This window comes from Macrosteles quadrilineatus, unplaced genomic scaffold (genome assembly GCF_028750875.1).
Source record: "Macrosteles quadrilineatus isolate MER2022 unplaced genomic scaffold, UCM_ALF_1.0 Scaffold_4__1_contigs__length_99947679, whole genome shotgun sequence".
NCBI classification, from domain to species: Eukaryota; Metazoa; Arthropoda; class Insecta; order Hemiptera; family Cicadellidae; genus Macrosteles; species Macrosteles quadrilineatus.
This window is the reverse complement of record NW_026542597.1, coordinates 65,867,770-65,989,665: the sequence shown is the minus strand read 5'-3', so window position 1 is coordinate 65,989,665 and position 121,896 is coordinate 65,867,770. Positions and strand designations below refer to the sequence as shown.

Genomic DNA, 121,896 nt, shown 5'->3' with positions numbered 1-121,896 from the left:
ATTTAAGCCAATTTTAAGCATTTCAAAGTTTAAGACACAAAATGTGTTAGGCCAAATTAATTGATTTACGTAATGTTTTTGACCCCTTAAATGGGGTTTATTTGGAAAAAATACGATTTTAATCCTTTTATACACTCTTTATGCTATTACAAAAGCCATATCTGTATTGAAAATCATAGTATTTAAGCCATTATTAGGTATTTCTATGTTGTAAACAGTTTAATTTAAAATCAAAATAACGTAAAAATGAATATCGTTCGTCACAGGCCTGTGTTATATCCCCGAGAACCATTTATTGTAACAATGTACGTGTGTGTTTATGTAGATAGATACAATAGATTTATTTCCATTTAAAAATAAATTTTTATAACACAATCTGTACTTGAAATGAAATAAATTTGTTTATTTCTTATTATGGTTCTTTTATAAAACTTGACAAAATTGAATAGCTTGAAAGTTGAATCTTAAACATTATGGGAGATTTTATAAACCTTGAAGAGGCATATCTCTCAATGTGTAAGGCCTATAATCACCATTTTGGTCTTAAATTGTGAGTAATTTAATGCAGTTTCAAAGTAATTATGGTTGTTTTAATGAAAAATAACGGTAAAGTTATGCTTAAGGGTTAACGTTAGCCAAACTTTAAAAAAATTCAAAATTTGGTAACTTTAGTCGTTGTTTGCGGAATCATATCTTGAAAACTATTAGGCCTGTAATAACCAATTTGGTCTCTTATGATAGGTAATTTAATGTACTTTAAAAATGGTTACGGTTGTTTTCTATGAAAAAGTGTTGCTTCAGGGTCAAAATCGGACAAACGTAAAAATAGTGCGTAATTCTGTCATTTTTAAGCTTTTTTGAGGTGATCCGGAAGGTCGCTGAGGTCGAAAATTTGGATTTAGCATCTCGGTGCTATTACAAACAACATAAAAAAAAGAAACCTACTACCCCATTTCATGCAAGGTAGACTCTGATTTTTATAACAAGGTTACTGGGTTAATATGCTAGAGAGCTAAATTTGAATTTTGAAAAATTATTTAAGTAAAATTATATTGAATTTAAAGCAATTTTGTTACAAAAGTTTTAGGCTATTATCATAGACAAAAAGAATGAAATATTGACTGTCAGCCGTGCTGTGGTTACCATGAGTTCCGGCGCACACCGCTGTAGTTTACGTAGCGCGTACGCTGTAACTACCGTGGCGATCCCAGCGGTGTGCGCCAGAACTTATGGTAACCGCAGCACAGCTGACGGTCTATATTTAATTCTTTTTGTCTATGCTATTATATATTTACATGAAATTAGGTTATTTGAAAATTTTCTATATTGTATTGAATAAATTAACTATTGGTTTGTTTGGTCATATGTTATACAAGATTTGAAAAAAGGAGATGAACGGACATATAAATAAAAGGAAAAACATATGGTGACAGTTAAATTATTCAATAAAAATATCAGGGGAAAAATTGAATTGTTACATAACAAAACCTAACTCTCAATTTTTAAAATCCCATTAGTGTATCCCATGTTGTGTACTTCCACAGTGTCCATTCTGTATCAACCCCTGAATGTGCCTTCAAATTGATTTTTAATTGACAATATTTTCCACATGTTGTAGGTCTGCTGCAGTTATGTGATCTCTCTCCTGTATGAATCGATACATGTCGGTTCAAATGTCCTTTGCGTACAAAGGATTTTCCACACGTTGTGCACTTATATGGTCGCTCTCCAGTATGAAGAAATGCATGTTCTTTCAAATCTCTTTTCTGTAAAAATGATTTTCCACACGTGGTGCACTTATATGGCATCTCTTCTGTATGAACCAAAGCATGTAGTTTCAAACGTCCTTTGTGTGCAAAGGATTTTCCACACGTGGTGCAAGTATATGGCTTTTCTCCTGTATGAATCGATGCATGTTGTTTAAAAACTCCTTTGCGTGCAAAGGATTTTCCACATGTGTTGCACTTATATGGTCTCTCTCCAGTATGAAGAAGTGCATGTTCTTTCAAATATCTTTTCCGTAAAAAGGATTTTCCACACGTGGTGCACTTATATGGCCTCTCTCCTGTATGTATCAAAGCATGTTGTTTCAAATCCCCTTTTTGTACAAAGGATTTTCCACAAGTTGTGCACTTATATGGCTTCTCACCTGTATGAATCAAAGCATGTTTTTTCAAATCCCCTTTGTGTGCAAAGGATTTTCCACATGTGGTGCAATTATATGGCTTTTCTCCTGTATGAATCAAAGCATGTAGTTTCAAAACTCCTTTGTGTGCAAAGGATTTTCCACATGTGTTGCACTTATATGGTCTCTCTCCAGTATGAAGAAGTGCATGTTCTTTCAAATCTATTTTCCGTAAAAAGGATTTTCCACACGTGGTGCACTTATATGGCCTTTCTCCTGTATGTATCAATGCATGAAGTTTCAAATTCCCTTTTTGTGCAAAGGATTTTCCACAAGTTGTGCACTTATATGGCCTCTCTCCTGTATGTATCAATAAATGAAGTTTCAAATCCCCTTTGTGTGCAAAGGATTTTCCACAAGTGGTACACTTATATGGCCTCTCTCCTGTATGAACCAATGCATGTCGTTTCAAATTTCCTTTTTTTACAAAGGATTTTCCACAGGTGGTGCACTTGTAAACAGAATACTTCCTAGAGTGTTCCAACAAATGAATCTTTACATTACCTTGTGTGACAAAGGTTTTCTCACATAATAAACATTTGAAGGGACGCTCACCCGTGTGTAACAATATGTGATTCTTCATTACTGCTTTAGTTGAACAATGTTTTCCACATATTGGACACTTAAAAGGAAGCTCTTTAGTATGCTTTAACATTTTGAATTGCTGTCTTTGTAAAACTTGTCAGACAAGTAAGCAACTAATCAGTTGGTCTTTGTTGTCTATTTAAATGTATCCTTTGTTTGTAGGAATGGTTAAATTTTACAATCAAGTGGATTTCAACCTCATAAAACTTAAAATAAAGTCTTGCTTGGATCTTGTATTTTTATGTGGCCTATTACATATTTTGCAACATACTTGGGGTTTTATAATATGGTTTCTCTTGTATTTTACGTTCCATCATACTATGTATAATTCATAAACAGAATTATCAGATTTTTATTGTGATCACGCCTTAAGAAATAATTAATTGATATTTGCTTTAAAGTCTAAATTTAAAGAGTGAATCACATACTTTCATCAGTTGTTCACAGTGTAGGCCTAATAGCAACATTTCTCCTTTTTATCAGTTGTTTTGAAAGCATTGTCCGAGATTATCTTAATTTGTTTTCTTGCAGTACACTGAGGCTCTTCTTTCTTACGTCTCGTCTGGATATTCTATTGTAAGTTCTGAAAAAGATTATACTTTGTTAAACATATTTTTATAAATTTATTAAGGATACATAATCAATCAACCCATTTTTATCTTATCTAAAGTATAAAAGAGGATGTCAATATATATAATTCCGTAAGTCAAATTTTTGTAAAGAAATTGTGAGTGACTGGATGGCCGTAGAAGGATGGGATGGGTCTTATTTTAAAGGTCTTGACGTGAATTTTGAGGGAAAACTATTCATTTTCATTAATTATGCACCAAAAGGTAGTTACGGAATAAAATATTTCACATTTAAATAACATGGGAATCTAATTTGATGCCTTTTTATTTAGCTTAAACACAGCTGTGATGACAAAAATATAAAAACAAAAACACACCTGAATTTGCATTATTTTGTTATTGTAAAATTGTTAGTGAAGTAGTAAACAACAATAAGTGAAAATTAGATTAAATCTTTTGTGCAAACTTAAATTTGATACTTTTAAACTTAATACTTTACAATGGATTGTTCTTTTGCACAGTAATAATGTATAATGTCGGAAGACTACCACGCAGAGGTGTTGTTCCTTGAAATGAGAACAACAGGCGCCAGATTTGGCACGATATTTGGGAGGAAAATAAATGAATATCGGATGAACATGACGTTATTCCTGTGTATGCATTGCCACTATTAAATGAGATTGCATTACACAGCTAGGACCAATGAACGATGGGTGCATTCATTGTGCAATTTGATTTGGTTAAATTGTGGCGCAAGGCCGAACCTTCACAAAGTTGGCGTTTATTTGAAAACCCCAGTGTTTACCCATGGTCAACTTTATGTTACTTTTGGATGGGCAAAGAGGCCAGATGATGTTAAAATAGTAACTAGACCCAAATAAAGACCAAGGAATCGACCAAAATCAATAATATACAACAAATTTTGTTTTCAGAGAGGTTTTGTTATAGAATTAGGATTTTACAATTTGGATGATGACGTTATATCTATGTGTTTTCCTAAGTGAATTTGTCTTTATTTAAAGAAATCTATATAGATGTAATTAATAGTCATGAAGATTGTTATTGGAAAATGTTCCTTAGTTGTATTATGATTAGAAAGTTTATATTATACACACCGCATGTCCTTTGGAATTTTTATTTTAAACAGAGTAGACATCAACCTACATTATGATATGTAATAACTATCATACATATCATAATATACAAACATGTTAAATGATAAATCAAGGTAGGGTAACCTATGAGACTAATAATTTGTACAAAAATATTACTAGAATATTTTTGAATATAATTTTGATATTTAGAATATATTACTAGGGGCTATTGCCCCTATAAGCCACTAGTTTGTATATATATTTGTTTGTTTGGCAGTGATAAACTCAGACACCGCTGAACCGATTGCCACAAAACTTGGTACATACGTGTAGAATGTCATGGAATAGGTTTATACACCATCAATTTCGTGATCCGTCCATTCGGCTCCGCCCCGGTGGCTCTGGAGTTTCCCATGTTAACCTTATGAGAAATGGAATCAATGAATCTTAACAGCTGTTTCAATTAAACAAGTTGGTTCTGTTCTATGATGTTCAATAGCATTAAAGTTACAAGGATTACCAACAGGGTGCAGCACTATTATTTCTTTTACATTTATGACAACAGCTAATTTGCAGCCAAAAGGTGAATGAGCGTAGCGAACGTACTTCAACCTGGAGGCGATTTAGCATAGCGAACGAGCTCCAACCTAAAGGTGAGTGAGCGTAGCGAACGAACTTCAACCAGGACGTGATTGAGCCATGCGAACGAGATCATCTTGAAAATTAAGAAGTTAAACGGGGCAAAGCCCGCGGGATTATAAATAGTCAAAGGCAAGACAACGTCTGCCGGGTTCAGCTAGTTATTAATATAAACATGAACAGATGTTTTGAGTATGTCACAGGGAGCCTACCAGTAGACCGACAAGATACTTGGTCGTCTGGCCACTAGACCGTCTTTTTTAAATAAATAGATAAATACTGAAAACCAGTACGTCGACAAGTTATTTCGTCGTCAGTCCAGTTGACCGGCCTGTAAAACTAAATTATTATATGCGAGAAACAAACAGCTCGGCAATCGACCCGGCCGACTTACAACTTGCTTGTCTTTTAGGTGGGGATAGGGGACAGAGTGGGAGGAGCTAACCGGGATTACCCAGGAGTTTGATGCGCTTCTCGTGGTCGAACCACGTCGCTCGAGGCTAGAAGCCAGTATTGCCAACTGAAAGTACCAGCTCCGTTGAGCACTACACACGCGGCGTGTTTATATAGTCTGGCGTGCTTAGACCGTTGATGTTGGCGCGCAATTCTAATGGATAGTTTCGTCGTTTCTATGGCAACCGTGCCGTGGCCTTGTTCTTTGTCTCGCGCATTCCTCTGCTATTGTATCATTATCTGCATCGGAAGTGGAGATTAGCTTATATGGATTGAGTCAAATAACAATTTCTTTCGGGATTTTAGCGAATTTCGCCGTAGGTAGCACGGTAAGACCTAGGGTCGGGACCGATTTACTTTTTAATTTTTAAGTCCCAATTTTTTAAGTCCAAAAACACAATTCGTTCAAATCATATATACAGGGTGTTCAAAAAGGCCGGGGACATAATTTACGTACTGATTCCTTTAGATCAAAATAAAGAGAAAATCCAGAAAAAACATTTTTCCCAAAATCACTTTCTTAACAAGGTATTCACCATTTTGTATCTTTTACATCAACTTTTTATCTTTGATTTTTGCAACCGATCTTCATGAAATTTTGTATGTATGTTAAGATAAAATAGACCCATTTTAGAAAATAAATTTATCTTGATTCAACTTCAGTTTTACTAACTGAGTAAGACTTCGCTAAAAAAATGTTTCCCGGTAACACGGGCAATAGAAATTTCTTCCATTGCCCGGGTTACCGGGAAAATACGCAAATTATACGCAAAACGTATACGCAAATTACACAATGTAATGTAATTATGCAAGATGTTGTAAATTTCAACATGTGTAACAGTAAAGTAAGAAATATTAGCCCATGGTTCTTTAGTAGCAACAGTAGTTCGTTAGGATTGTCTATTTAAGTAAGTTGTTATTAGGTGTATAAGTCGTTCATCAAGCGTTATGAAAAAGAAAATCTTTTATAGAAGTCAAAAAAATACACTTAGGGTCTAACCGAAAGGTTGTGCATATAAAATACTAGCTGAGTACCCGTCCTTCGTACGGGGTTGGCATATAAGTATAAAATGCTTATTGTAGTTATATACCAAACTCAAGCTTTGCTTTTGCAATGGGGGAGGACACAGTTTGATAAAATTTCCTTCTTTAAATTTACGGTATACTATAGTATTACACATCTACCGTAGCCATAATGTTCTACCACTTCACCTAAACAATAGAGAAACAATTCGCAAAAAATCACAGATTATTCATGAAATTATAAACATTAACATAACTGTAAACAATCCTACTTTGACAGTTCTCATTGTGTATCACAGTTTTTTGTTGCTGCTTATTAGTTATTTTCATAAATGCAAAAAAATAATAGTGCTGCACCCTGTTGGTAAATCTTATTACTTTTTAATGCTTTTGCATATCATAGAACCAACTTTTTTAGTTTAAACAGCTGGCTGAATTCTTTAATTCCCTTTAAATCCTTATATATAATACGTGAAGGCGATTTCTACAAAACACTACTCCTCCGTTAATAATAAACGTATTTTTACAAACGACGTGTCAAAATAAAGTATTTTTTGTGTAGACGCCCCCTTTCACCAATTCCTGTAATAAAAATCGTCAGGCTTTGCCCCACAGGCCATCAAAGTTGGAGTTTCTCCCATAAGATTAACATGGAGAAATCTAAATATTTAATTGGAAACTTTGTCCCCACTAATTTGAGAGAACAGCTGGGCCTAGAAACTTGGTAGAGGTGTCTAAAGAAAGGTCTTGGTCTGTAGATGAGTTATCAAAAGAAAAACTAAGCAAAATCCCTTAGGACTCTGCCCCAGAAGCCTTTAAAATTCCCTCCACAGAGTTGTTTACATTTTGGCTATGTGAATAATACTGTTTAACAGCTGTTCATTTTTCAATTGTATTTCAAACAGCACATATTTATTGGGCGTTACTGAATTCTACCAAATAAGTATTTGCAATGTTATTTTCAGGTTTTAAAATAGATTTTCTTCTTTATCATGTCATGTTTTGCAATATAACGTTCCATTACGAAATCAGTGAAAAATCCTTTTATCACAGCAATTCTTAAATTATTTCTTATTGAACTATCTTATATCTATTGTATGGGTTGGTGTCTGCCTTTTTCACCACTTTTGCCTACATTTTATCATATTATTCTAGACATATCAAATATTTATGTAGAAATATCTGCTCTTATCGTGTCTAATAAAATCCAAACATAGAAACCTTGCCTAGAATGGTACCCATCTTGACAAATTATTTGCACCTGCCTATATTACGGACTTTGGCGCACTGGGTTGGTAACATTATTGAAAATAACACAACATTTTGGCTGTAAAATATGGTACAAAGAGAAAATATTATTTTAGCAGCTACTGTCATGACAGAAAGGTCATATTCCTTTTAAATTAGATGACATAATCCTTTATAAAATACGTTGATTAACAATATGTAAACGTCAATATAGGTATACGTAACAGCCAAATTTACAGTATTTTTACTTTTTAGAAATGTCCCATTGCTATGTCATTTGCATTATTTGTTGCCAATGGCCCAATGAAGCCGCCAAGACCATATAAACTAGGAGGCCATTAACAGTTCAAGAATAAAATATAACTTCACTATTCTATTCCACTATTCTAACATTCCGTAGAGAGATTATATTGACAACTTTATGTTATTTATGAGGCTGAAAAAACTAACCGACATCCCCCATGTTAAGGAATTTCAGCTTTAACAGTAACCCCACAATCAATTTCTCAAAACTATGCTAGAGGGTTATTCATTGGCACAGAAGTACGATATGAACTGACGCGACGTGACAAAGGAAAAATCAAACTTACACTGTAACGGATATACCTCCCTTTGAAGTTAGAATATGTCTTCCCAAAAAAATATTTTCTTTCCAAATAAAATCATATTACGCTGATGAAATCACGGAAGTGTTTAACTACAAAAGATCCACCAATACGATTTTAATACTATTTAAAGGTTCATCCAAAGGAAGAGATACGACATAACATACTAATAATAACTTCGATTACGTAGAGTATAGGAATCTATATATATAATACGTGAAGCCGTTTTTTGTTAACGCAACTCCTCCCTTATTTGTGGACCAATTTCAACGTTTAAGGTGTCAAAAGATTTGTCTTAATATGTAGTTTTGCAATAAGGTTTTTGAATTTTAAAATTTCTACTCTTAAGGGCGTGAGACCCTCTCAAAGGTCGGGTTTTCCCCATAAGAAATACATGGAACAAATTAAAAAAAAAAAAAACAGCTGTTTAGAAAAAGAAACTCATCAGCTTTTTGGGAGTAAATATTAATGTTTGTAATATTCTGTAGGTTAAGACCAAGTTAAACAGGTAATCAGTTTTGTTGGAAGAACAGAAAATGCCTCAAGTTCAAAGAAGAGATATTGAAAACGGGAGGATGAGACAATTAAGATATCTTATGCGTATAAGGATAGTAGAGAAAGAGAGGCCTGGTCTAACACATACCCATCCAGATACACATCCACTTGGTGAGATGAATAATATTTGCCAGTTCTGCTATGCAACTTACTTTGGAAGTGAAAACATACGAAGCACATAGTATTGTCACGGTGGTAAAGTAAACTTGCCTAATGTCAGATCAAATGAATGCATGCAAGAAATGTTTACTTCTGACACAAGTTTTTTGACTGAATTTACCAACACAATCCATACATTTAAAATCAAAAATAAGAAGTTTCAAAAAATTATTTGCTATTGAAAGTTTTAGTGGCAATATTAGACCAAACATAAGTGAAGGAATTAGTGTTTATTTATTCAACGATCGAGTAGTAACGGTAAAGTTTATTTTTATGATTCATGACAGGCAAATAATATACGCTGTCCAAAAAGAGAAAATGAAAATTGCTATCCAAATCTAATAGCTACAAGAGTTATCCAACCTATTTTGACAAATAAATCCATACTTTCAAATCTTTGGGGACAAATACGTTAACCAACTTTCAATGGGGTTGCTGCTTTTAGCCTATTCAAAAAGATTATGGCTGTCCAGTTGGTAACCCAGAGTCTGTGGGTAAAAAATCCCAACTTTTCAGGATTCTCTACGGAAAAAATTTGTTTGATTAGGGGGATGTTTCAAATCAAAGAAATAAAAAGACCCAACTAAAATTACTGAACACAGGTTATCAGTAAGGCAACAGTTTTCTTCAATTCTCAATGCTGGAAAGACTTTGTTCCAACATGTTATTTTGAATTGAAGCAGATCGTTTAGCATTCATTAGAACTTCTCAGTTAAAACTGAGAGGAGAAATAATGTAGGTGAACCTTGACGACGCAAATAGAGATACTTAAAATTAGTTTCTAACAAGTGTTTAAACAACTCTTATATATAACTAGATTACTCAAATTTAAAAACATAACGTTTTCCTTGGCGTTATGTTTCACGCTATGCGGCTCATTGAGCCGCACGGGTTCTCTAGTGATTTTAATCATTGGAAGATCAAAAAAATTTGGCAACTAACGCAATTAATATCATTATTGTTTTTACACTTATTACTCTCCTATGGCAATGCTAAATGCTTAAAATATGTATATTTCACCCAATTTAATGCAGTTAGATGAATTAACGCAAGCCTTGAAAGTAACCGTCGATTTCGACGGGTTTCACCTAGTATGAACTAATAGTGTACCTGTTGCTCGAATTCGAGCAATTGCGAAGCATTACAGGTGATTAAATGTTGTCTCAATGTCTGTCTTCCTGTCTGTCACGGGCATCTGTAGATGGGCTAACACCCCGTATTCTTTTAATTTAAAATAGTTAAACATTTACTCTACTTTAATAAAATACTTCGTCGAGGTCATTCGGTCATTCGAGGATATTTACTGTAAAATAGAGACGTGATTCCTAATTTCAATTTAACTAATGAATAAATTGTTATTCGATTATTGTCTTCAAGATAAGTGATGGTTACTTAGAAAATAATAATTTAACATGAGCAAATATTACAATATTGTATCTTGTTGCAAAATTAATGTTGATAAATATATTAATAGAATAATGTAGTTGCTGTGAGTGGGATACACTTGATAAACTGTTGGTACATAATGATGATTTACTTTTCGTTTGGAAATATCCACCTTTTAAGGGTTTAAATTTAGGGGTCAGAATTTTATACTCTCGAGATAACGAGATAAACCGTTATAGACTTACGTTTTCAGTTTTGACCCATTTCAATTATAATTAACTAACAGCTAAATTTTATTGTTTATAATTCACTTATGCAATCTGATAAGTTTACCAGGTACCAAACAGGAAAACGTTGTACGATAGGCCAAGGAAGCAAGATTAGAGTTTGGCTTATAAAATGCAGTAACCAAAAAATACTGAATTTTTTCTAATAAATCAGACAATGACGTATGCTAAATTAATTTATTTGATCTTAATAATTGAATCTTCTTTCGTAAGTAATACAACATTGTCCCTAATTGACAACATGCCAGTTTGTATGTTTTGATTTAACCTCAAAAAATTACATGTGAACATTGAACACGTGATCACGATCACTACAGCCAAAAAGGTTCATCCTCAAACTCAAACATAATCAAATAATATACCTCAGCCGCTTCTAGCTAAAAAATTCCAACTCTAGGCCTACATATTTTTGGCCGAGTTTTCGGCCACTGGTTTTCGGGGTTATATTATCTGTGTTTTCGGACATCTAGTTTAGATTAAAACTACATATATTTAAAAATTGAACAGGAAAATATTGTATTTCAACATTCTAAGACATAAAGAAAAACTTTATTGTGTAGACAACGCTATTCCTGGTTTTGTTATAGATTTCAGTAAATTTCAAAGTTAACTGGCAAATAAATACCGGTAACCCAATTGTTAATATTGAGTTACACATTAAACATTGAACATATTAACACCTTCAAGAGGAATGCCACCACATAAACTTACAATAATTTTAGTATTTTTATGTTGATCAGAAAAAATCTAGAGTTAAGTTTGGTCAACGGGATGCCTTTACTTTACACTAATTTTGTTAAACCTTAACAAAAGGAGTATAAACTTAGAAATATTAACTGTTTCGGGATGATAATTTAGCGGGCTTTAACAAGAACTAAGCTTACCTTAACACGCCTTTATTTGCCTTTTCATTTATGACGAAGACAATTTCCAAAATTCCAATAAGGGACGCATTTTGTATCACCACCACAAGACCAAAGCTACCCTGATAGATCAGTAGTAATTCACAAACAATTGTAATATGTTTTATGTCTTGAGCAAAGATGAACTTATATAGTGATTCAAATTATTTATTGAAAATAACATCAACAAAAGTACACAAAGACAAAACAACAAACTGTGTTTTTTTACAAAAGATATGGTGTACGAATATCTATTCTGACATATATACATTGTTGGGCTTTTTAGGGACTTATGTCCCTACAAGCCACTAGTTTGACATATCTCCATTTTGTATTATAATTTTGTCAATTCCACTAATGTTACTGCCATAACGGAGTGCAGACCTTTAATCTTGGACAACTCAAGTCTTTCAACGGCTTTTGAGAGGCAAGTTCTTAAGGCTCTAGTAATTTGGAGACAAATGATTACCTAACGTTATTAAATATTTAGATATGTAACCACATTATTGTCCTAAGTATATGCACTCAAGCATACTGTTTGGGAAACGTGGTATGAGATACACATTTAACCAGATACACTACCAAAACATAAAGTAAATCGGTCCCGGGTAAAGGTCTTACCATGAGTACTACGGTAATAGCTTACTCCCTGACGGGACATTTGCTAAAAGAGAAACCACTAACCAAGAGTCATGAACTAAAATAAACCTCATAAAACTCAGGATAAGGGCGTAGCTTGATACAGCAATGATTATAGAATCTTAATTATTCCCTATATCCATGAATGATTTCTTTGACAACGAATTATTCCCTGGAAAATATTATTACAGCATTTCACAAATATTAGAACAGACTCAGTAGTCAGTATCATAGATCATAAACATAAACAAATGAAGTAACTAAAAGAATTCTATACTAATGAAATTACATTCACATATGGTTTGACAGCTCCATGTTAAATAATGTTTACATTCGGGCTACAGAGCTGCAAAACCATTTCGGTCCGCGGTAGAAACGCTATTTTTCACCACACTATCCCCTATTTAACACTATTTACCACTATAATAATGCACACTGATAGTCAACACAACTACAACTTTAAGGTTATGTGAAGAAATAATTTGAGGAATCAGCAAAAATAAAAATAAATAGTTCATAGGCAACGGTGACAATAAGACAATTCTATTGCAATGCTATGGATTTTAAAACGTTTTTATTAGCTCGCTTTCTTGTCCGGTACAAATTTTGGAATCAATTTTATACCAACTTCCCGATGAGCTAGAGACTTGAAACTTGAAACATAGCTTACAAATGGATGACAATGCAATATTATATCATTTAATTTTCATATTTTCCTTGGGCTACGCCCCATGGGCTTGTTTTTATTAGCTCGCTTTCCTACATATTTCGATATCAATTTCAAACAAAGTTCCTGATGAGCTAGAGACTTGAAATTTGAAACATAGCTCACAAATGGATGACAATGCAATATTATATCATTTAATTTTCACATTTCCCTTGGGCTACGCCCCATGGGCTTCCTAAATTTTTCGTGTTTACATTTTGAAAGAATGTAAATATATCAATTAATTTAAGTCAGCTGTATACACTTAAATTTGACTAGAACATTTCAAAATGAAGATAAAGAATCTGATTGCAGAAAGGTGTTTGTTAATAATGTCAATTGTTTTTTATTTAGTATTCTATGAAGTAAACAATAAATGAAATAGATTGATATATTTATAGCTAGTAGGTAGGCCATACATTCAATCTCATACATAATTATATGAAAATAAACTCAAATAAACCTTAGATTTCCCACATGCCTCTGTCTTAATCTGATATAGATGCTTGAAATATATTTAACATCCACAAACATTGAAAACTAAAAAGTTGAAAATAATTTATAAATAAAAAACCTTTTGAAAACAAAACGTTTTTAAACGCACTAAAGTGTAGGAAATAATTTATAAATATGTGGAGAGTATAAAATATTTGTAAGATTTAAAACGAAAAACGTGGGGTGCATGCAATTGATAATAATACATTAGTTCAATAGGTGAAGGTAATTGTAAATTATATTTTGCATGCACCCCACTTTTTTCGTTTTAAATCTTACAAGTATTTATACTCTCCACATATTTATAAATTATTTCCTACTTTTTAGTGCGCTTAAAAACGTTTTGTTTTAAAAAGTTTTTTTTATTTATAAATTATTTTATTGTGTATTTAAAAAGCATTCATGTTTTAAGTAAGTAAGCGGACAACTGATTTTGCGGCCCCGGGCTGTAAAAACCTGTTCGGTCCCCAAATTACGATGACAGCTGGCATGGCCAGCAAAACGTAACTTTCAGCCACCAATTAACGTATGTAATACAGTCAAAAACATCATAGTGTGGTGAAAACATAATAATTTTTGCAATGTACAAATTAATTAATAGAGAAATGAAGTTTTGTTATTAATTGTTGTAAACTATTTAAGCTGGTTGATAATACAAACAGATGTTTTATAAATAATTTAAATGTACTACTGATATTAAATTTATTTTGATATTTTCTTTAGTACATTAAACATCAGTCCATACGGCGCGCGTACGATATAGTTTTTTTTTCAAACGTTGCGAAATGCTAAATTTCCCTGCCTCTTCAACCCAAGCTATCTACAGAACCATTGCTTGTAAAAATTAATAAAAATATAGCTTACTTTACGCATAAAACTATTGGCTACAACTTTACCACAAACGAAACCTCTCTAACCAAAAATTTAAAAAAAAACTTAGTCGCATGCTAATTTTGTATGGCACAAATCACGATTTTAAACAAATTTTCCCATAAATATCATCAATTTGTGTTAATAAAGTTGATAGCTTGTTTTGAATTCCAACCAAAAAATCAGCAAGTAGTACTAACCAAAAATCTGCCAATTAAAATTGTAGCACAATTTTAAGTAGGTCAAAACAAAAAAATATTGAAGTCATACGTCGAGAGAACTATCGTTCTTTTGAACACACTATACTTTTGACCTAATGCGATTTCTACATATTGAGACAGCAAAATAGATTGTTAAGCAAATATATATTTTTTCGTAGGAACTGTTCACTTCGTCAATTATCAATTACCTAGCTTTTGGCTATTATTTAAGATGGGGATGCCACTATGTGCGTATTTTAACCCAAATATGAGTTAAGGATGAGTGGCACGATCTTGTGGTTTTGTTAGTGACTAAGGATTGTTAGTAAACAACCCATTAGGTCAACTTCATATACACAGCCGACGTTTTTAAGACTGACTTAATACTTTTTTAACCGAATGGGACTATCGACCTAGCTACAGCACATATCATTTTTGGATCTAACAGTACAAGTATAAATTAGTTGACATCTGTCCTATAACGACTCCAAATTGCCCAGTTTGAAAACACGCTTAAAAACTGAAAGAAGGATTGTTAAATCTAATGCCCTGATTTATGGCCCTTCCAGCCCTTGAGGGGACGATGACGCGTTTGAGTAAAATAGAAAGTGGATTATTTCACTGTTAATGTATATATTTACTGATATTTAGGCCTACTTATTGCAGTATTTGGTTATTCATCGATAATTTCTAAAGCTCTTTAACTTAAAATCAAGATGATATATTATTGAAGAGAGAGGTTTGGGTTATTATCAATTTTGACTCAAACCCAGGTCTAACGATATTTCCTACTGTCTAAATTAAAATGAAATTTTCAGCCATAACTGTGCTATATTAAAAAAGGATAATAACAATGTTTATTTATTCTGTTTCCATATGCTATAATATACAGGATATATTCTCCTCAATCGGGGTCATGGCTTGTTATACCGATCATTGTTTAAGTGATTACAATCGTTGAATAACCGCTATTTGCAAAGGAGTTTAAAGTATGAAGTAGTGAGTTTCAATTATAGAATTCGCGGAGAATTCTAATTTAACTATACTATTGACACCACTTTCTTAGCTGTAATGAAATGTTCAAAGTGAGTTTTTACAAATAGGTTTCATGTTATTCTTCAATCATTTAATTGTAGTAGCTAAATAAAACATTTATTAAATTGAATTAAATTAATATATGCCTATTTATATTCACTGTACTGTATATAAAAAAATATTGATTGAGAAACAAACAATTACACGTAATAAAAAACCTCACTAGTCCGCTGCATTGTGATAGCTTAAAATCGTCGGAATAAAAACCGCCGCTACAAGATACAGAAGTTGGTACGCCTGCAGCGCCCTCCACAGCTGCGCGCGCCGCTGGCACTGCTGCTCAGCACATCCCCACCTAAAAGACGAGCAAGTGGTATGTCGGTCGGGTCGATTAACGACAAGTTGGTTTCTCGTATATAATAATTTAGTTTTACAGGCCGGTCAACTGGACTGACGATGAAATAACTTGTCGACGTACTGGTTTTCAGTATTTATCTATTTAATTTAAAAGACGGTCTAGTGGCCAAACGACCAAGTATCTTGTCGGTCAACTTGTGGCCCCCCTATGTCACAAGGTTGATCACAAGAACACTACTGGACCTATTGACCTTACATTTTGTGGGAATATAGCTAAAATAATTTAGATTACCATAAGCCTATTTTAATTTTGAAACTCTCCTAGAAATTTACACCATTGGCTTCAGAATTTGTACTGCTTTTTGTATAAATCTTGTAACATGTAAAATTTTGCCATGCAATTTTTTTTGCGTAAGGGGCAGATTAGCTCCAATGCAAGGTCACAAATGTAAATTTGTAAATCTCGCCAACGTTTGAGTCGGCGGCTTCCATTTGCACAGCGCCAGGCTCTCTGTGCATGCCCAACTGGACCTGCGCACAAGTGTCGTCCCCGGGCGTTGCACCACACGCAGCTCCTAGAGACAGTCGAGGCCAGGACACGAGAGAGCGAACTTCACGTTACCTGACAGTCGAGTCAGGGAGTCGATCATACCCACTACGGGGGCACAAGACAGACGACTGTCGACCATGCACGGTTCTACAAGGACTGAGGACCACGACTCTGTGTAAGGTAGTCATCAAATCAAATCAAATCATTCTTTATTTTGTAATATCATTAAGAATAATACAATGGCGTCAATAAAAACACAATAATATAACTTAAAACTAGTAGGCTACAAGAGTTTTTTTTTTTTTGCTTAACAATATCATGTAAAATTTATTGCAAGTTAATGGTTCAGATCGGATTCAAGGAATTCCTTCAAGGAGTAGGCAGGTCTGTCTATCAGCCACTTAAAAAACAGCCTAAAAAAGCAGCCTAAAAATGATAGGAAACTTAGCCAGATAGTTACATAAAAATATTCTCTAATAACTTCTGAACACAGAAACCTTGTCTAAAATTGTATCTTGACAGATGATTTGCAGTGGCCTATTACGGAACTTGGCCCACTTGCTCTGAAGTAAGATTTTTGAAAATAACACTGCACTAGACTGTAAAAAATTGGCACAAATAGTTAAGCGGCAGCTGTCATGACAAGAAAGTCGTGTTCCCTTTAAACTAGATCACATCATCCTTTATAAGATACGTTGATTAACAAAAATATGCATGTAAACCTAACTGTGAATTTACAGTATTTGCTTTTTGGAAATGCAGCATTGCTATGTCACCTATATATTAATTATGTAAGACGATTCTTTGCGTCAAAATTTTGGGCGGTTGGGATATTGTAGAATGGCGGGAGAGGGCTCAAATTATAGGTCTCGATACCGTGACAGTGGGGAAAATAGTGGAATTCCCAAAACTTTAACACAAAATTAGATACAATGTAAAATTTCCTCCGTAAGATTAGCATTAGAAGCCATTTACTGATGATTTTTTTAAATCATCCAGCTGATGGTGATTTATCACTAAGCCAGTAACCAATATTACATTGGGATTACTCTTGCCAGTAAATTCTGCAATATACTGTATACCGTATAAAACCAGGGAAAACGTTACCTAAAATAATTAAGACTTTATAGTTATGTCTTAGAAAGTTGAAATCAATTGTTTAAATGTGCAATTTGCAAACTTGTGTATTAGTGAATTAGTTAAGCGTATTAAAAGTAGGGTAGTAAGTACAACCATAGGAGATGGCTCAAGTCAAAGGAATTGAACTTAGAATGGCTGAAAAAAATAATGACGAATAATAAATTTTTCCTTCAAATTTTAAGGTTATTAATGTGTTGAAGGAATGTTTAACATGAAATAGCCACATTGACTAAATAATAAACGATTCAAGATTAAATGAACAACTTCTGCTTTGTTTGAATTTCAAAACATATGTTAAAGATTTATTCTACACTTTTTTTTAAATTGTGACGCAAAATTCTACGGGGGGAATAAACTAGTATTCACCAAGTCAGGCTAGGCCTACCCCTAGAACGGGCCACACTCAAATTTCTTCCCCGGAGTGCTCAGAAGGAGCCGAGAAAAATCCAGGGGTCGATACGAAGTTGTCACGGCTTTGACTGATCAATTTATTTAAAATTTAATCGAAGGCTCAGAGCTCAGGAAACGTTCAGGAAATCCTGCAGACGCTCAGTTGGAGCTATTTCATCCTCACCTTCGCTAACGTGTTTTGGTAAATTTTGCCTAACTTTTAGTATGACTCTGTAGGGCCGACGAGTATCCAATCTTAAGCCAATGCGATTTAAATACTCGTAATAAACTGTGAACTATCTGGCTAAAGTCGTTGGTAAATAATATAAAATCGAATATAAGATAAAAGCAATTCCTACAGAGTCGTCGGGGCCTAATCAATATAATTGGACGGATAATTTAACGTGAGTGGTTTAAAATAAATTTAATACTGATTTTTGTAGCTGATTATTCAACTCAGCCTGCTCCCAAGACTCGATTCTTTCACCCGCCAAAGACGGGGTTTAGAACTCAGACGACGAGTCTCGGGGTATTAAAACGTCGAATTAACTGGAATAACTTAAGTAATAATTCAATCGTGAAACGAACGGAATTAACGTAATTTAATAGCCAATTGGTTTAAAAGAGCTGAAAAATATCCACCGCTAGTCACTGGCAGGCAGGAACTGGCGGGTTTTGTACGAGTCGGCAAGAACTAAGTTAATAAAATTTAGAAACTCATAATCGAACGTAAACGGATAAAATAAATGGCAGACGAATATGCGTATGTTAGAAAAAGAATATTTAAAAGAAAGTAGGAAAGTCTGAAAACGTAGCTAACCTGAATCAATATCGTATGGCGAAGTTAGTTTCGTTGCACGAAGAGGCTTCTCGTTAACGAGTCGACGGTCGAACAGCGAATAATCCTTGTCCGGCTCAAATCCCGATTTCCTCGGCCGCGGCTCAAGCGCTGCGGTGGCGATTTCGGAAACTAGCCAACAGCTGATCGGGGATTCGCCTGTTGAGCCGGTCTAGTTGTCGTCTGTCGTTGGTCAACAAACACCATTTCGAGGTTAAGTGATGTTGTCATCGGCGTTAAATATTCGTAAAATCGGTCGTTTTAACTTTATTATGTGAAACGAAGTGCTATTATGAATAAATATATCGTTGTGGGTGTGTTTGTGTACTTCACTGTTATTAAAAGTAGGCCTACGTTCTTTGGCCCATAGCCCAAGCTATGGCCAACACATAGGCCTAGGAGTAGGATGTTGTGGGTAAAAATCGGGTAAGTTATGGTGTTTGTTGACTAGCAATACGTTTTTACCCCCTTTAAAATTTGGTACCTCACACCCCTTACCAACTTTACAAAAAAAGAGAAAAAAAAAGATTTCAAACGTAGGGGGGTTAATCCAAAGGTCTCGTAGAAGGGGTAGCTGAAGAAACGGCGTTAAATCGGAAGAGGTCGTGTACGAGAGGGAAAAGGAAACGAAAAAAAATAAAATCTTCTTGATAACAAAATAAAAAGGACTTCTTGAACGAAAATAAAAACCAAACTGGTATAAAAACACCTCTCGTAAAATCGGAAAAAAGGATGAACGAAAAAACATAACAAAAAAATACTTCTGAATCATTGAACGTAAGGAAATGATTCGTCGGCCCTCAACGTTGGTGGTAGGGCTTCAGGTCCTTCACGTGAACCACGTGTGACACCCCCGTGCGCACGTCTCTCACCACGTACATGTTGGCCCCACGCCGCTCCTCAACCTCGCAGGGCCCGTCGAACTTGGGCGCGAGCTTCCCAACCACGGCGTCGGCCGCGGAAGACAGCGTGTGAGTCCGCCGCAGCACGCGATCGCCGTTGCGGTACCTCACCTCCCGCCGGCGGAGGTTGTAGTACCTTGCCTGCTGCTCGTAGGCGGTCTTGAGGTTGGCGTGGACCTTTTCGTAGAGGCGTTCGAATTCTCTGCTGCGGCTATCGTGGACTTCGGCGAGCGTTGGCTGTCCGTCAACGTCGGGTGTCGCCTCCAACGTTTTCCCTCGGACAGCTTTCGGGACTCTGAGTTCGCGGCCTAACGTTAGCATCGCCGGCGTGTAACCCGTCGAATCGTGGACGGCGGTGTTTATGGCGAACTGGAGCTCGGCGATATGGGCGTCCCATGACCTATGATTTTCTTTCACAAACTGAGAAATCATGGTCTTCACAACGCGGTTGACTCGTTCCACCGGGTTCGATTGCGGACTGTAGGGAGCTGTGTTCGTGAAAGTTATGTCCCAATCCGTCGCCAGGTCTCTAAAGAGGTTCGAAACGAACTGAGTCCCGTTGTCGGTGATAATGGACTCAGGTGCTCCGTATCGAAGGAGCATCTCTTTAGTTTTGCTGACAACGTTCTTGGCCGTTGCCGACCCGATAGGACATAACTCAACCCACTTGCTGTACGTGTCCTGGATCACCAGCAGGAATCGGTGGCCCTTGCCCGATCTGGGTAGCGGACCCACTAGGTCGGCGGACACCGTGTACCACGGACCTTTTGGAGCCCGGAAGTACATCTTCCCTGCCGGTTTCGTCTGCGCCACCTTGTACTTTTGGCAGGCATCACAGGATCTCACGTAGGCTTTCGTCTCCCGACGCTTACTGACATTTATATTTGAGTAATTGTAGTGTAAATTCAATTTTTTGTATGAAGTGGAATGACCTCATCGACCACTCTTAGAAAAGAATTTGGGAATAAAGATGAAATAGGTTCGTACAGATCCATATATAACAGTAAAACCTAGAGGTAGTTTCCATTTCATTACGTTTCTAACCATAACTAACAAAAAATATACATGTCGAAGATGCTAATGAAAAGTTATTTTGATATTGGTTTCGATAACTGAGTAATGGAACCGGAACCCTAACAAGTCGCAAAAAAGTTAGGAATCAGGCATTGATTAGGCAAATTTTTTATAGAATATTTAACCAATCGCACCTTTAGAAGGATTACCACCACATAAACTTACACTAGGCTAATAGCAGTTTGTTCAATAATGATTAGAAACAAATCTAGGGTTGAGTTTGATCAGTTGGACGCCTTTACAGCTCTTTCCACTAATTTTCTTAAGCATTTACAAAAGCAGCATCATTTTAGAAATAATAACTGGGTCGGGGTGCTAATTTAGTGGTTTAGACCAAGAACTAAGCTTATCGCAACAGAACTTAATTTGCCTATTCATATTTGACAAAGACAATTTCCAATAATTCACAACTTAATTTGCCTATTCATATTTGACAAAGACAATTTCCAATAATTCAATCAGAGAAGCCTTATTATCATCATTAACCAAAAGACCAAAGATTATTCAGATTCATTCAGATTTAACAACGTTAAAACGTTTCAGGGTTTAACAACGTTTCTTCATTCTGCAGAAAAGATCTTGAGAGAGGTGGAGTCTGTATACTCGCCAAAAATGGCCTTTGTTGTCAAACAATTGATTTGGATTTGTATTGCCACGAGGGCGAGTGTGAATTAGCCGGAGCACTAATCGATTGTGGAGGAGAAACAGTTGTTCTCGTTGCAGGCTATAGACCACCTACAAATAACCATCAAATCTTTCTTGACTGCTTAGCAGAATGCCTCGATAAATACAATAATTACAAAAACAAAACCATAATCGTAGGAGATTTTAATATAGATTTGGCCACTAAATCGTTTACAGCCTCTCAATATATCACTACAATGGACTCCTTTGGACTGACCAACAGAGTTAAATCCTTTACTAGAGAATTCAAAAGCTCCAGAACTCTTATTGATCACGTGTTTACGAACAGTGAGGATGAGAATTTCAGATGTTCCGTGATAGTGTCAGCCCTCTCAGATCACCACGCCCAACTTGCTACATTAATACTTCCAAACACAAAAACATCGTCAGCGCCCAGATCAATATTTTGTAGAAAGTTTACACACTCAGCTAAAGAATATTTTGAGATATTGTTAAAGGAAGAAAATTGGGAATCAGTATACTCCCTAGATGATGTAAATGATAAATATTCAGCTTTCGAGACAACGTTAATTCACTTTTTTAACACCGCGTTTCCCAAGAGAGTCTTGAAAAACAAAATAGCAAAAGATAGGAGGAAAATAGTTCTTGGACCTGATACAATTGAGTTAGGAAGAACTGTTCGCGAACTTTATATAAAAACTAAGGATCTTAACTCAACACATTATATGAGACAATACTACTTTCACATGAAACAAAAATATAGATGCCAAATTAGACAGATAAAATCAGCCCAGATACTAAAAGAAATCAACGGCTCCGACAACAAATCTAAAGCAATATGGCAAACAATAAATAAAAATAAAAAATGTAAGGACAATGAAATGAAACCGATTAAGATTATCAATGACATTGGTCAAGTGGTAAGCGATTCCACCGCTGTTGCTGAGATGTTTAATACATTTTTCTTGAACGTTGGAAACAAGTCCAAAGGAGTCCACAGCTTAAACACTATAAGCTCAGTAAGAGACTCGTTTTTCCTCTACAAAACAGATGAAATTGAGATCTTAAGAATAATTCATGAGATGAAAAATAAGAAGTCTTCCGGGGCGGACGAAATTTCTCCAAATATAATTAAAGAAATTGGACATATAATAGCAAAGCCCCTAGCCAACGTGGTCAACAGTTCTTTTGAAGCAGGAACCTTCCCTGACCTATTAAAGACCTCCGTTGTTAAACCACTGTATAAAAAAGGCATACCAACCACTTGTGATAACTACAGACCTATCACTCTAGTTTCGACCATTTCGAAAATATTTGAAAAAGTAGTAATAAAAAGATTAGTACAATTTTTAGAAAGAAATAATATTATGTTTAAGAAGCAATTTGGATTCGTAAAAGGGAAATCAACCACCAATGCAATGTTTACACTTATAACAAAAGTAGTACGGGCTCTTGACTCAGGAGAAAATGCTTTAGGGTTTTTCTTTGACCTGAGCAAGGCATTTGATACTGTAAATCACGATATGCTCATCAATAAACTAGAATCTATTGGTGTTAGGGGGCTGGCACAGGAGTGGTTCTCCTCATACCTTAGAAAGAGGGAGCAATTCATTGAGGTCAGAGGTGTTGACAGTTCTGGGTGTGCTCGACCCTTTGTCTCCTCTCGGGACACCGTCACTTGTGGGGTTCCCCAGGGATCTGTCCTCGGACCTGTGCTGTTTCTGATCTATATCAATGAACTGCCTTCAAGTGTTGAGGCTGGAGAGATCTGTCTTTTTGCGGATGACACGTCTTTAGCTCTGTCTGGCTCAACTTCCGAGGAATTAGAATTAAAATCTTTTATTGAGGCAAATAACGTAAAGCAGTGGTTTGACTCCAATTTCTTAAATCTCAACCCCAACAAAACTGAATTGCTCCGTTTTTCAATCCAAGGCAATCCACACACAACTATCCTTTTAGACAACGTGGAAATTGAGTCCACAGAAGGCGTCAAGTTCCTTGGTTTAATATTAGACAAACACCTTCGTTTTTATGACCATATCGACAGTGTGTGTACGAGGGTTGGTTCCGGCATCTTTCTTTTAAAACAATTGTCAATTTTTTCTGATCAGAACGTCCTTATGACCGCCTATTATGGGGTCATTTTCCCTCATTTAGTATACGCAGTGCCGGCATGGGGATGTGAGAATGGAAGGACCAGATTTCTATTTCGACTTCAAAAGAGAGCAATTCGAACCATCTTTAAAATCAGCTCACGAACTTCATGCAAAGATTTTTTCCAGTCTTCAAATATTTTAACTTTTCCATGCATATACATCCTTGAAACACTCTCTTTTCTGAAAAAGAACATTTCCATTTTTTCAAGTTCCAGATCATGTCCATATTCTTTGCGAAACAGTCTTAATCTTCAGATACCAAAACATTCAACCACCTTTTTCAAAAAACATCTTTATTATAACGGTATACTGCTTTTCAATGCACTGCCAACACATCTAAAAATTGAGTCAAACCCTGTTGTTTTTAAAAAATCACTTCGAAAATTACTGGTGTCCAAGTGTTACTACCGTGTCCGTGATTTTATTGCTGATGGGTAGTCATGGGCATATGGTATGCTTGGTTCATGAATTGATTACATGTAAATATTGTTTGTTTTAGTAGTTATTTTATAGTTTATAAGACAATTTGTATTTTTTTTTTATGTATATTGACTTAGCCAATGCATTCATGTAAATCTGGCCAAATAAATGATTTATGATTTATGATTTATTTATGATTATTTATTGAAAATAACACCAACAAAAGCAACAAACTGTTTTTAACACAAAAAATATGTTGTACTGACCTATTCTGACACATCAGGGCATAAAATAACATGTTAAAATAGCGCTCAGATTTTGTAGCCCATTGGCAATGGGTGGTGCTAGCATATTTTTTTACGATTCATATTCTAAATGTATTGGAATTTATTTTGTTTAATTTTTCCTGCTTTTTTTGTTTAACCAACATGTATGGTCGCCATTTCATTGAAAAGTATTTAAGTATGGTTACTTAGCAACCCATAAGGCCAATGTTATATAGTTTTGACTTTTAATTTAATTTTTTACATAATTAGATTTTTGTTGGAAGTTTTAACTGCATTGAACAAGTTTTTAGGCAAGAAATTAATTATTTACAACATTTGAAAGAAATCGCCAAAGAATGTGCCGTCAAATTACTTTTGGATTGACAAGACTTTCCACATGTGTTGCAATTGTGTGATCTCTCTTCTGTATGAATCAAAGCATGTCGATTCAAATGTCCTTTGTGTGCAAATGATTTTCCACACGTGGTGCACTTATATAATTTCTCTCCTGTATGAAGATATGCATGTTCTTTTAAATATCCTTTGCGTGCAAAGGATTTTCCACATTTGGTGCACTTATATGGTTTCTCTTCTGTATGAATCAATGCATGTCGTTTCAAATCCCCTTTGTGTGCAAAGGATTTTCCACATTTGGTGCACTTATATGGTTTCTCTTCTGTATGAATCAATGCATGTCGTTTCAAATCCCCTTTGTGTGCAAAGGATTTTCTACACGTGGTACACTTATATGGCCTCTCTCCTGTATGATTCAATGCATGTTTTGCCAAATTTCCTTTGGTGGCAAATGATTTTCCACACGTGGTGCACTTGTATAATTTCTCTCCTGTATGAAGATATGCATGTTCTTTTAAATATCCTTTGCGTGCAAAGGATTTTCCACATTTGGTGCACTTATATGGTTTCTCTTCTGTATGAATCAATGCATGTCGTTTCAAATCCCCTTTGTGTGCAAAGGATTTTCTACACGTGGTACACTTATATGGCCTCTCTCCTGTATGATTCAATGCATGTTTTGCCAAATTTCCTTTGTGTGCAAATGATTTTCCACACGTGGTGCACTTATATAATTTCTCTCCTGTATGAAGATATGCATGTTCTTTTAAATATCCTTTGCGTGCAAAGGATTTTCCACATTTGGTGCACTTATATGGTTTCTCTTCTGTATGAATCAATGCATGTCGTTTCAAATCCCCTTTGTGTGCAAAGGATTTTCTACACGTGGTACACTTATATGGCCTCTCTCCTGTATGATTCAATGCATGTTTTGCCAAATTTCCTTTGGTGGCAAATGATTTTCCACACGTGGTGCACTTGTATAATTTATCTCCTGTATGAAGAAGTGCATGTTCTTTCAAATATCCTTTGCGTGCAAAGGATTTTCCACATTTGGTGCAATTATATGGTTTCTCCCCTGTATGAATCAAAATTGAAATGAAAATGGTATCTTGACAGATGATTTGCAGTGGCCTACTACGGAACTTGGCCCACTTGCTCTGGAGTAAGATTTTTGAAAATAACAAAGGAAGGTCATGTTCCCTTTAAACTAGATCACATCATCCTTTATGAGATACGTTGATAAAAATGTGCATGTTAACCTAACAGCCAATTTACAGTATTTGCTTTTCGGAAATGCAGCATTGCTACGTTATTATTTTTAAACTATTCTAGGAATACACCCCTCTGGCTTCCGAATTTTCATGCTATCCTTATGAATAAACTAATTATTGGAATTACAATAATTATAGTTGGTTCAAAAATTTAGGCTGTTTGATTTGTAATGGGGTTCCCTTATCCTTATATATAATACGTGAAGGCGCATTACACTATTCTTCCGTTGATAATGGACGGATTTTTACAAACGATGTGTTAAAATTAAGTTTTTTTTTCTGTAAAATCTTACCAATATCTGTAATAAAAGTCCTTGGGCTTTGCCCCACAGGCCATTAAAAATCCCAATGTATTTATTATGATGGAAAGATTTTGTTTACTTAAACAGACGAATAATTTGTATTAATTACAGCTGTTCTTAGTAAACAAATGATACACACAAGAGCTTTTGTTTTCAGTTTTGATAACTGGAGTGGAGTGATTGATTACATTATCTTTGAGTTGACTCTTTCAAGTCATCGGAAATCATGAATGTTATTCGTTTTGAAATATAATGCCTGTAATACTTTGCAATTGCTCGAATTTGAGCAACAGGGGCACTAGTTACTTTAAATGCTTTATCAATGTTGCAGCTGATTGGCGTTTGTAAAAATGATTGCTTATATTTACTTTTTGAATTCTGTTTCTATCAGCAGAAAGTAGAATTAATTAGTAGTAATTCTATAAAAACCCCTGCTGCAGCGAACCTGCAGGATAAGCGAATTTCTATTTACCTGCCTAGATGTCCACTTAGATACTCCCTTAAAATTTAAAGATTTATTTAGTATTTAATCCTATATCAGGCCCATGTTGAGTTTCTGGATTAAAAACATGGGATGATGTCATCGTACATAGTATCACAATGCCTAAAAGCGAATACAGTAGACTCCCTCTTATACGGACTCCTCGGGACCGAGGCCAGGCCGGATAACAATTTTTCCAGGTAAACCGACGTCCCCAAAAACTTGTTAAAACGGACCGTTTTCTGTGGTATTCGACTTAAATATAGGAGACTATTTTATTTAGACACGTGATCACTGGTCTCAAATCTTTCCCACGAGAACAGTTGTTTCAGTACCGCCTACTTCCTGCCGATCTAGTCCGGTTAAATCAATGTGCTGATCAAATTTTTTAGGTTAAAGAAATGTCATTTCCGCCGAGTGTAGTCCGGTTAAACTGATGTCCAGTTAAAAGGTGTCCGGATAAGAGAGAGTCTACCTGTACGTGCCTTAGTGCAAAATCTCATGTATCAGAAACCAATAACTACATTTTATTAATTATACCTACATTGCTGGGTTTTGCCTGTAACTACAGTTCTACAGATTGTTGGAAGTCGTATGATAGTAGATTGCGGGAGTCAGCTTTCAGCTTTTAGTCCTAGAATTTTAGGGAATAAAAAGCCATTCGACCTAACAAATTCGGACTAAGTGAAAACTTTGCACAGTTGTTAAGTAAGCCTAAATAAATAAAATATCAAAAGTCCCCATAAATCCCGGTTGTGCTTCAGCCGCCATCTTGGAAAATGGCAACCAATTTTCACTTTTTTTACAATATTTCACAAACTATTGGTATTAGAGAATTTTAGTAAATACAAAAGTTAAAGAACGTCTAAAAATACATCTTTTTTATATTTCAAGGTTTGCTCTATCTCTAACGGTTATTGAGATAAATAATAAAAGTTAGTATTAAATTTAAAATTCCCATGTTATTCTTATGGAGGAAAAAAATTGTTGCAGTTTGCTTATTTATCGATATATTTTGATTAAACTTGGCAAATTTATTTATTTCATACTAAGCTAATGATATTTAACATAAATACACGCTTTATTACTCTCCCCATAGCAGCAAACCTAGTACTCGTTAAATTTAAAGCTACCGTATTTAAATAGGAAATCTATCTCACATTTTTAGGAAGTAACTTAGTAGTGATCCAGTCAGGCAAATAGAAATTTATTTTTTGACATATTAACAATAGTTTTGCCTCATTAGTATTAAAGTTTAAAGCCCACTCACTATCTCTTCACTACTATGTAACTACTTACATGGTAGGCCTACTTATTACTCCCAGTATCATTATTTTGTCGTCGAATATTAGAAAATTCAACCTTAAAATCCGGACTAAATGCGGCTGAGGCACAGCCGGAATTTTTGGGGACTTTTGCCATTTTCATCAACTAGGCTTACTGTGCTTAACTGTGCAAAATTTCAATTTAGTCCAGATTTTAAGGTTCAATTACCTAATATTTACCGACAAAAAAATTATACCGGGAGTAATAAGGTACCATGTAAGTTTTGAGTAGTTACATAGTAGTAACAAGATAGTAAGTGGGCTTTAAATCATAATACTTATAAGAAAAAATGATTGTTAACATGATTAAAAAATGAATATCCATTTGCCTGACTGGGTTTTTACTAAAAATATATCATAACATGTAAATTATATTCCCTATTTAAATCACTTTAAATTTAACGAGTACTAGGTTTACTGCAATAGGGAGGGTACTAAAGTGTATATTTATGTTAAATATTAATAGCTTAGTATAATATAAATAAATTTGCCAAAGTTTGATAAAAATATATCCATAAATAAGCAAACAGCAACAATTTTATTTTCCTCCATTTAAGAATAACATGGGAATTTTAAATTTAATACTAAATTTTATTATTTATCTCAATAACCGTTAGAGATAGAGCAAACCTTGTAATATAATAAAGATGTATTTTTAGACGTTCTTTAACTTTTGTATTTATAAAAATTCTCTAATACCAATAGTTTGTGAAATATTTCCAAAAAAGTGAAAATTGGCCGCCATTTTCCAAGATGGCGGCTGAAGCACAGCCGGGATTTATGGGGACTTTAGATATTTTATTTATTTAGGCTTACTAAACAACTGTTTAAAGTTTCCACTTAGTCCGAATTTGTTAGGTCGATTTTCCTAATATTCTTCCACTATTTTATCAATGAATCGAAATCATTGAAGAGAGTTGTTCATCAATGGTGCTTGGTAAAAAAAATGTTTTTAAGACATACTGCAGAAATACAGTTATAACTGTCTGTATCCATTCTATTTTAAGTTAAGATAAGTTAATCTAAACTAACCTAACCAAACCTAACTCTCAATTTTTAAAATCCCATTAGTGTATCCTATGTTGTATACTTACACAGTGTTTATTCTGTATGAACTCTTGAATGTGCCTTCAAATTACTTTTGGATTGACAAGACTTTCCACATGTATTGCAATTGTGTGATCTCTCTTCAGTATGAATCAAAGCATGTCGATTCAAATGTCCTTTTTGTGCAAATGATTTTCCACACATGGTGCACTTATATGATTTCCCTCCTGTATGTATCAATGCATGTTTTTTCAAAGTCCCTTTGTGTGCAAAGAATTTTCCACATGTGGTGCACTTATATTGCCTCTCTCCTGTACGAACCAGTGGATGTACTTTTAAATTTTCTTTTTGTTTAAAGGATTTTCCATATGTGGTGCACTTATATGGTCTCTCTCCTGTATGAATCAATGCATGTTTTTTCAATGTCCCTTTGTTTGCAAAGAATTTTCCACATGTGGTGCACTTATATTGCCTCTCCCCTGTATGAACCAATGAATGTTCTTTTAAATTTCCTTTTTGTTTAAAAAATTTTCCACATGCGGTGCACTTATAATATGGTCTCTCTCCTGTATGAATCAATGCATGTTTTTTCAAATATCCTTTTTGTGCAAAGAATTTTCCACATGTGGTGCACTTATATTGCCTCTCTCCTGTACGAACCAATGCATGTACTTTTAAATTTTCTTTTTTTTTTGTTTAAAGGATTTTCCATATGTGGTGCACTTATATGGTCTCCCTCCTGTATGAATCAATGCATGTTTTTTCAAATGTCCTTTTTGTTTAAAGGATTTTCCACATGTGGTGCACTTATATGGTCTCTCTCCTGTATGTATCAATGCATGTTTTTTCAAAGTCCCTTTGTTTGCAAAGAATTTTCCGCATGTGGTGCACCTATATTTCCTCTCTCCTGTATGAACCAATGAATGTTCTTTTAAATTTCCTTTTTGTTTAAAGAATTTTCCACATGCGGTGCACTTATAATATGGTCTCTCTCCTGTATGAATCAATGCATGTTTTTTCAAATATCCTTTTTGTGCAAAGAATTTCCCACATGTGGTGCACTTATATGGTCTCTCTCCTGTATGAATCAATGCATGTTTTTTCATAGTCCCTTTGTGTGCAAAAAATTTTCCACATGTGGTGCACTTATATGGCTTCTCTCCTGTATGTATCAAAGCATGTTGTTTCAAATGTCCTTTGTGTGCAAAGGACTTTCCACATGTGGTGCACTTATATGGCTTCTCTCCTGTATGTATCAATGCATGTTGTTTCAAATATCCTTTTTGTGCAAAGAATTTTCCACATGTGGTGCACTTATATGGCTTCTCTCCTGTATGTATCAATGCATGTTGTTTCAAATGTCCTTTGTGTGCAAAGGACTTTCCACATGTGGTGCACTTATATGGCTTCCCTCCTTTATGTATCAATGCATGTTTTTTCAAAGTCCCTTTGTGTGCAAAGAATTTTCCACAAGTTGTGCACTTATTTGTGCTCTCTCCTGTATGTTTCAATGCATGTAGTTTTAAAGTCCCTTTTTGTGCAAAGGATTTGCCACACTTGTTGCACTTATATGGTCTTTCTCCTGTATGAATCAATGCATGTGTCCTTAGGGTGTATTTATTTGATAAGGATTTTCCACAGATGGTGCAATTGTAAAAAGAATACTTCCTAGAATGTTCTAACAAATGAATCTTTACATTACCTTGAGTGACAAAGGTTTTCTCACATAATAAACATTTAAAGGGACGCTCACCCGTGTGCAACAATATGTGATTCTTCATTGTTGCCTTCCTTGAACAGTTTTTTCCACATATTGGACACTTAAAAGGAAGCTCTTTAGTGTGATTTAACATTTGGAATTTCCGTCTTTGTAAAACTTATTAGATAAACAAGCAACTAATCAGTTGGCCCTTGTTGTCTATTTAAATATATCCTTTGTTTGTAGGAATAGTTATATTTCACAGTCAAGTGGATTTCAACCTCATAAAACTTCAAATCAAGTCTTGCTCAGATCTTGTATATGAATTACATATTTTGCAACATACTTGGGGTTTTATAATTTGGTTTCTCTTGCCTTTTACGTTCCATCATACCATGTATAATTCATAAACAAAATATCAGATTTTCATTGTGTTCACGCCTTTAGATATAATTGATATTTACTTTAAAGTCTAGATAAAGAGTAAATCACATACTTTCGTCAGTTGTTCACAGTGTAATAGCAACATTTCTCCTTTTTAAGAGTTGTTTTCAAATATGATATCCGAGATTATCTCAATTTGTTGTCTTGCAGTACACTGAGCTCTTCTTCTTTACGTCTGGATAGTCTATTGTAAGTTCTGAAAAAGATTATACTTTGTTAAACATATTTTTATCGATTTATTAAGGATACATAATCAACCCATTTTTATCTTATTATTAACCCTCCGAGTGTCATGTCCCATTTATTTGTCATGAATAAGTAGACATTTTTTAAACTAACTATGACGATTGCATTCATAAATCTCAAAACATATTGTAGGCTACAGCCATATCCCCCTAAGAGTTGTTTACAAACTTTCTAAAGCCATTATTAATGTCTATATCTGTACAAAAACCTCCCATTTTTCACCCGTTATTTGTCTTTGTCAAGTGCAAGTAGACATTAAAAAAAATCAAACTATGACAAATTTTATGGATTTCAAAACATAGGCCTACTGTAGATTAATAAAGTCATATCTCCTAAAAGCCATTTGGTGACTTTATAAAGCCATTTCTAACGTCTAGAACTGTGCCCAATTGTTCTAAAACCTTTCATTGCACCTGTTATGTCACGAAAAGCAAGAAGGTAGACACGTTTTTTAACCTTACGTTTTTCTCCATTTCATAGATGTGTCACAATGGTATAGTATCGAATTAAGTAATAGCATTGACTATATAAACTGGCTCAGCTAAAGCTAAACCGAGTTATGCGTACCATAAACGCATGGATGGCAGACCACGGTCTCTCGCTTGCTCTGAGCAAAACCGAGATTGTGATTTTGACAAAAAACGGATTGACACCATCGTGCCGTAGAGGGTGGGAGCCGTCGAGGATCAAACTGTTCGTTCTGCCCAGTATCTTGGGGTCATGGTAGACAGCAAGCTTAGCTGGCGGGATCAGATCTTCCGTACAGCGGACAAGGCCGCTAGGGTGGTTTCTTCTCTTAGCCTGTTGATGGCCAATGTCGGAGGGCCTCGGTCCAGTCGTAGAAGGCTGTTAATGTCTTCGGTCCAGTCCGTACTCTTGTACGGTGCGGAGGTGTGGGCAGACGCACTAAATAAGGAGGCATACAGGATGCGGCTCGCCCGAGTGCAGCGTCAGGCAGCACTGAGGGTAGCATCTGCCTACCGAACAGTGTCCGAGCCCGCCGTCCTGGTGATTGCTGGAGTCATCCCCGTCAAACTTTTGGCGACGGAGAGAAAGGCAATTTACCGGCCCTGTGGGGAGGACGAGGCACGAACAGAGGAACGCACCCGCACCTACCAGCTGTGGCAGGAGGGCTGGGAACAGGAGACACGGGGACTCTGGACCAGGCGACTGATACAGCAAGTCCAACCTTGGGTGGATCGGCGGCACGGAGAGGTGGACTTCTACCTCACCCAATTTCTGACGGGACACGGCTTTTTCCGGTCGTACCTGTTCAGGATGGGCAAAGCCGTGTCACCCGACTGCATATACTGCCCAGGCATTCTCGATGACGTGGAACATACATTTTTCCACTGCCAGCGCTGGGAAAGGCCCCGCCTGGAGGCTCAACAGTTAGTAGGACTGCTGTCGGTGGACACGGTCATACCGATTATAACGGAGGGTGAGGACAATTGGACCTGTGTGTCACATTATATCCAGGGTATTCTCCGTGCCAAGAAGATCGACCTTGACCGGGATGCGGTGTAGGTCATTAAGAATCTAAATGCCAGAAACGGTGCGAGCCCTGAGGGCTTAGGTCACATGTTGGCCTGACTTGAAGTAATGTGACAAACAATTCCAGGTCTGTGTCCAACAGAGTAGAGGGGGTTTTTTAGTGAGTAGTCTGATAATTTTCAGGAGTCTCACACTACAGGCTGGCTACCTGTGTGCGTTAAAGCATTTTCCCTCCTCTACCTAAGAAAAAAAAAAAAAAAATTGACTATATAAACTTTAACACTAGCTTAGTCAATGGTAATAGGCTACTGGCTACTGGTGCTACCGCTGATTGCTGATTGATGCCTGTGTAACGTTAGTGGCTAGCAGACAATTTGGCAACTAACTATGGGACATCAGGAAATCATCTGTTTCCCAGTCCTTGCTCGCACGCTAAATGCTCCCGCCTTGGCCCTAGCATGTCAACAGCTGACTGCTGTAAAAATATGATCATGCGTACAACTTTCCATAGCGTAATTTTGTTTTATTCGTTGTGCTATATTGTCCACAAAGTTTATCTATGAGGAAATTAATAATCCTACTGCCATCGCTTATTAAGTTTAATAAAAACTACATTGATGTCTGTATGACATTGCGTGTTTTAAGGACAGAATGCACGATTAAATTAATTTTTTTTCAGGGTCCAAGAGGGGGCTTTAGCCCCTGTAGCCCCCCCCCCCCCTTGGAACCGCCACTGACTGGGTCGGGATGCTAATTTAGTGGTTTTGACCAAGAACTAAGCTTATCGCAACACAACTTAAATTGCCTATTCATATTTGACGAAGACAATTTCCAATAATTCAATCAGGGAAGCCTTATTATCATCATTAATCAAAAGACCAAAGCTACCTTAGTAAACCAATATGTATTCACAAACATGTTTGCTGCCTTTAGCAGAGTTAAACCTCTGGAGTCATTCAAATTATTTATTGAAAATAACACCAACAAAAGCAATAAACTGTTTATCACACAAAAAATACGTTGTACTGACCTATTCTGAGACATCAGGGAATAAAATAACATGTTAAAAAAGCGCTCAGATTTTGTAGCCCAGTGGCAATGGGTGGTGCTAGCATATTTTTTTATGATTCATATTCTAAATGTATTGGAATTTATTTTGTTTAATTTTTCCTGCTTTTTTTGTTTAACCAACATGTATGGTCGCCATTTCATTGAAAAGTATTAAAGTATGGTTACTTAGCAACCCATAAGGCAAATATTATATAGTTTTGACTTTCAATTTCATTTTTTTACATAATTAGATTTTTGTTGGCAGTTTTAATTGCATTAAAACAGTTTTTAGGCAAGAAATTAATTATTTACAACATTTGAAAGAAATCGCAAAAAGCCGTTTTTGAGTCGTTGAACAAGCAAACATTGCTCATATAAGAGTATAGGATTCACAGTGTAAATAGCAACAATCATGTTAAAAATACTGGATTTTTTGAAATTGAGGTGAAATTTTGTGGGAATAGGGCCAAAATACTATGGATTAACATACGTCTATTTTTATTTTGAAACTTTTCTAGTAATCCACCCCATTGGCTTCCGAATTTCCATGCTATTCTTATGAATAAACTAATTATTGGAATTACCATTATAGTTTGTTCTAAAATTTAGGCTGTTTGGTTTGTAATGGGGTTCCCTATTACTTTAAATGCTTTATCAATGTTGCAGCTGATTTACGTTTGTAAAAATGTTTGCTGATTTACTTTTTGAATCCTTTTTTTATCAGCAGAAAGTAGAATTAATTAGAAGTAATTCTATAAAAACCCCTGTCGCAGCGAACCAGCAGAATAAGCGAATTTCTATTTATCTGGTGCACAATTAGATAAATTAGATTTTTAATTTAATAATCACAATTTCTTGTGCTTATTTTTGAGCCTATTTTAATTTATAAAGGGATTCTACACATCTACAGGAAAATATCTTTCTAACAGTATGCGTTGATTTCCCCTGAGATGCACACAAGCTGAGAAAAAAGATTTTTAAAGAAAAATGCTTGCCTATTAATATATAGGTAGATAGATTTAACCCTATATCAGGCCCATGTTGAATTTGTAGATTAAAAACCTTGGATAATGTCTTCGTGCATATATTTTAATTTATAAAGGGATTCTACACATCTACAGGAAAATATCTTTCTAACAGTATGCGTTGATTTCCCCTGAGATGCACACAAGCTGAGAAAAAAGATTTTTAAAGAAAAATGCTTGCCTATTAATATATAGGTGGATAGATTTAATCCTATATCAGGCCCATGTTGAATTTCTAGATTAAAAACCTCGGATAATGTCTTCGTGCATAACCTCACAATGCCGAAAATTGAATATGTACCTTAGTGCATAAACTCATGTATCAGAAACAAATAACTACATTTTTTTAATTATGCCTACATTGCTGGGTTTTGCCTGTAACTACAGTTCTACAGATTGTTGGAAGTTGTATGATAGTAGATTGCGGGAATCAGCTTTTAGCTTTTACCAGTAATCACAGAAGAGAGTTGTTCATCAATGGTGCTTGGTAAAAAATATATTTTTAAGACATACTGCAGAAAGACAGTTATAACTGTATCCATTCTATATTAAATTAAGATAAGCTAATCTAAACTAACATAACCAAACCTAACTGTCAATTTTTAAAATCCCATTAGTGTATCCAATGTTGAATACTTACACAGTGTCTAATCTGTATGAACCCTTGAATGTGCCTTCAAATTACTTTTGGATTGACAAGACTTTCCACATGTATTGCAATTGTGTGATCTCTCTTCTGTATGAATCAAAGCATGTCGATTCAAATTTCCTTTGTGTGCAAATGATTTACCACACGTGGTGCACTTATATAATTTCTCTCCTGTATGAAGAAGTGCATGTTCTTTTAAATATCCTTTGCGTGCAAAGGATTTTCCACATTTGGTGCACTTATATGGTTTCTCTTCTGTATGAATCAATGCATGTCGTTTCAAATCCCCTTTGTGTGCAAAGGATTTTCCACACGTGGTACACTTATATGGCCTCTCTCCTGTATGATTCAATGCATGTTTTGCCAAATTTCCTTTGGTGGCAAATGATTTTCCACACGTGGTGCACTTGTATAATTTCTCTCCTGTATGAAGAAGTGCATGTTCTTTCAAATATCCTTTGCGTGCAAAGGATTTTCCACATTTGGTGCAATTATATGGTTTCTCCCCTGTATGAATCAATGCATGTCGTTTCAAATGTCCTTTTTGTGCAAAGGATTTTCCACACATGTTGCACTGATGTCTCTCTCCTGTATGAATCAATGCATGTCGATTTAATTGTTCTTTGAGTGCAAAAAATTTTCCACACGTGTTACACTTATATGGTTTGGTTCCTGCATGAAAAAGTGCATGTCGATTCAAAATTCCTTTGTGTATAAAGGATTTTCCACACATGTTGCACTTATATGGTTTCTCTTCTGTATGAATCAATGCATGTCGTTTTAAATCCCCTTTGTGTGCAAAGAATTTTCCACATGTACCGGTAGTGCACTTATGAGGTCTTTCTCCTGTATGACTCAATGCATGTAGTTTCAAATACCCTTTTTGTGCAAAGGATTTTCCACATGTGGTACACTTATATGGCCTCTCTCCTGTATGTATCAATGCATGTAGTTTCAAAGTCCCTTTTTGTGCAAAGGATTTTCCACATGTGTTGCACTTATATGGCCTTTCTCCTGTATGAATCAATGCATGTGTCCTTAGGGTGTATTTATTTGATAAGGATTTTCCACAGGTGGTGCAATTGTAAAAGGAATACTTCCTAGAATGTTCCAACAAATGAATCTTTACATTACCTTGAGTGACAAAGGTTTTCTCACATAATAAACATTTGAAGGGACGCTCACCCGTGTGTAACAATATGTGATTCTTCATTACTGCTTTTCTTGAACAATGTTTTCCACATATTGGACACTTACAAGGAAGCTCTTTAGTATGCTTTAACATTTGGAATTTCTGTCTTTGTAAAACTTATCAGACAAGCAAGCAACTAATCAGTTGGCCTTTGTTGTCTATTTAAATATATCCTTTGTTTGTAGGAATGGTTAAATTTTACAATCAAGTGGATTTCAACCTCATAAAACTTAAAATCAAGTCTTGCTCAGATCTTGTATATGTATTACATATTTTGCAACATACTTGGGGTTTTATAATTTGGTTTCTCTTGCCTTTTACGTTCCATCATACTATGTATAATTCATAAACAAAATAATCAGATTTTTATTGTGATCACGCCTTAAGATATAATTGATATTTACTTTAAAGTCTAGATTTAAAGAGTGAATCACATACTTTCATCAGTTGTTCGCAGTGTAGGCATCATTTCTCCTTTTTATCAGTTGTTTTCAAAGCATTGTCCGAGATTATCTTAATTTGTTTTCTTGCAGTACACTGAGGCTCTTCTTTCTTACGTCTCGTCTGGATAATCTATTGTAAGTTCTGAAAAAGATTATACTTTGTTAAACATATTTTTATAAATTTATTAAGGATTAGCTGTTTGCCCGTTCTACGTACGGGAATCTTGTAGTAAGATGAAACCTTATATTTAGAAGTGGAGTTGGTTAGCATATTTAATGTGCATTTTTCCAGATATGCTGGCAAAACTATTACTGTTTAGGAATATATATAAACCATCGCAAATACAATATCTGACAAATTCAAAGCCAAAACGAATGCTTCACAATTAAATGTCCCCCGATCGTGTTAGTCCATATTTTATATCTAATGATAAAAAGAATTGCTTTATAGATCTATGAGGCATAGCCCTAAGGTAGGCCTGTAATTGAAAGTTACTTTTCACACGGGTTAAAAGTTAAAATACAACTTCAACCTCACTACTGCACACTTTATTCGTGTTGAAATTTTCATTAACAAAGGTACTCTTAACTTTTCCACAAAACACTGAGGAATAAGGACATTAATGGGTTACCAACAGACATACACACACAAATGGGCCGGTCAAAGTCAAAGTGGTGTAAGTCAAAAATCATAGTTTTGAGATAAACGGTTTTATTTACAAAATTGTCGTACGTCAAAGTAGTTTGGATTTTGGAGGAAATTTTTTGACACATGGTACAGACCATATGTTATTACCTCCCTAAATTAAGAATGTACAAAAATAATTGTTTATTTAAAATTTATTAGTGTTTAAAAAAACTTACACCACTTTGCCTTAAATAATTTGTGCATTTTGATATTCATTCTCATTAAAGTATATGTTCACAACAATGGTCTAAGTCAGACTTACACCACTTTACCTGAAAGGGTGACTTAGTTCACTTTTACTTTTAAATCTTTGTGCTTATGAATTTTAAAAAAATAGATGAAAAAATATGACTTACACCATTTTGCTAAAAAAATAAAATGGATCATAGTAATTGAGTTTAATGAGCAATAAAAGTCAATATTGTTACAAAGATTTTTTTATTAACACAATTTGTTACTAAAATTTAAAATTGTCCTCAAAGTGCTTCATAGAAATGTCCTCAATTATTTTCGATATGTTATATACCATCGTCCTCTTCGTCGTTCACTTGTTCTAGAGGACCAATGTCCTCGACACTATCACTGGTAATCAAACACTGGTAATAAGCATGATAAATTGGTGGTATGTAGGGCAACAGCTCTGTCATGTTTTGTTTTTTCCCTTTGTCACTGGTAGAGGTGTTTCATAGAGGCAAGGCCAATTAGACCAGATACCTGTTCAGAGAAATAAGGCTTTTTCTTTTTATGATTTGACCAGACAAGAGAAACACTGTTAAAAGGTACATCTTCTTGTATTGCTTCCTTATAGAACAGTTTGAAAGGTTCTTCCCTTAAAAACCTTATCCATTGAGTTTTTAACCAACTAAATTTGCCTTTATCCTCATTTTTAGTTCTCTGGGTCACTGCATTACATAGCTTTTGCTGATTTAAACTCCTCACGTGTCATAGAAGTTACATGGAATTTGTTTTTGGTTTGTTTTTGGAAGTTGTGTGACCAGACCAGCTGTAAGTAACTAGTTCCAAACACAGTGGTGTAAGTCAGACTTGGGCCACTTTGCTTACTTCACATAAGTCATGTGTTTATACCAAAAAAGAGACATAATGTTGTAAGGCATAGTGGAGTAAGTCAGACTTGGATCACTTTGCTTTGAAACAGTTTCATACCAACACAATGTGGAACAGTAAAGTGCTGCCTCCTAGTGACGCTAGAAATGAACTATGACTTAGCTCATTGTGCCAAAAGATGAATCAGTGAACAAGGAATCAAAATATGGACTTGACTCATTTTTGCCAAAAATTGACTTACACCACTTTGACTTTGACCGGCCCAAATACAGAATTGAATTAGGGGATTTGCTACGCTTTAACCAAAGCAAATTACAAATAAATAATTATTTGAAAGTTTTGATAGTGTCATCAAATTTTATGATAATTGTTTTTAGGCCTAATCAAACTATAAAATTGTTGTAAATCCGTTGGCAAATATATAAATAAGTAAATAAATATACACTCCACAAAACATTTATACGTTATGTCACAATCTTGTTCTATTACTCTATTCTAAATAGTCAGCTGTTGGTAAATATTAAATAGAAAACACTTCTTATTGTTACTTTTTGAAAAACATTACACTACAAACATATATGTTGTTAAAATAAAGAGATATAATTTACAATGTGCGTGTATTCAATAGTACGGTCACAACAATTTTTGGCGACGAGGATGGGATCACCTCTTGTTGTAATACCCAAACCTAACGGCGGAATCCGCCTATGCGTTGACTACAAGTGTGGGGTTAACAGCAGATTAGTACAATCAAATCATCCAATATGTCGCATCGATGACGTGCTCAACAGCCTGAGAAACTCTAAGTACTTTTGTAAACTTGATTTATTTAAAGCTTATTTACACCTGCAAGTTGATGAAGACAGTAGCAAAATTGAAACTATTTCAACACACAGAGGTACATACAGGATCCACAGACTCAGTTTTGGAATAAAAACTGCTCCAGCCGAATTCAATCGGATCATATCTCAAATCCTCATGGGACTAAAGAAAACAGAAGCCTATTTTGACGATCATTGTTCATGGAAACACATTCGATGAGTGCCTTCAAAACCTACAAGCATGTCTTCAACGACTGTCCGACTACAACTTGCATGTAAACAGAAATAAATGCACTTTTATGACTGAAAAAGTGGAATACCTTGGTCATGTTGTTCAACATAACAAAATCAGCAAGTCTCCATCCAAAGTTCAAGCGATTCAAGATATGCCACGTCCACACAATGTCGAGGAACTCAAAAGATTTTTGGGTTTGGTTACATACTACTCAAGATTTGTACCAGATTTTTCTACAATGACATTTCCACTCAGATGTCTACTGAAGAAATCAGAACCATGGATGTGGACAGCTACTTGTGAATCTGCATTTCTAAAACTCAAATCGGAACTCTGCAGTGACAGAGTGATAATTCCATTCGACTCTAACCTAAACCTCATCCTGACAACTGATGCTAGTCCTACAGGTGTCGCAGCTGTACTAAGTCATGAAATCGAAGGAGTAGAACGTCCGATAGCATACGCGTCTCGTTCTTTGAATCCGAGTGAAATGAACTATAGTCAACTTGATTGAGAGGCATTGGCGATAATCTTTGGTGTGAACCATTTCTACAACTACCTACTTGGCAAGAAGTTCATTTTAGTTACAGACAACGAACCATTGACAAGGATTTTTCACCAAAATAAAGCTCTACCACAGATGACGTCAGCTCACCTACTGCGATATGCTTCATTCCTCTCCGGATTTGATTACATTGTTCGATTCAAGAAGGGAAGTAGCAATCAAAATGTAGATTGTTTATCAAGATCTCCAGTCAAAACATGCAGTAGTTCAACAGATCAACAAATCGGGGAAGAAGTGAACCAGCTTTATTCTCAATCACTATTTCAGGTATCCAACTGTGAAATAACTTCAAAGACAATCAAAGAAGAAACCGCAAAAGACCATGAAATGAATGGAATAGCCTTCCATTGCCTTCGACAAATTGCAATTTTTGAAAAATCATATAAAAAAAAGGATGAGACATTCAAAGCTAAAACTGTTTGGAGAAGTACTGCTATATAAGGACTACATCTGAAAAAATATTTAAAGGTGAGTTTTAATTTCTTCTTTAAAATTTTTAACTTCAAAAATGAGAATTTATCTTCCCAAAACGTTAACGTTTATAATTTTTTTTAAATTCACTATTAAGTAGATGTAAGTACTGTATTAATTAAGCTTAAAATATAGTAAATTTAATGCTCTTTAAGATGGTTCTTGTTATAACTGAATATCTTTGAAAATGAATGAGATACAGACTTAAACGCAAACCTTTGCAAAACGCAAAATCGGCTGTTGCGACCAAACAAAATGGCTGCCAAAAAAAAACTGAACATAAAAAAAATTAATGACTAACAGTTTTCAACTCTCTGAACATAGTACAATCTTGGGTAAAAAAATAAAAAAAAATAGTCAGCAACAGTCATTGGTTGATTTCATATGGATTGACCCATTACTATGTTATTCGCATTATTTGTTGCCAATAAAGCTGCACGACCATATAAATGTGGAGGCCCCTAACAGTTCAAGAATAAAAGCCAACTTCACTTCAAGTATATTCCACTACACCTAACATTCCGTAGAGAGATTATAGACAACTTTATGAAACTGATAAGGCTGAGACAACTAACTGACATCCTCCATGTCAAGGAGTTCCAGCTTTAACAGTAACCCCACAACCAATTTCTCAACACTGTGCTAGAGTGTTATTCATTGGCACAGAAGTACGATATGAACTGACGCGGCGTGACAAAGGAAAATTCAAACTTACACTGTAACGCATATACCTCCCTTTGAAGTTAAAACGTGTCTTCCCAACAGATTAAAAAAAAAAATAAAATCATAGATTAATCTGCATTACACTGCATGGAAGTGTTTAACTACAAAAGATCCGCCAATACGATTTTAATACTATTTATGGTTCTTCCAAAAGAAGAGATACCAGATAGCATACTAACAACTCCGATGACGTACAGTATGGAAAATATTTTATTCATTGAATGATCAACCATATTTGGTTAGGTACTAATGCAATTAATATCATTATTGTTTTTACACTTATTAATCTTTAAACAATGCTAAATGCTCAAAACATGTATAATTTCACTCAATTTAGCGCAGGTGGATTAATTAGCGTAAGCCTTGAAAGTAACCGTCGATATTGATGGGTTTCACCTAGTTTATTATATATATATATATATTTATATATAGACTAGCTGTACCCGTGGGCTTTGCCCCGTTTCACTTCATAAGTGAGCTCGTTCGCATGGCTCAACCACGTCCTGGTTGAAGTTCGTTCGCTATGCTCACTCACCTTTAGGTTGGAGCTCTTTCGCTGCGCTCACTTGCCTTCAGGTTAGCTCGTTCGCTAAGCTAACTCGCCTCCAGGTTGAAGTTCGTTCGCTACGCTCACTCACCTTTTGGTTGCAAATTCGCTGTTGTCATAAATTATAAAAAAAAAATAATAGTGCTGCACCCTGTTGGTAATCCTTGTAACTTTAATGCTATTGAACATCATAGAACAGAACCAACTTGTTTAATTGAAACAGCTGTTAAGATTCATTAATTCCATTTAAATATGAGTACTCATAAGGTTAACATGGGAAACTCCAGAGCCACTGGGGCAGAACCCGAGAGTCCAATCAGAATAAAAACAACTTAGTTTTCCTATTTAATGCCTAAAGAATCAGTGTACCAAATTTCAGCCTCCTAGGTAAATGGGAAGTGGGAGAATTAGTGATGAGTGAGTGAGTGAGTGAGTCAGTCAGTGAGGGCTTTGCCTTTTATATATATACTAGCTGTACCCGCGGGCTTTGCCCCGTTTAACTTCTTAATTTTCAAGATAAGCTCGTTCGCATGGTTCAATCACGTCCTGGTTGAAGTTCGTTCGCTACTCTCACTCACTTTTAGGTTGGAGCTCGTTCGCTGCGCTCACTTGCCTTCAGGTTAGCTCGTTCGCTACGCTAACTCGCCTCCAGGTTGAAGTTCGTTCGCTACGCTCACTCACCTTTTGGTTGCAAATTAGCTGTCATAAATTAAAAAAAATAATAGTGCTGCACCCTGTTTGTAATCCTCGTAACTTTAATGCTATTGCACATCATAGAACAGAACCAACTTGTTTAATTGAAACAGCTGTTAAGATTCATTAATTCCATTTAAATATGAGTACTCATAAGGTTAACATGGGAAACTCCAGAGCCACTGGGGCGGAGCCCGAGTGTCCGATCAGAATAAAAACTACTTAGTTTTCCTATTTAATGCCTAAAGAATCAGTGTACCAAATTTCAGCCTCCTAGGCAAAATGGGAAGTGGGAGAATTAGTGATGAGTGAGTGAGTGAGTCAGTCAGTCAGTGAGGGCTTTGCCTTTTATATATATAGATAAAATATTTATATGTGTCCGTGAACACGATAACTTGAGTAATTTTTATCCGATTTTGATAAAATTTGGTTTGAAGGTGTAAGGCGGGGGATTAACTTAAATGAATTCGCGATCCAGCATGATCGGACCATGGGAACAGGGTTTTATGTGAGGTTTTATGGGATAAAAATTGGTTTTTCTCACTTTTGACCCTCAAAACACAAAATTTCCCAATTTTTCTCTAAACCTTCTTAAAGAGCTTAAAAAAACAAACAATTCAGTATATCAAAGTGTTTTTGTACGGTTATGGGTTACGGAGAAAACTAAAAAAATTGTAAATTTAAAATTCCCATGTTATTCTTGTGGAGAATATTGTAAAATGTTGTAGTTTGCTTGTTTATGGATATCTTTTGATCAAACTTGGCAAATATATTCATTTTCTACTAAGCAATAATTATTTTACTTAAAATACACACTTTATTAGTTTCCTTGTAGCAGCAAACCTAGGTACTCGTTAAACCTAATGTTATCTAAATAGATCGATTGAAAATCAATTCAGCCAAATGGAAATTCGCTTAGACGGCAGGTTTGCTGCGGCGATCAACAAATAAAATAATACAAATAAATAAATATAAAACAATGCTTCAATATACTAAATTATTTCTTTTTTTAAGCTCTACAAAATGGTTTTAAAGGAAATTCCAAGACTTTATGTTTTTAGGGTCAAAAATTAGTAAACCCATTTTTACCCTATAACACCCCCCATAAACCCGCGTTTCCATGGTCCCATCATGCTGGTTGGCGAACTTGTTCAAATAAGTGTAGGTTTAGACGTTTATACCAAATTTCATCAAAAGCTGATTGTATTTTTACTAAAATATGTCTATAAATAAGACATTTATTCCCAATTTAAATAACATTAGATTTAACAAGTGCTTAGGTTTATAAGGTTTATTTAGGCATTATAATGCCAAAACGACCATAACTTAAGTTACAACAGTTTCGAGCTGTAGACAAAGGTAAATTAGGCCTACCTATTTTTTATTGCTTAGGTTTGCTGCTACGGGGAAGGTAAAAAGTGTTTTTTGACCAAACTTCAATAGTACCTATATGATGAAATAAATAAATACGCCAAATTTTATCATCATATAGGCCTATCCATAAACAAGTAAACTTAACAGTTTTCATTTTCTCCATAAGAATAACATAGGAATTTTAAATTCACATTTTTTTGAATTTTCTCCGTCATTATTAGGCATACAACAATGCTTTCAATATACTAAATTATTTCTTTTTTAATGGTTGGGAAAGAAATTCCAAAAAATTTTTAACACATCTCATAAACCCCTGTTCCCATATTCGATCATACTGGATCGCGAACTGGTTAGAATAAATATAGGTTTACACGTTTAGGCTATATACCAAATTTCATCAATTTTAATCGGATCATTTTTGTTCGAGTTATCGTGCTAACACACACACACACACACATCCCCGGTTACAAATCTTTGTCGGGACACCTGTATAAAACACAGTTGTCGGGACTTTTGAACCAAACAGCATTATGTACCCACTGCTGTTTGTACATTAACTACGTAAAGGTAGATTTTCTTTACACTCCATTTAAATGTCAAAAAACCTTAAAACTGACTGTCGGGATGTCCCGACAAACATACAAGTGTGTTAATAGCCCCGACAATAGTAAAAGTGTGTTTGTCTGCCCGACAAACATATAAAACAAGAACTTGACACTTTCTGTGTGAACCAACTGCAGATGAGTCATTCCAACGTTGCCACATCGCCTGGTTTCTCAGCGCCAAGGCTACGCACCCCCTGCGCGCTTTCATGAGTGGACTGCCGGGACTGCCGGCCTCACGTTGCATTCTATTTCGCAACGTTTACGATCAACCCCACCCCCCCCCCCCCCACCCCAACGTCCTTACGTCGTAGACGTTTTTTTGCTTAACGCTTATCGACATGCAGCATCTTTGATTGCTGTCTATATTATGTTAGGGAAAAATTTATGTTTAAAATCGTTCTGTGTGTGTGTCATTTTATACATGTACAGAGTGTCCCGTAATTAAACAGCAAAACTTCTGTAAATTGTTTTATGTGTCAAAACAAGGTGAAAATCAAGAATATTTTTTTTTCAAAATCGCTTTGTTGGCCAGATATCTACTATTTTGTGTTTGTTTTCAAACATTTGTAGCTTTGGCGTTTTTAACCGATGTTTATGAAACTTGGTATGTACGTTAAGGTAAACAAGACCAGTTTGAGATAAAAACAATCATCTTGGTGGTAAAATAGGACAAACAGGAATATTTTAGCCTTTTTAAACCAATAAAAGTATTCTTGGAATTTTTCATAAAATTTTCCGATTTGAATTATCTATGTTTTAAAAATTAAAATTGCCACCATTTTGGAATTTTGAGTTGAATCAAGATGATTTGCTTTTCTAACATTAGTCTTGTTTGCCTTAAAATAAATAAAAAGTTTCATAAAGATCGGTTAAAAAACGTCAAAGAAAACAGATGTTTAAAAAATACAAAATAGCGTATAGGCCTATCTGGTTGACGAAGTGATTTTGGAAAAAATGTTATTCCTTATTTTCGACTTACTGTATTTTGACCAATAGAACCATTTCCCGGAGTTTTGCTGTTTACTTACGGGACATTCTGTCTACAAGGCATCCACTGACCGGAAAACGTTGAAAAAAAACATTATGCGCAAATTTGTGTTTCGACAGGGAGATTTCAAATTCGTGATTTGCCACATAAATTCCGTTCTTGAGCAAACTCGTAGCTGCAGTAAATTTCACCACTATTGTTACATATTTTATGTTCTTATCTTCTTTTATCTTTGATCTTCTTTTATGCCTATCGCAATAGTTTACAACTTTTACGTATCCTACGTAACCGCGGTAAAGAAACACCGACGCTGTAATTGGCATCAGCTTTTGTGTTTTCTATTGTAATATATATATCGGTGTAAACTAATGAAAACGTCGTTGCTGTTATTTTGGTATTGGTCTTTGTGTATATTGATGTCGTTCGTACGTAACTGCAGGAAACGCCACAGCTGTTATGGTATCGGCGTTTGTCCTTAAAATCGTGAAGAAAATGTCGCTTTGACGTCGCTGTTGACTGTTGTTGATACTGGGTTTTGTGTTGTCTATCGCTATTTTGTCTCGTTATTTTATTATTTATTATTATTTAAAGCTTCAATACCTGGTAGTAGAGAAATGAACTCTAGTCAATTTGCGAGCAAATAAAGTATTCCTACAATCACAAAAACTTTAAGTTAAAGTTACTGACCACTATCGAGAACATCAAATTTAACAAACTATGCCTGAAGAACAAAGTTGTGCCTAACTGCGTTAAAGTGACCATTAACAATAACTCAAAATCAGCACATATTTTAAAATTAAAAGCAGAGACACTATGGATTACAGGAGAAATATATGATCACTTTATGGCAAAAAAGACATGATTAATCAGGAACTATATAGAACACCTACTTATCTAGCCAACATGTTAGGTCCTGAGAACACAATAGGTCTAATAGAAAATATAATGACAAACTGAATAATATAATCGGCAAGAAAAAACAAAGTCAGAAGAACAAATTAACAAAGCTTATCGACAAATACAACACATTTAACACTAACAATACTGAATGCAAACATGAGTTTTTCCCAAAACTTTTAAACAAAACTGACATATTATTTGAAGACAAAGAGACTAACCTTCTGAATAAAGGTCTTAAACTTTGTCTGCCACCTCCCCCAAACGTGAAGAACCTAGTTAACGAAGTCATAAATACAATTATGTATAGTTTTAGTAAATGTCCCCAAAATTAGACAAAATGCAAAACGTCATAAAAACCAAGACCATCTAATAGCTAAGCTCCCCCAAACGTGAAGAACCTAGTTAACGAAGTCATAAATACATAGAGTTTTAGTAAATTACAAATTAACCAGATACATAGTCCCCATAATTAGACAAAATGTAAAATGTAGTGAAAACCAAGACCATCTAATAGTTAAGAATATAAAAAAAACTAACTGAGAACCACGCAATAGTAACCAAGCTGACAAGGGAAATACAACTGTCATAATGTACGAAAGTGATTATGATATGAAAATTATAGCCAAAAACAATATTGAAATTGTAAAAAATACCCCTACCTTCAAATTTCTTAAAGAAATAAATTCTAACATTAACAGATCGAAACACCTACTTTGTGAAAAAATAAAAAGACAACTCAAAGTAACAGCCCCCTACGCACCAACATTCAAAGGCTTACCAAAGGTTCACAAGCCAAACATACCCATCAGAACCCTTGTAAACTACACGTCACTACGTCAGCACCAGTATATAGAATAGCCAAGAAAATAGACGGAATAATTAGTAAATAGGGTGAGTTTTAAATGAGTTCCCCCCTACTTTTTCTACATTTCTTAAGATATCAACTCCGGAACACGTCAGATCATTATGGAGTAGTAAGTACTTCATTTTGGCTGGGTATAAATTTTTGGCCGCCATCTTGGATCCGCCATATTAGATACAAAGTTTTTTTCCAAATTTAAAGATAGGGTTGTGACCACAATTCGTTAAAAAAATTCTTGATCCATAGTGCTAGATAAAGATAAGTAACACCACCAGTCATTGTCATCGATGTATTTTTTTTTTTTTTTTTTTTAGGGAGAGGTGGGAAAATGCATTTATGCACACAGGTGGCTAGCCTGTAGTGTGGGACTCCAACGAGCTTAAGGCCCAGAGACTACCCACTAAAAACCTCCTCTACTCTTCGGACACTAGCCTGGGAACACTCGTCACACTTCAGAACTAGGCCGAGTTTGCCTACGCCCGAGGGGCTTACGCCGTGTCTAGCCGTTTATTTATTATCAAATCTAGACTTTGATCCGATCTAGATCGTTCTTTTTAGCTTGAAGAACATTCCGGACAAAGTGTGACCAACAGTCCCAGTTGTCCTCACCCTTCAGCAAGGTCTCACAAATCGATTCAATCGACAGCACCCCAAGATGTTGAATGGCCTCCTGGCAAAGCATATCCCATCGTGGACAGCGGAAAAAAGTGTGTTCCGCGTCGTCGGGAATGCATGGGCAGTAAATGCAGTCAGGTGAATTCGTTTTGGCCATCAAGTGCAGGTACGACTGAAAATAGCCGTGACCTGACAAGAACTGCGTGAGGTAATAGTCAACCTCACCGTGCCGCCGTTCCACCCACGGTTGGACCTGTCTGATGAGTCTGGCAGTCCAACGTCCTCGAGTCTCCCTTTCCCAGCTTTCTTGCCACATCTGAAAAGTGCGGGAGCGCTCTTCCGTTCTTGCAGCGTCCTTTCCGACGTAGCCTTGTCTCTGGTAGATTGCCTTCCTCTCCGCTGCCAAGAGTTTGACAGGGATAACTCCAGCAATCACCAAAACGGCCGGTTCGGACACCGTACGGTACGCGGAAGCGACCCAGGTGCCGCCTGACGCTGCACTCGTGCGAGCCTCGACCTGTACGCCTCCTTGTTAAGCGCGTCTGCCCACACCTCAGAGCCGTAGAGAAGCACAGACTGGACTGCAGACATCAATAGTCTTCTACGGCTGGATCGGGGACCACCGACATTGGCCATAAGCCTACTAAGAGCAGCGACACTCCTAGCAGCCTTGTCCGCCGTACGGAAGATCTGGTCCCTCCAGCTCAACTTGTTGTCCACCATGACACCGAGGTACTTGGCTGTTCGCGTGGTTTGAACAACTACGTTCCCAACGCGTAGTGGAACGATGGTTTCAATCCGTTTTTTCATGAGGATGACGATCTCTGTCATGCTCAGAGCGAGTGTCAGACCATGATCAGTCATCCAGGCATTTACAACGCGCATTACTTGGTTCAGTTTCAGTTGGGCTAGCTCAACGTTGCGTGCAGCAATGAGGGCTGCAACGTCATCGGCGTACCCAACTAAAACGGTCTCCTCTGGCATCTCAGATCTCAGAAGGCTGTCGTAGGCAGCGTTCCACAAATCTGGGCCGAGTATCGAACCTTGCGCGGCACCGGAAGTAACATCCATCGTCCGCGAACCATCTTTAGTTTCGTAATTAAGAGTTCTACAGCGCAGGTAGTCCTCGATCAGCCTCAACAGATATGCTGGTACGCGGAAGCTGTTCCTCAACGCGCTCAACATATCGACCCATCTCGCCGAGTTAAAAGCATTCTTGACATCTAGCGTAACAAGAAGCACGACACGGCGAGAGTAATGATTGAAGCTCTCGGCACGCTCTACCGCCCTGCGTAACTCGGATATCGCGTCGATTGTTGACCGACCCTTTCTGAAGCCGTACTGACGAGGAGACAAATCTCCGGCAGCTTCCACGGCAGACGTCAGTCGGCAGCGGATCAGTTTCTCGAAAAGTTTTCCGGCCGCATCCAACATACAGAGGGGTCTGTAAGACGACGGCATATTCGGGTCACCTTTCCCCTTGCTGATTAGCACAAGCCTAGCCCTTTTCCAAGGAGTTGGGAAAACCCCTTCGCACAGGCATGTGTTGTACATTCTCAGCAGTCATCGATGTATAATTATACTGCGAGTGCAAGTTATTATAAAAAGTTATTAAAATATCTTGGAAGTTATCGATGGTCATTGTCGACCTATTTTCACTTGGCTATGATGGATGTATTTTTTTTCGGCCTCCATCTTGGATCCGCCATTTTGAAATGTGATAAATTATTTTAAAAATGAAGGTGGTGTTGTGACCCATCATTTTGAATTATTTTATGCTGAACTCAATGCCACAATCCATTTTTTGTTATCAAGCTTTCTTATTATTTTATTTATTTTATTTTATTTCTAATTATTTTATTTACAATGTCAATATTTGAAAAACTAAATATTAAAATGCAAAACGGATTGCGGCATTGAGTTCAACATAAAAAATTAATTCAAAATGATGGGTCATAACACCACCTTCATATTTAAAATAGTTTATCACATTTCAAAATGGTGGATCCAAGATGGCGGCTGAAAAATATACATCCGTCGTAGCCAAGTGAAAATTATTTCAACAATGACTGGTGGTGTTACTTATCTTTATCTAGCACTATTTTTCTATTAAATGGTCTTTGTTTGTAAATGCACAATGTTAAAATGGGCTAAAAATAAAGTTATAAAAGTCCTCATAACTTTAGAATGGATCAAGATTTTTTTAAACAAATTGTGGCATTGTAATCAGCGTAAAATTTAATTTAAAATGATGGATCACAACCCTATCTTTACATTTGAAAACAAAACTTTGTATCCAATATGACGGATCCAAGATGGCGGCAAAAAATTATTATACCCAGTAAAAATGAAGTACTTACTGCTCCACAATGATCTGACGTGGTCCGGAGTTGATATCTTGAGAAATGTAGAAAAAAGTAGGGGGGAACTCATTTAAAACTCATCCTGTATGTTTTAAGTGTTATAAGATGTTTCTTTTATTTACCTATTGTAAATTTAATAACACGTACAATACTGATCAAGAAGTAATTTAACTTAGTTAGTAACATTTAACATTGTTTCAATAATTCAGTTATCATTGTTATCTTTCTACTGTTATCCTGTTGAAAACCTTAATTTTTTTGTTAACTCTACACTGTTTTTCTTTGCTATTGTATTGTTAACGAATTTGAACTTGATTTTTTGTTACCTATTATTGTTATCTACTCAAATCAAATTTATAGATTTTTTTGTTGCAACCGCTGTCTGTTTTCCATCTTGTTGCCGTTTCTCTTTTTTGTTTGTTATTAGTTTATTTTGATTGTTTTTTTCACTCAACTTTATTGTATATGTAGCTTTAAGTAAGTCTTGTTTGTTAATACACTGAATTGTACCAAATATCAAAATGGAGCCGTCCGTTGGAATGTAAAATAAATAAATAAGTAAAACACTTCAATAGTTTCACTTGGGCTACCTAATTAAATAAATAAATAAAAATGCCTTTTATTAGCAAGCGCTCCTCAGTACAAATTATTTTACAGGATGACTCTTGTCAATAAACTAATCCTAACTTAAAACTAAAGACAAAACAAAATACTGATCCCCCTATTTACAAGATTTTAGCTATTTACAAAAATACATTTTCTTTAGTCTAGATCTAAAAGCTGGCACACCCAGCATCTGAAGGTCACAGGGGAGGTCATTGTACATTTTAAGCCCAAAGTACGAAAAACCTCTCTTTCCTACTTCCAACCTCACCTTCGGGAAATGAAGCTTTTTGTCTTGTCGGGTATTGCGCTGAGGCACCCGATCGCGGGTGACCAGCCTTTCAATGAGGTATAGATTTTATTAAAGGTAAATAGCTTGGCATAAGATTAATTATTTTTCATGATTTTTTGTAACTTAATATATATTTTTTAAATACATCCCTGTACCTATTAAAATAAAGAAAGAAAACAACATTTAAGTTGAATAGAACCCTCCTAAATATAAATATAGGCTATTTAATATTTTGGGTACAGTTTCTTAACTGGGCTACGGTAATATCAATTGAAATCATCAATTGAGAATATCTCTTATTAATGAATATATTTAACCTACTTATATAAGTTTTAAAATGAAACTGTAATAATCTAACCTAACCAACCAAACTTACCGACAGTGAACAAATCGATTTAAGGTTTACTAACCGAATTGATGGTTTCAATATATATTAGCTAGCCCAGTTAAGTTAAGAAACTGTACACAATATTTCATATAACAAATATATGGAAAGATACAATAAATATTTTAACTATGGACAATTAATTACAAAACTAATTGGAATTAATTACAAATTAATTAAATTAATTGCAAGTTAGCAAGGCCTAAGTTTAACTAAATTGGTTCTATAAATTACTTAGCCTATCAATTCTATGATTTGCGCTAAACGTAAATAACTGAATTGATTTGATTATTTTATTCCACTGATAGTTTTTCAGTATTTTGTGATCTTTATGTACGGTAATAATCGGAATAACTGACTGAAAGTTAATAACATAACCTCAACTAACTTCAGTGAGTTGAGAGTTACTACAGTAGAAGAAAATATATCGCCATAAGGCAGACAACAGCTCCAACTACAACGCTGTCTAAGTCAGAGGAGCAACTGCAACATGCAAGGTCAAGTCCGCTCCACTCCACGACACGACCACCAGCAGTCAGCACTAGATGATGCAAAAAACGGTTAGAACTTCGAACTGGCAACATTGCATCTCTTCAACATGAAACCTGCATTTGAAGTGAATGTCGGGACAACCACACACTGCATTAGTTCCGCAAATCACCACTGCCGCGCCACCGTACGTGTGAGATACGGGGCCCGACTAAGATAGACATCACTGACTCCGGGGGCGTACATTGACTGTCGGGACATTTAAAAACAAAATTTTCTAAGTGTTTCTGGGACCCGATTACAACGTTTCAGGCAATCTTTGCTTGTCGGGACGTGTGTGAGTCCCGACAACCGTGTGTTAGCCCGACTGTCTGGCCGTATGCAGGCGTGTGTCCCGACAATGATATGCAAACGTACGCACACACACACACACACACACACACATATACATATATATATATATATATATATATACATATATAAAAGTTTTAACGAATGGTGTTTTTGGCATCTGGGGACATCAAAATGAAAAAGTAAATCGGTCCCGGGCCTAAGTCTTACCATGAGACCTACGGTAATAGCTACTTCCCAATAGGGAAATTCGCTAAAAAATTAATTTAAAATTCCCATGTTAGTCTTATGGAGAAAATGAAAGCTGTTGTAGTTGACTTATTTACTAGGAGAAACCCGTCAAAATCGACGGTTAGGGGCCACTTCGTTTATATGGGCGTGCGGCTTCATTGGCAACAAATAATGAAAATGACATAGTGTACTGTCTTTAAATACCATATTTAATTGTAATATTTATCAGCTGACTTTTTGTTTGTTTTTGTTTATGTGATGAGTTTTTGGAAATTGGTATTAAAACAGGGTTGATCTTATCTTGGTTTTATTTTATCTTCAAACAACTTACAATGGCGACGAGGATGAGGAAGAACGGTAGAAAACATCAGGAACTAGAGGAGGAACGCATAGCGATACCGAACAAACCAATGTTTTGTTCTAATTTTGATAAATTCGATGAAGACAATGAGACATGGACATCCTACATGGTGAGAATAGATAATTTTTTTGACTTAAATGAAATCACATCAGAAGTAAAGAAAAAGCAGTATCTGATAAATTTGTTAACACCTAAAGTATTCCATGAACTAAGGATTAGCCTAAGCCCATCTAACACAGAAGATAAAAGTTACAATGAATTGTGTGAAACTTTACAAATATTACTTGAGCCTAAAGGTAGTATTATCGCGGAGCAACACAAATTCACTAAACGAGTCCAGAAACCTTGTGAATCTGTGGGTAGTTTTGCCAAAGACCTAAAAAACTTAGCCAGTAAATGTGATTTCAAATGTCCACAATGAACAACCTGGTGCTCAGAGAATACTTCACCATGGACTCTCCCATTCAGAATTTGTCCTTAAGCTGAGACAGAACATCCAGACATTATGCCCGGCAAGCAAACCAACAACTGTACCACTGACACTCTGCTCATCTCAACCGTCTTCGCAGCAACTACAACCACTATCTAGTTCTCCACAGCATCACTCACAACCAACTTCAACACAACTTCCTGCTGTTGGTCTTATCAGCCCCCGGTTGGTTCCAGGCGGTCTCAGCTATAACGAAGTTGTTAAGTCAAAACCATCGAGTGTTGTGAAAAAGCAGAGCAAATGTGTGGTGTCAAGTGTTGAGGGTGATCCATCAGTGTTAGAGTTAGATTCCTTTTTAGATGATAGTTCTCCTTTAATTTTAAACTGATTCATTCTGACAATGACCTTGTACCTGCTAAATTAAGTAACTTAGATAATTCTTTGCACAAAACAAATTCACTGGCTCAAAATAACAAACTAAAAGGTTTATGTAATCAATCTTTTTATTCAACTAACTGTGATTTAATAATGCATTACAATTGTCAAGGTTTAAATTTAACAAAAATTTCAGCTCTCAATTTATTTTTATCTGAGGCCAATTTGAATATTAAAGCTATATCTTTTAATGAACATTGGTTAGATCATAATTCAGCCTCTCTGTTAAATACAATCAATAATTTTAAATTGGCTAGTTCTTATATAAGAGAAAGTGGCTGTAGGGGCGGATCTTGCATATTAGTGGATAAGAACTGTAAATATGTAACAATAACACAGTTTTCCAATTTAAATGAAGACTTTATTTTTGAATGTTCTGCTATTGAACTTGTGGATTTTAATTCAGTTTTAATTTCTATTTATACAGTACCAAATTTCAACATAAGTAAACAGTTTTTAGATAGACTTGAAATTCTATTTTTGATAATACAGAAAAAATTAAAAAAAAATACTGTTTTTGTAACTGGAGATTTTAACATAGACATTTTAACGAATGACACATTCACAAGTAGATTTAAAGAAATTGTTGAATGTAATGGTTTTTGTTTTCAATTTGAGGAGCCAACTAGAATAACAAATACTTCATTTACTTGTTTGGATAATTTTATCACACCCAAAACGTTTAGTTGCCATTACAGGTTAAACACTGAGTTAGGTCTTTCTGATCACAATGCTATATTTATAAACCTTCCTAAGCTAGCCAAGTGTAAAACCATTAAGAATACTTCTAGTTCTTTTAAGAAAAGAATCATCTCTGATAGAAATACAGATGAATTTTGCAAATATCTACAGAGCACTAATAATAATTTTGTATTTAACCCCGCTTTAAACCCCAATGAAAATTACAATAGTTTTTTGAGAAATTTTTTATTATCTTTCAATCATATATTTCCTGTTAAATCGCTAAAAAAGAATGCTAAAACTAATAAATCTACTCTGAATTGGGTGACCCAAGGTATAAGAATTTCCAGTAAGAGGAAACGAGAATTGCACTTGGAAGCCAAGTTTAGTAGAAACCAAGAGTTTTTATCCTATGTAAAGCAATACAAAAAAATATTTAATAAAGTTGTAAAAAACTCAAAAATTCTCTCAAATAATAACCTAATTAGAAAATCTGAAAACAAGTCTAAGGCAGCTTGGCAAATTGTTAACAATGAACTGGGTTTAAACCGTACTCAAAGATACAAAATTGTTTTAAAAGATGATACAAACCAAACCACTGTTGATAATCCTGATGATGTAGCTAAGCTTTTTAACAGTTTTTTCTGTAATACAGTTATTAATCTGAATGTAGAAAAGGCTTCTGTCAATGGTGTTCATTCGTCTGTAAAATCATACTGCAGTGATGGTGGGGTTACATTGTGCAATCTTAGCCCCACTAATAAAGATGAAATAAAAAAGATTATCCTTTCTCTAAAGAACAAAATTTCGGTAGGCTGGGACGAAATCCCAATTAAATTGATCAAATCTGCTGCTGACATTATCTCCGAACCCTTATCTCTTATTATAAATCAGTGTTTAAAGAATGGTATTTTTCCGGATCAACTCAAGTACTCCCAAATTTCTCCCGTTTTTAAGAAAGGTTCAAAATCAGATATTAATAACTACCGTCCAGTATCAGTATTAAGTAATTTTTCTAAAATATTTGAAAAAGTAATAAGTTATAGACTAGTTAATTATTTTGAAAGTAATAATTTATTTTACAATAAACAATTTGGTTTCCGAAAAAACTTAAGCACAGTTTCTGCTCTTACTCAGTTTGTTAATGAGATTGCAGAGGCCTTGGACAGGTCTCAGGCCACAGCAGGTGTTTTCTGTGACCTGTCTAAGGCTTTTGATTGTGTGGATCACTCACTCCTGTTGCTAAAACTTATTGATTATGGGATTGGGGGAAGTTGCTTTTCTTTAATACAATCTTACCTTTCTGAAAGAAAACAAAGAACTTTAATTTTAGAAGATAACAACAAACATTATTCACCATGGGAAATTATATCCACAGGTGTTCCCCAAGGCTCAGTATTGGGCCCACTTTTTTTTCTTATTTACATTAATGATCTTCCAAAAGCTATTAATAAAGAACTAATTCTTTTTGCCGATGACACTACTGCTTTGATCAAAAATAATAATACAACTGAAATGTTTTCTTCTCTGCAAAGTGTGGTTAAGGACATGGAGCAATGGTTTTTAGAAAATGGGTTAAAACTTAATGTTGAAAAAACAAATATTATTAAATTTTCTACTAGACACAAAAATATGGAAAACTGTTCCTTTAATTTAGTTGAAGCTCATAAATTCTTAGGGGTTTACGTAGATGACGCAGTTAAATGGGATTCACATTTGAATTATTTACGTAACAAAATTAGGTCGATATCATCTTTATTCATACATTTAAGGGACTGTGTTTCTATTGAGACACTTAAAGTAGTTTATCATGCTTATGTGGAGTCAGTGTTAAGATATGGCATAATTTTATGGGGTCAAGCTACTGGTATTAAAACTTTATTCAGGTTACAAAAACGTATTATTCGTATTATTACCAACTCTCATCCACGCAGTTCTTGTAAGAAACATTTTCAAAATTTAAGAATTCATACATTAACGGGGTTGTATATACTAGAATTATTAAATTACATACATTCAGTTAAAAATGAGCTACCAGAAACAATACATTTTAATCACAGGTATGAAACCCGAAATGAAAATATATTTAGACTCCCCAGACACCGTTTGACCCTATATGAAAAATCTCCATTGTACGCTGGGCTGAGATTGTACAATGTGCTTCCGCCATGCTATAAGTCACTAAGCAAAACCAAATTTAAAGATACAATAGATAATTTTCTTATTGACAAGGCTTTTTACTTAATTGAAGATTTTTACAGAACTACAATTTAGAATTTTTTTTTTTTTAAGTGTTTAGTTTTAAGTTAAAAGTTTTAATTTTAAATATTTTATGTATGGATTTAATTTTGACAATGCACCTATTCTAAATGTTATGACATGTATGGAATGTTTTGTGCAAATAAAGTCTATGTCTATGTCTATGTCTATAATGTTTATCTTCGACAACTGACGTCCACTTGCGGCAGCAGTTTATTTCGGGGCTTCATGATGAAAAGTTGTTGTCAAGATTAATGGAAATTCATGAAAATAAAAACTTTAACCAGTGTATTGAAATAGCTAGTAACTTTGAACAGATCAAAAGTGAAACTGCAAAAATCCAAGAATCAAATTTGTATTCAAAAGTGGAAGAACAATTTCAGATTCAAGGAAGGAGGAACACTGGATATTCGCAAGGAAGAAAGGGTACTACAGCTTGTTTCAGGTGTGGAGGAAACCATCACGTTAGTATCTGTGAAATTCCTAAAGACATAAATTGTTGGAATTGCGACAGAAAGGGACATCTCAGCAAAGTTTGTTGGAGAAAGAAGCAAAACATGCTACAAACTGACGACGCTTCACCAGATAATGAATATGACGATGAGGGTGAGTGTCAAAATGTACCATTCATGTCTATGTTATCCATTGTAGATAGGCAGAAAAAAAGTAGTAAACTATCTAAACTGTGTGATAGTATTTATCAACCAGAAGCTGTCAACAGGCCGAGGAAAATTATGTTAGAATGCACCATTGATGACAAGCGTAACTATTTTGAGTTGGATACTGGTGCTGCGGTCAGTACAATACCTTTACATCTGTTTCGAAAATTATTTCCAGAAAAGATTCTAAATAGAACAAGAATACGGTTAGGGACATATACAGGAGAAATGATTCGCCCCGTAGGTTTTGCAACAGTCAAAATTTGTTATAAAGATCAGATGACTGTGGGCAACCTATACGTTATTCGGGGAAATGTAGACAGTGTATTTGGAAGGGAATGGTTGAAACTATTCAACATTGAGCTTCAGAAAGAGAATGACCACAGAACTAAGAAGGATGGAAACATAGTGGAATACAATAAGTCATTGACAGGAGGCCGGTACCATGATAGGAAGGGATTTAATCACCCGGCACTCGACCAGATATCCAAAGAGCCTGAGACTCGATTGGCCACCAAGAGACAGGCGAGAGATGAAGCTAGAGAAATCAGGACGAAGGAACTAGAAAGTCGCCAGCTTTACAGCAAATATAACTTTAAAAACCACGATGTATACTCCACTCCAAATAGAGCTAGCTCTGCCACCAATAGTAGATCTCAGCTGTGCTCAAAGAACAGCTATAAATCGTCAAATTGTACTTCTGAGGACTCTATGGAGGAGGTCAACAGCATGCAAGTTGCCAGTATTGATCCAAGGGAATGTGAGGAGAAGTTCCGCAAAGCTGTGGTAACCAAAGCACATCTGGACAGTGTGAAGAAGGCTAGAGTAGAGTACCAGAGTGATATGTCCAAGGAAAAATACAAGGATTTTGAGAAACATCTTCAAGTGTTGAAAGAACACAAGGATACCAAACCTCTGAAGAAAGTTCAAGAACAACTAGGTGAAGAGCAGAAAACTCTAGAAGAACTAGAAGGTGTCCTACAACATAAATATGGGTCTGTAGATATTTCATTGAAGCGAGTCCTAGAAGAATGTAATGGGTTGTTGGATGAGCTACGAGGACTCAAGTTAGAGTTAATGAAAGGGAGAGCTGCATGAGTTCTACACCGATGACAGGGACGATATACAACAAAATAATTAATAGAGCTCAGGTTAATTTTAAGGGGGAAGTGTTGTACTGTCTTTAAATACCATATTTAATTGTAATATTTATCAGCTGACTTTTTGTTTGTTTTTGTTTATGTGATGAGTTTTTGGAAATTGGTATTAAAACAGGGTTGATCTTATCTTGGTTTTATTTTATCTTCAAACAACTTACACATAGCAAAGTGGCATTTCCAAAAAGCAAAGAATACTGTCAATTGGCAACACGTAAATATTGACATTAAAATGCATTGTTATTTTAATCATTAAAATAAACAATCAATATTAAATCAATGGTCAGCTGGTAACACAAACCATTCTAGGAGCCCAAGAGTAAGTACCTATTCACTAGTCTGTATCACTCCGCTCCTCGCTCCTCGTTCCTCGGGAAGCGATGTGCTCCACGACTTGAGAAAACACTTCTGTATATTTTCGTAATTTGCAGTGATTTTCGTGCCTTAAAAAAATCTTTAACTTGTTCGCTACAGCAATTGTATAAAATTTGTCATTCATATAGACCAGTGACTCACATATGCGACAAAAAGGGGAAATATATTATCTTCTATAGTATATGCCACAGCTAATCACATTGAAATAGACTGATGACGCATATTTGCTTCGGTGTTCCAATGTTACCAAAATGCAAAATGCTATGTCTTTGTAACGGTCTATTTGAAGGCACTGCATTTTCTACAGTAGGCTAGTCTACAGGGATGTCTGACGCACAACTGCATCACTTGGTCTGTGGATATGACGATTGGTGACGTCATAAGTTATGATAGTAGTTGGAAAAACTGAACTTTACTTTTCTGCATCACTGTATGTATGTATACAGTGCTGCATTATCCTATGTAGCTTATTTGTTCAGTTATAAACTGTTATAAAATCTGTTTTTTACTTATTTCACCTCAAAACACAAAAAAATGAACTGTCAAATAAATGCGGCATTTGGGCTATTTCAAGAAAAATATGATAATTTTCACTATTGTCTTCGCTGTAGACCGGGCGTTGCAAATATGCAACATTACAAAAGGTTATAAAGAATATAAAAAACTAGAATATATTATTTACAAACAAGATTGCAGGATACCTATTATAAAGTAAATTATCACTGTTTAACAGGTTTTCGCCCGTGGTCTGCGTGTACTGTTAACCAAGTGACAGCCGGTCTAGGTGTTAAGAGTAAATTGTTGTCCGTGGCAATGATCGCGGCGTCGTATATATGCGACGCTCGGTAGTGAACATGTTAAAGGTATTTTCTTGTTTATTAGGATCGTAGGAATGGTTTAACGGCTCTCTCTGTTACACGTCAGTTTTCCGACACATTTACAACATGATTTTTCACTATTTTAAGTAAAAATCATAAGCTTTCTTAGAGTAGGTACCACTTTGAATGTTTGGCGACAAATGTTTTAATTATTTAGGTAGCAGTAAATATGCGATGTATTCAGCTGTAAGACCAACAAAGTAGGTTAGTAAGGTTAGTTCTGTGTTGTTGCCTGTGATCAACGTAAGTTATTTGTACGTAGTGTTAAATTTTAAATGGGTTAGACCATAAACATTGTATGTTTTTGAAAACTATATTTTATTTCCTAACATTTGGCTATAATGAAACTTTTTCTTTGTGAAGTGGGTTGAAGGTGTGACAAATGAAAACTTTCATAAATTAAAATTATTTATAAACAACTTAGGATTTCTATGCTGAAATTTTTTTTAGTAGGTACCAGGTTAGTGTCATTATTATTATACTAGCTGTAACCCGCGGGCTTTGCCCCGTTTAACTTCTTAATTTTCAAGATTATCTCGTTCGCATGGCTCAATCCCGTCCTGGTTGGAGCTCGTTCGCTACGCTCACTCACCTTTTGGTTGCAAATTAGCTGTTGTCATAAATGTAAAAGAAATAATAGTGCTGCACCCTGTTGGTAATCCTTGTAACATTAATGCTATTGAATATCATAGAACAGAACCAACTTGTTTAATTGAAACAGCTGTTAAGATTCAATAATTCAATTTCTCATAAGGTTAACATGGGAAACTCCAGAGCCACTGGGGCGGAGCCCGAAAGGATTTTTGAAATAAGAATATGCCTATATGTTAATCGGGAATGTGAGCTACCATCATGCCAAATTTCAGCCCAATCCGACCAGTATTTTTCGCGTTCACTTGTCACAAACATACATCCAAACATCCATACATCTAAACTTTCTCATTTATAATATTAGTAGGAAGTAGGATATTAGTACAGGGTGAATAAAAAGTCAAGACCCCCGCTCTAATATTTTTCCATGTAAATATACAGAGATATCCTTTTCGTGGTCGTGCAAGCTTAGCAGGAAGTTTCATTTTATGATTTTGAAATTTTTGGGTGTCCCCCCAAAAGGGGGGATTTGGGGGGTAACTCAAATATTTTATATGTAAACCCCCCTTCAAGTGACACCTCATTTTGAAGTGTTTACAAAAACTTAAAGAATGGTGAAAACTAGAGGTCGCTATCTCTTTTCTATCCAAAATGGTAGCCCGTCAAATGTTGTAGAAAATCAATGGTAAAATTGGTTCGTAATGGGAATATTGGCTACCATTTTGGATAGAGAAGAGATAGCGAACTCTGGTTTTCACCATTCTTTAAGTTTTTGTAACCTCTTCAAAATGAGGTGTCACTTGATTGGGGTTTACAATGAACAAATTAAAGTTGCCCCCCAAATCCCCCCTTTTGGGGGGACACTCAAAGATTTTAAACGTAAACCCCCCATTTTTGATACTTCGTTTTAAAGTGTTTACATAAACGTAAAGAATGGTGAAAACTAGAGGTCGCTATCTCTTTTCTAACCAAAATGGTAGCCAATATTACTATTACGAACCAATTTTACCATTGATTTTCTACAACATTTGACGGGCTGCCATTTTGGATAGAAAAGAGATAGCGACCTCTAGTTTTCACCACTCTTTAAGTTTTTATAAACACTTCAAAATGAGGTGTCACTTGAAGGGGGTTTACATTTAAAATATTTTGAGTTAGCCTACCCCCCAAATCCCCCCTTTTGGGGGGACACTCAAAAAATTCAAAATCATAAAATGAAACTTCCTGCTAAGATTGCACGACCACCAAAAGGATGTCTCTGTATTATTAATGTGAAAAATATTAAAGGGGGGGGGGGGTCTTGACTTTTTATTCACCCTGTATACTCCTAAATTTGGTGAACAAAATGAGGGTGTCCCGGAACTCTCTACCAATATTTTAGGGCATTGTTCCTGGGTAAGAAACATATCTAAATATCATATTTAAATTGTCCGGATGTCCTTAGTTACTCAGATAGCCGCCATTTTGTTTTTTCACTTATTATTTTTTTTCTGAAAATTGATTAAACATACGAAGTTGAAACTTTGCACAAACATTTATGACAACTAGACAAAGCTACAAAAAAATTATGACGATTTTTCAAATTCATAAAAGAAAATGGCGGCTGGATATTAGTTGCAGCGCATGCTAAAGCGGTCACGTATCCATAAAACTGTCTTATCTCAGTTAATACTCGTCCGATCTTAAAGATTAAGGTGTCGATCGATTTGTAATAAAATTGCCTTAAAAAAGTTATTCTTGTAAAATTTTTGTAAAATCAACGGTTTTCGAGTACCAATTTAAGAAACAACATTTTAAACAGCCGCCATTTTGTTTTATGAATTTCAAAAATCTTCATAATTTTTTTGTAGCTTTGTCGAGTTGTCATAAATGTTTGTGCAAAGCTTCAACTTTGTATGTTTAAACCAATTTTCAGAAAAAAATAATAAGTGAAAAAAAAACAAAATGGCGGCTATCTGAGTAACTAAGGACTTCCGGACAATTTAAATATGATATTTAGATATGTTTCTTACCCAGGAACAATGCCCTAAAATATTGGTAGAGAGTTCCGGGACACCCTGTATACAATAGTTCATATTTATTCCTAAGTAGGTACCTAATAAGTTTAAAAAATTGTAGGTATACTTAAATGAACCCTGCAAAATTGCTAAAATCTGTGTGACGCTTAAGTTAAGGAGCTTTTCTGTGACACAGAGAGAGGGTTAAAAACGTTTAACACGTTCGCTGCTACGGACGTTCCGGAACGTCAAACGGGCCACGGCGCCAGGAGCTAGGAACGTTCCGGAACGTCGCCATTCATTGTTGTTTAACATTACCATGGATCAGCTAGCTCGTCACGAGCGTCCTATTATTTCTTTGCAGCTCGTGGGGACGTACTTTTCTGACAATAAAAATATTGTTTCCCAAAATCACCACCAGGGTCGTTTAGAACAGGGCTTTGTCCCACCTCTTTCCTGCTAGATAGCGACACTAGGCTACATTACCGACTGCAACCTGGGTAGTGCTGCTATCTATCAGAATCACTTAGTACTATGTCCAAAGCCAGTTTTATTGCAGAACATTGCCATCCAGTATAGCTACTGTTGTTTTTACTGTAATTCAGTGTATCAGAAGCAATGTTTACGCAGCGGCGAGCGTTAGTTCGGCTCCTGGCGCCGTCCCGGCATCTAGCGGTCGGCAGCGAACGTGTTAAAAGAAAAGTCCAGAAAGTTCAGATTTACCTAAGTGACATAGCCTAGCACAGTTGAAACATTGATTTAGGATGCTTAAGTTTAGGCCTAAGGCTGCACTTTACTTGACGTCCTACACTCATTCGAATGAAAATATCGATCGATATATCGATTAATCGATTGCTTCATTCGATATATCGTTTGGTTAGTTAACTAACCAACTAATTAAATGAAAATATCGATCGATATATCGATTAATCGATTGCTTCATTCGATATATCGTTTGGTTAGTTAATCCTTGTAAGAGACCTATTGATAATAGGGACTAAAGATGAAGCGTGTAAAGAAAGGTTGTTGATGACGAGTGATTTGAAACTTGATAAAGCAATTCACTACTGCACGGCTAGGGAGGAGAGTAAAAAACAAGTGCAACTAATGAAACTTGATTCACAACTTGACGAAGGATCTAAAATTCATAACATTACTTTACCAAATTCGAGTAACATTACAAATATTCAGGACTACCCGAGCCCTAGGGATAAAAATGACCTCCAAAGATTTTTGGGAATGATTACATATGTAGGAAGGTTCATTGATAATCTATCTGATAAAACAGGACCACTACGATTACTGATGAGCAAAAACAAGTCTTTTATATGGACAAGGATAGAACAAAAATGTTTTGAAGCATTAAAGGAGGAGATAACAAAGGTTCCTGTTTTGGCCTATTTTGATGGAAGAAAGAAGTCTACTTTGTCTGTAGATGCTAGCAAATTTGGCCTCGGGGCCGTTGTTTTTCAAAATGACCATCCTATCGGCTACAGCTCTTCAGCTTTAACAGCAACTCAGCAAAGGTACAGCCAGATTGAAAAAGAGCTTCTGGCAGTAGTAAATGGTTGTAAAAAGTTCCACTATTACCTATATGGAACAGACTTCACAATAGAGACAGATCACAAACCTCTACTTGGTCTTTTAAACAAACCTATAGCAAGTCTATCACCACGGCTTCAGAGAATGATGATGGAACTGATGAGATACAATTTTAAGTTAGTTCATGTACCGGGGAAAAAAATGTTCATTGCAGACTCCCTTTCAAGAGCTCCCATTGATGAACATTTAAACACAAGTTATCTGGACAACGGAGCTGAGGTAGTTTACTCCCTGGCAGTTTTTGCTAATGACGATGTAGTAAATAGACATAAATATGCTACAGAAAGTGATGCCGCACTAAAGCAAGTACGTTTTTACATAGAACATGGATGGCCTGAACACAAACAAAATTGTGATGACAAAGCTCACCCTTTTTGGGAAAAAAGGTATCAATTACATTTATATGATGATCTGATATATATGGAAGACCGACTTGTTATTCCGAGTGAGCTGCGACCCGACATGCTGAGGCAACTACACGCTTCACACCAAGGAATTAATTCGTGCCAAAACAGAGCACAGATGGCTTGGTACTGGCCAGGAATGATGAGAGACATAAAAAACACAGTAGACCAATGTACAACATGCCAGGAATACCAAAGATCAAACCCAAAAGAACCTCTTCAACCATATCCAGTGCCAGAAATCCCATGGGAAGAAATTGGAGTTGATTTCTTCAAAATTAACAATACCAATCACATGCTAGTGATTGACTATCATTCCAAATTTGTGGAAGTAAAGAAGATGAGTACAACAACAGCTGATTCAGTAACTGCAGGATTAACTAACCAAACGATATATCGAATGAAGCAATCGATTAATCGATATATCGATCGATATTTTCATTCGAATGAGTGTAGGACGTCAAGTAAAGTGCAGCCTTAGGCCTAAACTTAAGCATCCTAAATCAATGTTTCAACTGTGCTAGGCTATGTCACTTAGGTAAATCTGAACTTTCCGGAGATACCGTTTGGTTAGTTAGGTAAGGTCAACCTAACCTAACTAACCAAACGATATATCGAATGAAACAACCGAATGAAAATATCGAATCGAAAAAACAATCGAATGAGTGTAGGACGTCAAGTAAAGTGTAGCCAGGCCGGCTGTTAAAACACTAACACTCACTATAGAAAACCACATCAATCTAAAAAGAAACCTAAGACACAACAAAGCTGTTTAAAATAACCTACAAATTAGGCTAGACTAGGCCTAAGTTACATGACTTACCACGAATTTCACAATTCCAACATCCTAACTTAAAACGACATTTTAAACATGAAAATTCAATTATACATATCCGATCTCAGTAAACCTAGACAGTTTACTAAAAAGGTTGTTTTTAAACTAAAAATAACAAATCGGCTTATGTTATATCGTTATATTCACGTTAAAAACAAAACAAATTAAATAACAGACACTGACACTAGACTAGTAGACTCAGAGAGAGACTCGAGAGTCGAGACTCGACTGTTCGACTCTGCTGAGTGCTCTGACTCAGTCGACCTTGCCCTTGCTGTTTGCCCGTTTGCCGTCAGACCGTCACCGCCCTTTTTTCGTCTGTCTAGAGAGGGGACAGCGGAATTTGAAATCGGAGCGACGCTTCCCCCACTACTGCGACGACCTTCTCACCGCAGTATTTCACCTTCCTTTTTTTGAACTTTTGGAACAGTTACACGGAACTGTTTGGAATAGATTTGTTAAAACCGTTACATTACAAACAAAGAGTTCCATTCCATTTCCTTTTTAGGCGTTCATTTTGTTTTTCGTGGATCTCTGTCTTTAACCTCCATTTTGTCAAGTGATTGGAAACTTTATCTCAAATCGATGGTGTTATTTCAAGTTAAAGAGTTACTGGATCAGTATGTCTGATATTAATACAAAAAAGTTTGAATGTTCATTTTGTGACAAACACTTTTGCTAGTAAATTTAATTTAACGCGCCATACACGTAATGTGCATGATAGTTGTTGTAGTGAACAATCTGACTGTTCAAACAACCCGAAAAGGCTTATTTGCCCAAAGGCCCAGAGGGTGATTGCTCTCATCAATTTTCGTGGTTTGAAAACTTGATCCAGCATCTGGAAGAAGCCCATGCCATTGAAATAATAGTTAGGGAGCTGAATTTTGAAACAGAAGAAGGTAAGTTAAATAAGTATAGATTATGAACTTCACAATACTGTATCCAAAATATAACTATAAATATAATAGTAAAACTTTTGATTTTAATTTGGATGTGCTTTTTCATTGTGACTCCTGCTCCATCAACAATACCTTATACCTTATAACCTTTCTCATTGTTAGCAAATTTAACAAAACTGTGCAATTTCTTTGAATAGTTTTCCTTAATATGCTATTATATCATTGTCTTTTAAGAATAAGCCGGTTTTCGTGATGTAATGTAAGAATAATTAAATAAACGAAACCAGTTAACTAACTTACAGGTTATGTCCATGTCCATAAAAGACTTGTTATTATTATGAGGAGGAGGAAAAAAGGTATATCATAATAATTAAATTTTTATGCAGGAAAAATAATAAAGTTGAAAAGGAACGGAGCTATTTGTAATATAACGGTTTCGCCTAACCTATTCTATACTTTTTGTCACAGTTGTATTGAACATTATCCCAAACAGTTCCGTGTAACTGTTCCAAAGGTTCTAAAAAAAGGGAGGTGAAATACTGCGGTGAGAAGGTCGTGACTCGTTGCTCTAGACGCTACGCTAGTGTGGCGTAAAAGTAAAAGGTTTTCTTCGCGCCTTTTTTCCTTTTTAAGTTTTTAATGTCCTGTCAATGTCAATGGAGGTGTTGGTGTTGGATTTTGATTTAGTATTCCTTACCTAGCCTATGTGGAAATGGAAAAACCGCATATTTATTGTTTGGTACACTTTTAAATGTTTTCTGTAGGCAATTAATTTTCTGTAGGCTTGTTTACTTGTTGGTGATTTGTTTTGTTTGTGGACCCACGTCGACGTGCAAAGCCACTGAACTTGAGATTGGTCTTATTCGAATTCGATTGATTAGCCAGTAAGTAAAGCATTTTGTTTCATGTCAGTGAACAGTGTCAAAATAAAAAACAAGCCTCTCTCTAGTTCTAGTTGTTAGTTGTTACCTAAGATACTTAACAAAGAAACCTAGCAGCAAGGCAATTAGGAGATGCCATTGCCAAAATTGCCATACCGTGGTAGTGCCTGCAGTTTTCTGTGCTGCAGTTGAGATAAATCAATTTAATTAATTTATTTCCATGGCGAAGAAGTCCGGAACATAACATAACGATCTTTATTTGGTTTGTGTATTTACTTCTCATTCTGTAAACCTTTGAACTGCCCTTTTAAATAAGTTAGCCTAAGTAGGCTACTGTCAGTTTGGTAAGTTCAATTTTTTATTTACTTTGGCTTATTTCTTTATTTCTCTATAGGGCTACAATTTAGGACCTCTATTCCTTAATCTTTATAGGCCCTACATCAAAGTCACAATAGTCTTATCTCAATCACTGTAGGCCTACAGTACTAAGTGACTTTACTTTTGGTTAGGATTTATATCCAAATCTCCTACAGTTTTAAAAAGGGGTACAGTTTCTTAACTGGGCTGGGCCCCTATGCTAATATCGATTGAAACTATTGAATTGAAAATATTGATTAATAATCGGTATTTTAAAATACACTATTATAAAATTAAACTATCATTTAACCTAACCTAACCAACCAAACTTGCTGGTGGTGAAAAAATCGCATGAAGGTTTACTAATCGAATCGATAGTTTTAATCAGTATTAGCATAGCCCAGTTGAGAAACTGTACCCTTAAAAAGTGTGTTGAATATTTCAATTGCTCACCGTGAATCGCATCATGGATCTGCTTAGGTGACATCGGGGAATATCAAGGTCTAACTTCTGCATCTTGTGTCTCATGTTTTATAATTCGTGTTACTGTTTATAGGCTTAAATCGAAAGTTGTTTCAATTTGTTATGGAACGTACCATGGCTGAATAAACAATTTGAATTTGTAACTAAGGCTTTCAGTTAGGCCAAGTGACAACGATAATGGCGAGTAATTTAACTTATGTTTTCGATGTAGACCAAGGCCATGGTCATAGCCTTTATTGACTAAAATTAGCTTAGGCAAAACTTGTGAAATCTTGTGGTAATTATTGCGACGAATGTGAACCATGGGAACCTATATAAATAGATTTATATATCACCAGAAACTAGATTTTTAGCTGAAAATAATGGTGCACAAATTTTTCCGTGCTCACAAATATTAACGGAGTTACGGCTGATTTAAGTTTTATTTACCTTTGTAAGTCTACTGACTAGTCTATTTTAATTGACGATCCATTAATCATTCCACAGAGCTGACACCAAAAAAATTAACATATTGGACATGTTATTTGTAGGCCTAATGTCTAGCCTGGCTCTAGCCATGCTATAGGCCTACACATGACAATTGTCAATGCATTTTTGTAATGTCCAATGACAATTAAATATTTCTGATTTCTGATATTTCCTCACCAGAAACTTTATATAAATATCAAATTTATGTAGGCTAAATTGTAAGTGATTTTAAGTAAATAAGTTATTAGACTCACACTAACAATCAATAGGTTAATTAACGCAAACTTATTAATTTCAGCTTAATTTACCAGGTAGCCTAGTGGTTAGCGTCTCGGGCTTCGGTGCGGGAGGGACGGGTTTAATCCTCGGCACATCCACTAAACATTTATCTCGTAACTCTCACGTGAAATGCCACTGTCGTTGAAAAAAAAAAAAAAAAATAGCTTGCAGCATTTTTGAAATCGTTGTTTTGTTGTGTGTTGACACACTAAGTATTTTAATGGCACAACAACTGCCTGTGTGTAATATAAATTATCAACTCGGTCCACTATAACCTACACTTTACCTTCCTAATCTAACCGAACTTCAAAACACTTAATACAATCACGAATCCTTATAAGCCCAACTTGCCTTCCACACATGCCTAAATAAAATCATTCTGAAATAAGTTATTCGGTGTCATGTTGTTTCTTAGATGTTTGTGTCACATGTAGTCTACTTTGAATGTCTTGATTGACTTAAATTTTTATTCTCCTCTCTTCAATTTCATATTTTCATTTCAGGTTCAGTTGTTCACTATAGTTCTACAAGTAACAGTTAGTCCGTTCCGTAATTCCGTAATGAGGCAAACAGTAGCAGACTAGAATAGAAGGGTAGATAAAAGAAATCAAAACGACAAATTATCTTAAGTTAGGCTACCTTAGTTAATATTCGTGGCCTCGGAGACATTTTTGCACTGCTATTTCCAGGTAAAAAGTGAGTCTTCTACTTTAATTACTTATAATTAACGTAATATATCAAGTATCTGGAGAGAGAACATTTCATAGGCTTACAAATAGGTTAGGTCAAAAAACAAAGTACCGGTAAATAAAACTTAAAACGGCCGTAACTCTGTTAATATTTGAGAGCGCAGAAAAATTTTTGCACCGTTATTTTCAGCAAAAAATCTAGTTTCTAGTGATATATAAATCCATACAGGTTCCCATGGTCACGTTTGTCGCAATAAATACCAATCTTTTGCCTTGTTGGCCACAAAGTTAACTTAGCCTAACTAAGTTGTATTTTACCTAGCATAGCTTAGAACATCCATTGTTTTTGTTTACGATATTCTAAAAGATCCTTTTGTCAGCCACTAATCTGATCCTCGATAGCTGAGATGTTATAGTGCCAGCCTTAGAAAGTCCCCAGTTCGATACTAATAAAATTCTGTAGGTTTAAGTTATCTCTTTGTTTGTTCAAAACTGGGCTTTAGCTCTACTTGATCATTGGGATATTTATGAATGATCATGCCTAATGAAACAGCGGATCTCAGACAGTAATAACAACAATATCTATACAGATCACCCCACTACATTTGCAATAGTCACCTTGCTCTCATAGGCTATTTAGATTAATGATCCATCTCTTAGATAGTTAAGACATAAGACATTTATTCATCATTTTTTACATATGAAATGCATAGATAGGTCAAAATGTTGGTAAATACATCTCGTATTCAGTCTTGAGTAAATAAATGTATAAATATATATAAATAACAAGGAATTCAGTTAATACAGTCAATATAATACAAGAGTTAAAATTGAAATTGAGCGACGAGCAAATAAATACAAAAGTTACAAACCATGGCAAGAGATTACAAATTTGACAGTAATAAATTAAAAAATCATGCAACTTATATCTAAATCACAGTTACATCCTTTTCAAATATTTTTTATTAACTTATCAGACATGCTAAAAAAATCTTCGATACGGTAGAGCGGGTTGTTTACTAAAAATACAAACAGCCTTTTCTTAAAATTCTTAAAGTCTAAATCTGTCACAGCCAGAGGTAATTTATTTAATAGCCTAATACCATTGACTATATAACACTACTATAGTCAATGCTAATACCCATCATTATTAACATGACCAGATCTTGTTTTTTCCAACCGTACCTGAGGCAGATCAATCTTTTTGCAGTTTCTGGTACTAATACTGTGCACTTTATTTCTCATTTTGTATTTAAAGCTATTCTTAAAAGTTAAGTAAATCATAGGCCCTACCGTACTTTCTCAGTAATAAACTGAATGACTGTTTGACACACTAGTGCAAAAAAATAGTAGTTTCAAGCATGTTTTCGTGGCTGCAAACCAGATTGGTTAGGTTTTTTTGTAGATCTTGATATGATTGGCTTGAATAAATAAATAACTTTGGCCTTAACTTAGTCTTAAGTATGGTAATGGAATTGGTTAATATTAGGCCTACTAATGATTTTAAGCAATACATTGTCCTTCATGTGGCTTGTGTTACCTATATGGGGTAGCCTAGTTGGTAATAAATATTGCTAATTTCCAGTTTAGCATTGGTAGCTGATAATGGCCGGGAACACTACAATGTCTTCTGCTATGAGCTATGCTGTAAATAGAACTGCCGACTCTACCCTCCTAGACCAAGATAAGCTCGTGGAAAAAATAATCCTGGCAACTTCTTGGTTAAATCTGACCCAAGCCCATTTGATTCTTCTAAAAGAAAAACTCACCAAAGGTCAGTAACTTATATAGGCCCTATTATCGATACCGGTAGTAGAATAACCTTTCCTGAATCCAGCTTGAAATTCAGAAATTACTTTATTTCCTACTAAGTCAACTGATAGTCAACTATTAAATAGTCTATTAAATAGCCCACTGATTAAACATATTTCTATAAAAACACCTATTAAGTAGCCCACAAAATGATTTATTCTCATGTGCCATATTATTTTATTCGTCTGTATAATTTTCCAATCTTTTATAGCGAACAATTACCCCGAATGACCATGTTACATATATGAAGGAAACCTGTAGGGACAAGCTAAGGAGCGATGAGTCAGTTGTTGACATAATAATTCAGAAATGTAACGTGGTGGGGGTAAACCCCTCCACTGCTGAGACAGAGAGACCAGTTCTCATTCCTATGGTGGCTCCCTGTTTAAACAGTCAGCAAAACTCTTCCCTTCACATGAAGGGCTGATATTTCCAAGTAGAATGAAGAAAGACAATACCTTTTTAATATCCTATCCTTAATTTCCAAGTATTTAATGGGATTAGATATAGTTTAATATTTTTCTTGAATTGTAAAAGGTAATGAAGTGAGAAGTCTTGTTCTGTAGGAAGGTTAGCTTTAGTTTTGATTCTCTAATAAATTAACTATTCACTTGGGATGTAATTTAATTTAATTTCCTAATTCTAAATTTGTACCGGTAGGGTGACAAAAAATTACGGTAGGCTTACACTCACCTTATTCTATATCTGGACTGGAGTTAAAAATCCGGGAATAATAATACATTGGTAAAAATCTGGGCTGTAGGCCTACATTTTTAAGAGCCAAACTCATAAAGGGGGTAAAAGTCCGCGCAACTCTGCTCATTTATTCTCTAATTAAACAATTTTTTACTAGGCTAATTAAATCTATTTCCTCATCCGGCACAATTTTTGTTTTAATTGAATCATAATTTACTTGGACCTTTTGTGATAGGCCCTATCTTGTCTTAACATTTTTCTTAAATCAACAACATTACTTGTTTCGCTTAATTTTAAACTTCGTACCTTTAACTCAAAGATAAGTTCATCTGTTAACAATAAATTCACTTTAATCGTCATGTTTGCAAATTTGTATTAATGAACACAAGCTAAATACAAAATTTAAAAGACAATTATTTTAAACAAGATACATGGCTGACTTAAATAGCAGAGTGGCACATTTTTGTACCGTAATTTTTTGTTCCCCTACCGGTACAAATTTAGACTAGAAGCTATAAAATGTAATATTTAATAATTTAAGTTCTTGTAAGAAACTTGTATCAGATAACGATTCTTGTTTTTGAAGTCTGTTGTTCAAAAAACTTTGTTTAAATACTCCATAGAATACCATAGGTTAATACCCTATAGACCAAATCCAAATATTTCAAAAAGGTTCTTAAGGAATGTTAAACAACAGATAAGAGCATATCTTCACGAAGCTCAAATCAGTTGGTGTGTGGACCTAAAATATATTCAAGTTAGTTTGAATTCTTCACTGTGTGAAACTACAAAATGCACGGCTTTTGAACTCATGTTTAACCACAAGTCAAATAATAGCTTAAGCAATCTTTGGAAGTTTAATGAATTGTTAGATGTAACATTAAGTCAGGATGAAATAAAAGATGATTTAAGAAAAATTTTAAGACAAGCTATATTACAAAAGGTCCAAGTAAATTATGATTCAATTAAAACAAAAATTGTGCCGGATGAGAAAATATAATTAGTTAGGTAGTGAGAATATAGTTTTAATTGAAAATAAATGAGCAGAGTTGCGCGGACTTTTACCCTCTTCATGAGTTTGGCTTTTAAAAATGTACAGCCCAGATTTTTACCAATGAATTATTATTCCCGGATTTTTAACCCCAGTCCAGATATAGAATAAGGTGAGTGTACCGTAATTTTTTGTCACCCTACCGGTACAAATTTAGACTTAGGAAATTAAAATAAATGACATCCCAAGTGAATAATTAATTTATTAGAGAATGAAAACTAAAGCTAACCTTCCTACAGAACAAGACTTTTCATTTTTATAGGTACCTTTTTAAATTCAAGAAAAATATTAAACTATATCGAATTCCATTAAATAGCCTACTTGGAAATTAAGGATAGGATATTAAAAAGGTATTTAACCCTCCGAGTGTTATGTGTCGAAAAATCGACACATAACACACTTTGTGTAATGTTTTGTGTTGATTTTTCGACTCACAAACACTGTTTACGGCGAAGGCTCTATGACTGACGAAATCGGATTGAACTGGATCGAGTTAGGTATCGTTTTATTTTGCAGATTCAGAGCTTTCTCCGGAGGTCTGTCTCTAAGCGCTATTCATTTTAGTTCCAAAATTATTGTAGCAGACAGCTGACGTGCGTATTTGTAAACAGCTTGCTTAACCTCGGACCGATGACTGATGTGTTTTATTACGTGTATCATTGTTTTAGTGTTAAAAATCAAAAGTAGTGTTATACGTGGTGCAATCTAAGAAGATTTAAGTGATTTTGAAAGGTTGGTTGATGATCCTGAAGAAGTAGGTAGTGATATTGATGTAAATTATCAGCCAGATTCCTAGCTATGGTTAGGCTATGCGTTCTTAGCTAAACGCTATGTACTGAAATCTGTTTTTTTGTCCATAACTTATTTATTTGCAAATCTACTTCCTTATATTATTATATATTTGCAATCCTCATAAAATTTAGAACAAAGTGGCTATTTTCAAATATTTATAGGCCTATAATTTATACTTTTTTTACCTAAAAATATTGTTTGAAACAAATGTTCCTTATGTTTTATGTATAATATTGAAGCCCATGATTTTCCAAACAAAATGGTATATAGAACAGTATAATTAACATTGTTTTAAGCTTCTCAGATCCGTTTTAATAAAACCTTGCAAATGCGCAAAAAATAGGCAAACATTAAGGCCAAAACTAGGGACACTCGGAGGGTTAACTAAGCTGAATGAATACATCGATGTAACATCTCTAAATAAAGTCTGCAATAAATTGCAATTTTGCCGATCAATGACTTTCTAAATCATGCACATATTTCTTTATAAACATTTTTTTAAAATTAATCCAGTTTCTGTAAACCGTGGTCGTTGTGTAAACCACTATTAATCTAACAATATAGGGACAAGGCTCATATGGGCAACGTGCCCTTCTGCACTTATATTATTTTGTAATGTATTACAGAATCAAATTCTTTTCCAATAATTGAAAACATGTATGGAAATAATCTCATGAACCTATGAGTATCTGTCTTGAATAATATGACAAAATATCGGCAAAAGTGGTCAAAAAGGCAGACACCAACCTGTACAATAGATATAAGGTAATTCAATAAGTTCTCGAGTGAGGCAATTGCTCACTTTGCTCACTAGTTGCACAAATAACTATTAAAATCTGAAAATTACATTGCAAATACTTTTTTTGACAAACTCAGCAACTCCCTATAATAATGTGTTAGTTAAAAAACAATTTAAGTATCAACAGCTGTTTCATTAAAAAGTAGTGAAAAATTATCCATATGACGATTATGTAAACAAATCTGGTAAGAGAACTTTGAAGGCTTCGGGGGAAGAGCCCTAAGGGAATTTACTTAGTTTTTCTTTTGATGGCTTATGTACAGACCAATACCTTTCTTTGGACACCTCTACCAAGTTTCTACGCCCAGCTGTTCTCTAAAATTAGTCGAGGCAAAGTTTCCAATTAAATATTTAGATTCCCCCATGTCAATCTTAAGGGAGAAACCCCAACTTTGATGGAAGATCCTCCCCAAACTAATTAAGATTTCAAAAAATGAAAAAAAAACTTTGCAAAACTACAGATCAGGATCATTCTTTTGACACTTTAATCATCAAAATCGGTCCAAAAATGAGGGAGGAGTTCTGTTTATAAAAATCGTCTTAGCGTATTATTATTTATATTGACTTAGCGTATTATATATATAGATTAACCTATATATATTATTAACCTACTTATCACATTGAATATAACAGCCTAGGACCTAGAATGGAAATGAATAGTAAACTAAGCCACTTATATGCTTGATTATGTATAGCAAGGGGATCAAAGAGAAGAAATCAATCAGATCTTGGTGATTGCACGGAAATAAGTCAGACATTCTACGACCAGGTGCTGAGGCTATGGAGTAGTGTACACAACTACAAGATAAGGATTCAAAATCAAACCAATTTGTTATTCAATGCCTTGTCCCCTGGAATAATGGGTCAATCATCTGCCAATCCTGAAGTAGAAAATTTCAGGAGGTAAGTTAAATATATACATGCTTAAACATTCGTAAAACATCTTATGTTTTTAAGGGGCAATTGCAATAATTTTTCACCACGATAAAAAAATTATAAAGTTTTTAACATGTTTTGGGATCTGGAATCTGATTTTGTCCTAAGGTGAGACAAGGTACAGTAAAACGCCGACTATCCGAATCAATTGGGACCGGGGTCGATTCGGATAATCAAAAATTTGGAAAATCGGACACAGAATGGTAATAAAGAAAAACAAAGTGTTATACAACGAATGAACTTTATTGAGTACAACTAAGACATAATAGAGCTGTTATATTGAATTGAAGTATAGTAGATGAAAAAATACTGATATTTATAAAAACAAAACTACAGTACAATGTGAAGTTCTTCTCAAAAAGTTCTTTTACAACGCTTACTTGTACATCTCTATCAGCGTAAGTTGCCGTGACCTTGTAGCTTGTTTCCGCGCAGCTAGATCACGCAGGCACCGGACGGCAAGAAGCTGTACACTGTCGCACTCTGGTTGCCGCTCCATCCATTTGAGAGCTTTGTCAAAGCACATTACCGCCTCACTATATGATGGTACACTTTCCTCTCCTGCCTCTTCGTCTCCCACGGTCTCATTGTTTTCATCTTCATTTTCCTGTTCATCTATTATACTCACTGCGATTTCATCATCAGTCATTATCTGCTATCCTTGATCGTTCTTATCACATTCCAACCACTCTTCCATATCATCGACATCACACTCCGAATAAGCCGCAATTTCCTTAGCCATGTTTACTAACTCCCCAACTGACGGCAATTCCAGTTCGTCTTTATTAACCCCAGCAGCTTCAGCAGTTAGTTCTCGTTCTTTAGCTTGCTTTTCTAACTCGAGTTGCTCTTTTGTTGACATACCGTTTATTTTGTTTCAAGCCCATTTAAGTGAAACACTCTTAACCATGTTCCAGGAGTCTTGCAATCATGTAGCAACAGTCTTTCAAGTTGATTTTTTTTAAGAATCCAAAACTTGTTCTTCGATGTTCTCTTCAGCTAGGAGAAATTTACGAAGCATCTGTTGTCTGTAAAGACTTTTTGTGTACTCAATTACACCCTGATCCATGGGCTGGAGCAGACTTGTCACGTTAGGAGGTAAAAAGAGACACTTAAATCTCCCCTTTTCTCTCACGAGAAGCTCCAGTGAAGGATGTGTCGGCGCATTGTCCATGATAAGTAAAACCTTTCCCTTTTTTCTGTTTAAATGTTTTTTCTTGAGGAATAAAGGTTTTATCGACCACTTCAAAAAAATAGTGCTCCTTATCCAAGCATTCTTCTGATTAGTAGGTCACTGGTAAGTTGGCTACGTTCTTAAAAGCCCGCGGCTTCTTTGCTTTGCCGATGAATAATAAAGGAAGGCGATGGGTACCGGTAGAGTTAGCGCAGACCATTATAGTGACGCCATCTTTACTGACTTTGTGTCCGGGAGCTTCTCTTTTAGATGCTAGGGTTTTTCTTGGCAACCCTTTCCAATTCAAACCAGTCTCTTCAGCATTATACACAAAATCAGGGTTGTACATTTTTGTTTCTGTTTTAAATGTCTCCACAAATTTATTAGCAGCTTCACTATCAGCAGAAATTTTTTCACCGGCAATATCCAATTCCCGAATTCTTTGCTGATTCTTGAAATTGCGTATGCATCCTGTGCTTGCCTTAAAATCACTACACCCATTTTTTCACTGAACATTCGCACCCTTTTACACAATATAGGTCCTGAAATCGTTTGTCCAATAGATCTTTGTTGCAAAAACCAGGTAAAAACTGCATTCTCAAGCTCTTTCCTCTCTCTCTCTCTCTCTCTCTCTCTTTCTCTTTCTTTATCTTTTGCCTTTTTCATCACTTTTCGCAACGAACATCCATCATCACTTTCCGACGTAGTCACAAAACTTAAAATCTTTTCACTGTTATTTTTAATGTCAGTAATCGTAGCCGCCCCGACACCAAATCTCTCTGCCAATACCTTTCCGGCCACTCCTTTTTTTATTGGTTTATTATTTCCACTTTGTCCTTTAGCGATAGGACAACACGTTTTTGTTTTGCACTCATCTTACTTCGTTTTAACACACGTAACCATTAACTACAGTAATGCTGATCATAAGTTTGACAATCTCAAAACTTGATATAAAAATCAAAAAAATTAACATGGGCTTTATGTTTTGCCATGTTGGCGACGAAATAACAACAAAATATAAACAGAAAATCAAAACAAATGGAAGAAATTACAATCACATGTTTTATTTACAACGTGGGGTGAAAATAGAGAAGCCTCTACCTTTACATTCCATTCCTATGATAAAGCTGTCACCAGTTTTTTTTTTTTTATTAAATTTGTCGTGGTTGATGTGAGCCACCAACAGATTGCGCTGATCTAAATGACTTATTTCTGTCGAATACACAATGTTTCTTACCAAGTCAAACTTATGGAATGACTTATTATGAGCAATAGCAACTGTTATGACCCATCAACTTTGTCAGCAACAAAAAATGAGGCAGAAAATAGGCCTAGAATTTAAGACATGCATTCAACTGACTGGTGACTGGCTCACAAAACTATGTGTAAAACAAATTGCGACAGCTGGTCCATATAGATGGGATGTCTACTTCAGTATCCAAAAGTCAATACAAGAACATTGCATGTTTTGGTCTTTGGGTCGAGTTTTCAACCACTGGACGACCACTAGTAAGTAATAATTACACTAACATAATTCAAGTTCTTGAATCTGGGATGGCTAGAAAAATATACATTGGGAGGTAAAATGTACAAAGCCGTAGAAAAGGGCAATCATTAAAAGGGAAATTGCCATATTTTCTATATTTCTTATCTTCCAAATCGGTTTCACCTATTCTTAACATTCCATCTGTCGCATCAAGGAAGTTACCTCCAGGTCTCTAAATTTTTTGTTATAAAAACCATAGTGTGCGTTTGGCAAGGCTGTCGCCTGCCGTATCTTACACAGCTCTTTTATGAAATCGGTTTCGGCTACTTTTACCCCTTTTCCAGTTGTCAGTCACCCTTGGGGAGTGGTTGGCTTCACTACTGAAGGTAGCTTCTGTGTGCATCCTTTAATACAGGTTTCCCTGAGCCTAGTTCCGTGTGCGCCCTTGTGTTTGACCTTATTTTGCAATATTATAAAATTGATGAAGAAGAACCAATTGCGCAATTGTTGGCTAGTGTTGAAAGGGGGGAAAGGGAACAGCATTTAGTGGAAAGACCTACCGGCACGTTAGCTTGGGAACTTTTAATTTTTGTGAGAAAGAGAGTTTAGAAAAAATGAGTAGTCCTTCTAATAAATGATTTTTTCATTAGACCATAGGTGTTTTTATGTCATACACTATTGCAATTTTGTTTATAATTTTATACGATTTTACTGTATATGTACAAAAAGTAAATACTTTTAGCGAATTTCCCATATAGGGAATAAGCTATTACCGTAGTACTTATGGTAAGACCTGGACACGGGACCGATTTACTTTTTTTGTTTTCTTACTACATAAACATTTTACAACAAAAACACTTTTTTACCTCCCTGTTGCAGCAAACCTAAGTACTTGTTAACATAATTCTATTTAAATAGGGAATGAATGTGATATTTTTAAGGAGGCATTTTACTATTTTAGTGTAAATCCAATCAGGCAAATGGAAATTTGTTTAGTCTGCAGGTTTGCTGCGGCGGGGGTATTTATCCATAACACTTCACAAATTTTTATTGTGTAGCCTACTATGTATAATATTTTCTATTTTATATACAACTTAAGTAATAGTGTAAAAACTCATAAAAAATGTTTTTCTTTCAGTTTTATCGCTATTTAAGTGTTTTTTACTCATCATTGTATAGTTTTTTTACTTCCGGAGGTGAATTCCATGAGCGCTCTTTGGTGTTTTAAAATCAACGCGCCCGACAGAAGGCTAAGTTAGTTTGATTTGATGCCATAATTGTCAGATTTTGACTGATGATTTATTGATAACTTCCGTTTGCTTACTTGTTGTTCAATGAGTTTTCTTGGTTTTCAGAGGGGTAATTTTAGACTTCTAAATTTACTTATGTGTTCTTTTATTTTAATATTGATTTTTTTGACTCCCCATAATAGGGCTTGGCATAATTACTGTTCATTCTGTAGTAAGGTGTCCCTAACACACTTTTCACTTAATATTTTTCAGCTACTCTTCTAATTTTTTTTATACTACTAATTCAATTATAATTTATACTTTATATAATATAAAATGTATCATTCTGAATTTTGTTTTCAGAAAAATCTTAGGATTAGGAGAAAAGATAACACCTTTTCTTATAGTTGAAATGGAGGGGACTGAGGAAAAAGAACAATATGATATAAAAATGATGGAGAATCAAAGAGAAATGATAAAGCTGGCTGCTGAGGTTGGTGACAATTTGGAGCAGGCAGAGTCAAATACTCATCCAAGGTAAATTATCAGTAAGGTCTACTTATCAGTCCATGAATCTTACACCTCTATGAAATTAAATGAAATGTCTTTATTGCTTTTAACATGGAAATTAACATGCATTGCAACCGTCAAAGTAACTTTAAATATAAAATAAGTAGCATATATCATTTAGTGCAAACCATGCAAAAACACTGATTTAAGGAAGCACTCTCCCTGTCTAATGCAAGGGTTTAGGATCTCTGTCATTGTCAGCTTAGTTAACTGATTTAAAATATATTTATGTTAATTTATTCATTTCTTATATCTGTAGGCTTGTACTTTTTTAATTTTTTGATAATAGTAGAATTTTAAGTGGGAAGTGACTGGTAAATACTTCTAAATAAGCGTTTTTATAAGCATTTTACACATACAAATACATTTTTAGAAGAAAATTAAAAAGTAGTGTCATAAATTTGAATATAAGGAGTACAATCTTCAGATGAAATATATTTTAAAAGTTAAGTGAGTAATTTAAGAGGAAACGTTTGCATGTGCTTCTCGCGGCGCTGTTCAAAGGCAAAACATAGCTGTTGAGGCCAGAGTTAAGATTTCTGAGCTGAGGTAGAGCGCACCCTTAAGTTAAAAAAGAACAAAACCATGCTACTCTACAATGAAAAAAATCTGTTGAGGCAAACAACCATCTACTTACGCAATAGGCATACCTTCAACTTATTTAACATTTTTAAGACTGTCTGGAAATTTATTATTTTCACCCCACACTGTAAATAAAACATGTGATTGCAGTTTCTTCCATTTGTTTTGATTTTCTGTTTATATTTCGTTGTTATTTCGTCATCACCATAGCAACCCATAAGACCCATGTTAATTTTTTCAAATTTCAAATTCATTTTTTGTGCTTATTTTTGAGCCTATTTAAATTTATAAAGGGATTCTGCACACCTACAGGAAAATAGCTTTCTAACGGTATGCGTAAATTTTCCCTACGATACACACGAGCTGAGAAAAAAGGTTTTAAAGAAACATGCTTGCCTATTAATATATAGATAGATAGATAAGCCAATTTTTTAGTTCCATTTTGAAGTTTTTACCTTCTAGTTTCTTTATGTAGCCTACTTCGGTATTTATTGAAAATTGTTCCCTTGACATAAGGGCTATTCTCTGTCCTTTTGAACTGTCTTCTCACTCTGAAAAAATCATTACACTGTCTAGTGTTAAGGTCATGTATTTGTCCTACATTAGAAATTAAATTATCAGAACAGCAGCTAAATTTAACCAAACATGTAACCTGGTATACATACATTGCATACAAAGTCATAATGTTATGTGACACAAAAATGACTTTGCTAGGAGTCCTTGGGCTAACTTTTCCTACCTAACGCACAGCTATTTTTTGTGATAGAAAAATTCTTTTGGTGTATGTGTGAAAAGAACCTCCCCACAGGACAAGCCCATAAGCCTGATATGGATACACCACTCCAAAATAAACCGACCTTAGTTTTTCACAGTTCAAATAGTTTGAAAGTCTACTAAGCAAAGAAATACCACCAAAGAAAAGACCTTAGCACCAACATGATCAATGTGAAGTGCCAAAAGATTCTATTTCTTACAAAAGCCCTCTACTTAGCTTATCGCCCCAAACAAGGCAAGGAAGTCCAAACAGCCGATGTGACCCAATAGCCAATGTACCTCCTAAGCAAACACATTGAACTTTCATATTTCGAAACACCAATCAAAGTTGCTCAAGACAACCGCCATTCATGGGAAAATCAAGATACGGCAAGATACGGGTTAAGTAAATTGATAGCCAATTCAGAAAGTTCATATGATAGGCCTACTGAAAATTTCTTAAGTAGCACTTTAAGTGGGGAAGGTACTGCAGTCTCTGCAACATTGAGTCCTACAGTGAACTTTTTTCTTAATACTGAGACAAAAAGTCCTATACATAACAAGGAAGTATCAAGTACAATTAGCCAGCAAGAGGCCCATGAGCCGAGTACAAGCAGCCAACAAGAGGCCCAGGAGCCGAGTACCACCAAAACCCACCAAAAGGAAGGATTTGTAAATGAGTTTTCTCTCAAATAAGTGGGGAGGAATCGTTATATATTTAAAACTATCATTTATTTTTAATATTTATCATATGACTGGATTAATTTCAATATTGTAAATAATTCAATGTTTACTTTTCATTATAAAGAAATAAACATGATTCAATAGTTGTGTTCATATATTTTGTACGAATTTATACTTAATAGGCCATTATCAACACCCCAAGCACTGAGGGGTAGGAAGGGGTAATGTCTGTTTGGTGATTAATATATCATCTCAATTGTCAAAACATTGTCTTCAGTTGATGTTCATTATCTGACAAGTTTTAAGTCAATTGTTTCTATTGTAGTAATGTAAAATGTGACATGTTTGATTAAAACACATGACACAAGTAGTACCAGGGGACCGAGCCTGCTCAAAGTGTTGGACTTGTTTAAGAGGTAAAAAAGAGCTTATAAGCCTACAAATATTTTCAGTCTTACTACGATTGATTAAGTTGTAAAGCAAATTCGTTTTTGGTAGACATTTACTCATCCTTAATTTACCTTACAAACCTTTTCATGTGGACGAGCAATCTATAAAATGTCTACAATAAGCTTCAATCAATAAAAAAAATCCTTTGAAACAACTGCCCAACAAACAGCAACTTACGAACTACGAAAACTAACTTTATTTTCTATCAGTTACTTTTTACGGGAATAACTAATAACTTCAAACTAGTTAGAATTTTTGACTAACTTTCCCAACTATGACTGGAAAGTTGATATCCCGAGAGCTTGGATTTCAGGATTGTCCTGTAGTCTACAGGAAAATTCTGATATCCAAGCTCTCGGGCTATGCAAGGCTGTTTTAGGCCTAAAAATATATTTTGAAATTTTCGGTTGATAACCATGTTATTAATAAAAAATCAAAGTGACCTCTAAATTCTCATCTGTTAATCGGGAGTGCAGAGTGCACTGTATTTTAGCACATTTTTATACAATGAAGAGAAAATGTTGTACCATTTGTGTTAATTTGTCATTAGGCTAAGCAATTTCAGTTTAGGGTACCGGTCCACACCATACATACCTCAAGGCAAATCGCCCCAAGATAACTAGATGAATTAGGGGTAGGCTATCCCTTTATTAATTGATTCATCATACAGTTATCTGTTGAGATTGGTCTAGGGCATCTATTCTATGAAAAAAGTAACAGAAAGTATTGGTATTAAATAAAAATAAAAAAATATATATTGAAGAAACCTTTGTAGGTGAAGTAGTGTAAGGAACTTGCGAAAATAGCCTTTACAACTCTCGTAGAAGTTTTTAAGGGACAACCTTTGGCTCGTACCTTAAATTTATACTTAAGTCTTAAAGACTATCCTTATCCGATCATTGTGTGGAATTTCATTTTCTGAACATGTTGTGTTTGTTCAACAAAAGAAGAAATATACCTAAATAATTTATTTTAACTGATATGTTTTGAATATTTCGATGAAACCAACGGATGTTAATTATTTTAAATTTTCAGGGAGATTCAAAGGAACAATGAAAAGCTGATGAAAGTGAAAGTATGTCGCAGTATAATCAACACTTTTTTAGCCAGATCTCATATTGATTATGAACAGAATCCTGATCTGTTAGATCTCAAGATCATATGGAGGAACCCTATCTCAATAATGGCCAAAACACTATGAACCGTACCTCAGTGCGGACTTTGAACTAAAGTTTTGATGTCAGTTATGTGGAGTGAAGATTCACAGAGCAGATGCATTTTTTACTTTATTGTACTTTTTTACTTTATTAATAATTTTGAAATAGTGAATGGTTAAATAAAGAACTGTTACCTACCGGGAGTGATTACCTCTATTCGCCATCCACTATCAACCCTGTCCTTATCCCCTCAATACACGATTCCAAGTCTGGAGCATGCTGTTCAGCATGGAGCGTCCATAAGCCAAATATTTCAAGTAGGAGTTTAATTCACTAGCTGTTGTGAAAATCATGACCCGCAAAACGGTCCTTAGCTTTATACTTTTTCTACAGCATTGCTACAATAGTCAATGATACTAAGAGCTTACAACCTTTTAATAAACAAATTACTCTAATGTGCAACAAAGTATTTATTTGGATATTTTCTTAAAACGGTCTAATACTTCAAAATATCTTCTATAGAAAGATAAATATTGGGTTGCTATTCCACAACATTCCTTTTCAAGGCCACTTCTGAAAGTAGCTGAAGTTTCCCAGATATAATGCCCTTAAATAGAATACATCTTGAGTTACAAGTGAAGTGCATCCAAACAACAATTATTTGCATTAGAAACAAAAATGGTTGCTCTATAATATAGGATCAATATTGTTTCAGGCTGAAATTTAAAACCAATCAGAATCTGCATTTCTGTACGTTTTATACTTACTATGCTGCCATGGGCTCTTTAGTTAACTAATTCAAGAATCAAATTTATGTATTTAGAGTATACTATAAGTTATTTGAATTAGTACTTTTATTCCTAACTAGGAACTAAAATACTTATTCAAATAACTAATCTAATATATAAAATTCTCGTGTCACAGTGTTTGTCTGCAAACTCCTCCGGAACGACTTCACCGATCGTTATGAAATTTGGTGTGTAAATTCTGTAGGTATGCGAATCGGACGTAAACTATTTCCCGTTTCGAAATTCTTAAAAGGGCTCCGCCCCAGTGGCTCTGGAGTTTCCCATGTTAATCTTATGAGAAATGGAATTAATGAATCTTAACAGCTGTTTCAATTAAACAAGTTGGTTCTGTTCTATGATGTTCAATATCATTCAAGTTACAAGGATTACCAACAGGGTGCAGCACTATTATTTCTTTTACATATGACAACAGCTAATTTGCAACCAAAAGGTGAGAGAGCGTAGCGAACGAACTTCAACCTAGAGGCGAGTTAGCGTAGCGAACGAGCTAACCTGAAGGCAAGTGAGCGCAGCGAACGAGCTCCAACCTAAAGGTGAGTGAGCGTAGCGAACGAACTTCAACCTGGAGGCGAGTTAGCGTAGCGAACGAGCTAACCTGAAGGCAAGTGAGCGCAGCGAACGAGCTCCAACCTAAAGGTGAGTGAGCGTAGCGAACGAGCTCCAACCCAAAGGTGAGTGAGCGTAGCGAACGAACTTCAACCAGGACGTGATTGAGCAATGCGAACGAGATCATCTTGAAAATTAAACGTAACGGTACTTTCTTTCCATCGGTCTGTCTTAGGGGAAACCTATAACTTAGGCGATACGAAGTTCGCCGGGTCAGCTAGTAGTACTATATAAATATGTAAACTTGATAAGTTACTATAAAAAAATAAATAAAATGAAAACATTAATTATGGTAGTAAACTTGGTTAAATTAAAATGTACATTATGACCTTAAAAGAATCTGGTGTAGAACAGTGAAATAGAATCTTAGGAGGCTTATGCTAATATGACTGTGTAATGAAGGCGTTAATTGAAAGGAAACTCCCGGGACAAGGGTAACAAATGTGGCACTTGTATAACAAAGGAGAATATTGCAAAGGGGGAAAAGCATGTGGCTGCCCTTTAAAGTTATTATTCTCTTGCTTGGAAATACTGTGCATTGTAATTACAGTAGAGTAGGTCTAAACATTATGCACTACTAAAACTATTGCATTAACAATTGTACTGTTATTGGCCTAAATAATTGCCTAAGAATAAGTAAACTTTTACTTATAAAATTTGGCTTGCATGTTTAGTTTTTTAAGTCAATTATCATATTTCTCATTGATATAAGTTTATATCCTATTCTCATGATAAAGCTGTTGTTATTTTACATTATTTAAATATTTAAGTTTACCTTTGAACAAATGCTACCTTCTGTTTGTGTAATGTAAATTTGAACATGTTTCCGTTTTCCCCGGGCTTAAAGAGTTTCAATTTATTCATATCCAAAAATCAACTAACATAAAAAATACTTGTTCCTACAGTTACCTGACAAAGTGGCATTACTTGCACTGATTGTAGTACGCCAAGTAGTTAAGTGTTTCATTTACTTACTTTTGCCACACTCATTTTTTCCACACTTCAGTATTCCAACCAAACGATACAAAACATAAGGCACATAATGTGTATAAAAATAAGTCGGCAACACTTAAAGATACTACTACTACGATCAGCTGAAGCAGTGTTTCCCATTTCATTCAACACTTGGTTTTAACCTAACCAAAGACGAGTTGTATAGTTGTTGAAAGACTTTACCAACCGCACTTTACACTGTAGGGAAAAAATAATTGTAACGCGAGTGCAAGGTGCCTTTGCTGCACTCGAGAAACTTTCCACACTCACCTGCGACTCGCGCATCAACATTTTTCTCATGAGCCGCAATGTGCCACTTTGCACACTAGTTATACAAATAACTATTGGGTTGTTATATACCTTATCAAACGATGGTAACTAGTCAGTATGGAACGAAATACTACTGATAAAACACAATGATCACATTTACTAGCTAGACACATCAATGCTTCACGGTTAATTAATAAATCGACTATTGACCGACAAATAGAGTTTATTACAAACACTAGGCTTGTTTACTACCTGTAATCGCAGGTTCCCCAGCAACTACTAAAATTTCAAGTACAAATACTGGAGTATTCCTGTTTGATTATGAAGTTTATCATTATGAAAGAAAATTCTGAATATAGGTAACAAAGGATGTCCCATTATAGCCATGATATGTTTCTGATTTCTACGAGATGGTAAAAGACCTCAATAATAGAAAACGAAGAACATCATAAGTATTGTGGATCACCTATTGCAGATTATATATAGTTGTGTAAACTGCTAGGTTTCAGACTATGACTTTGAATCACAAGAACATTTGTTTTTAATTTTTAATTATATAGTTAGTGTTATATGAAAACAAAATTTTCAAAAATAGGTTGTTCCTTTATTATATAACAACCATTACTATATTAAATGTGTTCCGTGTTCTCTACATGACAGCCATCGCGATTACGTTGACAAACGTAAAAAAATTACACATTAAATGGCAACATTTTTGGAATGGTTTAGTGGACCGAATAAAAGTCTGATTCCATCATGCTATCAAAAAGATCATCAAACAATTAAAATCATAATTAGGAGACGGTGGAAAAAGGTTTGAATACCTACTCATTTTTTAATATTGAGTTTGCGATTTGACAAATTGAGACTAGATAAGTTTGCCACTACAGTGCTAATTTTAACCGAAATATGAGTGAAGGATTAGGTTAGTATAATCCGATAATGATTATTACATGTTTAGACATGTGATCACATGGTCTCTAATATTTCCTATGAGAATTGTCGTTTTAGTACCACCAGATCGTTTCCTGCCGATCTAGTCCGGTTAAACCGACTTGCTGATAAAAATTGTCCGGGTAAAGAGATGTCATTTTCGCCGAGTGTAGTCCAGTTGAACCGATGTCCGGTTAAAAGGTGTCCAGATAAGAGGGAGTCTACTGTAGCATCGACTTATACTTTTCTCCTCTATACATAGTATATGGACAAAAGTATTGTTATCGTCAAAATTTTTGAGTTTGAGGTTTTGAGTGGATATATATCCATTTTGGGTCCGCCTGAACCCAAAAAAGTGGTATTCAAAGTGATGTATGTGTGTGTGTGAAATGTGTACAGAGCTACAGACCACATGTGTGGTCCGACTTTGACGAAATTCGGTATGCAGGTACTGATCCACGGTATCTCCAGGCGTTTTTTTTATCATTTTTTTGAAATTTAAATTTTTAATGGGGATTTTCCCATGAAAACCCAAAAAAACAAAAGAAAACCCGGATTTTCTCGAAAATGGCCCGAACAATTTTCATAAAAGATTAGTTTTTTAGTATGATATAGTCCTTTAAATTCTGAACAAAATGGTACAAATCTAATTTCTGTAAACATTACGGTTCAAAAGTTATTGTAACTTATGTTGATTTTTAACTATAAAATATCATATTTACTCCCACCGCTTACCCATGATAACAAGGTTGTTGATAAGCTTATGGGAGTAAGTATGTGTCAGAATGCTGATACCGTTTATTAAAACGTTTTTATTAGCTCACAAGTTTTGTACATTGCTCAGAATTATATATAGTAAATGGCTCCCTGGCATAGGTCTTACCATGAGACCTACGGTAATAGCTACTTCCCTATAGGGAAATTTGCTAATATATATATATATATATATGTATTTAACAATTTGAACGATCAATGGTGTTTTTGGACTCTGGGGACATGAAAAGTAAATCGGTCCCGGGCCTAGGTCATGCCACCTACGGTAATAGCTACTTCCCTATAGGGAAATTTGCTAAAAACCAATAAATAATACCACTAGCTTGAGCATAATTTAGAGCTCAAATCCACCCCTTGGTGGTCATCATCCCCCAAAATGAAATCCTGGGACCGCCACTGTCTTATCTAAAAATCCTTTTGGGCTGCTCCAGTGGCTCTGGAGTTTCCCATATTAACCTTATGAGTATTCATATGTAACAAGAATTATAGCATTTTGTCAGCTGTTTCAACCACGCAAGTTGGTTCTATGATATTCATCGTTAAATAGTTATAAGATTTACTAATTTTTAATATTGTGCGAATATTTGATAATTTACTTTTTTCTTGTTTAGGTGTAGTGGTGGAACATTATGGGTATGGTATATAAGTTATAATATAGCATACCGTAAAATAAAAGAACAAAATTCACACAAACAACAAATTTATCAAACCGCGTCCTCTCCCATTGCAAACTCAAACCATGATTATAACTGCAATAGGCATTTTATACTTACACAAGAACCCTGTATGTAGGATGGAGTTTCTTCTGCTAGTTCTCCATTAGGAAATAACATGGGAATTTGATCTGTAACCATTAGGTGCCAACACTTCAACATACTAAATTATTTGTTTTTTTAGGATTACAAACTTGTTTCTAAAAGAACTTTAGAACAACATTTCCAAGCAACATTTTATGTTTTTGAGGTCAAAAATGGGAAAAACCAATTTTTACCTCTTACAACCCAATACCCATGTAGCACAGATGGTTGGGCCAACGTTGGTAAATTGTGGAGCCACACAGTTGGCCAACGGTAGAAATGTCACCTCTTTAAACTGTTTTCCAGCCAACCATTGTCCAACCGTTTTATTTCACACAAAATAATAAAGATTTAGTACGAAAAGCATAATTATTAGTTGAGTAAATTGATTAAATAGTTCATAAAAACAAATTTTGAAAAAAACTAGAACAAAATTTTTTTGGCCCAGACGGGTCTCGAACCCGGGTCCATCGACTTATGAGCCTCTTACTTTACCACTGAGCTATCTGTGATTGCTGATGTAGAGAGTTTTCAAGTGGTGAAAGAGTAGCCGACAGTTGCAATGGTCGCAATACTTCAAACATTTTTGATACTACACAGTATAATATGATTCTGTTAATCTGTTAAGGCATCATAAGTAGTTTTTTTTTTTGAGTTAGAGAGGATACTGGTATTTGAATGATTAATTAATTACCGTTAGATTGTTAATGCTATTATAATTGCCTGTTATATGATTAATTACTCTTTCCCCTTAAATTGTTGCAAATAAGTTAAAGAATATTAATTTAAAAAATATTTGCATTATTAAAATTATTAAAATTCATTGTTGTAGCGCCGGAACTGTAATATATAAAATATCTGGTTTTACAATACCTTTATCAGTTCCAAAAACTTTTGGAAACTTTTGGAACTGATAAAGGTATTGTAAAACCAGATATTTTATTATAATTATGTTGTGAAAGCTAGACCCAGAGAATGAAAGTCGTGTAAACTCAACTATGGACCATTGTTGGTCCAACAAAAGTATCTTTTGTTGGTCCAACGGAGTGAAAAACGGTTGGACAACGGTTGGCTTGATGTATGATACCCAGCAATGCATATTAATGTATTTCATTAACAATGAACCAATGTTGGTCCACAGTTGTAAATATTGGTTGGCCCAACTACGAGATATACAGTTGGACAACGGTTGGTTGGTTGTGGAAGCTCCAACCAACCATCGACCAACTGTCCCACAGTTGGCCAACGTTGGCCCAACCATCTGTGCTACATGGGTATGAACCCCCCAATCCCATAGTCCGATCATTCTGGTTCGGGAACTCGTTCAAATAATTGTAAGTGTATATTTTATACCAAATTAAATAAAATTAAAACTGTACCATTGTGCTAACGAACACACACATATGTACAACAATAAAATTGCTAGTACTGTATATTGTTCTTGTTTGTTCTCGTATCCATCCTATGTTCATATTTATTGTACCATTTCACAATATATTTTTTTCATCTCATGTACTTCATACTTAATTGTTGCCATCTATGACTTTTTATTTATAATTGTAAATATGTATTTGTTACTGATGTTTACTATTAATTTTGTTACTATTGTAATTGTACTAGTATTGTACTATTGTATTGTATTGTGTTGTAATTTACTATTTATTTCTGTTCCTTTATTTTTTAGTGTTATTTAAGTGTGTTATACAATACCACAATTGTATTACTAACATGAAGGCCATTAATGTTCCCGTTGTTTCATTTAAGTGTTGTACTAATAAAACAACATATCCAAGTAGACGAGATGTTACAAGCCTCTTCTCCAAATCTGAAGGTCGCTGGTTCGATTCCAAGTCGAATGATTCTGAATCCACATACCATTATTATGTGTTTTTTTTCTTAACCTAGCATTTGCCCATCTAAATAGGTCTCAGCCCTGTGTGTGGAACGTATCCAGCAAAGCAAGATTAAAGCCGTTACAGTACCACCATCGATTATTAATACTAATAGGTTCTAGAGAATAGAGAGCTGATACCTATGTAGTACGGTACTTGAGTTGAACAGTACTATAGAGTGGCAGTCTAGAATACAAACCTACAACATCGCTGTTGAAAGATTTAGGCATGAAAGAAGCCGGAAACTGTCACGCTACCGACTGAGCCACCGATTCACCAAAGATTTGATGTGTAATATAGCTATTAATTAATGATGCTATCTAAAAAATCCAAAGTTAGTAACATGACCATAGACCTGCAAAAATCCAAAATATACCTACGGTACTTTTATACACAAAAAAATTAAACTGTAGACGAGAAACGTAACACCGGACAACTGACACAAACCTGATCATGTTTACTAGGCCAGACACATAAATGTCTCTCACGATCGAATAATAAATCGACCATTGATCGACTGCTAGGGTTTATGGCGAACACTAGGTCCGTTTACGACCAATAAACTCAGGTTTGTTGGTTACTATTAACAACTTGTGTGCTTTAAGTCTGTGTTGGTTTAATTTAGCTAACATGCTACAATGCAAAAATACCCCCCGCCGCAGCAAACCTGCAGACTAAGCGAATTTCCATTAGCCTGATTGGATTTACACTCAAATGTCTACTTAGAAATATAACATTTATGTCCTATTTAACTAGAATTAGTTTAACAAGTAGGTACTTAGGTTTGCTGCATCAGGGAGGGTAAAACTGTTTTTTTTTTCGTAAAACTTTAATAGTTAGTAAGAAATAAAAGCATTTTCCAAATTTGATCAAATATGTCCTTAAACAAGCAAACTACAACAGTTTGCTTGTTCTCCATAAGAATAACATGGGAATTTTAAATTTACATTTTTTTTTTAATTTTCTCTAACGGACACACACACACAGACACACACATATATATATATATGAATTTGAACAGATGGTGTTTTTGGCCTCTAGGGACCTCAAAACAAAAAAAATCGGTCCCGCGTCCAGGTCTTACCATGATTACTACGGTAATAGCTTATTCCCTATAAGGGAAATTCGCTTAAAGAGGGAAATCGTGATCTCGGCCACTGGCCAGATGCAAACACTTCAGTGTATTTTAATAACTCTTTATACACTAGTTTTCAACTGAAATGTAATATAATAATCCAATTCTTGAACAAAACTTAAGTATAAATTCAATTAAACTAATTTGTGAACAACTAACTAATTAGAACAACCGTACCAAATTTTATACAGTAGCCAACTTAACAATGAAAGCATGACCTTTGAATAAGTTACATATACATATTTATACTGCAAACAATTAAATGCTTGTAAAATTTTGGTGGAATGTAAGTTGTCTCTTTAACCACAGAAAACATTATATGTTTTCTGTGCTTTAACTAAGATTTAGGATGCTGGTTCTAGTCCATGTGCTATTGATTCTGGGCTCAGATGATGTGTGTTATTTTTCTTTAAATTAATGTAGCTGTATTAAAAAGGTCGACGTTAGATAGTAAAAAGTCAAGAGTTTTTAATTTTTCCTAAAAAAACCCTAAAAATGCTAATAATAGTGTACATTAATACAAAATATTAATATAAAATACTTTTACAGTTTGCTATCACGTTAGGAAATGGTTCAAATAAAAAAGTGTAAACCTACAATCAGTGGCATGTGTTCATATGTAAAAAATCCCACGGTTACCCTTTTTTTTTTAATATTTCCTTGAGATAAAAATACCATTATTGTGTCTTAACAGTTAAAAGGTTGCCGGATCCTAGGAAAAGTCAGTAGGTAGCTTTTTGATTGTTCGAAACTGGATTCAGCTGTCACCAATAGTTGGGCTTTAAATAAATGATCCTGGCCAAGGAAACAGCTGATCATTTATGTGTCTGGCCTAGTAAACATGATCAGGTTTGTGTCAGTTGTCCGGTGTTACGTTTCTCGTCTACAGTTTAATTTTTTTGTGTATAAAAGTACCGTAGGTATATTTTGGATTTTTGCAGGTCTATGGTCATGTTACTAACTTTGGATTTTTTAGATAGCATCATTAATTAATAGCTATATTACACATCAAATCTTTGGTGAATCGGTGGCTCAGTCGGTAGCGTGACAGTTTCCGGCTTCTTTCATGCCTAAATCTTTCAACAGCGATGTTGTAGGTTTGTATTCTAGACTGCCACTCTATAGTACTGTTCAACTCAAGTACCGTACTACATAGGTATCAGCTCTCTATTCTCTAGAACCTATTAGTATTAATAATCGATGGTGGTACTGTAACGGCTTTAATCTTGCTTTGCTGGATACGTTCCACACACAGGGCTGAGACCTATTTAGATGGGCAAATGCTAGGTTAAGAAAAAAAAACACATAATAATGGTATGTGGATTCAGAATCATTCGACTTGGAATCGAACCAGCGACCTTCAGATTTGGAGAAGAGGCTTGTAACATCTCGTCTACTTGGATATGTTGTTTTATTAGTACAACACTTAAATGAAACAACGGGAACATTAATGGCCTTCATGTTAGTAATACAATTGTGGTATTGTATAACACACTTAAATAACACTAAAAAATAAAGGAACAGAAATAAATAGTAAATTACAACACAATACAATACAATAGTACAATACTAGTACAATTACAATAGTAACAAAATTAATAGTAAACATCAGTAACAAATACATATTTACAATTATAAATAAAAAGTCATAGATGGCAACAATTAAGTATGAAGTACATGAGATGAAAAAAATATATTGTGAAATGGTACAATAAATATGAACATAGGATGGATACGAGAACAAACAAGAACAATATACAGTACTAGCAATTTTATTGTTGTACATATGTGTGTGTTCGTTAGCACAATGGTACAGTTTTAATTTTATTTAATTTGGTATAAAATATACACTTACAATTATTTGAACGAGTTCCCGAACCAGAATGATCGGACTATGGGATTGGGGGGTTCATATTGGGTTGTAAGAGGTAAAAATTGGTTTTTCCCATTTTTGACCTCAAAAACATAAAATGTTGCTTGGAAATGTTGTTCTAAAGTTCTTTTAGAAACAAGTTTGTAATCCTAAAAAAACAAATAATTTAGTATGTTGAAGTGTTGGCACCTAATGGTTACAGATCAAATTCCCATGTTATTTCCTAATGGAGAACTAGCAGAAGAAACTCCATCCTACATACAGGGTTCTTGTGTAAGTATAAAATGCCTATTGCAGTTATAATCATGGTTTGAGTTTGCAATGGGAGAGGACGCGGTTTGATAAATTTGTTGTTTGTGTGAATTTTGTTCTTTTATTTTACGGTATGCTATATTATAACTTATATACCATACCCATAATGTTCCACCACTACACCTAAACAAGAAAAAAGTAAATTATCAAATATTCGCACAATATTAAAAATTAGTAAATCTTATAACTATTTAACGATGAATATCATAGAACCAACTTGCGTGGTTGAAACAGCTGACAAAATGCTATAATTCTTGTTACATATGAATACTCATAAGGTTAATATGGGAAACTCCAGAGCCACTGGAGCAGCCCAAAAGGATTTTTAGATAAGACAGTGGCGGTCCCAGGATTTCATTTTGGGGGATGATGACCACCAAGGGGTGGATTTGAGCTCTAAATTATGCTCAAGCTAGTGGTATTATTTATTGGTTTTTAGCAAATTTCCCTATAGGGAAGTAGCTATTACCGTAGGTGGCATGACCTAGGCCCGGGACCGATTTACTTTTCATGTCCCCAGAGTCCAAAAACACCATTGATCGTTCAAATTGTTAAATACATATATATATATATATATATTAGCAAATTTCCCTATAGGGAAGTAGCTATTACCGTAGGTCTCATGGTAAGACCTATGCCAGGGAGCCATTTACTATATATAATTCTGAGCAATGTACAAAACTTGTGAGCTAATAAAAACGTTTTAATAAACGGTATCAGCATTCTGACACATACTTACTCCCATAAGCTTATCAACAACCTTGTTATCATGGGTAAGCGGTGGGAGTAAATATGATATTTTATAGTTAAAAATCAACATAAGTTACAATAACTTTTGAACCGTAATGTTTACAGAAATTAGATTTGTACCATTTTGTTCAGAATTTAAAGGACTATATCATACTAAAAAACTAATCTTTTATGAAAATTGTTCGGGCCATTTTCGAGAAAATCCGGGTTTTCTTTTGTTTTTTTGGGTTTTCATGGGAAAATCCCCATTAAAAATTTAAATTTCAAAAAAATGATAAAAAAAACGCCTGGAGATACCGTGGATCAGTACCTGCATACCGAATTTCGTCAAAGTCGGACCACACATGTGGTCTGTAGCTCTGTACACATTTCACACACACACATACATCACTTTGAATACCACTTTTTTGGGTTCAGGCGGACCCAAAATGGATATATATCCACTCAAAACCTCAAACTCAAAAATTTTGACGATAACAATACTTTTGTCCATATACTATGTATAGAGGAGAAAAGTATAAGTCGATGCTACAGTAGACTCCCTCTTATCTGGACACCTTTTAACCGGACATCGGTTCAACTGGACTACACTCGGCGAAAATGACATCTCTTTACCCGGACAATTTTTATCAGCAAGTCGGTTTAACCGGACTAGATCGGCAGGAAACGATCTGGTGGTACTAAAACGACAATTCTCATAGGAAATATTAGAGACCATGTGATCACATGTCTAAACATGTAATAATCATTATCGGATTATACTAACCTAATCCTTCACTCATATTTCGGTTAAAATTAGCACTGTAGTGGCAAACTTATCTAGTCTCAATTTGTCAAATCGCAAACTCAATATTAAAAAATGAGTAGGTATTCAAACCTTTTTCCACCGTCTCCTAATTATGATTTTAATTGTTTGATGATCTTTTTGATAGCATGATGGAATCAGACTTTTATTCGGTCCACTAAACCATTCCAAAAATGTTGCCATTTAATGTGTAATTTTTTTACGTTTGTCAACGTAATCGCGATGGCTGTCATGTAGAGAACACGGAACACATTTAATATAGTAATGGTTGTTATATAATAAAGGAACAACCTATTTTTGAAAATTTTGTTTTCATATAACACTAACTATATAATTAAAAATTAAAAACAAATGTTCTTGTGATTCAAAGTCATAGTCTGAAACCTAGCAGTTTACACAACTATATATAATCTGCAATAGGTGATCCACAATACTTATGATGTTCTTCGTTTTCTATTATTGAGGTCTTTTACCATCTCGTAGAAATCAGAAACATATCATGGCTATAATGGGACATCCTTTGTTACCTATATTCAGAATTTTCTTTCATAATGATAAACTTCATAATCAAACAGGAATACTCCAGTATTTGTACTTGAAATTTTAGTAGTTGCTGGGGAACCTGCGATTACAGGTAGTAAACAAGCCTAGTGTTTGTAATAAACTCTATTTGTCGGTCAATAGTCGATTTATTAATTAACCGTGAAGCATTGATGTGTCTAGCTAGTAAATGTGATCATTGTGTTTTATCAGTAGTATTTCGTTCCATACTGACTAGTTACCATCGTTTGATAAGGTATATAACAACCCAATAGTTATTTGTATAACTAGTGTGCAAAGTGGCACATTGCGGCTCATGAGAAAAATGTTGACGCGCGAGTCGCAGGTGAGTGTGGAAAGTTTCTCGAGTGCAGCAAAGGCACCTTGCACTCGCGTTACAATTATTTTTTCCCTACAGTGTAAAGTGCGGTTGGTAAAGTCTTTCAACAACTATACAACTCGTCTTTGGTTAGGTTAAAACCAAGTGTTGAATGAAATGGGAAACACTGCTTCAGCTGATCGTAGTAGTAGTATCTTTAAGTGTTGCCGACTTATTTTTATACACATTATGTGCCTTATGTTTTGTATCGTTTGGTTGGAATACTGAAGTGTGGAAAAAATGAGTGTGGCAAAAGTAAGTAAATGAAACACTTAACTACTTGGCGTACTACAATCAGTGCAAGTAATGCCACTTTGTCAGGTAACTGTAGGAACAAGTATTTTTTATGTTAATTGATTTTTGGATATGAATAAATTGAAACTCTTTAAGCCCGGGGAAAACGGAAACATGTTCAAATTTACATTACACAAACAGAAGGTAGCATTTGTTCAAAGGTAAACTTAAATATTTAAATAATGTAAAATAACAACAGCTTTATCATGAGAATAGGATATAAACTTATATCAATGGTTAAATATGATAATTGACTTAAAAAACTAAACATGCAAGCCAAATTTTATAAGTAAAAGTTTACTTATTCTTAGGCAATTATTTAGGCCAATAACAGTACAATTGTTAATGCAATAGTTTTAGTAGTGCATAATGTTTAGACCTACTCTACTGTAATTACAATGCACAGTATTTCCAAGCAAGAGAATAATAACTTTAAAGGGCAGCCACATGCTTTTCCCCCTTTGCAATATTCTCCTTTGTTATACAAGTGCCACATTTGTTACCCTTGTCCCGGGAGTTTCCTTTCAATTAACGCCTTCATTACACAGTCATATTAGCATAAGCCTCCTAAGATTCTATTTCACTGTTCTACACCAGATTCTTTTAAGGTCATAATGTACATTTTAATTTAACCAAGTTTACTACCATAATTAATGTTTTCATTTTATTTATTTTTTTATAGTAACTTATCAAGTTTACATATTTATATAGTACTACTAGCTGACCCGGCGAACTTCGTATCGCCTAAGTTATAGGTTTCCCCTAAGACAGACCGATGGAAAGAAAGTACCGTTACGTTTAATTTTCAAGATGATCTCGTTCGCATTGCTCAATCACGTCCTGGTTGAAGTTCGTTCGCTACGCTCACTCACCTTTGGGTTGGAGCTCGTTCGCTACGCTCACTCACCTTTAGGTTGGAGCTCGTTCGCTGCGCTCACTTGCCTTCAGGTTAGCTCGTTCGCTACGCTAACTCGCCTCCAGGTTGAAGTTCGTTCGCTACGCTCACTCACCTTTAGGTTGGAGCTCGTTCGCTGCGCTCACTTGCCTTCAGGTTAGCTCGTTCGCTACGCTAACTCGCCTCTAGGTTGAAGTTCGTTCGCTACGCTCTCTCACCTTTTGGTTGCAAATTAGCTGTTGTCATATGTAAAAGAAATAATAGTGCTGCACCCTGTTGGTAATCCTTGTAACTTGAATGATATTGAACATCATAGAACAGAACCAACTTGTTTAATTGAAACAATTTCTCAATGCTGGAAACACTTTGTTGCAACATAAACTCGAATTGAGGCAGATCGTTTAGCATTCATTAGAAGTTATCAGTTAAAATCGAGAGCAGAAATGATGTAGATGAACCTTGGTGACGCCATTAGAGATATTTAAAATTAGTTTCTAACAAGTTTTCAAATAACTCTAAGATGTAACTAAAGTTACTAGAATTTAAGCATAAGGTTTTCCTCGGCATTATGTTTCATACTAGGCGGCTAATTGAGCCGCACGGGTTCCCTAGTATGCATTTAATTTCTGACTTTGTATCTATAGCTTTTCCTAAAAGTAAACAATAATAATTGTTAAATATATAAGTTAATAATGGTCAAAATTTTCAAATCAACAAAAAGGGGATTACAGTGAGCTACTCGAATAATTATTATTAACACATTTTTCGAATAATGTTTTTCTGCAACAGAAGGACCTCATGTATTTTAGGAGAACTTTCATCATAGCAAATTAAATCATATGGAGCGATTGACTTAAATAACGCAAAATATGCAGCTTTTACATAGTGCAATAATCTAGAGAACAAGAAAACAATTCTTGAAAGCCTATTTGTTAGCTGATCAATTTAATTTAGACACATTTAATGTTTAAAGCAATATAATGGTATTACGCCCGTTGATCGACAGCTGGAGTTTATAGCGAAGCTAACGCTGTTTATTGCCTATAAACACAGGTCTGTTACTACTAACAGCTGTCTAACAGCGAGCAGCTGATATATTCTGTGTTACTACTGTTACGTATGTATGTAGGCACTGTTGGTTTTACTGTCAAGACTGTCAATTGCCTGTACAATCTGTGCGAAAATCTATCTAAACATATGTTTACTGATGTGAAACATCTGTACAGGATTTTTTAGACTGTTATATTTACATTATTTAAGCATTTAAGTGTACATTTGGACAAATTCCACCTACTGATTGTGTAAAGTAAATTTGAGCATGTTTCCGTTTTCCCCGGGCTTAAAGAGTTTTAATTTATTCATATCCAAAAATCATTTAACTTAAGAAATACTTTTTCCTACAGTTACCTGACAAAGTGGCATTCCTTGCACTGATTATTGTACGCCAAGTAGCTAATTGCTTCATTTACTTACTTTTTCCACACACATTTTTTTCCACACTTCAGTATTCCAACCAAACAATACAAAACCGTGTGCTTTTATTAGGCACGAAATGTTTGTACGCTTGAAAATAAGTTGGCAACACTTAAAGATACTACGACTACGATCAGCTGGTGCAAAGTTTCCCATTTCGATCAACGCTTGGTTTTAACCTTAACCTAAAAACGTGTTGTATAGTGTTTGAAAGACTTTACAAACCACACTTTACCCCACTTATTTAACCCACTTTGGTGGCTGTATTATTAATTGATGTTGTACTAACGTATATGCTTTATAGTGACTGTAGGGAAAATGTAATTGTAACTAGAGTGCATGGTGCCTTTGCTGCACTCGAGAAACTTTCCACACTCACCTATGGCTCGTTGCGTTAACATTTCTTTCATGAGCCGCAATGTGCCACTTTGCACACAAGTTATACAAATAACTATTGGGTTATATACACTATCAAACGATGGTAAATAGTAAGTAAGGAACGAAACACTAATGATAAATAACATTTATCAGCTAGACATATCAATGCTTCACGGTTGTGTAATAAATCGGCCATTGACCGACAAATGGAGTTAATTACAAACACTAGGCTTGTTTACTACCTGTAGTAAACCTAGGTTCCCCAGCAACTACTGCATTTTTAAGTCCAAATACTGGAGTATTCCTGTTTGATTATGTAGTTTATCGTTATGGAAGAAAATTCTGAATATAGGTAACAAAGGATGTCGATGTCCCATTAATATACGTTGATACGTTACCGATGCAGTTTGTTTTCGATTTCTACGAGATGATAACAAACCTCACTAATAGAAAAAGAAAAACATCATAAGTTTTGGGGATTCCCTATTGCGGATTTCGTAGATTTTTTCAATATTTATGTAAACTGCTAGGTTTCAGACTATGACTTTCTATCGTAAGAAAATTTGTTTTCAATTTTCAATTATGTAGGGAGTGTTGTATAAAAACAAAATTTTCACAATAGGCTGTTCCTTTATAACAACCATTACTCTATTAAACGTGTTCCGTGTTCTGTGTTCTGTACATAACAGCTATCACGATTACGTTGACAAACGTGAAATATGACTTACATTAATCGTACTTTTGGTCTGTATCAAATTGCATCCTTACGATCTGGTTATTGAGTAAGATATTAAGAATAAGTATCGGGTAAAAATTTGCCTGCTTTCCGATTGAAAGAACGTCCTGTATTCCTCCCAAAGAGTTTGTGTCACTATAGCTAGTTACAACATTATCAACAACGTTACTACGCATGACGCATTTTTGGAATGGTTTAGTGGATCGAATAAAAGTCCGATTCCATTTATGCTATCAAATGATCATCAAACAATTAAAATCATAGGTGACAGTGGAAAAAGGTTTGAATACCTACTCATTTTTTATTAATATTGAGTTTGCGATTTTACAAATTGAGACTTGATAAGGGTGCCACAACAATGCACAATTTAACCGAAATATGAGTGAAGGATTATTGTAGAATATAGTGAGATGCCATGTGTAGCTTTATTACTGGCCGATTCAATCAGCTGTTTCATTAGCCAGTAACTTTATTAAAAGCCAAGTTTAGTTTCGAACCAAGCTACTAACTTTTTTAGTATGAACCGGTGACCTTTTAAATGCCAGGCAAGCACTATAACCACTCAGCTACCCAACTATAGTTGTGTACCAATGTATGCGAATTGTGTGATCATATGGAATATTACACAATGTACGATTATTTTAGTTGAATAAATAGCATACCTTCTTTTAGGCGTACTATAAGTAATACCATTGCAACAACCACGCACAGGTAATTAGCTATGCCGCATAGCAAAGCGATTGTCACAGTAAATCACGCGGAAGGCTTATGTGACGTCACTGCTGATGGCTGATTTGCTAATGAGAATGAGACTGTCAATCTATCGTCCAACAGACTGACAAACTCTGTTGAACATCCATCTGATCATCTATTTTGTAAAACTTCTACTACATTTGCTGTATAATTTTAAGGCAGTGGCTATTCGCACGTCAGGCGTGCGCCGCTACCACGCACGTCTGCTCCAAATGACGTCACATTACGTTCCTAATCTAATAACTGTTATAGCTGTTTGGGAACAGGTTGGACACAAATATATCCTAGTATTAGGAACGGTAACGGTAATACCTCATATTAGCCGAAATCGAAATGGATGGGATTGGGATAAACTTCGTAAAGAGAAAGGTAAAAGAGTTGAACAGAGCCAAAGAGGTTATAAGCAGTCGAAAATATAGGTGCTGGCCAATAATAAAATGTGTATTAGAAATACACATTAGAAGATTCAATATAGGAATCGTAAAAAACCTAAGCCTAGGCCAGGCCTGATGTTAGCCTACTTTACCTTTACCACATCAAAGGCTACGCCTATAAAAGGTAGGGCCTAATATTGGTAGGCCTATGTTGGCCTAGATAGCCCAGAAGTAGGCTAGGCATTAGGATAAAAAAGCTTAACATTTTCAGTGTTAGATGTAAGAGCTTACAAGTAAAATCTTAATTGGCCTACTTAAAATCTTATTATTTTGTATTTGGCCGCTTTCCCGAGCTTGTACTTTCCTTGTACCACTGTGTATGCATCTGTAAGTCAATTAATAATATTTCAAATTATCATTTGTGTGTGTGTGTTTTTTTTTTACTTGTAACACCTTTCTTTCTGGCTCCATCGATTGTTCTTGAACGTCTCAATTCAAGGCTTCTTAAAACTTAGAATAGAAGTACAGTAACTGAAACTGAACGTTCTGAAAGTTCCCGTTGCATTATTTTGTAATACTGGAACTGTAACAGAGTAACAGAAAACTGGAACGGGAACGGGCTATGGAGCATTTTGAGGTGCGAATAGTCACTTCGTAATTTTAATGCCAACTCTATATTAATTTGTGTACAATGTCATTTAAAACTTATTAGGCTTAATTCATGGTTACAGTGTGTTTCTGTAAAAAAAATATCCAAATAATTTTTGACATAAAACACTTGAAGACTTGGGAAGTACTTAGGTAATTAAAAGGACGTAACTAAGGAGCTCGAGCTAACAGCCTTCCGAGCCAACTCATTATTCCAATGACATTTTCACATTCAATTCAGAAAGTAATTTCCTAATCACACTTATTTTTGTTAATATTTAGCGCTATTTATATTAACTAGTAAAATGGCCTAAACTTCAACAGATAGTTTGTTTTAATGAATATTAAGTGTTTTATTTTTATTTATAAAGTAATACTCAATAATTTTATTATTAACAAGGACGTTTATATTTATTTTTATTTTTAGAATGTGCATACAGTTTTAAATTGTGTAATATGTTTTAAATTAAAATATAAAAATTATCATGTAAAAATCTAGATTAAATTAGGCTATCCCTTTTATAATATAATGTTAAAAAGTTGGCTTGAAGCAATTTTAATTGAATTATTTACAATAATTATTACAAAAGACAGTATCAAAAATATTGACTTATCAGTGGAATTTTTATTTTTATTTCTACATCTTCTGTATTTAACGTTTTGTTGTTTTTTTATTGGTAATAGTTCCCAACACTGGTTTTGTGACTATGCTACCTACGTTAATATAGCTTATTCCCTAAAAGGTAAATTCGCTAAAACAGAAGCATATAAAAAAGAATAGTGACCACTTCATGTAGTGTGTATAAAGTTCTTCTGTTGCAAAAGCGAGCGCTGAGGGTGCTGTGTGGATCTCGCTGCAGGCCTCTATTTAAGGGTTGTCAGATTTTGACTGTGTACAATGTATTTATATTTCAGTGTCTTGTAGCGATTATATCAAATGAGCATGTATATATATTCAACGCAGATGTGCACAACTAGTCCACTAGAACTTGTGGCAATTTGCATGTATCTAGATATGGCTTGGCAACGTACTGAAATGTTTTCCTGTTGCAGGTGTTAGATTTTATAGTACAATTCCAATTCAGGTAAGACCGCTGCCGAGTCAAAAATTTGCCAAAATAGTTTTAAAAAATAGCTTCTACAGAACCTTTTCTATGGCACAAGTGAGTACATCGAGGCAGATTTCTCACCAATGAAGACTGGACTTAAATCAAGTGTAGGCCTAATATGGCAGCCAGATTTTGCATTTCGTGTTTGGTATCAATCTTTTTTTACATATCTTTATAATATTTTAGTGTTTTCTGCATGATGTTGTTTGTGCATGTTTTTATTTTTTATTAACTTGGACAGACTACGAGTATTGTGGGTCAATAGGACCCAAGAGGATCGATTTTTGTTAATTTTGTGACTTTGCCTATGACTTAAATGATGAATGGCCCAATAAAATTTTGATTTTGATTTTTAGTGACCAAATTACTAAATATATAATTGTTAATTTTTGATAGCTAGTCTTTTTAAAATGTTTTCATTACTTGTACACAGTATTATTAATTACTTGTATTACGGTGTGCATGTTTACAAAATTATATGATTGATATGAATAAATTTATTTGATCAGCTATCTTCCAATCTAGGGTTTACATAAATTAGGGAAATGTATGCAGCTTCTATTCTGAAAGTCCTAATTTGAGCGCAAATTATCATCCAAGAAATTCGCCTCCACCTGAATAGCAATTAGATCGTTACCTTCTGAGACTGTAATCACTACGTTCCAGCTGTCGATTTGCATTGTTAATTTTAAGCCATTAAATGCCTTTAAGACTCTGTAATTAAATGCACTAAGTCACACAAGGTTCATTACCTATATTGTAGATTTGTATTTATGTGCTTCACAGTAAATTTGCTTACCAGTAATTACTTTACTTTTTTAGAGCGAAGTCGCAATTTTTTATATTTAATAGAATAATGTTTTTACTTTGGAATTGTGTTTCATTTTGTTTTCACATATTTTAAAATATACAGCGCATGTAATTTTTTTTAGATAATTTTTTTAAGGTTATAATGTATTCTACTGTATCAAGGAGACAAGGACTTACACAAATTTCAGTTTTTAAATATATTTCATTTAATTATAAAACAATACGGTATTTCCAATAAAACTCTTGAACTGCATGATAAAATTTTTACATTTATAACTAGTGGATAAAAATTACCATGCAACAGTTTGTCCACACACATGTGCTCTACAAAATAAAATTTAAAAATCAAGATATCTCATACCTATTTTCAGTTACCATCTGTTCCTGTAAACATATTTTTTTCAGTAATATCAACCTGAGGTGGTAAAAAGGTGGTAACCCCATACTTTATTTTTATTTTGATAGTTAAAGCTACTGTATGTGTAAAAAATCAAATGTTTCATATATAAACAAATATTTTGTTATTTTGGGTGGAGTGTCCCCTTTTGAGATGGGTCGTCACCTAGGTGCTTATTTTAACCATTGGTCTCTATTACTACAGCTGAATTGAACCCAAATATGAGTGAAGGATGAGTGTGGAATGGAGTGAGATGATCTGTGTAGCTTTGTTTCTGACTCAAAGCTAGTCGTCAGAAACAAAGCTACACAGATCATCTCACTCCATTCCACACTCATCCTTCACTCATATTTGGGTTCAATTCAGCTGTAGTAATAGAGACCAATGGTTAAAATAAGCACCTAGGTGACGACCCATCTCAAAAGGGGACACTCCACCCAAAATAACAAAATATTTGTTTATATATGAAACATTTGATTTTTTACACATACAGTAGCTTTAACTATCAAAATAAAAATAAAGTATGGGGTTACCACCTTTTTACCACCTCAGGTTGATATTACTGAAAAAAATATGTTTACAGGAACAGATGGTAACTGAAAATAGGTATGAGATATCTTGATTTTTAAATTTTATTTTGTAGAGCACATGTGTGTGGACAAACTGTTGCATGGTAATTTTTATCCACTAGTTATAAATGTAAAAATTTTATCATGCAGTTCAAGAGTTTTATTGGAAATACCGTATTGTTTTATAATTAAATGAAATATATTTAAAAACTGAAATTTGTGTAAGTCCTTGTCTCCTTGATACAGTAGAATACATTATAACCTTAAAAAAATTATCTAAAAAAAATTACATGCGCTGTATATTTTAAAATATGTGAAAACAAAATGAAACACAATTCCAAAGTAAAAACATTATTCTATTAAATATAAAAAATTGCGACTTCGCTCTAAAAAAGTAAAGTAATTACTGGTAAGCAAATTTACTGTGAAGCACATAAATACAAATCTACAATATAGGTAATGAACCTTGTGTGACTTAGTGCATTTAATTACAGAGTCTTAAAGGCATTTAATGGCTTAAAATTAACAATGCAAATCGACAGCTGGAACGTAGTGATTACAGTCTCAGAAGGTAACGATCTAATTGCTATTCAGGTGGAGGCGAATTTCTTGGATGATAATTTGCGCTCAAATTAGGACTTTCAGAATAGAAGCTGCATACATTTCCCTAATTTATGTAAACCCTAGATTGGAAGATAGCTGATCAAATAAATTTATTCATATCAATCATATAATTTTGTAAACATGCACACCGTAATACAAGTAATTAATAATACTGTGTACAAGTAATGAAAACATTTTAAAAAGACTAGCTATCAAAAATTAACAATTATATATTTAGTAATTTGGTCACTAAAAATCAAAATCAAAATTTTATTGGGCCATTCATCATTTAAGTCATAGGCAAAGTCACAAAATTAACAAAAATCGATCCTCTTGGGTCCTATTGACCCACAATACTCGTAGTCTGTCCAAGTTAATAAAAAATAAAAACATGCACAAACAACATCATGCAGAAAACACTAAAATATTATAAAGATATGTAAAAAAAGATTGATACCAAACACGAAATGCAAAATCTGGCTGCCATATTAGGCCTACACTTGATTTAAGTCCAGTCTTCATTGGTGAGAAATCTGCCTCGATGTACTCACTTGTGCCATAGAAAAGGTTCTGTAGAAGCTATTTTTTAAAACTATTTTGGCAAATTTTTGACTCGGCAGCGGTCTTACCTGAATTGGAATTGTACTATAAAATCTAACACCTGCAACAGGAAAACATTTCAGTACGTTGCCAAGCCATATCTAGATACATGCAAATTGCCACAAGTTCTAGTGGACTAGTTGTGCACATCTGCGTTGAATATATATACATGCTCATTTGATATAATCGCTACAAGACACTGAAATATAAATACATTGTACACAGTCAAAATCTGACAACCCTTAAATAGAGGCCTGCAGCGAGATCCACACAGCACCCTCAGCGCTCGCTTTTGCAACAGAAGAACTTTATACACACTACATGAAGTGGTCACTATTCTTTTTTATATGCTTCTGTTTTAGCGAATTTACCTTTTAGGGAATAAGCTATATTAACGTAGGTAGCATAGTCACAAAACCAGTGTTGGGAACTATTACCAATAAAAAAACAACAAAACGTTAAATACAGAAGATGTAGAAATAAAAATAAAAATTCCACTGATAAGTCAATATTTTTGATACTGTCTTTTGTAATAATTATTGTAAATAATTCAATTAAAATTGCTTCAAGCCAACTTTTTAACATTATATTATAAAAGGGATAGCCTAATTTAATCTAGATTTTTACATGATAATTTTTATATTTTAATTTAAAACATATTACACAATTTAAAACTGTATGCACATTCTAAAAATAAAAATAAATATAAACGTCCTTGTTAATAATAAAATTATTGAGTATTACTTTATAAATAAAAATAAAACACTTAATATTCATTAAAACAAACTATCTGTTGAAGTTTAGGCCATTTTACTAGTTAATATAAATAGCGCTAAATATTAACAAAAATAAGTGTGATTAGGAAATTACTTTCTGAATTGAATGTGAAAATGTCATTGGAATAATGAGTTGGCTCGGAAGGCTGTTAGCTCGAGCTCCTTAGTTACGTCCTTTTAATTACCTAAGTACTTCCCAAGTCTTCAAGTGTTTTATGTCAAAAATTATTTGGATATTTTTTTTACAGAAACACACTGTAACCATGAATTAAGCCTAATAAGTTTTAAATGACATTGTACACAAATTAATATAGAGTTGGCATTAAAATTACGAAGTGACTATTCGCACCTCAAAATGCTCCATAGCCCGTTCCCGTTCCAGTTTTCTGTTACTCTGTTACAGTTCCAGTATTACAAAATAATGCAACGGGAACTTTCAGAACGTTCAGTTTCAGTTACTGTACTTCTATTCTAAGTTTTAAGAAGCCTTGAATTGAGACGTTCAAGAACAATCGATGGAGCCAGAAAGAAAGGTGTTACAAGTAAAAAAAAACACACACACAAATGATAATTTGAAATATTATTAATTGACTTACAGATGCATACACAGTGGTACAAGGAAAGTACAAGCTCGGGAAAGCGGCCAAATACAAAATAATAAGATTTTAAGTAGGCCAATTAAGATTTTACTTGTAAGCTCTTACATCTAACACTGAAAATGTTAAGCTTTTTTATCCTAATGCCTAGCCTACTTCTGGGCTATCTAGGCCAACATAGGCCTACCAATATTAGGCCCTACCTTTTATAGGCCTAGCCTTTGATGTGGTAAAGGTAAAGTAGGCTAACATCAGGCCTGGCCTAGGCTTAGGTTTTTTACGATTCCTATATTGAATCTTCTAATGTGTATTTCTAATACACATTTTATTATTGGCCAGCACCTATATTTTCGACTGCTTATAACCTCTTTGGCTCTGTTCAACTCTTTTACCTTTCTCTTTACGAAGTTTATCCCAATCCCATCCATTTCGATTTCGGCTAATATGAGGTATTACCGTTACCGTTCCTAATACTAGGATATATTTGTGTCCAACCTGTTCCCAAACAGCTATAACAGTTATTAGATTAGGAACGTAATGTGACGTCATTTGGAGCAGACGTGCGTGGTAGCGGCGCACGCCTGACGTGCGAATAGCCACTGCCTTAAAATTATACAGCAAATGTAGTAGAAGTTTTACAAAATAGATGATCAGATGGATGTTCAACAGAGTTTGTCAGTCTGTTGGACGATAGATTGACAGTCTCATTCTCATTAGCAAATCAGCCATCAGCAGTGACGTCACATAAGCCTTCCGCGTGATTTACTGTGACAATCGCTTTGCTATGCGGCATAGCTAATTACCTGTGCGTGGTTGTTGCAATGGTATTACTTATAGTACGCCTAAAAGAAGGTATGCTATTTATTCAACTAAAATAATCGTACATTGTGTAATATTCCATATGATCACACAATTCGCATACATTGGTACACAACTATAGTTGGGTAGCTGAGTGGTTATAGTGCTTGCCTGGCATTTAAAAGGTCACCGGTTCATACTAAAAAAGTTAGTAGCTTGGTTCGAAACTAAACTTGGCTTTTAATAAAGTTACTGGCTAATGAAACAGCTGATTGAATCGGCCAGTAATAAAGCTACACATGGCATCTCACTATATTCTACAATAATCCTTCACTCATATTTCGGTTAAATTGTGCATTGTTGTGGCACCCTTATCAAGTCTCAATTTGTAAAATCGCAAACTCAATATTAATAAAAAATGAGTAGGTATTCAAACCTTTTTCCACTGTCACCTATGATTTTAATTGTTTGATGATCATTTGATAGCATAAATGGAATCGGACTTTTATTCGATCCACTAAACCATTCCAAAAATGCGTCATGCGTAGTAACGTTGCTGATAATGTTGTAACTAGCTATAGTGACACAAACTCTTTGGGAGGAATACAGGACGTTCTTTCAATCGGAAAGCAGGCAAATTTTTACCCGATACTTATTCTTAATATCTTACTCAATAACCAGATCGTAAGGATGCAATTTGATACAGACCAAAAGTACGATTAATGTAAGTCATATTTCACGTTTGTCAACGTAATCGTGATAGCTGTTATGTACAGAACACAGAACACGGAACACGTTTAATAGAGTAATGGTTGTTATAAAGGAACAGCCTATTGTGAAAATTTTGTTTCTATACAACACTCCCTACATAATTGAAAATTGAAAACAAATTTTCTTACGATAGAAAGTCATAGTCTGAAACCTAGCAGTTTACATAAATATTGAAAAAATCTACGAAATCCGCAATAGGGAATCCCCAAAACTTATGATGTTTTTCTTTTTCTATTAGTGAGGTTTGTTATCATCTCGTAGAAATCGAAAACAAACTGCATCGGTAACGTATCAACGTATATTAATGGGACATCGACATCCTTTGTTACCTATATTCAGAATTTTCTTCCATAACGATAAACTACATAATCAAACAGGAATACTCCAGTATTTGGACTTAAAAATGCAGTAGTTGCTGGGGAACCTAGGTTTACTACAGGTAGTAAACAAGCCTAGTGTTTGTAATTAACTCCATTTGTCGGTCAATGGCCGATTTATTACACAACCGTGAAGCATTGATATGTCTAGCTGATAAATGTTATTTATCATTAGTGTTTCGTTCCTTACTTACTATTTACCATCGTTTGATAGTGTATATAACCCAATAGTTATTTGTATAACTTGTGTGCAAAGTGGCACATTGCGGCTCATGAAAGAAATGTTAACGCAACGAGCCATAGGTGAGTGTGGAAAGTTTCTCGAGTGCAGCAAAGGCACCATGCACTCTAGTTACAATTACATTTTCCCTACAGTCACTATAAAGCATATACGTTAGTACAACATCAATTAATAATACAGCCACCAAAGTGGGTTAAATAAGTGGGGTAAAGTGTGGTTTGTAAAGTCTTTCAAACACTATACAACACGTTTTTAGGTTAAGGTTAAAACCAAGCGTTGATCGAAATGGGAAACTTTGCACCAGCTGATCGTAGTCGTAGTATCTTTAAGTGTTGCCAACTTATTTTCAAGCGTACAAACATTTCGTGCCTAATAAAAGCACACGGTTTTGTATTGTTTGGTTGGAATACTGAAGTGTGGAAAAAAATGTGTGTGGAAAAAGTAAGTAAATGAAGCAATCAGCTACTTGGCGTACAATAATCAGTGCAAGGAATGCCACTTTGTCAGGTAACTGTAGGAAAAAGTATTTCTTAAGTTAAATGATTTTTGGATATGAATAAATTAAAACTCTTTAAGCCCGGGGAAAACGGAAACATGCTCAAATTTACTTTACACAATCAGTAGGTGGAATTTGTCCAAATGTACACTTAAATGCTTAAATAATGTAAATATAACAGTCTAAAAAATCCTGTACAGATGTTTCACATCAGTAAACATATGTTTAGATAGATTTTCGCACAGATTGTACAGGCAATTGACAGTCTTGACAGTAAAACCAACAGTGCCTACATACATACGTAACAGTAGTAACACAGAATATATCAGCTGCTCGCTGTTAGACAGCTGTTAGTAGTAACAGACCTGTGTTTATAGGCAATAAACAGCGTTAGCTTCGCTATAAACTCCAGCTGTCGATCAACGGGCGTAATACCATTATATTGCTTTAAACATTAAATGTGTCTAAATTAAATTGATCAGCTAACAAATAGGCTTTCAAGAATTGTTTTCTTGTTCTCTAGATTATTGCACTATGTAAAAGCTGCATATTTTGCGTTATTTAAGTAATTTTAGGCAAGTTTACTTTCCCACCGTGACAACACTATGAGCTTCGTATATTTTTTCACTTCCAAAGTAAGTTGCATAGCAGAACTGGCAAATATTATTCATCTCACAAAGTGAATGTGTATCTGGATGGGTATCTGTTAGACCAGGTCTCTCTTTTCTACTTTCCTCATACGCACAAAATATCTTATTATTAATTGTGTCCTTCTACCGTGTTCAATATTTCTTCTTTGAACTTGAGGCATTTTCTGTTCTTCCAACAAAACTGATTTGAACTGCTTAACTTGGTCTTAACCTACTAAATATTACAAACATCAACATTTACTCCCAAAAAGCTACAGCTTCTTATAAACAGCTGTTTTTTTGTTTTAAATTTGTTCAATGTATTTCTTATGGGGGAAACCCGACCTTTGAGTGGGCCTCACGCTCTTAAGGGCAGGAATTTTAGAAGTCTAAAACCTTATTGCAAAACTACATTTTGAGACGAATCTTTTGACACCTCAAACGTTGAAATTGGTCCACAAATAAGGGAGGAGTTGCGTTAACAAAAAACGGCTTCACGTATTATATATATAGATAGACTAGAGAACCCGTGCGGCTTAATGAGCCGCATAGTATGAAACATAACGTCGAGAAAAACGTTATGCTTAAATTCGAGTAATTCTAGTTACATCTTAGAATTGTTTAAACACTTGTTAGAAACTAATTTTAAATATTTCTATTTGCGTCGTCAAGGCTCACCGACATTATTTCTGCTCTCATTTTAACTGATAACTTCTAATGAATGGTAAATGATATGTTTCAATTGGAGTTAACATGTTGCAACAACGTTTTTCCAGCATTGAGAATTGAAGAAAACTGTTGCCTTCCTGATAACCTGTGTTAAGTAATTTAAGTTGGGTCATTTTATTTATTTGATTTGAGACATCCCCCTAATCAAACAAATTTTCTCCGTAGAAAATCCTAAAAATTGGGGTGATATCAACCCATTTAATGTGCTCCATTTTTTACCCACAAACTCTGGGTTAAAAATTGCTTTGAATATGCTAAAGCAGCAACACCATTGAAAGTTAGTTAGCGTATTTTAACGTGTTGTCTGTCAGTCACAGTATATGCCCCGCATCAGAACGTTCTCACGTTGTTCAGTGGAGTTTCTCTTAATATATGTCCCAAAGTTTTGAAAGTATGGATTCATTTGTCGAAATAGGTTGGATAACTCTTGTAGCTATAACATTTGAATAGAAGTTTTCATTTTCTCTTTTTGAACAGCGTATATTATTTACCTTTCATTTGATCTGACATTAGGGAAGTTTACTTTACCACCGTGACAACACTATGTGCTACGTACATTTTTTCACTTACTAAGTAAGTTGACTGTAGAACTGGCAAATATTATTCATCTCACCAAGTGAATTTGTATCTGGGTGGGTATCTGTTAGACCAGACCTCTCTTTTTCTACTCTCTTCCTACGCATAAGATATCTTATTATTAATTGTCTCTTCCTTCCGTATTATTTCTTCTTTGAACTTGAGGTATTTTCTGTTCTTAACTGATTAACTGTTTAACTTGGTCTTAACCTACTGAATATTACAAACATCAATATTTACTCCCTAAAAGCGTTTCTTTTTATCAACAGCTGTTTTTTGTTTTTAAATTTGTTCTATGTATTTCTTATGGGGAAAACCCGACCTTTGAGAAGGTATCGCGCCCTTAAGAGTAGGAATTTTAAAATTCTAAAACCTTATTGCAAAACTACATATTGAGACGAATCTTTTGACAATCTAAACGTTAAAATTGGTCTACAAATAAGGGAGGAGTTGCGTTAACAAAAAACGGCTTCACGTATTATATATATAGACTAGAGAACCCGTGCGGCTCAATGAGCCGCATAGTATGAAACATAACGCCGAGGAAAACGTTATGCTTAAATTAGAGTAATTCTAGTTACATCTAAGAGTTGTTTAAACACTTGTTAGAAACTAAATTTAAATATCTCTATTTGTGTCGCCAAGGTTCACCTACATTATTTCTGCTCTCAGTTTTAACTAATAACTTCTAATGAATGCTAAACGATCTGCTTCAATTCGAGCTAACATGTTGAAACAAAGTTTTTCCAGCATTGAGAATTTAAGAAAACTGTTGCCTTAACATTCCCCTAATCAAACGAATTTTCTCCGTAGAGAATCCTGAAAAGTGGAGCGATCAAACATTTAATGTGCTCCATTTTTTACCCACAAACTCTGGGTTATCAACTGGAAAGCCATAATCTGCTTTGAATAGGCTAAAGCAGCAACACCATGGAATAGGTTGGATAACTCTTGTAGCTATAAGATTTGGATAGCAATTTTCATTTTCTCTTTTTGAACAGCGTATATTATTTTCCTCTCCTGAATCATAAAAATAAACTTGACTTTAACTAATAGATCGTTTAATACATAAATCCTTCACTTATGTCTAATATTGCCACTAAAATTCAGTCAAAAACTTTGTATACGTTTGTCCGAGGAACTGGCAACATAACCTAGAAGTAAACAATCCATTTGTGTTTTTACTAAATTAAAGTAGAGCGAGTAATACAAAAGTTTACAATAAAAACATAAGGTCCGCCAAGATTTGGTATAATCTTACTACTTGAACTTATCATAGTCAAGGCATTATTATTGTTTGTACAAATTTTTTTGAGATCTGTCAAAACATTTCTCGCATGCATTCATTTGATCTGACATAGGCAAGTTTATTTTACCATCGTAACAACACTATCTGCTTCGTACATTTTTTCACTTCCAAAGTAAGTTGCATAGCAGAACTGGCAAATACTATTAATATACTCTTTGTAAGCCGTGTTCTTGATTCATCTCACCAAGTGAATGTGTATCTGGATGGGTATCTGTTAGACCAGGCCTCTCTTTCTCTACTCTCCTTTACGCATAAGATACCTTATTATTAATTGTGTCCTCCTCCCGTTTTCAATATTTCTTCTTTGAACTTCAGGCATTTTCCGTTCTTCCAACAAAACTGGTTAACTTGGTCTTAACCTACTGAATATTAAAACATCCATATTTACTCCCAAAAAGCTAAAAGGTTTCTTTTTATAAACAGCTGTTTTTTGTTTTTAAATTTGTTCTATGTATTTCTTATGGGGAAAACCCGACCTTTGAGAGGGTCTCGCGCCCTTAAGAGTAGACATTTTAAAGTTCTAAAACCTTATTGCTAAACTACATATTGAGACAAATATTTTGACACCTTAAACGTTGAAATTGGTCCACAAATAAGGGAGGAGTTGCGTTAACAAAATAGGGCTTCACGTATTATATATATAGATATAGTTTGTCCAAATAATGAAGGCGATTGGGGATGAGGCCTGTCTGTGGCCAATGAATATTGTTTCTATTCATTCATTGGCCGAAGGTTAGGTTCCATTCCCGACCGCCTTCGTAATTTGAACAAACTATGGTACTAGGAACTGCAAAAAATTGATCTGCCTAAGGTCCGGTTGGTAAAAACAAGATCAGAGCATGTTGTTGTGGGCATCAGGCATTTAATAAATTACCTTTGGCTGTGACAAATTTAGACTTAAAGCATTTAAGAAAAAACTGTCTACATTTTTAGTAAAGAACCCAATACATCGATGATCTTTTTAGCATGTCAGATAAGTTAGTAAAAACTATTTGAAAATAAGATGCCAAAAGTGATTTACACACATGAAACATAAATTTTGCTTAGTTACTGCCAAGTTTGCATATCTCTCGCATTGGTCTGTAACTTGTTTATATATGTTAATTTGTATTTATTTGCTCGTCGCTCAATTTTAATTTTGTATTTATAATGCCTGTTATTTATTCCTTAGGATTATAAATATTTACCTCAAGACTGAATACAAGATCATAGACAAAAAGAATTCAAGATGTAGTAACGAAAAATTTACCTGTCTATGCATGTATACATGTAAAAGTGACAAATAAATATCCATATGTCTTATCTCATGTCTTCCGTCTAACATTTTTATTTTATTTTTTGTGTGTTTACACTAGATAAATGTTTTACACTTTTGTAAAATAACTAATAAACCTAGAAAACCCGATAATTGGGTTGTGTCATAATAGTCTTGCACTATGCCAGAAACTATCTCTTTCTGAATACATGCAATCCAAAAAAGCTTGTACAACCTTAAGGAAAACTTATTGGTCATATAAGTATATAATTTACAGGTAACATTTATTAATATTTCAAGGTAGTCAAAGAAGGCAAATGGAATGTATTGCAAAAAGCATCATAACATGAGCTATTTCACACCTTTAAGATGGATGGGGTGGTTATTGCTTCATCATGTCACATCTTGTCCAACTAGGCCACTTTTCATTTTCTGTGTTACAAAATACACGGATTAAAATACTCAGTGAAAATCCTACAGTCAAGCATAACATAATACATATGATACGACAATACGTGTAGTGGCAAATTGTTTTATCTTCAACATTAAAATAAAGTAGAGCTGTTGGTAAGTAGATTTTCAATTTTAAAAGTTAAATTTGAATTATATTATATTGAGTCATATTAAATTATACCAAATCACGATTACTGACAAGGAAAAAAGTCTTTTCGAAGCATGGATTTGACTGGTAAAACATAGCTATACTGTGACCTCAAAGCTTGAATTCTATAAGACCTAAGCCATAAAATAATATTTGATATAGAAAGGTAGGTTTTTATGTGCTTCAACAAAGAAAAACTATCATATACATATATGGTAATTTGTTCAAAATATGCAGCAATACTTGTATATGTTAGTGTTTAATGTTTTATGACTTGAACTGATTTTCTTAAAAATGGTAAATTTAATACAAACCACCAACTATGAAAAAATGTTTAATCATATTGTTTTATAACAACCAAAGAGTAATAACAGTTGTACAAGATGTCCTTTATAATTTACCTATATAGTGCGGGTTGCAAGGAAAGTTACATTTTCAGCTTCACTAACAACGCTTAACACTAAATGTCTCTTCCTTCCATTACCTTATAATTATTCCCCATTTGCTTGCAAGTGGATCATTTGACTCAGCTCGCCAAATCACCACCGAGAAAATTAACCGTAACAGTTAGATAGAATAACTTAATTAGCTACTTTTTTGTTGACCCTTGCACACTTGAATGTCGAATGCATTGAATGTACACAATCATCTAGGCCTGTGGCGAATTTGTATAGACCTGTGGCGAATTTGTATAGGCCTGTAGCGAATTTGTATAGGCCTGTGGCGAATTTGTATAGGCCTGTGGCGAATTTGTATAGACCTGTGGCGAATTTGTATAGACATGTGGCGAATTTGTATAGTACTGTGGCGAATTTGTATAGGCCTGTGGCGAATTTGTATAGACCTGTGGCGAATTTGTATATATCTCTAAGTAGGCTATAGAAAGGGGTTTTGAGTAATAGCTTAGTAACTCGGTTACAGTGCTCGCTTTCTTATCAGAAGGTTGCCGGTTCGATCATCGGAAAAGTCAAATTTTTTGTTAGCTTGAAACTGGACCCTATCCTTGATCATTGGACTTTCAAAATGATTCTGGCTAAAGATAACAAACCCGTCATATTAATATTTTCCCTCACATTCGCCTTATTCACACTGTGGCGTGACTGCTTCGTAAACCTCTAACCCATTATACTCGAATCACACGTTGATCAGTGATACTATTCATCTAAGATTAGTTCATCACAGAGAAGTAAGATAGAATACATACAATACTTATCTTTGATTCCACTTTTCATTTCTCTTTTAGCAGCTACATCATTCAGTGATAAACTAGGTTTGGAGGTGGTACAGAAAATACAAAATACTATACATTAAAACCAAATAATATACCTAACTATAATAATGATTAAATAAACTTTAATATATTCTGTATAGTTTAAATTGTGGCAAAGATGTAGACCTGCAAGAGATGGTAAGGTACGGGTCTGACAACATCACGTGTAACTGACATCAAAAGAAAACACGTCCAGCCTGTTTTATTGTATATTTGAGTTCTGTAGAGTAAAAACATTTTTATTGTTACAGTTGTTGATGAACATAAACCACAACTACAGTTTATATAAGTTTACTTTTAGGTGATGACGAGAGCTCACCCCGTGGTTGAAAACTCGACCAAAAGTATATACTGTGCAAACTTCTCTATTTTCACCCCACGCTGTAAATAAAACATGTGATTGGAATTTCTTAATTTTTTTCTGTTTATATTTTGTTGTTATTTTGTCACCAATATGGCAACCAATAAGGCCCATGTTAATAAAAAAAAATTAAATTCATTTTTGTGCTTATTTTTGAGCATATTTTAATTTATAAAGCACATCTACAGGGAAATATCTTTTATTTGGTACCAACCGCATGTAATTCGCTCCAGTAGAATAGTCAGGCTAGCCGTCATCAATTTCGCAAAAGATTTTTAGTATATAAGATTGTTTGCTCAATTACATCCAGCACAGTAACAGGAGTAATATTGAATTATTTCAGTTACGTGACTATATGCAATATAAGTAGTGTTGGACTATCAATTTTCAGGGTATGCAGGAAAAAAATATTCACCGCTTCATAAATTGCTGTATATAAATTAATTTTTTATCATCACTTGTTACCTCTAGGCGCTTCCAATTTTATATTGTTACTAATTTGAAGACAGTGGAAAGTAAAATATGTTTCAATGACGTTCATATCCTAAATAAGGTAACAATAAAAGTATTAGAATTAATATAGGCCTAACGAACAATTTTTGCAATAAAAACATTTGGCAACATCTTGTAAATTCTTAAATTTATTTAAGTACACAAAAACTGTATACAAATAGATCCGTAGCATTTATTAGTTGATTTCATTTTAATTGCTGCCTTATCCTCTACACTTATTATACTTTCCATGAAATACTCATTAGTACATGGTTGATTGGAATTCATTTAAACCGGATTGGGAACGGAGAACGTTAAACCCGTAATAACGAGTTAGCTGGGAAAGCTGTTAGCACATCGCGCCACATAATTATGTCTTGTTTATGACTTGACAAGCTTCCAAGTCTCCATGTTTTACACGGCAATATTTCAGCGTTAAATTCTGCTTCAAAAATATATTTCATACAATATAAAAATAACGGGCTTGTGATAATGCAATCCCAAAAGTCTGATATAAGATGCAGAACAGATGTTTCACAAGATTACATCCAGTTTGACGTTCACCGGAGTTTGTCAATCCGATGGACGAGTGATTGATAGTATCATTAGAGAAATCAGCGGTGACGTCACGTGTTTGTTACGTAAACATCAACTTTTTAGTACGAGCAGCATGAAAAAATCGAACAAAAATATATTTAGGTCCAAGTATAGAAGTAAATAAAAAGTTCACTTTGGTTGAGGTAATGATAAACCATCTACGTTATGACGGTCTTCCTGCTACTCAAGTAAACGCCTACTTATGTAAAATAATAAACACATATATAACCTAATGCAGAGCTTAACAAAATGAATAGAAGGTTTATAAATGTTATATTTATGTTAGGTATAATTTTTGGTTGCAATAAAAAAATCACTGTATTTTTAGATTTATTAGATATGGTTTGAAAAACTTCCCAACAATTCTAATATTTCATGTTGTTTAGTTTAAGATGGTTTACTAATAGTATATATTTTCACATATTATATATTTTAATATTTCACATATATATTTTCAGTATACTTAAAACATGGTTGTTTACACTTTTACAAAAAAAATTACGAGACCAAGTTAACTTAACTAAGCTCTATGGTCACCATAATGCCTCCCAAAACCAAAGTTATAAATATTGAGAAATTACGAGACCAAGTTAACTTAACTAAGCTCTATGGTCACCATAATGCCTTCCAAAAACAAAGTTATAAATATTGAGAAATTACGAGACCAAGTTAACTTAACTAAGCTCTATGGTCACCATAATGCCTTCCAAAACCAAAGTTATAAATATTGAGAAATAATGAGACCAAGTTAACTTAACTAAGCTCTATGGTCACCATAATGCCTAACAAAACCAAAGTTATAAATATTGAGAAATTACGAGACCAAGTTAACTTAACTAAGCTCTATGGTCACCATAATGCCTTCCAAAACCAAAGTTATAAATATTGAGAAATTACGAGACCAAGTTAACTTAACTAAGCTCTATGGTCACCATAATGCCTTCCAAAACCAAAGTTATAAATATTGAGAAATTACGAGACCAAGTTAACTTAACTAAGCTCTATGGTCACCATAATGCCTCCCAAAACCAAAGTTATAAATATTGAGAAATTACGAGACCAAGTTAACTTAACTAAGCTCTATGGTCACCATAATGCCTAACAAAACCAAAGTTATAAATATTGAGAAATTACGAGACCAAGTTAACATAACTAAGCTCTATGGTCACCATAATGCCTTCCAAAACCAAAGTTATAAATATTGAGAAATTACGAGACCAAGTTAACTTAACTAAGCTCTATGGTCACCATAATGCCTCCCAAAACCAAAGTTATAAATATTGAGAAATTACGAGACCAAGTTAACTTAACTAAGCTCTATGGTCACCATAATGCCTTCCAAAACCAAAGTTATAAATATTGAGAAATTACGAGACCAAGTTAACTTAACTAAGCTCTATGGTCACCATAGTGCCTTCCAAAACCAAAGTTATAAATATTGAGAAATTACGAGACCAAGTTAACTTAACTAAGCTCTATGGTCACCATAATGCCTCCCAAAACCAAAGTTATAAATATTGAGAAATTACGAGACCAAGTTAACTTAACTAAGCTCTATGGTCACCATAATGCCTAACAAAACCAAAGTTATAAATATTGAGAAATTACGAGACCAAGTTAACTTAAATAAGCTCTATGGTCACCATAATGCCTTCCAAAACCAAAGTTATAAATATTGAGAAATTATGAGACCAAGTTAACTTAACTAAGCTCTATGGTCACCATAATGCCTAACAAAACCAAAGTTATAAATATTGAGAAATTACGAGACCAAGTTAACTTAACTAAGCTCTATGGTCACCATAATGCCTCCCAAAACCAAAGTTATAAATATTGAGAAATTACGAGACCAAGTTAACTTAACTAAGCTCTATGGTCACCATAATGCCTCCCAAAACCAAAGTTATAAATATTGAGAAATTACGAGACCAAGTTAACTTAACTAAGCTCTATGGTCACCATAATGCCTAACAAAACCAAAGTTATAAATATTGAGAAATTATGAGACCAAGTTAACTTAACTAAGCTCTATGGTCACCATAATGCCTAACAAAACCCAAGTTATAAATATTGAGAAATAACGATACCAAGTTAACTTAACTAAGCTCTATAGTCACCATAATGCCTCCCAAAACCAAAGTTATAAATATTGAGAAATTACGATACCAAGTTAACTTAACTAAGCTCTATGGTCACCATAATGCCTCCCAAAACCAAAGTTATAAATATTAAGAAATTACGAGACCAAGTTAACTTAACTAAGCTCTATGGTCACCATAATGCCTCCCAAAACCAAAGTTATAAATATTGAGAAATTACGAGACCAAGTTAACTTAACTAAGCTCTATGGTCACCATAATGCCTAACAAAACCAAAGTTATAAATATTGAGAAATTACGAGACCAAGTTAACTTAACTAAGCTCTATGGTCACCATAATGCCTCCCAAAACCAAAGTTATAAATATTGAGAAATTACGAGACCAAGTTAACTTAACTATGCTCTATGGTCACCATAATGCCTAACAAAACCAAAGTTATAAATATTGAGAAATTACGAGACCAAGTTAACTTAACTAAGCTCTATGGTCACCATAATGCCTTCCAAAACCAAAGTTATAAATATTGAGAAATTATGAGACCAAGTTAACTTAACTAAGCTCTATGGTCACCATAATGCCTAACAAAACCAAAGTTATAAATATTGAGAAATTACGAGACCAAGTTAACTTAACTAAGCTCTATGGTCACCATAATGCCTCCCAAAACCAAAGTTATAAATATTGAGAAATTACGCGACCAAGTTAACTTAACTAAGCTCTATGGTCACCATAATGCCTCCCAAAACCAAAGTTATAAATATTGAGAAATTACGAGACCAAGTTAACTTAACTAAGCTCTATGGTCACCATAATGCCTAGCAAAACCAAAGTAAAAATATTGAGAAATTATGAGACCAAGTTAACTTAACTAAGCTCTATGGTCACCATAATGCCTAACAAAACCCAAGTTATAAATATTGAGAAATTACGATACCAAGTTAACTTAACTAAGCTCTATGGTCACCGTAATGCCTCCCATAACCAAAGTTATAAATATTGAGAAATTACGATACCAAGTTAACTTAACTAAGCTCTATGGTCACCATAATGCCTCCCAAAACCAAAGTTATAAATATTGAGAAATTACGAGACCAAGTTAACTTAACTAAGCTCTATGGTCACCATAATGCCTCCCAAAACCAAAGTTATAAATATTGAGAAATTACGAGACCAAGTTAACTTAACTAAGCTCTATGGTCACCATAATGCCTAACAAAACCAAAGTTATAAATATTGAGAAATTATGAGACCAAGTTAAAT

At 34.7% G+C, this 121,896-nt stretch overlaps 5 protein-coding genes across 7 annotated transcripts; 2 read left to right on the top strand and 3 right to left on the bottom strand.

Moving 5' to 3' along the window:
* Positions 1-645: 645 nt before the first annotated feature.
* Positions 646-35,910, bottom strand: LOC128991916 (gastrula zinc finger protein XlCGF57.1-like). Its single transcript, XM_054415200.1, has 2 exons — positions 35,755-35,910; positions 646-3,353 (listed from the first exon to the last, which is right to left on the bottom strand). The coding sequence occupies exon 2, from the start codon at positions 2,838-2,840 to the stop codon at positions 1,503-1,505; it is 1,338 nt and encodes a 445-aa protein (XP_054271175.1). The 5' UTR covers positions 2,841-3,353; positions 35,755-35,910; the 3' UTR covers positions 646-1,502.
* On the bottom strand, positions 29,704-66,128 carry LOC128991917 (gastrula zinc finger protein XlCGF57.1-like). The gene is made up of 3 exons (XM_054415201.1): positions 65,917-66,128; positions 37,394-37,540; positions 29,704-31,495 (listed from the first exon to the last, which is right to left on the bottom strand). The coding sequence occupies exon 3, from the start codon at positions 31,007-31,009 to the stop codon at positions 29,831-29,833; it is 1,179 nt and encodes a 392-aa protein (XP_054271176.1). The 5' UTR covers positions 31,010-31,495; positions 37,394-37,540; positions 65,917-66,128; the 3' UTR covers positions 29,704-29,830.
* LOC128993004 (gastrula zinc finger protein XlCGF57.1-like) lies at positions 31,431-37,385 on the bottom strand. Its single transcript, XM_054416754.1, has 2 exons — positions 35,905-37,385; positions 31,431-31,495 (listed from the first exon to the last, which is right to left on the bottom strand). Exons 1-2 carry the CDS (start codon positions 37,046-37,048, stop codon positions 31,431-31,433), a joined length of 1,209 nt encoding a protein of 402 aa, XP_054272729.1. The 5' UTR covers positions 37,049-37,385.
* On the top strand, positions 58,369-59,187 carry LOC128993002 (leucine-rich repeat flightless-interacting protein 2-like). Its single transcript, XM_054416753.1, has one exon. It carries the CDS (start codon positions 58,369-58,371, stop codon positions 59,185-59,187), a length of 819 nt encoding a protein of 272 aa, XP_054272728.1.
* Positions 66,129-67,451: 1,323 nt separating the features above from the next.
* On the top strand, positions 67,452-84,352 carry LOC128992216 (uncharacterized). Of its 3 annotated transcripts, none has more exons than XM_054415681.1 (5): positions 67,452-67,711; positions 71,570-71,758; positions 75,830-76,037; positions 80,323-80,496; positions 84,034-84,352. In XM_054415681.1, exons 2-5 carry the CDS (start codon positions 71,590-71,592, stop codon positions 84,197-84,199), a joined length of 717 nt encoding a protein of 238 aa, XP_054271656.1. In that variant the 5' UTR covers positions 67,452-67,711; positions 71,570-71,589; the 3' UTR covers positions 84,200-84,352. The 3 variants fall into 3 exon arrangements, with proteins under 3 accessions (XP_054271656.1, XP_054271658.1, XP_054271657.1); XM_054415683.1 differs by having other exon boundaries at positions 67,474-67,566; XM_054415682.1 differs by lacking the exon at positions 67,452-67,711 and adding an exon at positions 67,750-68,052.
* Positions 84,353-121,896: the final 37,544 nt, after the last annotated feature.

Bases quoted from the DNA above. Each gene is read 5' to 3' on its own strand.
- LOC128991917 (XM_054415201.1), bottom strand. From the start codon at position 31,009: ATGTTAAATCACACTAAAGAGCTTCCTTTTAAGTGTCCAATATGTGGA.
- LOC128992216 (XM_054415681.1), top strand. From the start codon at position 71,590: ATGGCCGGGAACACTACAATGTCTTCTGCTATGAGCTATGCTGTAAAT. The intron at 76,038-80,322 runs GTAAGTTAAATA...TTTTGTTTTCAG, and splicing joins GAAGTAGAAAATTTCAGGAG to AAAAATCTTAGGATTAGGAG. The intron at 80,497-84,033 runs GTAAATTATCAG...TTAAATTTTCAG, and splicing joins GAGTCAAATACTCATCCAAG to GGAGATTCAAAGGAACAATG.
- LOC128993004 (XM_054416754.1), bottom strand. From the start codon at position 37,048: ATGTTAAAGCATACTAAAGAGCTTCCTTGTAAGTGTCCAATATGTGGA. The intron at 31,496-35,904 runs GTAAATCATTTG...AATCTTTTTCAG, and splicing joins ATATAAGTGCACCACGTGTG to AACTTACAATAGACTATCCA.
- LOC128993002 (XM_054416753.1), top strand. From the start codon at position 58,369: ATGACTGTGGGCAACCTATACGTTATTCGGGGAAATGTAGACAGTGTA.
- LOC128991916 (XM_054415200.1), bottom strand. From the start codon at position 2,840: ATGTTAAAGCATACTAAAGAGCTTCCTTTTAAGTGTCCAATATGTGGA.